This window comes from Erinaceus europaeus, chromosome 16, assembly GCF_950295315.1.
Source record: "Erinaceus europaeus chromosome 16, mEriEur2.1, whole genome shotgun sequence".
Lineage (NCBI taxonomy): Eukaryota > Metazoa > Chordata > Mammalia > Eulipotyphla > Erinaceidae > Erinaceus > Erinaceus europaeus.
Window position 1 is genome coordinate 43286706 of NC_080177.1, and position 143955 is coordinate 43430660.

Consider the following 143955-nt stretch of genomic DNA (forward strand, 5'->3'; position numbering starts at 1 on the left):
TATCTTCAATCAAATAATCACAGTAAAATCAGTTCATTTGCAAATTAAGTCTAGTTCTAATAAACTTGATCAGTTATTTTATATAAGTAACCATGTAACTATGCTAACTGAAAAAGTAAGAATTTTAGTTAACTTTATTAAAAGAAACTGAAGACAAGGGTAGGAGAAACTTGGAATAGTGCTCACATTGTTTTGAGGAAACTGGACAAAATAATTGGTACAAAGTAGATAATCTATACATATTGTGTGTGAGAGGAGAGGTTATAACTAATTTCTAAGTAATTCTAGAAAAAAAAAAGCTAGACAATGTTATTCATGACTCAGTTTTATCTCTGCATTGAAGCAACCAAGCAAGGGCATTTTATTTTATTCTATTTATCTTGTTCTTCTTCTTCTAGCATTTGCCCTTCTTCCGTAGCCAGTCAACAGCAAAGCTGTCAGGAGCTGCTTGTTGCTGGCTTTGAAAGTGACTGGGATCCTTGTGGATTCAGTCGGCTAGTAAGGATCATCAGTTTCCCCAATGAATGGGTACTCACGGTATGCACCACGAGAAGGTCGATCTAATTTATCTTGTTAATCTCTTCTGGGAACTGAAGTTCAAGTGTCATGATTATAACTGAAAGTCCTAGGAGTGGATATCATGCATTGGATGGTCTTGGTATATCTGTGAAGACAGATGACTATCATATCTAAGATCACTATGCTCTTGTTCTTTCTTCTTCAGCAAACCAGACCAGCTGAATTCTAACTTTTGGCTCACATATTTGTTTAATATGGTGATACCAGTCTTTCCTTTTTTTTTTTTCCTGTAATTCTGGATAGAGACAAAGAAATTGAGAGAGGGGTAGAGAGGAAGAGAGAAAGACAGCTGTGCCACTACTTCACCACTTATAAAACTTCCCTCCTACAGGTGGGGACCAGAGGCTGAAATCTGGGCCCTTGTACATTGTAACATGTGTGCTCAACTGGTCCCAACCTGACCACTTCTAAGGTTCAGTTTATAGTGATGCTGGGGATTGAAGCTGGGAACTTTGGTGTCTCAGGCATGAAAGATCTTTTACATAATCACTACATTATCTCTCTCCAGCTCAATCCACTATTAAAACCACTAAAGTTTTCTTGAAAAACCCTAGAAAGTCTTTAAATTTGCTTTGCTGGATTCTGAGCAAGGAATCTCAGATTGACCTCTTACTGAACTTTAGGCCTTAGGAATCACACTACTCCTTTGTCAGGAGTTACCATCAGACTCTGCCCTTAACATCTGGATACTGGTACTAATGCTTCTTTTCTTAAGGCTCCAAATATCCTGGAGCTTCTGGTCCTGCCAAAGGGAAGCCTTCATTGTGCTGTTAAGAGAACTGAACTCTGGAACTCCAGTAGGCAAGGTAGCAGATTGCTTTCCTCTTCTATAGCCCTGAGGTCAATCTAGATTTCTAAATAAATTCCTAAATTGATTCCTTTGATGTTCCATTCAGTCTATGATATATGTTATAGATAAAGAAAATATTACCATCTTGATTTATGCAAACATACATTTCTATAAGCATACTTACTAAATGGTTCTACACTCTGATACTATCTTGAAGAGAGAAAAGTAACCATCTGAGGTTTTTTTTATTTATAAAAAGGAAACATTGACAAAACCATAGGATAAGAGGGGTACAACTCCACACAATTCCCACCACCAGATCTCCGTATCCTTTCCCCTCCCCTGATAGCTTTCCTATTCTTTATCCCTCTGGGAGTATGGACCCAAGGTCATTGTGGGATGTGGAAGGTGGAAGGCCTGGCTTCTGTAATTGCTTCCCCACTGAACATGGGAGTTGACAGGTCGATCCAAACTCCCAACCTGCCTCTCTCTTTCCCTAGTAGGGTGGGGCTCTGGGAAAGTGGAGCTCCAGGTCACGTTGGTGGGGTTGTCTGTCCAGGGAAGTCTGGTTGGCATCACAATAGCATCTGGAACCTGGTGGTTGAAATGTTGCTTGCTGCGGCGGCAGCGGGATGCAGAAAAAGGAGGTTTGGAGCATAAAGGAAACACAATCCTTTATTTGGCTGGCACCTCAGAGTTGGGTGAGAGAACTGCTGTTTGGGCCATGTGGAGGTAGCAAAAATGGCCGCCTCACGCAGCAACCTTCCCTGCGTCTAATCACCGAAGTGAGCTAGGGGCGGAAGAAGAAGGGCTTTTATGGGAATAGCTCTCATGAGAATGGGAAGGGGGAGGAGTAACCAAAGCACTTCAACTATTGCGGGGAATTGACAATGCCCTGAGGGCACAACATGGCGGAACAGGGGCTCAGAGAATGTCTCAACTCTCTAGGAACTAGCAATAGCCTGAGGGGACAATATGGCAGATGTGACTGCATCTGCACAATTTCCCAGCATTGAAAAGATAGTTAACATGCAAAGCCAAACAAGCAAATTGCTGATCAATCATGAACCTAAAGGTTGGAATAGTGCAGATGAAATGTTGGGGGGTACTCCATTTTGTAGATAGCTAGTAGGCATATTTTATATTCCAAAGGGGCTGTGGCTATACTAGCTTTTTTTTTTCCCTGAGCCTGAAATCTGATATGCAGTTGGTCCCAAGTTATTGTCTGGAGAGATGATGTCATGGCTGGAAAAGGAACAGAAAGCTGGATCAGGGAAGACAGTAGCTCCCTAATATGGGAAAGGGGTATAAATATTGTTGACTGTAAACCCCATTGATTTGATTTGATCTGGGGCCCATAATTAGCTTAGGAGCCTATGTGACCTCTGCATCCCTGCAGATCTGAGCTCACATTCTGTGGTCATGAGTAGGAACATTCCAAGCTGCCCCTGTATCAGGACCCATCTTCCTCAAGTGTAGCATAGAGTATGTTGTCCATCCTCCCTTCAGAGGATGGAACATTGTCTACTGTTGTTGATCCAAGTTGAGGGCAAGGTCCTATGGGGGACTCACAAAAGGGTCTATTTCATTGTTCCTGATACAGATACTTGGTAACACTGGAAAGAGGGATTTGTTTGAGGTCTAGGTCCATCATGTCTGTTTGGGAATCTCAGGACTCCCCAAACAGGGCCCCAGCTGACCATCCCAGTTTTATTTATAAAAAAAAAAAAGGTGAAAAAAAAGTTTACTGAAACTCAAAATGAGATTGAAATGGAAAAACTCATAAATCTGGAAACAAGCAAAACATTATTTTAAGACAAAAGTCATTAACAATTATATTTGCCTTGATAGTTGACTAGTAGCATATAAAAATTTTGACATCTTATTGGTAATTTCCTAAAATCTAGCTATTTCCCATAGACTTTGCAACTTTTTATCTTCAAGTCATGACAGTTCTGTATTATTAATTATTTCTTGAATTCCTACCCTATGTATGTTGTTAAACTTGGAGCATTTGAGTAAATAACAGTTTCTGTAAATAGTAAAGGTTTTGAAAAATCTTAATTAAAAGAACTCTATGGTTTTTAGACAAGGAAGTTTGCTTAAATTTTGTGGCATATGATATTTCAGAACAACATCCAGAATTGACCAGAATACTCTAGTCTCTTAGGAGGTCTCATGTCACTTTAGAACAACTTCATTAATATTTTCATGTATTAAGTTAAACATTTACCTGTGACAATATGGTTTTTATGTACCAGATAAACCCAGGTCATATATATTTTTCTTTTTCCATAAGGAGAGAGATTGTTAGCATAAGTGTCTGCATCTTATTGTCTTCAGATTGGTTTTGATTAATAAAAACAGGCTAAAAAATTTTACCCAACATTATAATCTTAAGACTAGCATATTTCCAAATCATACCATTCACTTTTTTTGTCGTTGCTATTATCACCCAAGTTATTGCTGGGCTTGGTACCTGCACAATGAATTCACTGCTCCCAGTGGCCATTTTCTCCCTGTCCCCACCTTCTATCCCTTTGATGAGATAGAGAAAAACTGAGAGGGGGCATGAAGAGAGGAAGAAAGAAAAAGAAACACCTTCAACACTGCTTCACTAGTTACGACCCCCTGAAAAACATGGGACCTTGCACATTGTAACATGTGTGCTCGACCAAGTGCTCCACAGTCCATCCCCAAGCCATTAAATTTTATACTGGCTGTTCTTTACTAAAAATCCCAGATCATAATTTTTGCCTTTGGGAAATATTTGGGGGTAGTTTACATTATATTATAGGTTTAGTAGTACACTGAACGCCATACTTTTAAGTAATTAATTTTAATTATGCTGAACATAGGCATAAGTGGGATGAGAAATATGCAAACATGGAAATTGTTTTCATTAAAATTTCAGATGTGTTGCACTTGCAAAACACACACACAAAGCAAACTGTTTCTAAGACATGTGAGAACGATAGTGGTTATCTTTGGGAGTTTATACAGAACCTTGGTGGTATGTATGTTGAAGAACTATACACTAATCTCATGATCTTGTAACCTAATTATATTACAAAATAAAATTTATAGATATGTAAAACTAGCAATTTTATAAAAATAACAGTTGGAAAATTCAGTTTACCTCTTCACATAGCCAAAATTAATGTCTGAGATTTCTCTTTGTCATTTCTGCTTGTTCTCTCTCTCTCTCTCTCTCTCTCTCTCTCTCTGTCTCTGTCTCTCATTTCCTTTTACCAGAGCACTGCTCAGCTCTGATTTATGGTGGTGTGGTCTTTTTATATTTACTTTATAATGACTAATAATTTTCGGTATACTAGTCTTTCACTTTCTTGTTGTGTTTCTTCATAGATATTTGGTTTTTTTTTTTTTACTGCTATAATTAATGGTTTCAATTTGTATATTTCTTCTACTTTAGTATTTACACAAATGAGAAATTGAAAAGGAAATTAAAAATGATCCTGGAAACAAGTGAAAATAATGATATGAGCTACCATAATATTTGGGCCACAGCTAAGATAGTACAGAGAGGGAAATCAGTAGTTATACAGGCAAACATCAAGAAATGAGAAAAATTTCAAATAAATAACCTCACCACACACCTCAAGGAGTTAGAAAAAGAAAAGCTAAGGAAACCTAAAGTAAGCAGAAAGAGTGAAATAGTAAAAAATTAGAGCAGAAATAAATGACATCTAGCAAGCAAAAAACACAAGACCAATGAAGCTAGCTGCTAGTTCTTTAAAAGAATAAACAGAAAAACAAGTCCTTGGCCAAAATCTTTTTTAAAAAAATGGAGAATACTCTAATTAATTAGATTTTTTAAATTTTTATGCTTTCTTTCTTAAGGAATTAATGTTTTACATTCAACAGTAAATACAATAGCTTGTACATGCATAACATTATAACATTTCTCAGTATTCCATATAACAATACAACCCCCACTAGGTCCTCTGTCATCCTGCTTGGACCTGTACCCCATCCCCACAAGCTAACCCAGAGTCTTTTACTTTGGTGCAATTATACCAATTCCAGTTAAGGTTCTACTTGTGTTATCTCTTCTGATCTTGTTTTTCAACTTCTGCCTGAGAGTGAGATCATCCCATATTCATCCTTCTGTTTCTGACTTATTTCACTTAACATGAACATTTCAAAGTCCATCCAAGATCGGCTGAAAAGGGTGAAGTCACCATTTCTTATAGGTGAATAATATATATACATACATATATATATATATATATACCATAACTTGCTCAGCCACTCATCTGTTGTTGGACACCTGGGCTGCTTTCAGGTTTTGGCTATTACAAATTGTGCTGCTAAGAACATATGTGTACACAGATCTTTTTGGATGGGTATGTTGAGTTCCTTAAGATATATCCCCAGGAGAGGAATTGCAGGATCATAGGGTAGGTCTATTTCTAGCCTTCTGAGGAGTTCTCCAGACTGTTCTCCACAGAGATTGGACCCATTTACATTCCCACCAGCGGTGCAGGAGAGTTGCTTTGACCCCACAACCTCTCCAGTATTTGTTGCTGCTACCTTTTCTGATGTATGACATTCTCACAGGAGTGAAGTGTTATCTCATCGTTGTCTTTATTTGCATTTCTCTGACAATCAAAGACTTGAAGCATTTTTTCATGTGTTCCTTGGCCCTTTGGGTCTCTTCTGTGATGAATATTCTGTCCATGACTTCTCCCCATTTTTAGATGGGATTATTTGTTCTCTTATTGTTGAGTTTGGCAAGCTCTTTATATATTTTAGTTATTGTCTGATGTATGGCATGTGAAGATCTCCCATTCCTTCTGTAAGGGGTCTCTTTGCTTGGGTATTGGTTTCTTTTGCTGTTCAGAAGCTTTTTAATTTGATGTAGTCCCATAGGTTTATGCTTGCCTTAGTCTTCTTTGTAATTGGATTCGTTTCACTGAAGATGTCTTTAAAATTTATGCGGAAAAGAGTTCTGCCAATATTTTCCTCTAAGTATCTGATGGTTTCTGGTCTACCATCCAAGTCCTTGACCCACTTGGAAGTTACTTTTGTGTTTGGTGAAATATAGTGGTTTAGTTTCATTTCTGCATGTTTCAACCCATTTTTTCCAACACCATTTGTTGAAGAGACTCTGTTTTCCCCATTTAATAGTTTGGACACATTAGTCAAAGGTTAGATGTCCATAGGTGTTGGGGCTTACTTTTGGGCCCTCAATTCTATTCCAATGGTTAGTTTGTCTATTCATGTTCCAGTACCAAGCAGTTTTGATGACAATGGCCTTATAATACAAATTGATATCTGGGAGTGTGATGCCTCCAGTTCTGCTCTGTTTCTCAAGATTGTTTTGGCAATTCTAGGTCTTTTCTGGTTCCAGACAAATCTTTGCAGAATTTTTTTTATTCTCCTAAAAAATGTAGTTGGGATCTTGATGGGGATAGCATTAAATTTGTATATGGCTCTGGGATGTATATTCATTTTAATGATGTTAATTCTTCTACCCCATGAACATGGGTTAGAAGAAAAGATACTTCTTTATATATTTTTCTATTTCCTTGAGTAGTGACTCATAATTTTCAGTATACAAGTCTTTTACTTCTTTGGTTAGATTTACTCTTAGATATTTGATTGTTTTTGTTGCTATAGTAAAAGGAATTGATTTCTGGATTTCAATTTCTTCTAACTTAATGTTTGCATAGAGGAATGCCACTGACTTTTGAATGTTAATTTTGTAGCCTGACACCTTTCTGTATTGCCTGATGATTTCCAAAAGCTTCTTGCTGGATTCCTTAGGTTTTTCCATGTATACTATCATGTCATCTGCAAATAGGGAGAGTTTGACTTCTTCTCTTCCAATCTGTATGCCTTTAATTCCTTGCTCCTGCCTGATTGCTATGGCAAGAAATTACAACACTATGTTGAATAGTAATGGTGATAGTGGGCAGCCCTGTCTAGTACATGATCTGAGGGGAAATGATTCCAGTTTTTCACCATTGAGTATGATGTTGGCTGTAGGTTTGCTATATACAGATATCACTATCTTCAGGAGTTTTCCATATATTCCCATTTATGTAGTGTTTTGATCATAAAGGGATGTTGTATTTTGTCAAAGGCTTTCACTGCATCTATTGATATGACCATGTGGTTTTTGGTCTTGATTTTGTTGATGTGGTGGATCACATTAATTGATTTATGTATATTAAACCAACCTTGCATGCCCAGCATAAACCCCAATTGGTCATGATGAACAATCTTTTTAATATAATGCTGTATCCAGTTGGCTAGAATTTTGTTCAATATTTTAGCATCTGTGTTCATCAGAGATATTGGTCTGTAGTTTTCTTTTTTGGTTGTGTCACTGTCTGCTTTTGGTATCAAAGTGATGTTGGCTTCATAGAAACTGGAAGAGAGTATTCCAGTGTCTTCAATCTTCTGGAAAACTTTTAAAAGTAGAGGTATTAGTTCTTCTTTGAAAGTTTTGTAGAATTCATTTGTAAAAACCATCTCATCCAGGACTTTTATTTTTGAGAAGGTTTTTGATAACTGTTTCAATTTCACTAGCTGTGACAGGCCTGTTCAAGTTATCAAGCTCCTCCTTACTTAATTTTGGAAGTTCATACGTATCTAGGAAATCATCCATTTCTTCCAGGTTCTCTAGTTATGTGGCACATAGTTGTTCATAGAAGCCTTGCATGATATGTTGAATTTCTGTGGTGTCTGTTGTTATATCTCCTCTTTCATTTATGATCTGATTTATTTGGGTCTTCTCGCTTTTTTGTTTTGTGAGTCTGGCTAAAATTTATTGATTTTGTTCACTCTTTCAAAGAACCAACATTTACTTTCATCTATCTTTTGTATGGTTTTCTTGTTTTCAATGTCATTGATTTCTGCCCTAACTTTAGTGATTTTTGTCCTTCTGGTTGCTTTAGGGTTCCTTTGTTGTTCTTCTTCTATGTCTTCAAGATGTACAATCAGGCTGTTTATTTGTGCTTTTTCTTGTTTCCTAATGTGTGCTTGTATGGCTATGAACTTCCCTCTCAGTACTGCCTTAGCTGTGTCCCAAATATTTTTGATAGCTTATGTCTTAATTTTCATTGAACTCTCAAAACATTTTTATTTCTTCCTGTATTCCTCTTTGACCCAGTAGTTCTTAAGGCGTGTACTGTTGAGCTTCCACATTTTGGAACTATTACTAATCTTTTGTTGATTGTTAAGTGTTAGTTTAATTCCACTCTGGCCTGAGAAAGTGCTTGGGATGATTTCAATGCTCTTGAATTTTCTGATACTATCTTTGTGGCCTAAGATATGGTCTGTCCTTGAGAATGACCCATGTGGACTAGAGCAGAATGTGTATTCCAGTTTCCTAAGATGAATGAGTCTAAAAATGTCCGGTAGTTCTACTTTATCTATCTCCTCATTTAGCTCCCTCATGTCTTTATTTATTTTCTGCCTGGATGATCTGTCAAGTTGAGATAGTGGGGTGCAAAGTCCCCTACCATGACTGTGTTGCTGTTAATATATTGTTGTAGCTCTTTCAGTAGATGTTTGATGTATTTAGATGGCTTCTCATTGGGAGAATCAGTATTAATAATTGGTAAGTTCTCTTGACTGAGAGTCTGATCCACTGAGCATAAAGTAGTGTCCTTCCCTATCTTTTTAAATTTTATTTATTTTAGGGTTTATCATGTCAGATATGAGAATAGCTGTCTCCGCCTTTTTATGTGGGCCATTGTTTTCTATCCTTTCACTTTGAGTCTGTATTTGTCTTGTTGAATTAGATGGGATTCCTGTAGACGGCATATTATTTGGTGGTGTTTTCTGATACATCTTCCTACTCTGACTTTTAATAGGTGAATTCAGGACATTGACATTTATTGATATCAAAGATTGAAGATATTTTAACACCATTCTGGTAGAGTTTTAGAGTCTTCTGCTATCTGGCCTATTTATTGTGGTCTGTTTATAGGAGAACTTTCAGGGCAGCCTTGATGATAGTTTATTCTTTCAACTGTTGCTTGTCTTAGAAGGTTATTATCCCTCCATCAAGTCTGAATGACAGTCCAGCAGGATATAGTATTCTTGGTTGAAAGCCTTTCTCACTGAGCACTTGATAGATATCATGCCATTCTCTTCTGGCCTGTAGTGTTTGTGTGGAGAAGTCTGCTGCTAATTTTATGGGTTTTCCTCTGTAGGTGACTATTTTTCTCTTGCAGCCTTCAGGATCCTTTCTTTATCCCTATTCCTTTCCATTCTAAATATGATGTGTCTTGGTGTCTTTAAGTCTTGGTTAATTCTGTTTGGGACCCTCTGGGATTCTTGAGTCTTTATGTCTTTGATGTTGTCTAGACTAGAGAAGTTTTCAGCTATTATGGCCTGAAGAATGCTTTATTCCTCTCCCTCTCTTTCCTCCTCTGGTAAAACAATGATGGGTATATGGTTTGTTTTGAAGTCATCCCATAGGTCTCTGTTGTTCTTTTTCAGTATCTCTTAATCTCTTTTTAAGATTTCTTACTTCTTTTTTAGTTGTCTCTAATTCATCCTCAGTCTTGATAAGTTTGTCTTCAGCCTCATTGATTCTATTTTCTCTCCCCTCTACTGTTTTCTGGAGTTCATCTATTTTCTTACTCTGTTCTGATTCTTTTTTAGCTTGTTCAGCTTGCTTTGTTCTTAGCTCAGCTATTTCAGCTTTCAGCTCTCTAATAACCTTGAGATAATTAGTGTTTTCTTCTAGAGTCTCATTTGTTGTTTCTGCATTTCTGATGAAAATTCTTTCAAACTCTTTACTCACTCCTGTGATTATTTCCTTAGCTAGTGTTTGGATGTTGACCTCATTATTTTGTGCTTCAACCTTTGGGAGGCTTTTAGCTGGACTCTTGTCCTGTTTCATTTCTCTAATATTTCTTCTTGTTGGCTTAACCATTTTATATAGTATGTTATGCCTTCCCTCTCTCAGTACTTTTCAAATGACTGATCACTATTGCCTAGATTGACTTGTGTCTAAGTAAGGTAATTAAAGAGTTCACAGTTGTAGAAACTGACAGTTGTTTGAATAGTATTTTAATTCCTGAGTTGGAGCACAGTGGCTTAAAAGCCTCTTTTGTGCTTTTTCTTCCCTGTAGGCTATGGCAGCCTGAGGGCTTTAAACTATAAGTAGACTTTCTAGCTTAATCACTGACTCCTGGCCATGAGATAAAGCAGGGTAGGGCAGAGATAATCCAGTGGGTATGCAAAGAGACTTTCACAGCCCCAAGGGGGTATAGATCTCCTGAGTTTCTTGGTTAGCTATCTATTCCCTGGTGTCAGCACAGGGCCTCCTCGCTGCTGCTCCAGATTCTGAGGGCAGTAGCGATGGAGACTCACAGTTGCATTTGGTGAGTCTCAGGGGATTCCACTCTTCCCTTCAGCTGTCCCTGGTTGGTAAAATAGACTGGAGGTTGTTTCTCAACTGGTAAACTGCTGTAATGTAACCAGTCACTTAATCTCTTCCTAGGCTCCTCTCTGTCCATGAGCCACATGTGTTTGCACTCACCGGTGATTTGGTGGGTTCCTGAAGTCATTCTAGTCCTGTCTTATTGCGGTCCCAGTTGGTCTCCTTGGTATTCCTAGTTGACCCAGGAGAGGAGAGGAGAGGAGAGGAGAGAAACACAGCTGTTGCTGCTCCATAGCCTCACCTCTGGACGTCCTTTTTAATATGAATTAGATTTTAAATGAAAAAATACACACCACAACAAGCACTGTAGATATTCAAAGTATCATGTAAAACTGCTATTAACAGCTATACACCACCAAGTTAGAGATCCTAGAGAAGAAAAGAACCAGAAGGAATTAGAAAACATGAATAGACCAGTTACATGCAAATAAATTAAAACAGTAATCAAAAACCTTCCCAACAATAAAAGTCCAGGTGTATATTGTTTTACAAATGAGTCCTACAAAACCTTTTTTTTTTTTTTTGAAAGAAAGAGGAAAGGAAAATGTTTCCTATAAAACCTTTAAGGAAAAGCTTACACTTAAACTTTTTAAGCTCTTGCAAAATATTGAGGACACAGAAATACTTCTAACACCTTCTATGAAGCCAACATTAAAAACAGAGATATGGCAATGAAAAAAATGAATGCATGAATGAATGAATGAATACTACAGGCCAATACCCATGATGAACATATATACTAAGATACTAAACAAAATTCTAGCAATCTGAGATATAGACAAACATTAAAAAGATTTATATCCCCTGGACAGAGACCCCACCAATATGTCCTGGAGCTCCACTTCTTCAGAGCCCCACCCTACTAGGGAAAGAGAAAGGCAGGCTGGGAGTATGGATCAACCTGTCAACGCCCATGTTCAGCAGGGAAGCAATTACAGAAGCCAGACCTTCAACCTTCTGCATGCCACAATGACCTTGGGTCCATACTCCCAGAGGGATAAAGAATAGGAAAGCTATCATGGGAGGGGATAGGATACAGAGTTCTGGTGGTGGGAATTGTGTGGAGCTGTACCCCTCTTACCCTATGGTTTTGTCAATGTCTCCTTTTTATAAAGAAAAAAAAAAGATTTTACATCAATCAAAGGAGACCACCTGGGAACACAACAAGAGAGGAGTAGAATTACTTTGGGAACCCACCAAATCATAGGTGAGTACATATGTGTGATTTGTGGACAGAGAGGAGCCTGAAAAAGAGAGACTCCTGGGGCTAAATCTACTCCTGAGTTGATGTTAAGAGTCTAGAAGTTTGCTGGTTGAGGCCCCACCCAAAAAGACTGCTAAAGGGAGGAGAGGACTTGCCTAAGACTCACCAAATGCAACTGTGATTTTTCATTGCTACTGCCCCTTAGGGGCTAGAACAGCAGCCAGGAGGCCCCGTGGTGACATTGAGGGGAGGAGAACTGGCTGGGAAAATCAAGAGAAGATCTACACCCTGGTGGGCTAGAGGTGGGGCTGTATAGTGGAAGCCTTTCCACATTGTTCTCATGATGAACTGGGGAGACACAATAAATAGTTACCACAGAGTATAAATGGGTTTTTTTTTAATATATATTTATTTATTCCCTTTTGTTGCCCTTATTGTTTAACATTGTTGTGGTTATTGATGTAGTTGTTGTTGGATAGGACAGAGAGAATGGAGAAAGGAGGGGAGGACAGAGAAAGGGGAGAGAAAGAGAGACACCTGCAGACCTGCTTCACCACTTGTGAAGCGACTCCCCTGCAGGTGGGGAGCCAGGGCTCAAACCAGGATCCTTACACGGGTCCTTGCGCATTGCACCACCTGCCCTTAACCTGCTGTGCTACAGCCCGACTCCCTAAATGGGATTTGTTTGGAAACTCTCAGGGCAAGAGACCCCTCACAGAATGGGAGATCTTTACATGTCATACAAGAGGCTAATAATCAGAATATATAAAGAGCTTGCCAAACTCAAAAACAAGAAAATAAATAACCCCATCCAAAAATGGGGGCAGGACATGGACAGAATATTTACCACAGAAGAGACCCAAAAGGCCAAGGAACACATGAAAAAAATGCTCCAAGTCTTTGATTGTCAGAGAAATGCAAATAAAGACAACGATGAGATAACACTTCACTCCTGTGAGAATGTCATACATCAGAAAAGGTAGCAGCAACAAATACTGGAGAGGTTGTGGGGTCAAAGCAACTCTCCTGCACCGCTGGTGGGAATGTAAATGGGTCCAATCTCTGTGGAGAACAGTCTGGAGAACTCCTCAGAAGGCTAGAAATAGACCTACCCTATGATCCTGCAATTCCTCTCCTGGGAATATATCCTAAGGAACTCAACACACCCATCCAAAAAGATCTATGTACACATATGTTCTTAGCAGCACAATTTGTAATAGCCAAAACCTGAAAGCAGCCCAGGTGTCCAACAACAGATGAGTGGCTGAGAAAGTTATGGTGTGTATGAATATATATATATATATATATATATATATATATATAATGGAATACTATTCACCTATAAGAAATGGTGATTTCACCCTTTTCAGCTGATCTTGGATGGACCTTGAAATGTTCATGTTAAGTGAAATAAGTCAGAAACAGAAGGATGAATATGGGATGATCTCACTCTCAGGCAGAAGTTGAAAAACAAGATCAGAAGAAATAACACAAGTAGAACCTGAACTGGAGTTGGTGGAAGTCTCTGGGATAGGTGGAGGGGACAGTACAATTCCTGGTAAAGGATGACAGAGGACCTAGTGGGGGTTGTATTGTTATGTGGAATACTGGGAAATGTTATGCATGTACAAACTATTTTATTTACTGGCAACTGTAAAACATTAATTTCCCAATAGTCGTAACCAAGCTGGGTTTATTCTAAGGATGCAAGGCTGGTTTAATATATGTAAATCAATGACTGTGAATTGCCACATCAATAAAAGAAAAACAAAATCCACATGATTACTTCAATAGATGCAGAAAGGCCTTTGACAGGATCCAACATCCTTTCATAATCAAAACATTGAAGACGGTATAGACAGAAAATTCCTAAATCTAGTTCAGTTTATGTACAACAAACCTATAGCCAACATCACTTTCAGTGGTGAGAAATTGAAATCTTTCTCACTTAGATAAGGTACTAGACAGGACTGCCCACTATGAACATTACGATTTAACAAGAGAAAGGCATAAAAGATTGGAAGAAAGAAAGTAAAGCTGTCACCATTATTTTATTCATTTATTTTGCCTCCAGGCTTATTACTGGGGCGCGGTGCCTGCACTATGAATCCATTATTCCTGTCAACCATTTTTTTCCATTATTTTTTAATTGGATAGGACAGAGAGAAACTAAGAGAGCAGGGAAGATATAGAAGGGAAGAAAAGGATAAGACACCTGTAGACCTGCTTCACTACCTGTGAAGCAATCCCCTTTATAGGTGGGGAACTGGGGGCTCTAACTGGGATTCTTGTGCTGGTTCTTGCACTTCATGCTGTGTGTTTAACCCATCGCACTACCGCCTAGCCTCTATTTATGAATGATATGATAATATACATAGAAAATCCAAAGGACTCCAGCAGTAAATTCTTGAGCCTCTTACTCAAAACATGGCAATCTCTGCTGCTTCTAATTCGAGTCCTTAGGTTATAACCCAGCACCTAATAAGATGAAATCTTTAACTTATAGTCTCATTGGAGTACCCAGAATACTCCAGAGACAAACAACTAAAGTCTGAATGAGATGTGACTTTTTTTGTTGTTGTTGCCTCCAGGGTTATTGCTGGGGCTCAGTGCCTGCACCATGAATCCACTGCTCCTTGAGGCCATTTTTTTTCCTCTTTTGCTGCCCTTGTTGTTGCAGCCTTGTTGTGGTTATTATTGTTGTTGATGTCGTTCTTTTTTGGATAGGACAGAGAGAAATCGAGAGAGGAGGGGAAGACAGAGAGGGGGAGAGAAAGACACCTGCAGACCTGCTTCACCGCCTGTGAAGCGACTCCCCTGCAGGGGGGGAGCCGGGGCTCCCGGTCCTTACACGGGTCCTTACACCTTGCGCCAAGTGCACTTAGCCTGTTGCGCTACTGCCCAACCCCCAGATGTGACTTTTTGAGACAAATTGAAACAAAACTTAGTGGGATCCCACTATATGAATAATTTCATCTACCCCATAGATTTTTTTTATTTGAACAATTTTCATTTCTAAAAGAATAAAAAAATGTAACAAGAGACAAGAGTCTTAGATACAGGGATGGGGGAGCAGAATCTAACTTTTTGACCAAATGTGTGGGCAGCACAAGACTAACCAGATGTCTCTCTCCAATGGAGAATGTGGGCTATGAGCCTTGAGCAATACAGCAGTAGGATTCTATTTGAAGCTGAACAAGGGCCTGCTGATTCATACTACAGAAAGTCAAATAGTAGGGGCCGAGTGGTGGCGCATCTGGTTGAGCAAACATGTTACAATGCGCAAGGACCCAGGTTCGAGTCCCCAGTCCCCACCTGCAGGGGGACAGTTTCAAAAGTGGTGAAGCAGTGCTGCAGGTGTCTCTCTCTGTCTCTCACCCTCTATCCCTCCCTTCCTTCTCTATTTCTGACAGTCTCTATCCAACAGTAAAGATAATAAAATAGTAAAGATAATAAAATTTTTTAAAAGAAAGTCAAATAGTGTCACGTTAGCTTTGCTAAAAAAAAGGGGGGGCTGAGGAGACACCTATATTTTATTCATGAGTACAATGGTGGCAGAAATTCTACACAAATTTATCTCCCTCTTTATCTTAGAGAATATTTATTGTGGTAGAAGGAAACTTCTTTTTTATTTTAACCTTATTATTTATTTATTTTATTTAATAGAACAGAGAGAAATTAGGAGGAAGGAGGATAGACAAGGGGAGTGGGAAAGGGACAGAGAGACACCTACAGCACTGCTTCACTGCTAATAAAGCTTCATCCCAGGAGCTTGAACCTGGGTCCTTATTATTGGTAACACATGCGCTTAACCAGCTGTGCCACCAGGTGTGCCACTATCTGGCCCCTTAGAAGGAACCTTCTTATTGTATCTATATGTAGACAAGTATGAAGTGAGTTTTTGAACAAACAGGGGAGACCCTGAGGCCATCATGTTATCTGACTTTTTTGAATCATGATGGATTTTCCTTCTTTGAAATAGGTCTTAAACATTATTTAAGGGAAAAGGCAATCACTTACAAACTCAGGTGTGAATTTTGAGGCCATCGGGTAGCCTGGACTTAGTATCCTAATTTAGCAATATAATTACTTATTGCCCTTCTAAGGCTATGTTAGTTTGTTTTTCTCCTCTGAGGTCGCATTTCTATCTGCAGCAAAAGAAGTGAAATTATAAGGGCAAAGCAGTGGCACAACTGGTTGAGCACAAATGTTATAATGTGCAAGGACCCAGGTTCAAGCCCCTGTTCCCTACCCGCAGGGGAAAAGCTTCACAAGTTGTGAAGCAGTACTGCAGGTCTCTCTGTCTTCCCTTCCCTCTGGATTTCTCTCTGTCTATATCCAAAAATAAATAAAATAATTTTAAAAAGAAATGAAAGTATAACTCTACTAACACAAATACATTTTTCTAACAGGAAATATACAACTTTTCACATTGGGAAAATTTTGCATTTTGTGTTGACTTTGTAAATATCATAGTTTGATATGATCAGAGTAGAGCTGTTGACCTGGCCTCCTATAAAAACTTATATAACTGTAAAAACAAAACCAAAAAAACACATGATTATCTCAATAGATGCAGAGAAAACCTTTGACAAAATCCAACATCCACCTCATGATCAAACATTATAAAAATTGAAATATATGGAAAATTCTTTAAGATAGTGGAGTCCATATACAGCAAACCTACAGTCAACATCATACTCAATGGGAAGAAGCTGAAAACATTCCCCCTCAGATCAGGGACCAGGCAGGGCTGTCCATTATCATCATTACTCTTCAACCCCCCCCCCCTTCCTCCTTCGTTTAAAACATCTTTTCTTGAAACCACGGAGAAAGAAAATAGTTTATCTGGGAATGTCAAGCTCTTGATAATAAAAGTGGTAATGCAATCTCCTCTGACTCCTGATGCTTAGTAGAAGGGATTTTTTTGGTGAATGTGTTCCCCCACACTTGTTCAGCTTGTTTAGGTGTTTGTGGTTTCCAGTCCTATGGAGTATCTCAAGTTACTACCACCTCCGTAACTGATAGCTCTGTGACTGAACGAGGTGAACGCAACTTCAGTGCTGACAGCAGTGGAGAGACCCAGAGTCGCACCACCCTGGATCCTTGCCCATTCCTGCTTGATGCCCAAACAGCATTCATCCCGTATCTCCAAATGACACTGATTACTGAGAGTCCCGTTTCATGTTTTTTCCAAGAGTGCTAATCCTTATGGGAGGTGGTCAGGATCCTTGATTAAATTGGCTGGCTTTCGGCAGGGTGGCTCAGTTTTGACGTTGGGAGGCCAGCATTTTATGAGTTCCCTCACTTCCATCCTGGATTCTTACAAAGGAGTACTTCTTAAGGGGTGAAGCAAAGCCTCCAAGGACATTGTTACAACAGTCTCTGATTTTTGGTTCTCTGGGGACGTGCATGCAAACAGCACTCTCACGCCACACCCTGGTCCTGTCTGGCGGTGGTGTGAAGCACCAGCCAGCAGCTGCATTTGTCACCTCGAGGGTCCACTCCTGCAGCGAAGTAGATATCCTGCATTGCAGGCCATTTTGTGTTGGGCTAGTGTGTGGGCAGTAACCCCGAGGTGCCGAGACTGGCAAGAGCAACTCAAGAGTAGCCATCGCCTGGGGCTTGCGAGCACCTCAGTTCTCAAGACCGCTGTCTTAGAAATCTTGTAACAAGAACCAGATGTGGACGCCGCTGGCTGACTTTCTCAGAGCCGGTGATTGGTTGTCGGCCGAGGACCACAGCCAGTCATCGCTCTCGGAGGGCGCCGAGTCCCGCCCAGCCCGGGCACCCGCAGGGATCGAGGTTGCAGGCCAGAGCAGAGAGGATAAGTGGGCTTGCTGGTCAGGCTGGGCGGGAAGCGCTGAGTCGAGGGGCAAGAATGACTCTGCGGGGGGACCCGGTGACCCAAAGGTCGCCGCTGCTGCTGTTACTGCTGCTGCCGTCATGGGCTGCTGCGCTGCATCCGAGAGAGCTCTTCCCCTATGGGCAGTCTCGGGGGGACCAGCTGCTGCAGGAAGGAGACGACGAAAGCTCAGCTGCGGTCAGTCTAGCGATTCCTCTGCACTTCTATGAAGCCCAGTTCAAAGACCTCTACGTAAGTCTAGTCCCTCCTGGTGAGGGACTCGGGAGAATTTCTAGCAGCTTCTTCTCCCCACCCACGGGGGTGGGGTGGGGTCTCACTTGGTGTGCATGTCACTGAACCCCTGCCTTTGGAGGGAAGGAAATAGTTCGCGCGCCCAGCTGTTCCGCAGCGTCCTTCGCAGCCTTGCTGCTGCTTGCTGCTGCTTGCTGCTGCTTGCTTGCTGCTCCTTAGACCGGGCGGAGGGGCAAGAATTGTTCCGCAGGCACCTAGCGACCCCAGCAGAGGCAGAAGTGAAGTCTGGGTTGCTAAGGTTTTGAAAATTGTATGTCCCCTCCTCCAACCTGGAAGTTTTCTTGAGGGCTGTGAGGGAAATGAGATTGTCTGAACAGGTTTTAGCGTTTCTGAAATTCGAATGCACCTCTTTGTGAATTGGGGTGGTAGGTAGGACAACCCGCAGAAGTTGGCTGCCCTGTTCGCTCTGTTGTATCTGGAATTAGACTTCTAGCTGATGGGGAAAGAGGAAGCTTTCCTTCGCTCCTGTGAAGCAGGCTGGGAGCACTTGGCTAGACTTGTGGGGGCTGCCCTGGAGTTTCTTGCAGTGTCACATTTTTGTCCCGCTCCTTCCGCAGGTCGGCACCAACGGCATCATCTCCACCCAAGACTTCCCCAGGGAGACCCAGTATGTAGATGATGATTTCCCCACAGACTTCCCCGCCATTGCCCCATTCCTGGCCGACATTGACACTAGCAAGGGCAGGGGCCAGATTCTGTACCGTCAGGACACCTCCCAGGAGATGCGGGATCTGGCCGCCCGCTACGTGCACAGGGGTTTCCGGCATACCGCCGGGCACTTCAGCCCCACCCAAGTCTTTCTGGTCACCTGGGAGCAGGTGGGCGCCTATGAGGAAACCAGGCAAGGGGCCACGCCCTCGGGAGAGGTAAGTAAACAGAGATGCTTGACCACTGAACCAACTGAATTATAGGATGGGCTTGACTTCTTGGACCTAGACACAGGCTTGGAATTTCTTCTGCATCTACTCTAGGGTTGAACCTGATGTGGCACCATGCCTAAAATGACTTTGAAGTTAAGAAATTTGCTGTCTCCAGTTTTATTCTGAAGGCCTGAGGAGTGGTCCCTGCAAGGAAAGCTTCTTAGGGGCTATGAGGAGACTCGTGCAGAAGCAAAGGATTTCAGAGCCCAAGGCAGTTGTCTGGTTGTTTATTTCTAGAATTACTTCTTAACTATACGAGAACTATTTCTAATTATGGATATGTCCATTGAAGGACATCAGAAAAAGCAAGCAGTTTAAAAGAGAACAGTTACCACTCATTTTCCTACCACTCAAAGATAACCACTGTTAAAATATTTTCATGTGTATCTTCCAGAGGTTCCCCCACCCACTCCTTTCTATACCTATGCATCTACTGTTTGTTACCTACTTCCTATTAAATACTGTGTTTGGAGTATGTTTTAAAGCCAGTAAATGTATTTATGCATCACTACTTCTGTCTGTATAGAATTCTACCCAGTGGGTTGCCATTGTGCTTAGGGGTCATTAAGGTTCTTTCCAAATTTTCACCATTATAAGTAATTTTTCAAAGCACTTCTTAAAAGGTGGAATCTGGCAGTGCAGTGATAACGCAGAGGGTTAAGCACAGAGGGTTAAACGCAGGTGGCACAAAGCACAAGGACTCTCATAAGGATCCTGGTTCGAGCACTGGCTCCCCACCTGCAGGGGAGTCACTTCACAGGTGGTGAAGCAGGTCTGCAGGTGTCTATCTGTCTCTCCCCTTCTCTGTCTTCCCCTCCTCTCTCCATTTCTCTCTGTCCTTTCCAACAACATCAATAGCAACAATAATAACTTCAACAATAAAACAAGTGAATAAATAAATTTTTTTAAAAAAATTTTAAGGTGGAATCTTTGTTACTTATCCTTAGCTATCATTTCAGGTAGTGACAGGGATGGGTCAGAGAAAGTGTCTTTTTTATAAGGTTCTTGCTAGATTTTTCCCCCCTAAATTTCTCTCTTTGTACTAGTTTATGTGTGCACTAGTTTACAGGAAAGAGACTGTCCTCAACTTACTTTATAGTCTTTACCTGAGAAAGTAAAACAACTCAGATTCCCAATCTTCAGACTTGCTGGAAACATTTGCAATACTCCAAATAACTATCAGGTGGAAATAGGGTGGTTTGATAGATGGGGACTATCTTGGAGACAGGCAATGGATTCCTTCCATGAAATTAGACCTGAATCTAACACACCATACTCCACTGGTTAAAATTCTTACAATGTATCTCTATATTGATTCATCAGAGTATTTAGTAGCCCTAAAGAGGTAGTGCATATCACTCCTGAAAGATTAAGGAACTTGCCCACTAAATAGTTTAAGATGGTGGCCATTCTTGTTCTTCATCCTGTTAAGGAAGATACCTTAAGGCCATACTAAGAAAAATAAACACTGAGCAATAAAAAAAATAATAATAAATAAAAATAAATAAAGTGGGAGGGGGCTGGGTGGTAGCACACTTGGTTGAGTGCATATGTTACAATGCACAAGGGCCAGGTTTGAGCCCTCAATCTCCAAGTGGAGAAGCTTTGCAAGTGGTGAAGCAATGCTGCAGGTGTCTCTTTATCTCTCCTGCTCTCTACCTCTCTCTCTCCTCTCAATTTCTCTCTGTGTCTATCCAATAATAAATAAACAAAAATATTTGAAAATAAAGAGAAGTAAATTGGGAGATCATCCCACTAGTGCCATGGCACTCAATATGATGCTAGGACCCAACTTGGGTAGTGTACAGGGCAAGGCATGCACCCTATTCAGTGAAATATCTTTCAGTCTTAAATGTGTTGCTCTTGACATTCTTTTTTTCCCACAAGAAGCATATAGTTTTGTTTTTTATATATATTTTCCTCATCACTGGGATGTCACTACTCCAAGACAATTTCTTCAGATAGAGACAAACAGAAGGAAAGATACCACGGTAAGGAAACTTGTGCCAGTGTGATGGGTATTGGTATTGAATCTGGGTTGTGCACTTAACAGACAAAGCAAGTGCACCATCTAGGTAAGCTATCACTACACACACACACACACACACACACACACACACACAAAGATGGGGGGAAATGAATAAGGTACACTCAAACCATGATATTTTATTCATTCACTTGTTTCTTTCTGTCTTTCTGATTGGATAAAGACAGAGAAATTGAGAGGTGGAAGATAGAGAAGGAAAGAGACAGAGAGACACCTGCAGACCTGCTTCACCACTTAGGAAGCTTTTCCCCTACAGGTGAGGACTAGAGGTTTAAACCTGGGCCCTTGAGCACTGAAATGTGTGCACTTAACCAAGTGCACAACCACCTAGGCCCTCATTCACTTGTTTATAGGTTAAAACATGTTAAAAATTAAACTGATACTACATCAGTTATACCACATAAAAATCTAGAAAACCATGAATATAAACATCATTAACCAGAGATCATCACTGCTAGTACTTATTGTGTTTTCTTCCAGTTTCTCTTTTTAAATATTTATTTTATGTAGTATAGTCATATGTGTATGTAATTTACATCTAGATATTATTGAGCTTTATCCAACAGATCTGTTTTGTGCACTAAGTAGGAAAGACATCACAAAAAACATAGTTTTTAATAGAAAAAAATTATTGTTGAATAGGTAGTAGATAAGAGATAGTTAATAATATAACAGATAATAGATAATAAATAGTTCAATAGTAGCATCTTGACTTAAGAGGACTAGTTCTTCCTAGTTAAGGGGTTTCAGCTGGAGAGGGTTCAGTGGGGAAGAACTTTGAATCCAAGATAAGCAGAATGGAGTATTCCAGTAGAGAAACACTTTGACATTTCTTGTATGTACTATAAAGTGTAATGTATTTGGGACGTTACACATTGTACATTATTACTGAAGAGATAGCAGGAGATGAGTCTTTTGAACTGTATTGAGAAGGCTAGAGCTAACATGAAAGAGTGATAATTTAAATAACTACATATGCTGTTTATTTAAGCTGTCACATCAATTCTTACACTTTATCATGATCTTCCCAAAACAGTTCTACCAGATAAATATAAGACAAAGGTAAACAGAAGTTAAAGTGGTTGTTTAGAATTCTGGTCAGTGAGGCTAAATCAGATTTAAAATATAAATTTATTGAAGTTTTTTTCTGCCTTTTTGTTATTATCACTTGAACTTTTCACAGAATTCACTTCCATGGCACAAGTGATATAGGTAGAAAAAGTGATAACTATGACTTTGCAATCAAAAAAGTTTAAATTCTTTACCTCTGTGTGATATTAGTACCAAAAAAGTTCTTGGAACGATATTTTATTTATGCAAGAACAAATTTGGCATGAAATTTACTGCCAAGGATAGTTTTGATGACTTATTTTTTCCAAACTAGTATTCTAATGATTTGAGGAGAATTCAGCTGCATTTATTTTATTTCTATGACTTTTCTTTGAAGACTTAATTTTTAATGAGAGTGAAAAAGAAATAGAATAAATAAGAGATCAGGGATTCACTCCATCCTGTGTGGTATGGAGATTAAACTTATACATACAAGTCTTGAATGCTACCTGCAGGATAACTTCCCCGAGCTGCTTTTTCAACATTGAAAAGACAACACTGAACTAAGAGATGAAATCACTCTGAAACTTCTAAGAGTTCAGTTTTATCAGGGCTATTTGAAACCAAAACTATAATACAAAGTGACTTTGTTAATTATTTTCCTCAGTGTTATATATATCTTGGGAAATAATGCTTAGACAATGTTTGTACAAAAAATGATAACAAAGATAAGGATATTTGAAAGAATTAACATAGGAAGCCTCAGTTTTAGTTTCCTAATCTGTACAATAGATAGCAATTTTGTTGTTGACATTTTTTTTTAATCTGTCAGTCATTGTCAGAGTAAGACTGGAGAAAGGCCAGTGCCAAAGATCAGCCCCTAGGGCCTTACATAAGCAAAGCATATGCTTGATGACTCAGCCTGTGACCCCCACCCAGCTCTAAGGAGACATTTTTAAGTATTCATTGTATTCCCATTTTAACTTAATGAATGTGGATACTTAAACAGTCTGTGTTCTCTTGAATTGTCTTGATAGAACCAGATTTTAGTTCTTTTGTTTATCTTATAAGGATTCTGTGATGTAAACCCTTTGCATAAGAAGTCTTTAAATACAAAGTTTTCTAAATGGTAGCTTCTGTTTAGTCTTTTGTTTCTGAGGGGAGTGTGAAGAGTTTTATAGATTTCATCTCTTTTACTTTTCTAATAAAAATTATTATTCAGACATTGCCAGTTGCTAAATTGGCTTCAGACATAGTTTCATTTAGGAAGATGAGGAAACTTCAGAGAGAATGCTTTTTCAATTACTTATGCTAACGGCTCTGAATACTTTAAAGAGCCCTGTGACTTGAATTCTTATTTTAATAGGTCTACTGCTCAGCTCTGGTCTCTGGTGTTGTTGGGGAATAAAGCTGGGACCTCACAACTTAGGGCATGAAAGTCTTTTGCTTAAAAATTATGCTGTCTCCCCAGTCCTATACATGGCCTTCCTATACCTTGGCACACTAACCTCATTATGCAAAGTTACTAGAAATCTGAGGATATCAGAGAAAATGGCATCTTTGCCAATTTTAACAATTTTACTTGTCCTTTCTTTCCATGGATATTCATGGTGAGTGTGACTGGATGGTGTACCTGATATTGCAGGAATGTCAAAGTATAACTTCATCTAAAAATAGCTGAACAAATAGTGTTTATCAGTTCAATTAATCTGAGACTCCTTGAACTGTCATATGTCCTTAACAGAGCAGTGATGTCATGGTGTTAATCTTCAAAGAACTTAATGATGGGTGCCATAAAGAGGACCAGAGTTTATTTTGACTGTAGGTTTTGTGTGTGTGTGTGTGTGTGGGGGGGGGGGGGTGTTAAGTAGTATTTTTAGTTATTTATTGGTAAGTAGTATTTTATTGTTACTATTGTTTGGGAAATTGGGGTTATAGAGAACTGTGTTATACAGATATGTATGGTAAGGGGAATGTTGCTGACCTGGAATCTAAGTTAGAATGGATCTTGAGAATGGGTAACAGATGACATTGTTCTGAGCTAGAGCATGTTCTGGGAAAAGGTTAAGATGATTGAGGCTGGAGAAATAGCAGAAGGTAGTTGTAGGGCCATAACCTAAGACAACAAGGGGCTGAGACACCTTGACTTTCTTCAAAGGATGGTTATCATTGACAGATGGGCTTAGGTCTACAGAGATAAAAGTTAGACTTTGTACTGTCTTTTGTGTTTTGGATCTGAGGTTCAGAAAGTGGAAGATCTATTGTCTGAAAGTTTAGCTTGAGTCTGTCTGAGATATGGCTATGAAACATAGAAAATAGAACCAGATACAGAAGTTGGTTAATGAAAGCTGAATTTTGCTACCAACCACATCTGAAAAGAAATAATACTAAGGACATGATAGCACTGGATGTTTATCTTTGACTTATTGACAGGGTCTTCAAGAAAAATGAAGGATATTTTGTACATGACAGGGATAATAGCATGTGAAGAATTACACTAAGGCATAGAGGTTAGTATTAACACCAAATTTGAGGGGGTCAGAGGCCAATGATGATACAATCAGAGAGTGTGTCTCTCTAAAGAAGATGGAAGAGGGGAGTCGGGTGGTAGCGCAGCGGGTTAAGTGCACGTGGCACAAAGCTCAAGGACTGGTGTAAGGAACCTGGTTCGAGCCCCCGGCTCCCCACATGTAGGGGAGTCGCTTCGCAAGCGGTGAGGCAGTTCTGCAGGTGTCTGTCTTTCTCTCCCCCTCTCTGTCTTCCCTTCCTCTCTCCATTTCTCTCTGTCCTATCCAACAACGATGACATGAATAACAACAATAACTACAACAATGCAAAGAACAAGGACAACAAAAGGGAATAAATAAATATTTTTTAAAAATTAAGAAAAAGAAGATGGGAGAGAACTTTCTGACTCTTTTTGGGATCTCTCTACTTTTTTCCTCATTTTTTTATTAGTGGTTTAACAATATTTTATAAAATTATATGATTTTAGGGATATCATTTTAAACATAAAGTATATACGTCACCAAACAAACCTTCCACCAAAGGTCTGTGTCCCCCTGATAACCAGCATAGCTTTCATGAAGGCTAAGAGACAGTTTCATTATTACATTTTAACTTTGTTTGCTTTATTCCATTATATCCCACATGAGTGAAACCACCTAGTAGTTATCTTTTACCTATGTATTTACTTAGCATAATTATCTCCAGTTCTGACCATTTTGTTCCAAAAGTTGCAATCTCATTTTTATTGCCCAGTAGTATTCCATTGAACACAATCATAGTTCTATTAATGTTATTAGTTTATTTGTTGCCACCAAGCTTGGCACCTGAACTACTCAACTGTTTCCATGGCTATTTCTCTCTTTGGTTGAAAGACAGAGACAGAAAGGGAGGGAGAGACAGAGAAGCAAAGACACCTATGGCACTGTTTCACTGCTTCACTGCTCATGAAGCTTCTCCTCTGCAAGTGGGGACCAGGGTAAACCTGGGTACTTTGTGTGCTGTACAGCATGAGCACCACCTGGCCCCATTAGGATTTTTTTTAAAGCTATCATAGGAGAAAGCCCTTTGGGATAGGAATGGCATTGTTATGATCTTTTGCCTAATGGCTGATATTAATTGAGTCAGAAGAATTAGAAACTCACAGAGGGACATTGTTTGTGTCCAGCACCCTGGCTCTGTGAGTATGAAGTCAGCACTGATTGATAATGTCTTCTATGTGCAGAGAGTTTGACTCTTGCTTTTTTTCTGCTGGGGGCTCTGGCTTTTCTCTCTTTCTGATGAAAGGATGGCAGGAACCTTGCAGCTGTGCATCCACTGACCCTGATCCTCTCTGTGTTGTTCCTCTTCTCATGGAGGCCCCTCTCTCTCTTTTCTGGGCTCCTGGGGGAGTTGGGGACCAGTGACCCTTATGTAGGGTTTGGCAGCCCATCTAAGGGTTTCTCTTCAGAGACAGAGCTTGTGGGATTCTTGCAAAGGCTTATCTCTAGGAATGTGAAGACCTTTCCGGTCTGGAAGTCAGTCAAAAAGTGCTTGGGGAGGAGGGGCCTTTCTGGACTTTGTGAAGTGGGTCCTTTAGCAATTAGATGTAGAATTTTGTGGAACCAGAAGAAAACTTTGAAAGTGATCATTTGGCAAATGGGTGGTTTTTCAATAGCCAAACTGTTTTGGCATGTACATTGGGATCTCAAATTGTATATTTAAAAAGATTGTTCTATTTGCCTGTTTTAGTGGCAACAAGTCGAATAAATGAATGCCACCTTTAATAAGTGCTTGTCTCAGAGACGGCATTTTGAAATGAATTTGATGACAGACAGAAAGAGTAAGTTAAAGTATTACATACTGAGGTCCCACGGTTAAAGGCCAGACTTTCTCTTCCACAACTCTGATGTTTACTTTTCTTCTCCTCCCCCACCCACTTCAATTCCTTCACAGTCTATAGACTTTCCTTATCTTATAGATTTCCTCTAACTTTAGAAACAGGATTTTCTCCTATCTGACATTTATTATGGGTAATCAGTGGCAGGAATGTTCAACTTAACTTTTTAAAATAGGTTTTTTCTTCCCCACCCAAAACATGTCTGTTCCTAATTGAATTTATGTATTCTGACTAAAGTGAAACTCTGAAGTTACTGAGTCAACATTAATGGATGATGTAGTGTATCTTACATATAGACATGTGGCAGAACAGCCTTTGTTTACTTTTGGCAGAAGTTATAGCTTCCTAGCTCTGAGAAATTCCAAAAAACATTCTCTGTTTTAGGAAAAGGCAAGCTTTGTTGATGAAACAATCAGCAGGCACAACAATGACAAATATACTAGACTCTCCATCTTTAAGTTAGTGAACTTAAGATTAAAGAAGGACAAGGTGATTTTTCCTTTGCTAGGGAAATAAAAAAAAGTATGTGTGTTATCTTGTTTTTCCTTGAACTATATTTTGACACCTGAGTATCTTTGCCCTATCAGCAAAAGTTCAAAACTGTACTTAGAAATTAGATATTGGAAGGAAAAATTAACATTTGGAGAGAGCTTGGCCATCATATAGGTGCATGGTAGTGAGGTAGTGCTAAGGACAGACCCAAATGCAGGCCACATACCTCTAGTTTGATATTTTATTTAGTGTAATGTGATGTTCTTTTTTGTTTCTATTTTTCCAGCATAGTAAAATGGGAAAATAACACTACTTGTGGTGAATAATGTTTTTAAAAGTTACTTTATTTAGGGCAGGGGTAGATAGCTTAATGGTAATGTCACTTTATTTAGAAAATAATATTTTAAATGCCATTTTAAAGGGCCAAGGACACAGCATAATGATTAATCAAATTCTTTCATGTCTGAGTCTCTACGATTCCAGATTTACACCTGAAACTGAGCTGATCAGTTCTCTGATCTCTCTCTCCTTCGTTAAAAATAAATTTGAAAAAACCTGTTTAAATACCTCCTTGTCTCTTCTTGGCCTTTGTAAGATTTATTCTCACCAGATTTATTCTCACCAGTTTAAATAGCATCTTAATTCCTTTTATATTGTAAAAATGAGTAGGATTCAGTGAGAGAGGTGCTCTCAGAGTCCTAAATATGGCATCTTTTTGAGTAACCAAGCCTCATTAAGATCATTTGGCAGGGGAAGCTAGCTGGACATGGATAAAGGCAGAAAAGCCTTGTTGAGTATATGAGAATAAATTTAACTTTAAGGAGTGGTTCTGTGTGGACCTGGTTGTTGTCCTGTAGTGTTTGTGGCTAGTCCAGACTCTTGGTGTCTCTCTTGTCTGCTTTGGTTCCTGTTATGTTTATTATCATTCAGAGGCTGCTTCTGTGATGCCCCTCCACCTCAACCTGGGGTCTTGGACCCTCATACTTTATGATCTCTGCCATTTTCTTCATGAACTCTCCTGCAGTTCCAGCTGTGCTATGAAGGGTCAGTAAACAGAAAAAAAAAATTCTATAAGGAATCACAAAATAATTCAGAGGTATAGATTTAGAAGTTTAAGAGGGCTTCTAGGCATAGGAAATGCTGAGCAAATGTTTATCAGCATCAAAGTACTGAGGACAAATGATAAATAAATAGTCTGATGAAGATGCAGTAGACCTGAGCCTCCAGAGAGTTTGGGCTGGGGTGGGGGGGGGTGCAGTCTACAAATCACCCTTCAATGGAGTGCTAAAGAGTAATTTGAGGTACCCGGGCAGTAGCGCAGCGGCAAAGCACAAGGATAGGTGGAAGGATCCTGGTTTGAGCCCCCGGCTCCCCACCTGCAGGGGAGTCACTTCACAGGTGGTGAAGCAGGTCTGCAGGTGTCTTTCTCTCCTCCTCGTTGTCTTCCCTCCTCTCTCCATTTCTCTCTGTCCAATCCAACAACAATAATAACTACAATTCTTCTTCTTCTACTTCTTCTTCTTCTTCTTCTTCCTCTTCCTCTTCCTCTTCCTCTTCCTCTTCCTCTTCCTCTTCTCCTTCTCCTTCTCCTTCTCCTTCTCCTTCTCCTTCTTCTTCTTCTTCTTCTTCTTCTTCTTCTTCTTCTTCTTCTTCTTCTAGCGTTTGCCCTTTTTCCGTAGCTAGTCAACAGTGTCAGGTTGAGCCTGATGTAAAGTTTCGAGACCTCCTTTGAATCTGGAGAGGTGGCAGTCATTGACTATGTGGGTCATAGTCTGTCTGTAGCCGCAGGGGCAATTCGGGTCGTCTCTGGCTCCCCAGCGATGGAACATAGCGGCGCACCAGCCATGGCCTGTTCGATAGCGATTGAGGAGGGCCCAATCACAACATGCTAGGTCAAAGCCAGGTTGACACTTGCAGGGGTCTGTGATGAGGTGTTTGTTCAATAATAAAAAACAACAAGGGCAACAAAAGGGAATAAGTAAATAAATATTTTAAAAATCTTTAGGAAAAAAAAGGAGTAGTTTGAATGACCTAGTGCTGTGAAGTAAACAGCTCTGAGCTGGCTGGCCTACTCAGTACACACTGTACCTGGCCATTGGCACATTCACCATCACCTATGGCTCTGTTTCCTCATCTGGAAAAGGATGATAGGGTAACTGGTGCTAGTGTGAAAGGTGGGTGGAGAAGAGCAAAATTCTAATGACAGTCAGGAGATCTTTTCCTCAGACAGCACCAAACACCATGCCTGTCCATAGTGGGTATTTCAACATGTAGGTAAATACATGAATGAGTAAGTAAGTATATGTTACAGATGAGTGCCTAGGGCGGTGACTATAAGAACATTCTGGTTAATGTTGCTCCTTACTCTCAGCACTGAAATAAAGTTTGGAACCTTAAAAATGATTCATTGATCAGAGAAATAACTCAGTCTTGATGCAGCACTGCCTTGTATGCCTGAGGCCTCAGAGTCCTCAGGTTCAATTCCCAGAGCCACCTTAAGTCAGAGCTGAATAGCCAGACCAGCGGGTCTTCCCGCTTCTCTCTTCCTTTCTTTCTCTCTGCAATTCTCAAATAAATAAATACTACTGTAATATTTTAAACCTGTGTTGTTACCTATGTCTAATTGTTAATCTAGATTGATAAAATGGTTATAACAGTAAAATAGTTTATAAAATTGTAACATGAATAACAAATATAAAGAGAATACAAACAGCGAGTCCAAAAAGAGGAAAACTATGATTCTTTGCTTACATTTTTTATTTTTCTTTCTTTTGTTATATTAAAAATACCCCCCCCCCTTTTTTTTTTTTTGCAGCTAAATACTTTCCAGGCAGCTTTGGCATCTGATGAGTCTGATACCTACGCCCTCTTTCTTTATCCTACCAATGGCCTTCAGTTCTTTGGAACCCGCCCAAAGTTATCTTACAACGTCCAGCTCCAGCTTCCAGCCCGGGTGGGCTTTTGCAGAGGAGAGGCTGATGACCAGAAGAGAGAGGGACCTTATCTCAGCTTGACTAGAACTGAACAGAGTGTGAAAAATCTCTACCAGTAAGTAACAAAGGACTTAGGTTCTTTTTCTGTTTGAAGGTAAGGACCTGTAGAAGCTACTCAAACTTGAAAGGCCAAAAGAGTATTAAATAATATGGTGGTGACTTTCAAGGAAGATATCAGGTCAAAATACAGAACAGATTAGACTCTTGGAGGAGCAGGATATATTTTTCTCTGTATATTTTTGCAGAGCCATGGACACTCGTATATGAAAAAGATTGCTTTTAGAACCACACGACCATATCAGTGCTATAATAACACAGACTGTGTTCTTTCCAGGTTAATTTCATAGGAGATGTTGTGTTTTTTGTCTTCTATATCATTTATTTAGTTAAAATATTTATTTACGGAAGAGAGAGAGAGAACCAGAGCATCACTCTGGCATATGTTGAGCTGGTGGATTGTACTCAGGACCTCACGTGTGCAAGTCTTTCTCTTGACTACTGTGCTACCTTCCTCGTGACATGAGTTAGTCTAAGGGTAGTGTAATTTAAGAGAAAACCAAAACAGGTAAGTAGATGTTTATATGTATCAGGATTTCTCTATGGCTTTATTATTTAAAATCACGTTGGTTGGTTTCCGTGAGGTAGCCATAACTGAGCACATTCTTTTGTCCCATCGGTGACTAGCTCTGCTAGTGCAGTAAGAAGCCCTCTTGGGGTGGGGAGATAGCATAATGGTTATGCAGAAGATTTCCATGCCTAAGGTTCCAAGGCCCTTGGTTCAGTCCCCCACACTACAATAAACCAGAGTTACACAGTGCTCAGGTCAGACAAACAAACCTTCTTGTGCTTTGTCAGTCCACATCACGATAGTAGCTAGATTAGCACAAATAATATTTATTAATTTCAGGCCTATGAAATAATACCTTTGATTTTTAAAAGTATTTTAATTTTATTTATTTTTGGATAGAGCTGGGGAAATTGAGAGGGAAGGGGGACGTATTGAGGGAGAGAGACAGAGAGACATCTATGAAGCAAACCCATACCCCCAGCCCCACCCTCCACAGGTGGGGGCCAGGGGCTTAAACCTGGTTCCTAGTGCACTGTGAATCCACTGCTCATAGAGGCTATTTTTTCCCCTTTTGTTGTCCTTGTTGTTTATCATTATTATTATTATTATTGTTTTTCTGTCGTTGTTGTTGGTTAGGACAGAGAAATCAAAAGAGGAGGGGAAGACAGAGAGGGGAAGAGAAAGATAGACACTTGCAGACCTGCTTAACTGCTTGTGAAGTGACACCCCCCTACAGGTGGGGAGCCAGGGGCTCAAACTGGGATCCTTACACTGGTCCTTGCGCCACCAGGTATATCACTACCCAGCCCCCAATATCTTTGATGTTTTTCTAGCCTAAATATTGGTCTAGAAACCACACATTGCTTAGTCTCCCATAACTGGTTGTCAGTTTCATTACATCATTCCTAGGTACTAGAAAACCTTACATTGTTACAGTTACCATAGTGGGCCCTACAGCCAAATAGACTACTCAGAGCTGATTAAACATCATTTAATCAGCATTTTCTGAGCATTTTTAATTAATTAAGTAATTAGCATTTTCTGTTCACCAAATCTTGTGCTAAATGGTTTCTGGAGTTATTTTAATTAAAATTCCAAAAATCTTACTAAGTTTTACTCTTCAGAGTTATAAGTGGCAGAGTTAAAATCTAAGCACAAGTTTTGAGCACTGAAGTACTTGTTTTGTTTTATGCTAATCCTGATTTCCTTTCAAATTTTGTGACCCCATATTAGTTATCTTTGATTTTTCCATCCAGTCTGGTTTTAAGTGTAGAATGAAAAAAAAAAAAAAACTTAGCAACTTGCTTTGATTCTAGTGATGTTTTCTATGGTAGAACCCACATATTTACTATATCTTAAACACTTTTGAGAGCTCAGAGTAAGTCATTCTGGAAGAACTAATTACTGATTTTTTATTATGTGTAGGGCACTGTGCTAAGCATTCATCCTTCTAGCAACCTAGGAAGGCTCCCAGTTTATAGCCTTATTTTCCTTTCTTTCTATCTATAGGCTTTTCCCAGTGTCCCTGACTTTTAGAAGAAAGACAAATTGGTTGATTTCCCAGCATGTACAGTAACAAAAGCAAAGATAAATGATTTATACTTAATTAGAAGGTTATTTCATTTAGTCATCTGCCATAATTTTTCTACTCTTTGAAGCTTTTATACTTTTCTGTTTCTAACTTAAAGAAGAAATTTCACAGCTGTAACACCTCTACTGAGACAATAATTTAGATGTCTTCAGATATCCATGTTTTTTCTTATCTTCTTTAGTGCTTTTTATTCACTTGCCAAAAACATTAATTCTTATCATTTAACTAGTATACACAATATACTTAAAGGATAATAAGTCTATATTTTTCTCATATTTTTCTTCCAAAATTAATTATCACAATAGCAGCATATCTCCCACTCTTCTCTTTCTCTCTCAATGGGGAGAGATAATGAGATATATAATGATATAGTGGGAGAAGGCAGGAGAAGAGGAGGAGTGGGGATAGAAGTGGGAGATGCGTATTGTCTGACTGTACTGAAAAAATATTACTGCTATAAGAAGTAAACATAATGAGTATCCAAATGAGTAAAGGTCTCTTGCTCTTATAATGATTCAATGAATTTATTATCTTATTAATCATTAAATCACATAGATCTTTGATAACCCCCCTTTTAATTGAGGTATATATTCATGACATTGGTTTTAGGTGTTCAATATGATTTAGCATTGCATATATTGTGAAATGATCACCACAAAATCAGTTAACATGTTTTACCATAGAAGTTTTTAAAAAAAGATTTAGTTATTAGGGATAGAGAGGAGGGGAGAGAGAGGAGAACCAGAGCATCACTCTGGCATTTGTAATGCTGGAGATTGAGCTCAGAACCTCAAGTCAGAAAGTCTAATACTTATCTACTGTGCTACCTTCTGGGCCATTATAACTACAAATTTTAAAGGATTTATTTTATCTGTGTATATAATATAGAGTTTCATATTAAAGAAGGCAGAGCACCACTCTGGCACAGGTGCAACCAAGGATTGACCAAGGAGTCTTAGGCATGCAAGCACTGAGTTATCTCCAGTCACAGTTAAACTTTTTTCTATTAATATCTCTTCTAGTAGTACCTTTCAAATACACAATATGGCATTAGTAACTATGGCTAAGTTATATGTAACTGTGTATATTGCATTCCCATAACCTTTTTATTTTGTAACTAGAAGTTTATACCTTTCGGCCTCCTTTCACCAATTTCACCCCACCCCATCTCTGGCAGCCCCATATGTTCTCTATGAGCCTATTCTTTTCTTTCTAGAAAAGTGAGATTATACAGTATTTGTCTTTCTCAGACATATCTCACTTACTGTAATACCCTCAGTGCCCATCCATGTTTTTTCAAATGGAAGTATTTCCTTTTATTTATGCCCAATACTCGTGTGTGTGTGTGTGTGTGTTTGTGTGTGTGTGTGTACGTGCGTGCTCACACATATATACCACTTTTTTATTATCCATCTATCAATGGAAAGTTATGTTATTTCCATATAAAAACTGTTGTAAATAATAATAAAATATAGGGATGTACATATCCTTTTGAATAAGTAATTTTATTTATTTAAATTAGAGTGATAAAGAGAAAAAGAGACAGAAAGACAGATAAGAGCACAGCTCAGCTCTGGCTTACCTTACAGTGATGCTGGGGATTGAACTGGAAGCTGCAGAGCCTCAGACATGAAAGTCTTTTGCATAACCATTATAGTCCAGTAATTCCATTTAATTCCATAATCCAGTAATTCCATTTAATTGAACAATACTAAGAAGTATAATTGCTGGATCACATGATAGTTCTCTCTCTTTTTTAAAATGCAGTGTCAGATAATGAACTTGGAGTCTTTGTATGCATGATACTGTTTAGAGACTTCCCAACCTCCTCCTTTTTTTTTTTTTTATTATTCCTTATTTGGATAGGCAAAGGAATGACAGTGAGAGAGAGATACACAATAGCAACACTCCACTGTCCATGAAGCTTCCCTAGTTCCAGTCATCATTCTCCTATGTAGTGTTAAGTCTCAAACCTAGGTCCTTGCATATGATTAATACTTTACTATGTGAGCTATTTTCTGACCCCATATAGTTCAATTTAAGGAAATTTTATCGTATACATTTTACCTATTTGTAAGTAAGAGATCTTATACAATGTTTTCCACATGATCTAGTAAATAGTATCTTTGTTAACAAATAACAGATCTGTAAAAACTTCTAGACTCTATAATTAAGATTTTTCTCAGGTGGAGGGTAGTTAGCATAATGGTTGTGCAAAGAGACTCTCATGTCTGAGGCTCTAAAGTCCCAGGTTTAATCCCTGCACCACCATAAGCCAGAGGTAAGCAGTGCTCTGGTAAAAAAAAAAAAAAAAATTCTGATGTTAACTAAACTTATTGCAGTAAGTATTTCATAATATTGTAAGTCAAGTCATTATACTGTGCTGGCACTCCCATGGAGGGGATCCAGCTAGGGGGCAAGTCTCCAATCCTCCCTCACCAGTTCTAGTGACTGCATGATTCAGAAAGGAGGCATTGGAGAGTATTTTGGTACAAACACTCGTTTATTTGGAGATGGGTATAGGTTTATATAGAGAGTTAAACAAAGAACATTTTTCAAATATGTCAGAAATTACAGGTTTCTTAAAGGTCAGCTTGCCCCTATAGTAGGGGGCTGGTATGACAAGAATTGATGCAGATACATAAAGGTCATATCGATTAGTCTCCATGATGCAGGCATTTTAATTATCCAAAGGCATTTGAGAGAAGCATAGGGGTTAAACCAGTAAGGTGAGGTAGAGAAAAGAAAAAACAAAACTTGATGTAAAACATAGATATCAAAAAGCACAAGGAAATAGAATTTGGGGTTTTTTCACTGGTGTTAGGGGTGTATGATAGAGTGTGTTCTCCTTTGTGATCAAAAGGTGAAGTGGATGTGTGAACTTTTAGTGAACCCTAAGGCAGGCAACTATGTGGCCTGCTAGCAGGGGGAACTAATGTGTGAGATACCTCTAGGCTTTCTGTGAGCTTGGGAGATTAACAAGGAGAAACTGAGTCTGGGAGATTTTTCCCTCTTGGCTCATCTCTAAGGAAAGAGGCTAACAAGTGGGGTGTCTTTCCAGACCTCCATCCAAGGATGGGAGAGCTTCCCTAAGCTCTACCAAGCTTTCACATAGTCCCACAATAATGTATACTATAGGATCACATGTGAATTATGAAACCAAAAGGAAAAAATTATTTTTCTGTATCAGTTTTTATCTGCCTGTAGGATATTAGCTTGTATAAATAAGATATTAGCTTGTATAAATAGTTTCTCTTATTAACATTTGTTATTTATTCTCTACCTCATGGGAAGTTATATCTCATTGTGCTTTTTATTCTCTTTTCCTTGATGATTGGTGATATGGAACACCTTTTTATGTACTTCTTGGGTATCTGTTTGTTTAATTAATCAATTAATTAATTTTTATTGGATAGAGTTAGAGAGAAATCAAGAGTGAAAGGAGAGGTTGAGAAAAAGACATCTGTAGCACCACTTTGCTGCTCATGAATCTTTCCCCCTGCACATGGAGACCAGGGGTTTGAATGTGAGTCCTTGTGCATAGTAAGGTGCCTGACCCACCTCTTGAGATCTGGATATGTTCTTTGAAGAAGCATCTACTCATAATCTCTGCACACTTTGAAATCATTAAAATAATTAGTCATGTCAATTCTTTATCTTTTTTACATTAATCTTTTATCTAATATATGGCTTGTAGATATTTTATTCATGTAGATTCTTTTTTCATGTTATTTATCATTTTTGTTGTCAGAAACCTTTTAATGTGTTTTAGCTCCACTTTCTTTTGCCTGTGATGCATGTAATTTTATAGTCAAATATGAAACTATAATGTGTGTACTCAACTGGCTATACCACCTGGCCCCTCTAGTTATAATTATTAAGGTCACATAATGATTAAATGGCAGAGCGTGGACTTGAATTCAGTACTAACACCAATGTCTAAACTCGAAACATCATAGCCCAAAGATTGATACCAAGGAATTTACTATCCAAGCCAAGGAATTTACTATCCAAGTTTTCTCCTAGGAGGTTTATGGTTTCAGCTTTTGTGTTCAAGACTTTAATTCATTTTTTTTTAATTTTTTATTTAAGAAAGGATTAGTGAACAAAAACATAAGGTAGGAGGGGTACAACTCCACACAATTCCCACCACCCAATCCCCATAACCCACCCCCTCCCATGGTAGCTTTCCCATTCTCTAGCCCTCTGGGAGCATGGACCCAGGGTCGTTGAGGGTTGCAGAAGGTAGAAGGTCTGGCTTCTGTAATTGCTTCCCCGCTGAACATGGGCGTTGACTGGTTGGTCCATACTCCCAGTCTGCCTCTCTCTTTCCCTAGTAAGGTGTGTCTCTGGGGAAGCTGAGCTCCAGGACACATTGGTGGGGTCTTCAATCCAGGGAAGCCTAGCCAGCATCCTGGTGGCATCTGGAACCTGGTGATTGAAAAGAGAGTTAACATATGAAGCCATTTTTTAAGTTAATTTTTGTATATGGTATAATGTATTTACTGTAGCCAGCATCTATGTCATTAGTCTATAGTAGTCTCGAAACTTTACATCAGGCTCAACCTGATGCTGTTGACTGGCTACGGAAGAAGGGCAAACGCTAGAAGAAGAAGAAGTAGTCATCATTGTTTAGGTGTTTAGTAAAGATATCTAAGTATACATTTTCTTGAATGTGTTAAAATTGGAGGGAGGGCTTCTGTTTTCCCTGCTTATTTTTAAATAATAATAATTTTATATAAAAACATGAAATGTAGAGTACATTTGATGCATTCTGTGGGCAAACAAACTTTGAAGCCTATTGTTGTGTAAGAGGAAAATCACAACAAAATTCCAGGGTAAACCATTTGGTTACTACTTCTTGGTTTTATTTGATTTTATACAGTGTTGAAAACTCTGGATCTGATTGTAAACTATATTCAATTTTAACATAAATTGCTCTATTTATTTTATTATTTTTGTTTGTTTTACCAGAGCACTGCTTAGCTCTGATTTATGGTGGTGTAGGGAAGTGAACCTGGGACTTTGGCACATTGGGCATGAAAGTCTGTCTCTTTGCATAACCATTATGCTATTTACCCCCACCCAACTCACCTTTCTAGGGAAGTGAATGAATGGAAACTTTTTGTGACAACACCCTGTTTTCTTTTTTATTTAGATACAGCAACATAGGAGTTCCTGGGGTGTGGGCTTTTCATATTGGCAGCACCTCTTACTTACACAATGTCAGACCAGCAACTATTGGAGGAGATCTTTCAAAAACCTACCCTTCAGCTCCCCTGGGCCATTCCTTCCACACTGATGCTACACACCAAGAAAGTGACTATACGGAGGGAGGCAATTTGGATTATTATGAAGAGAATGAAGAAGAATTTGAATATCCTCCCAGTGAGCCAGCATCAAATGGAGATGGCAGTATTGATGATTCCTTTTATTTGAGAGCAAATGCAAAGCCAAGAGGAGGTGGGGTCATCTTCCCCCCAAATTCTGATCTGGATTCTCCTATGCCACATTCAACACCTGGTACATGGCCTTCCTACTCTGAAACCAAGTCCACCACTGTGGCCTCTCTAGAGGAGATAGATGCTTCAGATTCTAAACACCATGTTAAGTCTCCTGGACAGCCAGAGGCCAGTAGTCCCATTCCATCAGAGATTGAAGGCATTTCAGTGGATCCTTCCTGGGAAGTCACATCACGACACTACCCTGAAAGTATCCAGCCCTCCTCAGGTGGTGAAGTGCTACCTTCAGAAGTAGGTGTTTCTCCAGCTATTCATGAGGAAGGGATGCTTCTTCAAAATTACCATAAGCTAGGTCTCCCTCCGCCACTGGTTCACATGACACATGTTACAGGGGTGGAAGACAGCAGTTCCAACACTGAAGGTAAGTGGGTTAAAAAACTAGATACTAAAAGTTCATTTCAATATTGCTGGTTTTGCACAGGGTAGAGATTTTTCTCTCAAGCAAGTAGGTGAAAAGTTAGAGATTGGGAAGAATTTTTAAACCCATGTTTCAGAAGATAGAGTAGCTTTGCCAAATAAATCTTGGCAGGCAAATTCTGTTTGGGATCTCTTGACATTAGTGATTTTTTTTTTTATGGACCTCATGGAGTGAGCAGGGAATAACTGGGCTACTTGTGTCAGCTGTGCTCTCAAGTATAATGATGTATTTCAGTTTGAAAGTTGAACAAAGGGGAATCATTTTGAGACCTCTTACACATTGCAGTGATGGAAAGCTGAAGGTTTTAAGTGGTAAATTTGAGTTTGAGTGCTCACTCACTTGAATATTCCAGACTTTTACTCAGTTCTGGGGACAGAGCTACTCTGACCAACCCCCAACCTTGGTTCTCTAACCACAGTAGTGTATGGGAGAGGAAAGCTCTTGATGGGGGGGCGGGGAGACTAACCACTTGTGTCTCGTCATTTCTGGTTCATGACTGAGCAGATGTGGTATTCACCTCCTTGGAGTCTTATCCTCATTTCATGACTCATTGATCAAAGTGAGAGACCAGGAGAGCAATGCCATGAGAAGGCAGTGGTTCATCAATGCAGCCATGAAGTCCCTGTTGCCTTCTTTTCCTAGTTGAGACTTAGTGTATCCCAACCTGTGGATGGGAAGCTGATCACAGCTTCTTTCCGTTTGTTCCTAGGATTGCTTGTCTGATAAGAGGAAAGAAGTCAGAGATTAAAGCATTATTCAGGATCTCCTCACTTTTCTCCCTACTTTTTAAATTTTTCTATTCATTTTTTTGCCTTGTTTTTGCTAAAGACATATTAACCTAGCAAAGAAAATAATAAAAAAAAATTCTACTGTAGTGTATAGATCTAGAAGAATTTGTTTAATTAAGGAGAAGAGAAACTGTTTTGGGCTAATGTGGTACTGTGAAAAGTAGAAATAAAGTGTCAGATTTAGATTTAGATTTGAATTCTGGCCACCATGTTGTAACCATGGTGACTCTAGGCAACTTGTGTAACCTCCAAGCCTGATTTCTCCCAAATTTATCAGAACAAGATTATATGAGATAATGTGAAGTAACTAATGGCTGCAGCATTGGTTGGTTCTTCATAAATGTTGACTGCTGCTGCAGAAGATTTAAATCAGTAGAAATCAGAATGTGTAAAGGGTACCAGATAAGAAATGGGCTTGCTAAAGAGTTGTGCCTTAATTTTGTGCTCAGTCTACTTATCGATTAAGTTGAACATGGGAATTTTATTGGAAGGCTTCAGAACTCTCTGGAAATATGAAATTTCAGCTTCAGTGCTGTATGTCTAAAGAAAATGTAAAGGCAGGTATCAAAAAATTTATGCCAAGAAACTTTGAGAAAAAGATATGTTCCTTTATGGATTTTCCATTCAGGGGTTGTGTTTCCTTGCCCTGAAAAGGGCCTGGAATATTAAAAAGCAGACACATAGAGTAGTGTCTTAAAGAATTCAGAAGAAAAGGTTACACATTCTCCTCTGAGATGTGAGAGGTCATTGGGGTAATGGGGTTTAAGAGGCTGGTTACAGAACAGAGGAGGCAGCCATTACCCTCTAGGGCATAAACTCTGACATTTGTCAGCTCCTGGAATGTGGCTACTACTGATATCTTGAGAATGCAATATGCTTATGGAAAAGCTAGTTAATTCATGGAGCATTTAGAAAATCCAACTAAGTGTTCTTGAACAATAGAGGAAAAATCAGCAGCTGTCATATTAACTGTAAGGGAAAAACAAAACAAAACAAAAAACCTTTAAAACTTGAAAAAAAAAAAAAAAGAGAGAGAGAGAATGGGAAAGTAGGTGAATCCAGTCCACTTCAGGCACTAGGAATACTATGTGAAGTAGAGATTCATGCAGTTATTATTATTATTTATTAATTTTTTGCAGTTATCAAATAGTTGGATTTAGTTTGGCAATGAACTTTCTATTTTTAGTTGGCACTCCAGAGAACCATGTGGAAAAGGTGAATTCTCCTTGGGAAAGCTAGTGGGCTGGGCTTGTTGAGACTCCCAGGGAACAGTGAGTTCTGCTGACTTCTTAACCATAAGCCACTCTCCCTGGTTTTTCCTACTAATAGGGTAGAAGAGTTTCATGGTGGTATTATATAGGCTTGAGCTTGATTTCCAGTTCTGCTGTATTAATTGGGATAAGATATATGTTCTGTTTGTCCTCTTTTTCCTCATCTAAAAAATGAAAATAATGTCTGTCTTATTAGGCAATTGCAAGAATTAAAACTGGGTATGGAAAGGAAATATATCATTCCATAGAGGCAGGATGCAAAGCCCTGTGTTTGAGTCCTGACATCGCCTGAGAGCAGCATAGGTGGTGATTCTCTCTCCCCCCTTCACTTTCTCACTTTGCCCCTCTTCTCTCTTTCTCCTCCCCTCTCTCTCTCTCTCCCCTCAGTGGCATAAGACATGTGAGGTTTGGAGTTGGGCGGTAGCACAGTGGGTTAAGCGCACATGGTGCAAAGCGCAAGGACCAGCATAAGGATCCCAGTTCAAGCCCCCAGCTCCCCACGTGCAGGGGAGTCGCTTCACAAGCGGTAAAGCAGGTCTGCAGGTGTCTGTCTTTCTCTTCCCCTCTCTATCTTCCCCTCCTCTCTCCATTTCTCTCTGTCCTATCCAAGGATGATGACATCAGTAACAACAACAATAATAACTACAACAATAAAACAAGGGCAACAAAAGGGAATAAATAAATATTAAAAAAAATAAAAAGACATGTGAGGTCTTACATACATTTATTTCCTGATGTCACATAAAAAAAAACAACTGGGTATGAGAATATGGACCAATGTTAGTTTCCTCTTTAATCTTCATAGTAATCACTGTGCCAAAGCCAAAAACAACAATAATAATAACCCTCCACCCTTCTCTTTTCATTAATTCCATCCTCTTAGGGACAAATTTTACAGACTATGTTCATAAAAATTAGAATCCTTTCAGATCATGTCTGCTCCAGGTATGTCTGTCTACTCCATGTCTTAATCACACTCTAGGTCTGATCTCAAGTATGTTATTTGCTGCTTGTTTTCATAGACCACATAATCAGCAGTAAAATGAAGTGTCTCATTTCTTCAAGGAGTTCCAGTAGGTTTGTTGTCAAGCCAAAAAAAAAAAAATTTACCTTCACACTTACCCTTCTGACCAAGGCCTAGTGCAAGTTTTCACATCATGTTTCTAGCTCCAGTTCGCTCCTATTTGAGAAAAGATCTAGTTGCTGAGCTGCTGATTTCTTGCCAAAGGATTGTCACCTTTCTTGTAACACCTTGCTTGTGAGTGGACCATAAACATTGAGTCCTGCTTCTCACTTGTCCAGGAATGAATACAAGGACAGCCTTTCATTGATTGGTTAGATGAATTCATTAACTACATCAGTGCATATTCTTGAGTTCAGAAGAGTTAGTGATATGCTAAAAGTTCTCACTAAAAGGTATAGACATTTCCCTGAGAGTGGCCAACACAGAGATTTTTGTGGTTCACCCTTAGCAAGTCTGAATTGATAAGGCTAAGGTGTGCATTCCTGAGAATTTGCATCTTTAACAAGCATCCCAGGTGATTCTTTTTTTTAAATACAACAATTTAATAATAAATAATAAAGTTAAAGATAATAGTTTAAAATTTTAAAAAAGGGGAGTCGGGCTGTAGCGCAGTGGGTTAAGCGCAGGTGGCGCAAAGCACAAGGACCGGCATAAGGATCCCGGTTCGAACCCCGGCTCCCCACCTGCAGGGGAGTCGCTTCACAGGCGGTGAAGCAGGTCTGCAGATGTCTATCTTTCTCTCCTCCTCTCTGTCTTCCCCTCCTGTCTCCATTTCTCTCTGTCCTATCCAACAACAACAACAACAATAATAACTACAACAATAAAACAACAAGGGCAACAAAAGGGAATAAATTAAATAAAAAATAAATAAATAAATAAATAAATAATTTTAAAAAATTTTTAAAAGGAGGGAAACCAGAAAATGACCTTAGGGTAACTCTTCTATGTCAGTAGCAGGTATTTATTTATTCATTCATTCATTCATGTATTTGAACATTCAAATCACTAATGTCAGAGTAGAAAAATTAGTAGAAAAGTCCCTTGATTTTTTTCTATGCTGTATGAATTTATAACAGTGTAAATATTATGCAGCCTTATTATTTGTAACTGCTTTTTAAAAAGTGTCACCAAGTGATTCTTTTTTTTTTAAATAATTTATTTCTTTATTGGGGAATTAATGCTTTACATTCAACAATAAATACAATAGTTTGTACATGCATAACATTCCCCAGATTCCCATTTAACAATACAACCCCCACTATTTCATTCATCATTTTTCATGGACCTGTATTCTCCCTACCCACCCACCCACCCCAGAGTCTTTTACTTTGGTGTAATACTCCAATTCCATTTCAGGTTCGACTTGTGTTTCCTTTTCTGATCTTGTTTTTCAACTTCGGCCTGAGAGTGAGATCATCCCATATTCATCCTTCTGTTTCTGACTTATTTCACTCAACATGATTTTTTCAAGGTCCATCCAAGATCGGCTGAAAACGGTGAAGTCACCATTTTTTACAGCTGAGTAGTATTCCATTGTGTATATAGACCACAACTTGCTCAGCCACTCATCTGTTGTTGGACACCTGGGTTGCTTCCAGGTTTTGGCTGTTACAAATTGTGCTGCCAAGAACATATGTGTACACAGATCTTTTTGGATGTGTGTTGGGTTCCTTATGATATATCCCCAGGAGGGGAATTGCAGGGTCATAGGGTATAGCTCCATGTCTAGCCTTCTGAGAGTTCTCCAGACTGTTCTCCACAGAGGTTGGACCAATTGACATTCCCACCAGCAGTGCAGGAGGGTTCCTTTGACCCCACACCCTCTCCAGCATTTGCTGCTGTTACCTTTTCTGATGTATGACATTCTCACAGGAGTGAAGTGGTATCTCATTGTTGTCTTTATTTGCATTTCTCTGACAATCAGAGACTTGGAGCATTTTTTCATGTGTTTCTCGGCCTTTTGGATCTCTTCTGTGGTGAATATTCTGTCCATGTCCTCCCCCCATTTTTGGATGGGGTTATTTGTTGTTTTGTTGTTGAGTCTGGCAAGCTCTTTATATATATTGGTTATTAAATTCTTATCTGATGTATGGCATGTAAAGATCTTCTCCCATTCTGTGAGGGGTCTCTTGGTTTGGGTAGTGGTTTCTTTTGCTGTGAAGAAGCTTTTTAATTTGATGTAGTCCCATAGGTTTATACTTGCCTTAGTCTTCCTTGTAATTGGATTTGTTTCATTGAAAATGTCTTTAAAATGTATGCGGAAAAAAGTTCTGCCAATATTTTCCTCTAAGTATGTGATAGTTTCTGGTCTAACATCCAAGTCCTTGATCCACTTGGAATTTACTTTTGTATTTGGTGAAATACAGTGATTCAGTTTCATTCTTCTGCATGTTTCAACCCATTGTTTCCAACACCATTTGTTGAAGAGACTCTGCTTTCCCCATGTAATAGTCTGGGCCCCTTTGTCAAAGATTAGATGTCCATACGTGTGGGGCCTCATTTCTGGGCTCTCAATTCTATTCCACTGGTCAGTGTGTCTGTTCATGTTCCAGTACCAAGCAGTTTTGATGACAATGGCCCTATAATACAGTTTGAGATCTGGGAGTGTGATGCCTCCAGTTCTGTTCTTTTTTCTCAAGATTGTTTTGGCAATTCTAGGTCTTTTCTGGTTCCAGATAAACATTTGTAGCATTTTTTCTATTCTCCTAAAAAATGTGGTTGGGATCTTGATGGGGATAGCATTAAATTTGTAGATGGCTTTGGGTAATATATTCATTTTGATGATGTTAATTCTTCCAACCCATGAACATGGAATATCTTTCCACTTCTTTGTGTCTTTTTCAATTTCTTTGAGTAGTGACTCATAATTTTCAGTATACAAGTCTTTCACTTCTTTGGTTAGGTTTACTCCTAGATATTTTGTTGTTTTTGTTGCTATAGAAAAAGGAACTGATTTCTGGATTTCAATTTCTTCTAACTTAGTGTTTGTATAGAGGAATGCCACTGACTTTTGAATGTTAATTTTATCGCCTGACACCTTACTGTATTGCCTGATGATTTCCAAAAGCTTCTTGCTGGATTCCTTAGGTTTTTCCATGTATACTATCATGTCATCTGCAAATAAGGAGAGTTTGACTTCTTCTCTTCCAATCTGTATGCCTTTAATTCCTTGCTCCTGCCTGATTGCTATGGCAAGAACTTCCAACACTATGTTGAATAGTAATGGTGATAGTGGGCATCCTTGTCTAGTACCTGATCTGAGGGGAAATGCTTCCAGTTTTTCACCATTGAGTATGATGTTGGCTGTAGGTTTGCTATATATAGACTCCACTATCTTCAGGAATTTTCCACCTATTCCCATTTTTTATAGTGTTTTGATCATAAAGAGATGCTGTATTTTGTCAAAGGCTTTCTCTGCATCTATTGATATGACCATGTGGTTTTTGGTCTTGCTTTTGTTGATGTGGTGGATCACATTGATTGATTTACGTATATTAGACCAACCTTGCATGTCTGGGATAAACCCCACTTGGTCATGATGAACAATCTTTTTAATATACTGCTGTATCCGGTTGGCTAGAATTTTGTTCAATATTTTCGCATCTATGTTCATCAGAGATATTGATCTGTAGTTTTCTTTTTTGGTTGTGTCTCTGTCTGCTTTTGGTATCAGGGTGATGTTGGCTTCATAGAAGCTGGCAGGGAGTATTCCAGTGTCTTCAATCTTCTGGAAGACTTTTAAAAGTAGAGGTATTAGTTCTTCTTTGAAAGTTTTGTAGAATTCATTTGTAAAACCATCTGGTCCAGGACTTTTATTTTTGGGAAGATTTTTGATAACTGTTTCAATTTCATTAGCTGTGATGGGCCTGTTCATGTTATCCACTTCCTCTTTACTTAGTTTTGGAAGTTGGTAGGTATCTAGGAAATCATTCATTTCTTCCAGGTTCTCTAGCTTGGTGGCATATAGTTGTTCATAGAAGCCTCACATGATATGTTGAATTTCTGCAGTGTCTGTTGTAATATCTCCTCTTTCATTTACTATCCAATTTATTTGGGTCTTCTCCCTTTTTTGTTTTGTGAGTCTGGCTAAAGGTTTGTCGATTTTGTTTACTCTTTCGAAGAACCAACATTTACTTTCATTGATCTTTTGTATGGTTTTCCTATTCTCAATGTTATTTATTTCTGCCCTAACTTTAGTGATTTCTGTCCTTCTGGTTGTTTTAGGAGCCAAGTGATTCTAATACAGCAGTTCCCAGAACCGACTGGGAGAAGCCAGCTCTCTAGTTGGATGAGTTACTGTCTTAGCTGGGGCAGAACTTCCCTGCTACTTCCCAACTAGTGCTACAACTGATCTACTAATTGGCTCCACCACAGTCTCTGTCTCATTAAATGTCAGTTCTGCTCTTCCAGTTTCAATAGCAAGCTGATGTTACTCTGGGTATTTCTCTCCTCTTATTACCAGTCAGTCCCACATCCAGTTTTTCAGGCCACCTTCAAAATAGATCAGACCCAGTCCTTTGCATTATCTCCACCAGCACAACTTGCTACTAAGACTTCAGTTCCTTCCTTAAGTAAGTCTTATGTCATTTCTGCTCATAAACCTCCAACAGCTTCCACCTCACCTGAACTAAAACCAATTCCTTCTTAATGTCAGGAGGCATGGTAAAAACTTGCCAGAGCTACCTTGACATCTATTGCTGCCCCTACACTTTGCTCTTATCCCTCCTGTCTGACATGGTGCCCCTGCCTCCTTTATTCTCATTTATATTCTGCCCAAAGGTCATCTCCAGTTACATTATAAAAGAGCCAAATTACCTACTCCCCACAGCTCTCTTATCCTTCCCTGATTTAAGTTCCTGCTTTTATCACCTATATTAAATAATCCACCTATTATTTACTATCTAGGGGAGTATAAGCTTCAGTTCAGGAGTTTGACTTTGTTCTCTGCTATACCTCTCACTCTTAGACTCTACCAGATCTCTTGTGAATATTCAATAAATATTTGATGATGTATTGAAGGGAAAAGCCAAGGGGTATTAACAAACTGGCATTGTAGGTTTAAGTGTGCACATCTGTGTGTGGATGCAGGCACAGGAAAGGGAGCCTAAAGGGAATTTGTGTTTCCTATAAGAACTGAGCCCATCTTCTTTCCCTGTTGTGGCTGGTATGGAACTGGAAGGCTGAGCGTGTGTTCTTGGTGCATCCTGTTCTTTTTGAGAATATAATAATAACACAAACTTTGTTTTAAGGAGGTCCTCAGGCCAGCTTACCAATAACTCATTTAATATAACTCATGGTTATACTTTGCATCTCCGTGGAGCTAAATCACTTTTATCCACATGAAAGCTATAGCTGCACCTAGTTTAAAGTAATCTAATTCTCCATGTGTGTGTACTCCTTCTCCACTCTCTCTGTGCCAAAATACACCCTCAAGGTAGGACTCAAACTGAAGAACAAGTCTTTTCCAAACCACACACAGATGGAACACAATACAAACCCATCATTTCTTCAGGGTGGGTGCTGCACAGTGTTAGAGTTCAGTTTTATTTTTACCTAGAATTTCTGTAAATGACTGTCTTTAGACTGTCAGATAGTCTGGTTTTTACATCTTACCTAGTGTTTGGATATTGACCTCATTATTTTGTGCTTCAACCTTTGGGGGGCTTTTAGCTGGATTCTTGTCCTGGTTCATTTCTCCAATATTTCTTCTTGTTGGTTTAACCATTTTATATAGTATGTTATGCATTCCCTCTCTCAGTACTTTTCAAATTACTGATCACTATTGCCTGGATTGACTTGTGTCTAAGTAAGGGAATTAAAGAGTTCACAGTGGTGGAAGTTAACAGTTGTTTCAATAGTATTTTAATCTCTTAGTTGGAGCACAGTGGTTTAAAAGCCTCTTTTGTGCTTTTTTTTCCCTGTAGGCTATGGGAGCCTGAGGGCTTTTAAACTATAAGTAGGCTTCTTAGCTTTATCACTGATTCCTGACCAACAGATGAAGCAGGATGTGGTAGAGATAACCCAGTGGTTATGCAAAGAGACTCTCACAGCCCCACTGCTATGCCACTGAGTTATAGGTCTTCTTGTCAGCCCAGGGCCTCCCTGCCACTGCTCCAGATTCTGAGGGTAGTAGCAATGGAGACTCACAATTGCACTTGGTGAGTCTCAGGAGAGTCCTCTCCTCCCTTCAGCCGTCCCCTTGGTGGAACAGACTGGAGTTGGTATCTCAATTGGTAAACTGCAGGACTGTTACCAGCCACTTAATCTCTCCCTAAGCTCCTCTCTGTTCATGAGCCACATGTGTTTGCACTCACTAGTGCTTTGGCAGGTTCCTGAAGTCGTTCTAGTCCTGTCTTGTTGCAGTCCCAGGTGGTCTCCTCTGTTTTTTAAATCTTATTACTCAGATGTGCATTAAAGGAAAATACCTCTGTTAATGGAAGTGTGAAAGAGGGTTCTTGATTTTAAAGACCTGCAAAATAGTGTATTTTTGTGGTTCCCATGATCATTGGAGCTGTACTGTGTCTTATAACCTTGAGAATTGGTCATCTCATGTTCTGGGGAGGGAATCCTGGTGGCAGCTGAGGCCATGTTGCTTCCCCACATATTGCTCCACTCCAAGGAAACACGACTTCCTTAACTGAGGAAAGCCCAGACTTCATTTCTTTTTATACAAACTGAGTGTCTTTTCCTTTCTCTAACCTCACCAGTAGATATGCAGCTTCCTCACAGCATCTTCTGTAACATTTATAATTTATTCAAGGATTTTTTTTTTCTACCTTGAGTTTTGTGTCACATTCCTTTCTTTGTGTTCAGAGTTATGCCTAATTTTCTATTTTTATCAGACTGGAATTTCTCAGCCAATTCATCATTGCTCTCTGCCAGATTTTGTCACCTACTTCACTCTCACTATGTTGCCAGCCTGATATTCCACTTGAGTTAAATGATCTGTCCTGCCAACCCTGTGGCTTGCTGTTTTTTCAAGGAGTTATAAGCAGTCAAGTGGTAGCTAAAAGTTCATACTGCAGCTACTATTACTTCTTATCCATTCTTTTCTCCACTGTGATATAAAATTTATCTGGATAATCTCTGCATGACCCTACTCTTAAACCTGATTTATAAAGTTTAGTAAGACATTATTTGCTCAGGGGCTCGAATCCTTGCACGGGTCCTTGTGCTTTGTACTATGTGTGTTTAACCCAGTGTGTGCCACCCAACACCCCAGAGGTATAATTTTACACCCATACATGGTAAGTGCAAGTCACCACACGCTCCACAAAAGTTCTGATGCCCATTACCATTCTCCACCCTAAATACTATAGTTCTCCCAGAGTCCAATAATAAGTTTGCTTGCTTTCAAATACCTGATTAGGTCTTTATTCTAGCTCTTGTGATAGATGCATTTGGGTTTCACTTGTGGGTAGTAGGATGTAGCTGTCAAGGATCTGTAGTCAGACTTCTTGGATTCAAATCCCAACTTTCCATCAATATAACTCTAGAAAATTGACTTTAATCTGGTGTTTTGTTTGTTTTGTTTTAGCTTACTTGATAAATGAGGATGAAATAGCTCCTGCTCTTGGCAAACTAAAACTTAGTTTAGATAATTGTATCTGGTATAGATTAAACAGTATTTAAATGTTAACTATGCTTTATTTTTATCTTCTTATAATATTTTATACATAAATTTTTATAAAGCTGGAATTATTGTTACAAATATGGTAAATATCTTCTTAGCATTGGTTTCTTTGTTTTCTATTTTCCCCTGGAGTCCTGGCTAAGCATGATCTTTTAGTTTTTTTCTTCTCCTGCTTCCTGCTTTACAAACCTAGATCTGGAGCACAACCTTCAGCCTTTTTGTTTTTTCCCTAAGAATAGGATATCTTTTATCCTTGGGAGCTGCCACCTTACCACAATATCAGAGTCTAACAATAGAATTCTATGCCATCCCAACTTTGTCAAGAAGCTCCCGAGGATGCCTCCTGTTGGCTGTGTTTGGGATTAGCCTCATCCCCAGAATCAGAGAAAACTTGTCCTTCAACACCTTGAGCCACACCTGACCTCCTTGACCAGTGAGACACATTATAAGTTCTTTTAGCTTTAAGATCACCAAAAAGAACAATGGCTAGACATAAGATCACATCTATTTGTGTTTCTCCATTACCTTCTTAGGTCATTCATCTTGAATCAAGTCATATAAAATTAATGATATTTAACCATTTTGTCAGTTTTATATGGTTCAAAATAGCATATTTTTACTGATTGGCTTTCATATGATTGTATTCAAGCCAGTGTGGTGAAGCCTTCTTATAGTTCACCAAATCTGCAGTGAGACCAGATGGGGTCAGCAAAACCTCTTGCCAGAAGACAAAGCTTGTTAATTCCCCTGGGTTGAATGTTATTTCTGTCTCTTAGACTTCAAAAACTCATTTGTTTATTACAATCTAAATTGATTTAGTCAAGAAGATGTGGTATCCATGATGAAGCTTGGCAGCAGTGATGCTGGAACCACTTAGTTCTTTTAATGCAAGTTTGTTTTACTTTCCAGTCTTGACATATAATGTTGCCAACAAGGAAACCTGTGAGCACAACCATGGACAGTGCTCCCACCATGCCTTCTGCACTGACTATGCAACAGGTTTTTGCTGCCACTGTCAATCCAGGTTTCATGGAAATGGGAAGCACTGTCTGCCAGAAGGTGAGTGGAGCTGCTCTGTATATAGTTATGCCGCTTTTTTCCAGCTGCCACTGTGAGCTTTGCTTATGGTCCTTGTTTCCCACTGTTTAAATCAAAGCACTAACAACTTGCAGGTGTTCAGTAAATGTTTGCAGAAGGAAGACATTTGACCTGGTTTCCCAGTTTGAGGAATAACCAAAAATGTTTTCCTCCCTTTTTGCCAGCTCATTGGAGTCCATGTAGATAATAGAGAGGATGTGTGAGAGATGGATGACAGGTAGGTCTGTTTGGTAGATGACTAATTGCTTAGGAAATTGTGCAGCTACTACTGGGAATGTATATTAGTTCAATCCTTGTTGAAAATAGTCTGGAGATTTCTCAGAACACTAAAAGTGGACCTACCCTATAGTCCAGCAATTTTTTCCTAGGGTTATACCCAAAGGAAACAAATATCCATCCAAAGATATCTATGCATACCTATGTTTATAACAGCACCATTTAAATAGCCCAAAATTGGAAGCAACCCAGATGGCCAGTGACAGATGTATAGCTAAGAAAATATGATGACATAATCTCCTTTGGCTCATCTTAGATAGAATTTGAAGACATATTAAGTCAAACAAGTCAAAATGAGAAGGACAAATGATCTCACTTATAGGTAGAACTTAAGAAATAAGGACAGACAGGTAAATCACAAAGGGATACATGGACAGGGTGCTGTGTATTGCATGGAAAATTGAGAAATAATTGTGAAAAGGAATAGCAAAATACTGAGTTTTGGGAATTCTCTGTAGCATTACCTTCTATCCCCAGCCTGGATGATGGTCACAATTGACTAGGTTTGCTGTCTTCTAGGGGAACCTCATCGAGTCAATGGGAAAGTGAGTGGTCACCTCCACGTGGGCCACATGCCTGTACACTTCTCAGATGTGGACCTGCACGCTTACATTGTGAGCAATGATGGCCGAGCTTACACATCTATCAGCCACATCCCACAACTGGCTGCCCTGGCCCTTCTCCCTCTCACACCAATTGGAGGTCTGTTTGGCTGGCTTTTTGCTTTAGAAATACCAGGCTGGAAGAATGGCTTCAAATTCACTGGTGAGTGGAGGTTCTGAGAGGCAGAACTATTATTTTGGTGCCATTGCTCACTGGGACAGAGCCTTGGGTATTTATTCAGTGAAAGTAGACTCACTTGTTGCAGTGTTCCAGGACCACAGGTATGTGGTTTTCTATCTGGAGGTAGTTGAGACAGATTTGGTCTTTCAGGATTGTTTCTAAAATACAGTTGTTTCTGTTAAATGTTTTCTTAGCTGTTCTGGAAACAGAATTTCGTTTGGAGCACTTGTATTCTCATCCCAATTTGTTGAAGCCTGTTCACTAGGTTGATTAATTATTACATGCAAGTTGTCAAGTAAGGTTGCAAAAATAGTAATGATAAGTCAACCTGGAGATGACTAACTTCAGGGAGAAGAGAATAGCTTTTCTTCTCCCGCCACATTTCTCAACTCTGTTAACAGATCATTGCTGCTTAGACTTTCTACACACAAATCACCTGATGTCTGTGTAAAATTGCAGATTCTGTTTCTGCTATTTCCAGCCAGTTCCTAGAAGTTGCTGATGCTGGTGTAAGGATTATCTTCAGTAGCAAAGGTGTAGAGGATACTGTTTAACTGAGAACCTCACCACTTGAAAAAGTATTTCCTTGAGGATCTAACTCTACTGCAGATAAAAGTTCTGAGAAAAGTTCTTAACCCACCTCCAGGTGTAGAACCAAATAGTTGTTTGCAGGTTCTAGCTTTTAATCATGATTTAGTTAACATTGTGGGGAAAATTACTTGTTGTCTAGTTATGTTTGTATTTTAGATAAGCAATGGATAATTTATTATAAGCCTGTCCCAAATATTGCACAGTACATACTAAAATATAGATTTATCTGAAATGCAAATTTAATTGTGTCTTAGTCTTGATTTTACCAAGCCTGGCAACTTGAAAAAGAGAAAAGTTAGGGATCTATGAAGTAGCTCACTTTGATAGTGTACTGATCTGCCATATGTATGACCCAGGTTCAAGTCCTACCTCCACCGCATTAAAGGAAACTTTAGTCCTTTGATTTCTTTCACTTTCTCTTTGCTTCTCTATCTATGGGGGTGGGGGGAGGGAGGGAGAGAGAGAGAGAGAGAGAGATATTGGGTCTGGGTGATGGCACACATGCACAAAGACCAACTTTGAGCACTGGGGGGGTGCTTTATGAGTGGTGGAGCAGTGCTGTAGGTGTCTCTCTGTCTCTTGCTCCATCTTTTTCTGTCAGAAATAAAAAAAAAAAAAAGGAAAAAGAATGGCTACCAGGAACAGTGGACTTATCTGTCATTGCAGGCACCAAACCCCCAAAAGTGAAAGTTCAAGGTTGTTTCCAGTAATTTATTTTTCACAGAAAATAAACTTCAACAAATAGAAGCAGTGTGATGATAAGGATAAAACCATACTCTTTAAGACAAAAAATTGAATTTTTTAACAGCTGATGGTTTTTAGTTTTGAATGTCAGCTTAACCTCCTTAGGTACCATTTTCAACACTGGTCAAAATTGGAAGGATGAGGCATGGGAGAATTATTACTGGGAGATACGAGACCTCTTCTCATCCCTGTGCTGGTTTTTTTTTTCTCTTTTCCAGGTGCTAACTTTATCCATGACATGGAAGTTACATTCTACCCAGGACAGGAGACAGTTAGAATCATTCAAACTGCTGAGGGTCTTGACTCTGAGAACTATCTGAGCACTAGGGTCAACATCCAAGGTCGGGTACCCTACATTTCACCAGATTTCACCATTCAAATCTCTCCCTACAAGGAGATTTACCACTATTCAGACTCAGGTATGTGTTACTAGTCTTCACATCTGTAAAGTGGGGGTAGTACTGATATCACAAAGTGCCAATGCAGATAAAATGAGTGACTCCAAAGAATGCCCTTAGAACTAGGTGCGGCACACACAATGAGTTAAAAATCTATTTTATTATTCTTATTACCAAACATAGAGTGTGAGTGAGAAGAGTACAGCTGCCACACATGAGAATGTTGGTTTCCTTACCCAGTACTTTCAAATAACAATGTAAGCAATATTAGCCTTACATGGAGGGTAGATAAGGATGGTGTAGCAGTCTTTGTAGCCATACTGCTTTCAGTGCCAGGGGAAAAAATCATGCCTGTTTAGTTTATATGTACCCTGTTAAACTGTGTTCAAATCATAGAAAGAAGTGCTACAGTGTTGTGAAACCTGTGCTGAAATTGGTATCAGAAGACATATCCTGAATGTTATAAATAGGTGGGGAAAAAACTACTTGTCTGAGAGCCTCTTTGCTCATCTTTAGGAAAAGTATAATAACCTTTTCTGTCTACTTTACATGGTTAATATATATAAAATATGCTGTATTCTATAAAATTCCACCTGAGGGCAACTCAGTCCTGGTTGCTGTCCTGAAGCACAAAAGTTTGGGTTGGGTTTTGCAATCCTTTTCGTCCACTGCTGCTCCTTCAGGGTGAAAGCTAGAAGCTAGGTAGAAAATGGAATGAAGAAAATGGGCAGTGGAGAGCTGACCTCTGAGTTAGGATAGCTGTGGACTTACATTCAACTCAGGCCAAGAGAAATGACTCTGCACTTCCATCCCCTGGGAATTTTCAGATACTTTAAGTGCAAGTTTTGGGAGGCCATCACTTCTGTGCAATGTGGATGATGCATTGGCTAAATAAAACTTGGCATATTGAGCTAGAAAAAGTTGAGCTCTTGTTCCAGCTCTTCCACATGCCAGCTTCATATTTTAGACCACTTTGTGACTTCTATAAGGCTTTGTGCATGTAATCACTGGGCCCATCTCTCAAGCTGTAGTGAAGGACAAACAAAACAGTGCATAAAGCTGTTCAGTGAGACTGATACATAGTAGCATTTGTTCTTTGCAAATAATAGAAAAAAATCATTAGACTTCTTCCCTCTCAACGCTTTATTTTATTTTATTTATTTTGCTCAGTTTCCTGAGATTATTTTACATGTTTTTCCATATAGATCCAGCAGCAACCCAAAGGAATATATTCCAGAAATTAGACAAGCCCATCTCACAGGAAACTCTCTGTTAGTAGTATTTTTAAAATTTACCAGTTTGGCTGAATAATGTGTCTGTTTTTGCAGCTGTGACTTCCACGAGTACCCGATACTACTCTCTCAGATATAGCGCCATCAACCAAACTCAGTCCTACCGCATCCATCAGAACATCACTTTCCAGGCATGCAAGCATGCTCCCAAACACCACAGCATCCATTCCACCCAGATGCTGAATGTGGACCCTGTCTTTGCCATGTACACTAATGATGATAAATTGCTTAGATTTGCTATGACCAATCAAATTGGCCCGGTTGAAGGTACAGTGCCCTTTTTCTTTGTTGTCAAGCTAAAACTTAACATCTAACCTTCATTCTTTTTGAGTAGCTTCAGCATGATTCACAGGGGTTAACAAAGGGTTCCTGAGTGTTAGATGCTGGGTATAAGGATTAATAAAGCAGCATCCTGTCCTTGATGTGGTGGCAGAAGCAGAAATAATGTTTTTAGAAGATGTACCAGCCAAAAATAGAGTATAGTCACTTGAGGTTGGCCTTGTATAACAACACCTGATTTTATGTGCTGAACACACACCTGTTAATAAGGTTGAGCCATTTGGGAGGTAGAATAATGCTAAAAATCATTTGTTAGTCACTGTGATAAGTACAGCTGCATGACTCTGATCCTATGGCTCAGGGAAGAGGTCCCCACAAGTGACTTTTTAACTGAAAGTTAAATAATGAAGACTGGAGAGAGAGAGAGCACTAGAGAGGCTGGGTGGTGGTGTTCCTGGCTGAGTGCACATATTAACAGTGTACAAGTACCTGGGTTCAAGCCCTGAGTCCCCACCTGCAGGGGGAAAGCTTTGCAACTGGTGAAGCAGTGGTGCAGGTATCTCTCTGTCTCTCTCCCTTTCTGTCTCCCCCTTTCAGTTTTTGGATGTCTTTATCTAATAAGCAAAAAATAAATAAAATAAAGCATTTTTATTAAAAGAAGAGATTTCCCTAGGTAGGGTGAGTGTGCAGCCCATGCTTGAGCTCCAGTACTGTGGGGGAATAATCAGGGTGGCAAATCCTTATCCTGTCATAAGGATAGACAAAAAGATCAATGAAGTCAAAGTGAGAATTCAGAACTAAGCATACAGTCAAGGGATTTTCTTTTTCCTTGGCAAATGGGCTATATCAAAGAGGAGAAAAACTTTAAACAAATGGTCCTCATCTGGATATCCATGTGCAAAAGAATGAAGTTAGGTCTCTCTACCTCATGCCATACAAAAATGAATTCAGAATGGGTCAAAGACCTTAATATAAGAACTAAAAGGGGGTTGGGTGGTAGCCCAGCAGGTTAACCACACATGGTGCAAAGCGCAAGGACCATGTAAGGATCACAGTTTGAGGCCGGCTCCACCTGCAGGGGAGTCACTTCACAGGCGGTGAAGTAGGTCTGCAGATGTCTCTATTTCTCTCCCCCTCTCTGTCTTCCCCTCCTCTCTCCATTTCTCTTTGTCCTATCCACAACAAATGACATCAACAATAACAATTATAACCACAACAAGGGCAACAAAAGGGGGAAAATGGCCTCCAGGAGTAGTGGATTCATGGTGCAGGCACTGAGCCCCAGCAATAACCTTGGAGGCAAAAAAAAAAAAAAAAAAAGAAAGAAAAGAAAGAAAATTTTAAAATACATAGAGATATGCTTTGGAGAGCTTGAATTTGGCAATGACTTCTTATATGTGGTCCTAAAAATACAAGGAACACAAGGAAAAAATAAATTGGCTGTCATCAAAATTTAAAACTTTTGTGTTTTAGAAGAATACAGTCCAAAGAATGAGAGGCAGTATTATATTTAGCAAGAGGCTAGTGCCTAGAGAAAACTCTTATAAATCAATAATAAAAGGCCATTCCAATTAACAGATAGGCAATAAATTTGGATAAATGTTTACCCAGAGAGAAAATTCAAATATTCAGAGAGCACATTTAAAAAAAGGTGACTACTTGTGCTTTATCTCTGTATCTCTGGAGTGGAAGGCTTCTTTAGTCTCCTGAGACTATATACAAGTATCACTTCAGAAATATGGTAACAAGGGGAAAGGACTAGACTCTTCTCTTTTTTTTTTTTAAGATTTTATTTATTTATTAGTGCGAAAGATAGGAGGAGAGAGAGAAAGAACCAGACATCACTCTGGTGCATGTGCTGCCGGGGATTGAACTCAGGACCTCATGCTTGAGAGTCTAATGCTTTAACCACAGTGCCACCTCCCGGACCACAACTAGACTCTTCTTTAAGATGAAGAAATAACTTAAAATGATAACTCTGAGTTGATTGGTTTGGTTTGATTTTGGAAATTCAAGGGACACAGCTGTTGTCAGGAAATGGCAGTGAATTCTGTCATTAAAGTGTCAGTTGATTTGTGAGAATTGCATATGTGTCAGAAGAGTGTTACTGCAGATTTCTCAAGGGGAAATTTAGACAAAGTTGACTAGGGAAAACATCCTTCACTGTTGGGTGTCCAGTTTAGCTATTCTCTGAGTATAGCTTGTGATCTGGTAAAACAGCAATGAGCAGAGGAACTTTCCAGATTAAGGAGCCCCGTTTAGATTCTGAAATTATTTAGGAAAGAGCTTTGTTTATTTCTCTTCTTTTTTAAAAAAATTATTTATAAGATAAAAGATATTGACAAGACCATAGGATAAAAGGGGTCCACATAATACTTACTACCAGAGTTCTGTATCCCTCCCCTCCCTTGAAAGCTTTCCTATTCTTTATCCCTCTGGGAGCATGGACCATGCAGAAGGTGGGAGTTCTGCCTTCTGTAATTGCTTCTCCACTGAACATGGGTGTTGGCAGGTCGATCCATACTCCCAGTCTGTTTCTCTCTTTCCCTAGTGGGGCAGGGCTCCGGCGAGGTGGGGTTCCAGGATACATTGGTGAGGTTGTTTGCCCAGAAAAGTCAGGTTGGTGTCATGGTAGCATCTGCAACTTGGTGGCTGAAAATTAAGATATAAAGAAGAACAAATTATTTAATAACTTAAATAATTATTTAATAATCAGGAACGTAGAGTCAAGAATATAGCAGACGAAATTTAGGGTCTCTGAGAGAGACACCAAAGGAAGTAACAGCTGGCTAGAAAACGTCAGCAAACTGGCAAGTACCAAGTTGCTAATTTGTCTTTAGAACTTTATGATATCTTCTTTCCACTCAAGTCTAATAATGATGATGATGATGGATGGTTTATCGAGCACTGTTCTACATACCTTTCATGAATTAACTCATTTAATCTTCACAACAAGCCTTACTCATGGGGATAGGGTTATTTTTGAGCCCCATTTCTACAGATACTTAGCTATAGACATGAAGTTATTTGTTAAAAAGTGGTGAGCTCAGGTGGTGCAAAGTGCAAGAATGGGAGTAAGAATTCAGGTTCAAGCCCCCAGCTCCCTACCTGCAGGGGAGTCGCTTCACAGGTGGTGAAGCAGGTCTGCAGGTGTCTATCTTTCTCTCCCCCTCTGTCTTCCCCTCCTCTCTCGATTTTTCTCTGTCCTATCCAACAACAATGGCAACAATAATAACTATAACAATAAAACAACAAGGGCAACAAAAGGGAATAAATAAATATTTTTTAAAAAGTGGTGAGTCAAGATTCAAATCTGACAGTCTCAGCTACAGAGACCATTCTTAATTATTTTTTAAGACAGGGTCTCGTGCATATGTGATTTTACCACTTTTTTCACTCAGATTTAGAAAGAGACAGGGAGAGATTGCATAGCACATCCCAGATTCTCCAGTGGCGTGGAACTCCCCCCATATGCTACTGGGATTTGAACTTGAACTGCACACATGGTAAAGCCATTCCCAGTGAGCCCCAGAGCTCATTCTTCACCCATCCCAGTATTGCTTCTCACAGAACTCTGCTGGACTTGGGACTGCCTTATAAGTTAGATTGAATTTTCAAAGTTGTGTGTTTTTCACCTTTTGAACCCCCCTTCATCCACCCACTCCAAAAAAAAAAAAAATTGTAATACTGTTTCTTCTGCCCAAAAAAGAAAAAGGGGGAGGTGGAGGGAGCAAAAAAAAAAAAAAAAGAAAAAAAAATCTTCCTGTATATAGCAGTATTATAAGTTTTTTTCAGAGGGAGTGATTATCTGGCTGGAATGCATGTGAACCAGCACAGCTGCCCACACCTGATGTGGAAGCTCCAGGCTTCCCAGGGTGGGAAGGTGGTTCTGTCTTCCCAGTGAGTAATTGGGATACAGGCTCAGGCCCAGGCCCAGGCCTGGGCTTTGCCCTCCTCTAAACAACCAGCCCCCAAATCCTCCCCAAGTATTTGAGCTTCAAGTGTTTTATTTATTTATTTGTTTGTTTGTTTATTCTTTTTCTGGTGGGGTCCCAGAACAGGGATGCTTCCGGTCCTTATTCCTTATTTCCACTTCTGTGCTCCTTTGCCAAGTTGAGGAGATTTAGGGCTGAAGGCCACCCAGTGAAGCTGAACAGCCTGTTTCTTTAAGAAAAAAACACTCTTCCCCTCTGTTGATTAATTGAGTAAATTAGTTCCAGATCCTCTGTCAGAGTCAAGCAGTCAGAGGGTGAGGGTGAAACAGGGTCTGAAGGCACTGCTGTTCTTTACTTACTGGAATATAAGAAAACATAATGTTATAGAAAATGCATAGCCAAATAGTTTTAGACCTGTATCTTGAAAAGTGTTTTTGTAATTCAGATTTGGTGAACAGGGCTCTTGGCTTAATGCTCTGCCATCACTATCATGAAACTTAAATTTTTGAACAAGGGCTCCATGTTTTCATTTTGCACTAAGCTCTGCAAATTATATGGCCCTTTTAAAATCAGTATTAAATATGAACATTTTCTTCTCAATTTCAGGTAGATTAGTGTATCCTCTTTCAGTTTGCAAATCAACCTTTGCATTTTTAACTCTTACTACCCATGTATATTCACTATTCTTTGCTGAAATGTACCATGATGAAATTTAGGTGCCTGAAAGTGTGAACAAAAAGGCTAAACATTCATATTTATAAACCTGAACATTTTGAAACATACTTTGTATTGATAATGCAGGTATTTTGTGCAGATTTTCTCATAAAATAAAGAAATCATCAGGTTCTTATCCTACACCAGGTGTTTGGTGAGGATTTGCTGCTGTTGCTCTTTTTTTTTAATCTTTATTTATTTATTATTGGATAGAAACAGAGAAATTGAGAAGAGAGGGAGAGGTAGAGAGAAAGAGAGCGAGACCTGCATCCAGTTTCACTACTCAAGAAGCTTTCTCCCTACTGGTGGGGACCAGTGGCTTCAGCCCTGGTCCTTGCACACTGTAATGTGTGTACTTAACCAGGTGCACCACCACCTAGCCTCCAGTGCTGTTGCTCTTAATGGCAACATGTTGAGGACTGACTCTGGGACTTGGTCAGTATTAACAGATTAAACCAGCAATCACAGCCCTGGCACTTTGCCTCCATGCTAGCTGCTAAGGAGCTGGAGAGATTTGGGGAGTTAGACTTATGCTGATATTTGAGTTCACTGGCTTTTTAAAAATCACCTCTCTAGAGTCCTACCCCAACTAGAGAAATATAGAAACAGGCAGGGGGTATGGGTTGACCTGCCAATGTCTATATTCAACAGAGAGGCAATTACAGAAGCCAGACCTTCCATCTTCTGCACCTCGTAAAGAATTTTCATTCATATTCCTGGGGCAAGGGGAGAGTAATATTAGGGGGAGATGACAGAGGGCTCTGAACTCTAGTTATATCAGGACCCAGAGAGAGAAAAAGAAAAAATGAAGGACACTCAGAAGTGGTAATGGATGTAGGTGTGATTTGGAAAGAAAGAGAAGGCAGAAGGAAATGGGCAAATAGTTATAAATACAGATATAGAAATAATAGTCAATGCATTATCTGTGACCTTGGGAGAACTACTGCAGTTTTCACTAGAGTAGATGGAACACAAAACTCTGGTGGTAGGAATGGTCTGGAATTATACCTCTGTCATCTCATAATTTTGTAAATCAATATTAAATCATTAATAAAATTTTAAAAGACTAGTAACATAGCAGGTAACTAGTAAATGTCCTATTGAATGAAAAAATACTGGGATCATTATTGTTCCTTTCTTTTTGGCAAAGATTCTGTTACTCTAGTTTTATCTTCCGTTCATCGAAGTGAACGGAAGATAAACCTCTTTGTTTTCAGGCTACAACTGGGAATCAGTACTAATTGGATATTCTATTATGGGGACACAATGGTGTTTCTTGTAAAGTAGATGATAATTGCTCACCAGAAAGCAAGGTTTCACAGTAGGAGTAAGAGTCACTTTGGGCAAGTGACTACAGAGTAGGGCTACAGAGGAGGAGTCACTTTGGGCAAGGCTCTCCTACAAGAGGGTATGTCATGATAAGAGGGTGCCATTGTGAAATTTAAAGTTATGAAGTAGATAATCCATCTTGATTTTGGATATGGCTATTTTTGTAAGGCTACCCTCTAGCAAGTATATGGTCAGTTACAAGGAGTTTTCAATCTCCTTTCTTCTGTGCCATTGTCTTTCCAACAGCTAAGGGACATTTCTTATTTCCTCTCTATCCATGCAGAAAACTCAGAGTCCATCACAGTAAATCCTTGCTATGATGGGAGTCACACTTGTGATAAAGCAGCTCGATGCCGTCCAGGGTCGGGTGTAGACTACACCTGTGAGTGTCCAACTGGGTACCAGGGAGATGGATGGAGTTGCATTGGTAAGAGTCATTCATTATGTAATTATTTCATAAAATTCTTCTTTTTCCCATAGAGATCTCTAACACTGTTTATAGAAGACAATACTTACAACTTCACTGATTGAAGAATTTTAATCTTAAAATTTATTCAAATTATTATAATAATTCTGATAGAGCATTCTAGTTAGGTTCAGAAGATCATTGGTAGTGGGGGGTATTTTGAACTCAAACTGTAAAAATAAAGTATCAAGTTCTTGACATTTTGAGCTATTAAATTTTGTAATTTTAAACTTTTTTTTAAAACCAAGTTACTTTACTATGGAAATGTTAGTTTAAAAACTGTTTTCATGGGCAGGGATAGATAGCATAATGGTTATGCAAAGAGAGGCTTCAAAGTCCCAGGTTCAGTCCCTTGTGCCACCATAAGCCAGAGTTAAACAGTGCTCTGGTTAACAAAACAAAACAAAAAGCAAAACAAAAAAAAACAAAAATAACTGTTGTCACAGGGGTTCAGTTTCACATCTCTCCATGATAGATGTCGTCATATTTTACCCTCCACCAAATTGTCATTTTCTTCCACTGGGCCCCCAACTTTCAACCTCCTACAACCTCTTTCCTTTTGAGCCTTTGGATCTACTGAAATAGAATACATCTTAGTAATGTTTTATTCCGTAGTTTCCCTTGTCAAGTCCATTTCTTAAATTGATCATCTTTAGATTTTTGGCATTATATTCTATCTCAGCTGCTATATCTCACAAAGCCACAGCAGAAATTTCTTTAAATTGTGAAAGAAAAATTGTTAGATTATTTCTTCTAAATGTTCTGTATTTTATAAATATTTAAAAAAAATTAGGGGCCACGTGGTAACGCATCTGGTAGAGTATACATGGACTTGTCCCCAGTTCCCACTTGAAGGGAGAAAGTTTCATAAATGGTGAAGCCATGCTTCAGGTGTCCCTCTCTCCTTCTCTATCTCCCCTTTTCCTTTTAATATCTCTCTGTATCCAAAAAACAAATTTTAAAAATGGTGGGTATAGGGAATGGCGGCCAGGAGCAGTGGTATAGGCACCAAGCTCCATAGATAATTATGGTGGCAAAAAAAAAAAAAAAAAAACACAGGATTTTTTTTCACAAAAATATAACTCCTTGTGGCTTATAATTAAATGACTTGATAATCTTTATGATTGTCTGCAAGATGCATTTAGATCAGGGGCTTAGAAAACATGCTTGTCATCTCCTGTTTAGTCCATCCACTGAAGCCTTGTGAGGAAACATTTGATTTTTCAGACCTTCTGCTTGTGATACCCTTGATTTAAGTAATGCTTATCTGTTCTTATTTATTCTTAGATGTAAATGAGTGTACAACTGGATTTTACCACTGTGTTGCCAACTCTGTGTGCATCAACTTGCAGGGAAGCTACAGGTGTGAATGCCGAAGTGGCTATGTGTTTGCAGATGACCAACACACATGCGTCTGTGAGTGCCCAAATCATTTCTCTTTCTGGCCAAAATGGTGCTGAAATTCTTCTTTGATTCATTAACATTTCCACATCTGCTACAGAAGCTTTGCTATATGGCTTTCTAGAAAATTTAGGGAGCTAGATGATTGCACACTTGGTTGAGCACACATGTTAGTCTGCTCAGGGGCTTGAGTTCAAGTCCCTGAGTAGATCCCTCACCCCAACCCCACCCCCTGCTCTCCAGCCCCCCCACCTGCAAAGGGGATGTTTCACAAATGGTGAAGCAGGTTTGCAGGTGTCTTTCTTTCTCAATCCCTCTCTTTTTTTTAATATTTATTTTATTTATTTATTTATTCCCTTTTGTTGCCCTTGTTGTTTTATTGTTGTAGTTATTATTGTTGTTGTCGTTGTTGGATAGGACAGAGAGAAATGGAGAGAGGAGGGGAAGACAGAGAGGAGGAGAGAAAGATAGACACCTGCAGACCTGCTTCACCACCTGTGAAGCGACTCCCCTGCAGGTGGGGAGCCGGGGTTCGAACCGGGATCCTTATGCTGGTCCTTGTGCTTTGTGCCACCTGCGCTTAACCGCTGCACTACAGCCCGACTCCCTCTCAATCCCTCTCTATTTCCCCCTTCCCTCTGAATTCCTCACTGTCCTATCAAATAAAAATAGAAAGGAAAAAATGGTCACCAGGAGTGGTGGGTTGATATTGCTGGCATTGAGCCTCAGCCATAACTCTGGTGGCAAAAAATTATATATATATATATTATTACATTGAAAAAACCCAAAGGTAATTGTCAGTTCAGTCCTGCTTTGTTGCTGCCATCTTCCTCCAAGCTGACATTTTTTTGGTGCTGAGTTGTGGAGAAGGTTCATCTCAATTGGGAGTACTGTGTACCGTGGTGTTTGTGAACCTCTCTAATAACTACCACCAGATATAGAGGGAAGCCAAATATTTCTCAAATTTGAAGAAAATGGATCTGTAATTCAAAGATGCTTGTTCCACTTGATCAGCAGTAGGATGCCATCTGTAACAAATACATCCTTTGTAGGGTTCCCCAAATTATACTTCAGATCTAAACAATGGACCACAAAGAACTAGAGTCCCAAATTCTTCCCTTTGTAGAGCTAGATGCTTAAGAAAAAATTCATTTTTTTTAGTCCAATGGAATGAAAAAGTCTAAGTAATCATAAAAATGTGTGTGTGTGTGTGTGTGTAGAGGGTGGATAGGTAGGTGTAGTGGTTGATCTGGGGGAGTTTGAAAAAAGAACTTTGTTGATAACTGTTCTTCATGCCAAATGTTTTAACCACAAACACTGACAAGAACTTCTTGAACCTTAATATTTATACATACCATCTGTGGATCTTGTTAAAATTGATTCTGATTCATTGGCCCTGGGTAAGCCTGAGAATCTGTAAATTCACAAGCTTCCCAGATGTTCTGAAGCTGCTGGAATGCTGATAACACCAGGAGGAGCTCACCTATTTGCAGTCCCAAGTTAATGACCATCCTTACCTTCTCTTTTCAGTGATTACCCCACCTGCCAACCCCTGTGAAGATGGCAGCCATACCTGTGCTCCTGCTGACCAGGCCCAGTGCATTCACCACGGAGGCAGCACATTCACCTGCTCCTGCCTGTCTGGTTACTCTGGCAATGGACACCAGTGCACTGGTGAGTACCTGTGGGCAGCTTCAGCATGTCCAGGAGGCCACTGGAGATGCACACCCTCCCTCTACTTATCCCCCGACCCCCACCCCTGCCATATCCAGGACTTCTCAGAAAGGCCTTAGAGTCTTAAAGGGGAGCAGAGGGAAGTTTCCCTAGAACTTGATTATTTTGTATGTATGGACTTCAGAGATAGTCCTTGGGCACAAGAGCTGTTGCCAGCATGTGCCCTACTACTCCTTAGAGCTAGTGTTGGCTGGAAGAACCCAGGAAAAGTCCTATAATCTCCTACTGGGAAATCTCTGCCTCTTAATCTATTTGGTTAATGGCTTAATTCAGCATTTCCAGTCATGCCTAACTTTCAGTTGCTGCTATTCCCCTGGCTGAAGTGCTATGTTAAGCAATCACTAAGTACAATTCTTGCTTCTCTTTTCTATTCTTTCATCTATTAGAGAAAAGAAAACTTCAAATATTAAAGGTATATACTTAAAACTAACTACCCAAGCAAGTTTTACCCAATAGATTTTCTCCAAGAAACCAAATTACCTTAAGTCTTGAATTTAGTACTTTTGTGCAGGTATTTGTAAAAACCAACTACACTGAATGAAGGGTAAACCACTTATATTTAACTTAGAATTAATGTGCCAGGTTATAAAAAAAAAAAGCTTGGCAAAATTCTCTTGGTAGATGTGTATATGAAACTTAGATTATTAGTATTTTAATATAGGTTATTCAACAAATGCGCACACTTAAAGGTCTCTTTCACAGACTCAGTGGCATGTAGGTGAATTTAAACTATTTCATACTGTTCTTAAAACATAAAGTATGATAAAATGAGGATCTGGGGGGCATACCTGGTCAAGCACACATTTTATAATGTGTTCAGATGTGAGGTCAAGCCTCTGGTCCCCACCTGCAGGGGTAAAGTTTCACAAGTGGTGAAGCAGGGCTGCAAATGTGTCTGTCTGTCACTCTCTCTACTGCCCATATCCCTCTCAATATCTGTCTCTAACCAATAAATAATATCAATAAGTGTAAAATTAAAAAAATGAGAACCTAGGAATGAGAAAATTGTGGGGAAATGGTTTGCAATATAAATCTAAAACACAGACTTTTCTCCTCTCTTCAAATTTGCATCTGAGACTATACACCTTGGCCCACTCAAACTGATTGGGTAAAAACAGCCTCTGACTTCTTGGAACTTCTGGGACTAAGTGGCATGTTTCCTCCCCAGCAGATGTTTGATTCTCATCCTGCTCCCATTCCTTTCTGCCATTAATTTCAGCAGGACAAGCTGACAGAACTAGCAGCCTGCAACCATATGTTATTGACAGATCAAAAAAATTAAGGCCTGTATAACCTTTCAATCTCTCTAAATGTGGCAGTGATTTAGCTTCTGCTGTACAGAAGCTCTGCTGAGTGGTCTTCTTTAAAACACAGTTTAGATTGAAATGACCCACGAGTTATGACTCAGTTCAGCCTGTTTATCTTCCCCGTAAAAACATGCCTTGTAGGAGTATACATCAACACCATTCACACCACCAAAGTCTGTGTCCCCTCCACACACAAACCCCACCCCCCTTGAAGCTGAACATTAACCCTCACCCTCCAGTCATAAATTTTTATTTTATTGCCATGTTCCTATCTTAGTCAAGGGAGGGGATAGGATGTGGAGTTCTGGTGGTGGGAATTGTGTGGAATTGTACCCCTCTTATCCTATGGATTTGTTGATGTTTCCATTTTATAAATAAAAGTTACAAAAATAAATAAGACATAAGTTTTTCCACTAGAACTGTTATGTATATATGTAGATATATTTGGATTGACCAGCCTTATATATGCATACATCTTTAGCTATACATATCTTTTAACAAATTAATAAATCCTGTGGATAGGTAATAAAGGAAAAAAAATGCCTATCAGATTAGAAGAGGTGCTATCTGATTTAACCAGCCAAAAGAGCTCTGTCTGTCATGGTACAGACAGAAGGTGTCTCTACAGGTAAGTGGGGTCTGACAAGATACACAAGCTCCTCATGTTTCCATTAACCTTCACAGTAGGAATAGTGCTTTCCCAAGCAATGTAGCCTATCATTCCATTTAACACTCTAGTGATTCTAAAGGATGAGAAAATGAGTAAAGAAAATATTATGTTTTTTTTTTCTGTAGAATTTCATATGTAAAAATATGTTTTCTTGGGTCACTAGGTGGTGGTACTTTTCAAACATTTATTTGTTATTAATATTACTATTATCATTGTTTTTAAAACATTAAATCCTTAGGTATTTGGCTTAAAGCAAAGAAGCTGAAATTAGGTGCAGCTTAGATATGATGATTGTTTACAATCAGAATGGTAGTTGAAGTTAGGCACCTCTTGCCTGAATTCCATCTGGAATCATTTTCATTTCTTATAGTTGTTGTTCTATATCCTTTGGCTACCTTCTCATCTGAGGAACCTGACATTGGCTACTTGTCTTGGTTGAAAACACTAGGCTATAAGCATTCTTTGTTATTACTGCTTTCTTGTTAATTTTTGACATTTTCAGTAGTTCCCATTTTTTTCTGCATTTCTATACTTTTGGGATTATTTCCGGGCTCCCAAAACTTAAAAATCTGCCACCCATATCAGTTGTCTCTTCTATGTATTGTCTACTGATTCATAATAAATCACTACCCAGGGAGGCGGGGCTACGAGCAGCAGCAGAACTGTTTCTCTCCTCTCTCAGATCAACTAGGAATAACAAAGGAGACCACTTGGGCCCAAAACAAGACAGGACTAGAACAACTTCAGGAACCCACCAAATCACTGATGAGTGCAAACACGTGTGGCTCGTGGATAGAGAGGAGCTTAGGGAGAGATTAAGTGGCTGGTAACAGTGCTGCAGTTTATCAGTTAAGATACCACCTCCAGTCTGTTCTACCAACAAGGGGACGGCTGAAGGGAGGAGAGGACTCTCCTGAGACTCACCAAGTGCAACTGTGAGTCTTCATTGCTACTACCCTCAGAATCTGGAGCAGTGGCAGGGAGGCTCTGGGCTGACACCAGGGGACAGAGAACTAACCAGGAAACTCAGGAGAAGACCTATAACTCAGTGGCATAGCAGTGGGTGTGTGAGAGTCTCTTTGCATAACCACTGGGTTAACTCTACCACGCCCTGCTTCATCTCTTGGTCAGGAATCAGTGATTAAGTGAAGAAGCCTACTTATAGTTTAAAAGCCCTCAGGCTCCCATATCCTACAGGGAAGAAAGAGCACAAAAGAGGCTTTTAAGCCACTGTGCTCCTACTCAGGGATTAAAATACTATGAAATAACTGTTAACTTCCACCACTGTGAACTCTTTAATTCCCTTACTTAGACACAAGTCAATCTAGGCAATAGTGATCAGTAATTTGAAAAGTACTGAGAGAGGGAATGCATAACATACTATATAAAATGGTTAAACCAACAAGAAGAAATATTGGAGAAATGAACCAGGACAAGAATCCAGCTAAAAGCCCCCCAAAGGTTGAAGCACAAAATAATGAGGTCAACATCCAAACACTAGCTAAGGAAATAATCACAGGAGTGAGTAAAGAGTTTGAAAGCATTGTCATCAGAAATGCAGAAACAACAAATGAGACTCTAGAAGAAAACACTAATTATCTCAAGGTTATTAGAGAGCTGAAAGCTGAAATAGCTGAGCTAAGAACAAAGCAAGCTGAACAAGCTAAAAAAGAATCAGAACAGAGTAAGAAAATAGATGAACTCCAGAAAACAGTAGAGGGGAGAGAAAATAGAATCAATGAGGCTCAAATAGATTTAGCAAGATTGAGGATGAATTAGAGATAACTAAAAAAGAAGTAATAAATCTTAAAAAGAGATGAAGAGATATTGAAAAAGAACAACAGAGACCTATGGGATGACTTCAAAACAAACCATATACCCATCATTGTTTTACCAGAGGAGGAAAGAGAGGGAGAGGAATAAAGCATTCTTCAGGCCATAATAGCTGAAAACTTCTCTAGTCTAGACAACATCAAAGACTCAAGAATCCCAGAGGGTCCCAAACAGAATTAACCAAGACTTAAAGACACCCAAGACACACCATATTTGGAATGGAAAGGAATAAAGATAAAGAAAGGATCCTGAAGGCTGCAAGAGAAAAAACAAAGAGTCACCTACAAAAGAAAACCCATAAGATTAGCAGCAGACTTCTCCACACAAACACCACAGGCCAGAAGAGAATGGCATGATATCTATCAAGTGCTCAGTGAGAAAGGCTTTCAACCAAGAATACTGTACCCACCTGGACTGTCATTCAGACTTGATGGAGGGATAAAAACCTTCTAAGACAAGCAACAGTTGAAGGAATCAATTATCACCAAGCCTGCCTTGAAAGAAATTCTGAAAGTTCTCCTATAAACAGAGCACAATAAATAGGCCAGATATCAGAACACTCTAAAACTCTACCAGAATGGCATTAAAATATCTTCAATCTTTTATATCAATAAATGTCAATGTCCTGAATTCACCTATTAAAAGTCAGAGTAGGAAGATGTATCAGAAAACACAACCCAACAATATGCTTTCTACAGGAAACCCACCTAACTCAACAAGACAAACACACTCAATGTGAAAGGATGGAAAATTATCATACAGGCCAATGAACCACAAAAAGGGGCAGGAACAGCTATTCTCATATCTGACATGATAGACTTTAAAATAGATAAGATTTAAAAAGGTAGGAATGCACACTATTCAATGCTCAAGGGATCAGTCAATCAAGAGGACTTAACAATTATTAACATTTATGCACCCATTGAGAACCATCTAAATACATCTACTGAAAGAGCAACAGCAATATATTAACAGCAACACAGTCATAATAGGGGACTTCAACACCCCACTCTCTCAACTTGACAGATCATCCAGGCAGAAAATCAATAAAGACATAAGGGAGCTAAATGAAGAGATAGATAAACTAGAACTATTGGACATTTTCAGAGTCATTCATGCCAAGAAACTGGAATACACATTTTACTCAAGTCCACATGGGTCATTCTCAAGGATATACCATGTGTTAAGCCACAAAGACAGCATCAGAAAATTCAAGAGCATTGAAGTCATCCCAAGCATCTTCTTAGGTCACAGTGGAATTAAACTAACACTTAACAATCAACAAAAGATTAGTAATAGTCCCAAAATGTGGAAGCTCAACAGTACACGCCTTAAGAACTACTGGGTCAAAGAGGAAATTAAGGAAGAAATCAAAATGTTTTGAGAGTTCAATGAAAATGAAGACACAAGCTATCAAAATATTTGGGACATAGCTAAGGCAGTGCTGAGAGGGAAATTCATAGCCATACAAGCATAAATTAGGAAACAAGAAAAAGCACAAATAAACAGCCTGATTGCACTTCTGAAAGACCTAGAAGAAGAAGAACAAAGGAACCCAAAAGCAAATAGAAGGACAGAAGTCACTAAATTTGGGGCAGATACAAAAGATCAATGAAAATAAATGTTGGTTCTTCAAAAAATATGAACAAAATCGACAAACCTTTAGCCAGACTCACAAAACAAAAATGGGAAAAGACCCAAATAAATTGGATCATAAATGAAAAAGTAAATAATGCAAGCCTTATTGGACTTGGTTATTCACAGACCCTTCAGACCAGGAGTCAAATTGACCCTATCAGCTTTAATTGATGTAAAGAACTTCAATGCAGGAGGTCACAAGGTTGGGTTGGGAGTTGAACTAGAAGCTTAATGTGATTTTTCTTTCTTTTTTTTTTTTTTGAGTAAAGTATCATATTTTCCCCTGGAAGTGAAGAGAGATGAACCCACTATGTTTTGGCCTTAAAATTCTTCTGTGAGGATGTTGGGCAATAGCGCCACCGGGTTAAGAACAGGTGGCGCAAAGCACAAGGAACAGCATAAGGATCCCGGTTTGAGCCTCCAGCTCCCCACCTGCAGGGGAGTCGCTTCACAGGCGGTAAAGCACGTCTGCAGGTGTCTGTCTTTCTCTCCCCTTCTCTGTCTTCCCCTCCTTTCTCCATTTCTTCTGTCCTATCTAATAACAATGACATTGGCAACAATAATAACTACAACAATAGAAAACAAAAAGGGAAAAATAAATATAAATACATATAAAAAATTCTTCTGTGAAATTTCAAAAGTGTGAACTTTTTATTCTTCCAAAGAATTATAATCCTCCCCACACTGCAGTCTAGACATTGCAAGTCCATTCTAAGGGAGGTGCTTGAAGGCATGCCTGGAAGTTGTCATGTTTGTGCCACATTTCAGTTCAGTTCCACAGTGTTATTTTAAATGTGTTCCTCAGCTACAATGTAGTGTCATGTTATAAAGGAAATGACCTAATCTTCCAGTTTGTACATCACGTCCTGCATGTCCCGCATCACTTTTTCATAATCTTTTAATATATTGGTCTCTGTGCTATAATGGACTTTTTGGTTTTACATCAGAGTAAGATCATTACATTTGGAGCATAAATGTGAAAAAATATATAAAGATATCACAACAGACACCACAGAAATTCAAATATCATGAGAGGCTTCTATGAATACCTATATACCACCAAGCTAGAGAACCTGGAAGAAATGGACGATTTCCTAGATACCTACCAACTTCCAAAACTAAGTAAAGAGGAAGTGGATAACATGAACAGGCCCATCACAGCTAATGAAATTGAAACAGTTATCAAAAATCTTCCCAAAACTAAAAGTCCTGGACCAGATGGTTGTACAAATGAATGCTACAAAACCTCAAAGAAGAACTAATACCTCTACTTTTAAAAGTCTTCTAGAAGACTGAAGACACCGGAATACTCCCTTCCAGCTACTATGAAGCCAACATCACTTTGATACCAAAAGCAGACAGGGACACAACCAAAAAAGAAAACTACAGACCAATATCTATGATGAACATAGATGCTAAAATATTGAACAAAATTCTAGCCAACCGGATACAGCAGTATATTAAAAAGATTGTTCATCATGACCAAGTGGGGTTTATCTCAGGCATGCAAGGTTGGTTTAATATACATAAATCAATCAACGTGATCCACCACATCAACAAAAGCAAGACCAAAAACCACATGGTCATATCAATAGAAGCAGAGAAAGCCTTTGAAAAAATACAGCATCCCTTTATGATCAAAACACTATAAAAAATGGGAATAGGTGGAAAATTCCTGAAGATAGTGGAGTCTATATATAGCAAACCTACAGCCAACATCATACTCAATGGTAAAAAACTGGAAGCATTTCACCTCAGATCATGTACTAGATAGGGCTGTCCACTATCACCATTACTATTCAACATAGTGTTGGAATTTCTTGCCATAGCAATCAGGCAGGAGCAAGGAATTAAAGGCATACAGATTGGAAGAGAAGAAGTCAAACTCTCCTTATTTGCAGATGACATGATAGTATACATGGAAAAACCTAAGGAATCCAGTAAGTAGCTTTTGGAAATCATCAGGCAAGGCAGTAAGGTGCCAGACTATAAAATTAACATTCAAAAGTCAGTGGCATTCTTCTATGCAAACAATAAGTTAGAAGAAATTGAAATCCAGAAATCAATTCCTTTTACTATAACAACAAAAACAATAAAATATCTAGGAGTAAACCTAACCAAAGAAGTGAAAGACTTGTATACTGAAAATTATGAGTCACTACTCAAGGAAATTGAAAAAGACACAAAGAAGTGGAAAGATATTCCATGTGCGTGGGTTGGAAGAATTAACATCATCAAAATGAATATACTACCCAGAGCCATATATAAATTAAATGCTATCCCCATCAAGATCCCAACCACATTTTTTAGGAGAATAGAACAACTGCTACAAAGGTTTATCTGGAACCAGAAAAGACCTAGAATTGCCAAAACAATCTTGAGAAACAGAGCAGAACTGGAGGCATCACACTCCCAGATACCAAATTGTATTATAGTGCCATTGTCATCAAAACATCTTGGTACTGGAACATGAATTACATACTGACCAGTGGAATAGAATTGAGAGCCCAAAAGTAAGCCCCCACACCTATGGACATCTAATCTTTTTTTTAAGTATATATATTTTTTAATTTATTTTTTATTTTTAAAGGATAAATTAACAAAACCATAGGGTAGGAGGGGTACAACTGCACATGATTCCAACCACCCAATCTCCATATCCCATCCCCTCCCCTGATAGCTTTCCCATTCTCTATCCCTCTGGGAGCATGGACCCAGGGTCGTTTTGGGTTGCAGAGGGTGGAAGGGGACATCTAATCTTTGATAAAGGTGCCCAGACTATTAAATGGACAAAGAAGAGTCTCTTCAAGAAATGGTGTTGGAAAAAAATGGTTTGAAACATGTAGTAGAATGAAACTGAACCACTATATTTCACCAAATACAAAAGTAACCTCCAAGTGGATTAAGGACTTGGATATTAGACCACAAACTATCAGATACTTAGAGGAAAATATTGGTAGAACTCTTTTATACATAAATTTTAAAGACATCTTCAATGAAATGAATCCAATTACAAATAAGACTAAGGCAAGCATAAACCTATGGGACTACATCAAATTGAAAGGCTTCTGCACAGCTAAAGAAAGTACTACCCAAAGCAAGAGACCCCTCACAGAATGGGAGAAGATCTTTACATGCCATACATCAGGCAAGAGGCTAATAACCAGAATATATAAAGAACTTGCAAATCTCAACAACAAGAAAACAAATAATCCAAAAGTGGGGGGAGGACATAGACAGAATATTCACCACAGAAGAGACCCAAAAGGCCAAGAAATACATGAAAAAATGCTCCAAGTCTCTGATTGTCAGAGAAATGCACATAAAGACAGCAATGAGATATCACTTCACTCCTGTGAGAATGTCATCTATCAGAAAAGATAGCAGCAGCAAATGCTGGAGAGGGTGTGGGGTCAAAGGAACCCTCCTGCACTGCTGGTGGGAATGTAAATTGATCCAACCTCTGTGGAGAAAAGTCTGAAGAACTATCAGAAGGCTAGAAATAGACCCTATGATACTTTAATTCCTCTCCTGGGGATATATCCTAAGGAACTCAACACACCAATCCAAAATGATCTGTGTACACATATGTTCTTGGCAACACTATTTGTAATAGCCAAAACCTGGAAGCAACCCAGGTGTCCAACAACAGATCAGTGGCTAAGCAAGTTGTGGTATATATACACAATGGAATACTACTCAGCTATAAAACATGGTGACTTCACTGTTTTCAGCCTATCTTGGATGAACCTTGAAAATTTTATGTTAAGTAAAATAAGTCAGAAACAGAAGGATGATTATGGGATGATCTCACTCTCAGGCAGAAGTTGAAAAACAAGATCAGAAAAGAAAACACAAATAGAACTTGAACTGGAATTGGCATATTGAACCAAAGTAAAAGACTATGGGGTGGGTGGGTAGGGAGAATACAGATCGAAGAAGGATGACAGAGGACCTAGTGGGGGTTGTATTGTTGTATATGGAAAACTGAGAAATGTTATGCATGTACAATCTATTGTATTTACTATTGAATGCAAAATATTAATTCCCCAATAAATAAATAAATAAAATAATAAATCACTACCCAGTGTGGCAGTTGAAACGATTATATCTTCATTATTTTTAGAGCAAAGATCTGGAAATGACCTAACAAGGTCTGCTTTAGGATCATCATAAGTCTTCACTAAGATATCTGGCAGTATTGGGGCCTTATGTGAAGGAAAGAAAGCCTCCTACACGCCTATGGAAAGGCCTCAATTCTTTTGGCCACATGAACCTCTCTTTATGGAAGTTTACATTAGCAGAGTCAGTGGCAGAAAATTAGCCAGAAATACCCAAGTTATAATCACGAAAGTGGTGTTCTCTTGATACCACATTAGTGTTTGATTATAAGCCTTTGACTTGAAAGGGATTATACAAGGTCATGGACACCCAGGGGATAGGAATTTTGAAGGAGGGGGAGGTCATCTGAAAGGCTACCTCCCACAGTGGACTATCATGTGGTTGCCTTCCACATTTTCATATAAGAAATAGGCCTTTTCTTAAAGGCCTTCTTAAAGTCACACATTGGATTTGACTTAACTAGTCATAAGTGACTTGCAGGAGAAATATAAATATGTAAGTGTGTGTATGCTCATTTAAAGGCCTGATGTGTCTCCGTGATCATAGAGAAAATAAAGTAAAATACAAGCTCTATTTTATGGAAAGTGTACATTCTTGAAGTATACATACTTTTATCTGTACTTTTATCAAGAGAGCAGTAAGAGTGTAGATTTTTCTCTAGTATGTTTATTAAGAATCAAGTTCCCTAGAGAGGCTGAACTTGGCTTTGGGCTCTCAATTCAGCCTGACTTACTATAGGAATTACTTTTTTCTCTTTTTTAAATTATCTTTATTGGATACAGACAGCCAGAAATCGAGAGGAAGGGGAGACAGAGAGGGAGAGAGACAGAGAGAGACACCTGCAGCCCTGCTTCACCACTTGTGAAGCTTTCCCCCTGCAAGTCAGGAATTACTTTTATCCAAGTAGAGTTAAATATTTTCCAGCTTCCCTCAACCTGGCTTGATCCCAGCCCTGTACTAGTGTTAGCTGGATATTTGTCAGGCACGTTTGCCCACAAAGCATAGTGACTTTTCCAGGTACAAAAGCAGATTATGTTGGATTGGGACTTGTTCCTTAGGAGGAACAAGTGTGAGGTGAAAAGCTGGGTTACAGCTGGCCCATTCATCAGAGCTTCTATGGTCCAGGAGGTAATTAAGGAGACGCATCTGCATTAGTCTCAGGTCTTCTGTTGTAGGTGTTGAATGTAGGTGTTGGTTATAGAATTGCAAGTTCAGTTGGTGCAGACACAGAATGAGAAGGGAACAAGACTTGAAAGTGCCAGGTGGTATTACAGTGGCACCAAGGGGTAATTGATTAGATAGGTAGAATTGAAGACCTTATTAGATTCTAAAGTGGAGTAAGATTAACCTACACAAGACATTCAGTAGATTCACAAGTAAACTAGGCAGGAGAAAGAAGGAAAAGGGGGAAGCTCTTGTGCAGTAGTTGGATTTGCTGTGCAGGGATTTCTGCTGGGTTTGGGTATGGACTCAGGGCAATGAGAAGAATGCTGAGACACTAAAAGAACTGGCCATGAATCTCAAATGGAAATTCTTCTTAATTTTTTTTCAATTATGCATTCTCATCTTTTGTTTTTTGATTGTTTTTTGGTATTAGTGCTTCAGAGTGATTTACAAGATTATAAGATTACATATAGTACCATAGCAAACCTACTACCAAAGTCCTGTGTCCCCACCCTCCTGTCAATACCCACATAGTTCTTACAAATTCTGAGACAGTTGGGTTCTCTCTCTCTCTCTCTGTTCATACATTTTAACTATAAATTCCACATACAAAACTATCAAGTAGTTGTCTCTTACCTCTAATTTCACTAAGCATAATAATCTCCAATTCCATCCATTTTGTCTTGAAAGACACCATATCTTTTTAAAATTAGAGTAGTATTCTGTGGAATTAATATATATTTATCCCTTATTTTCTTTATGATCAGCTGATAGGCATTGATTGCATCCATAGGTTGGCTCTTGTGAATAATGCAGCTATGAACATATGGGTGCATGTGTCCCTTTGAATTAGTGTTTTTTTTCTTTTATGTCCTTTGGATAAATGCCCGAGAGTGGTTTTGCTGGACCATAAGGTATTTTCACTTTTTGTTTTTTGTTTAAAAACCCTCCATACTATTTTCTATAGGGATTGTACCAGTTTGCATAAAATGGAGGATCCTTAACACATTTTCTAAAAGATTTTTCATCGGCTTAATAAGTGATAGAATGGAGAATTATGGAGTCATCTTTCATTAACTGAACAGTGCACTGAACATTTTTATCTGGACCTCAGTCCTACACCCCTACAGCGATTGTTAAATATAAGTGGCAGCTTCTCCCCCTGCTCCAATAGTAGAAGGAAAGCTCTTTTCTTACCAAAAGCATAAACTCTTTCCACACTTCCTCTTCCAACATCATATGAAATAGGGGAAGAGTTCTTTTTTCATGCAAAAACTCCAGTTTCCATTAGATCCTCTCAGTATTGCTCTTCTGAGAAGGGGCCCCAGCTTGCTTTGAGTTCAGGAGTAACTACACCCCAAGTTTGTTTTGGGTGATTTTTTATTTGTTTGTGTTATTTGTTTATTTATTTTCTGTTATAGTATAAGGTTTTCTCAGAGGATGTTGGGAATGCACCTCTGGGAGCCCTTAATCTTCATTTTTTGAGGGACTGGGGCTTTTCATGTTGAGTGTTTTGTCTCCTCAAGGGATTTCCCCTTATTGTTTATTCAGAGCAGTTAATGATCATAGCTGCTCCTTCAGGTCTGATCAGAATTTCTAAGCTATAAACTTTAAGAACATGAATAATTTGGTAGCACTGGGGATTTCCCTCATTCTTAGTTCAAAAATAGTCATAAGAAGCTGGTCTATGGGTTCTAAAAATTGGCCCTGTGCCTCAGGAATTCCTGCTTCCTGTCATTGCCTTGGTTCCTGTTACGACCAGCGTATGTATTATGAATAGCTTTAATTTCCTGTATTTGGCAAGATGTTCATTTTTATAGCTTTTGTTTTATAGCCAGCTTTATAGCTTAATTCAGATCCAGGGAATGGATGGTGACTAGCTGTGGCCAACAAATGAATTTTTCTTTTGAAGAAGTGGTCAACCTTAGGGAAAATTAAATATAACAATATAAAACCTACATTGTGTGATAAGATTTTTGTTGATGTAATTTTTTTTTTCAAACCAGAGCACTGCTCAGCTTTGACTTATAGTGGTGTTAGGGATTGAACCTGGGACCTTGGAGCCTCAGGCATGAAGTCTTTTTGCATAACCATTATGCTATCTTCCCAGCTTATCTAATTGTTTCTGTGTGATATATTTTTTGGCTGGTAACTGGGAAACCTTGTTTGTTTCCAGCTATGCAAATGAATTTATAACAACTTCCCACCTTTGTAGGTGGAAAGAATGACCAGGAAAGCTAACTGTTCACCTAGGAAGAGCTTTACTGCATGAGATTAAATATGATTATTATGAGCGTTCGGTATTTTTTTTTTTTTTTTACTTTGGGGAGTTTAGTAAACATAAATTAGTTCTCCTAAGACTGAAGAGAAACCAAATACTAATTTCATAATTACAGTGTGTTTAATGTCCAGGGGTCTGCTTACTGGCACTAGGAGAAATGCCTTAGTCATGGGCAGGTGGCTCAGTGACAATATATCACAGGTAGGGGGTGGCAGGATAGCTCTAGAAGAGATTGCATCTGGGTCATGGGAGACTGTGGCTATATCCACAGCCAACTCCTGTTAAATTCAGGATTTCTGGGAACAGTTCATTACTGCAATGCGATATGCTGAACTGATGATTCACTTCCTCTGTGAGTGAATCCTGTTTTCTAAGTTTCATATGGATCATTCTATGCCATATTCTGTCTTAGTTACACACTTTCATAATAATTTTGGGGTATTATCAAAGATGTGACTATTTTAAATCAAGTCTTGATCAAACCTACACCCATTAACCTTTCTTTACTTTTTAAAAAAAATATATGTATTTATTAATGAGAAAGATAGGAGGAGAGAGAAAGAACCAGCATTACCCTGGTACATGTGCTGCCTTGGATCAAACCTCATACTTAAGAGTCCAATACTTTATCCACTGTGCCACCTCCTGGACCACTATCCTTTCTTTCCTTTGAAAGATTTCCTATCTCCAGAAGCCAGACTCCCACCTTCTGCACCCTATAATACTCCTGAGCTCATACTCCCAGAGGGATGAAGAACAGGGAACTCCTTCAAATGGAAGGGATGGAATATGTAACTCTGGTGGTGGGAATTTTTACCCCTCTTATCATGCAATCTTGTCAATCATTATGAAATCAATAAAAAAAAGATTTCCTATTTCTAAAGATAGCTTATCTCAATCCTTGGGCATTGGTTCAATACTCAGACATTATTGGGGAAGCCTTATCCTCATGTGCTGATTTTAGTAAATAAGATAAGCAGATTATAAATTATCTTTTGTTTGAAGTCTGAGGATATCATAACTCTTGAGAAATATTAATATTTATTCTCATGGAAATGCATAGAGGGGCTGAATTTTTTTCACAGATAAGCCTGAAATTTTTAGATTTTATTTTTTGTATGTTATTTGTGATAACATTTTACATACTTTTCAATTATTTCTAAAAGTGGACAGTAAAGGAAATTTCTGACTAGTTGACATTATGATTCTAAGACTCTAAGCAAGACTGAATGTGCTTCTTAGTTGAAGATATATTCAGGTCCTCATTAGGCTTCTTTGCAGGTAAATCAGTTCTGCAGGAGATGGTACCAACAAAGAAAAGGGGGAAAAAAACTATTGTTACACATATTTATTGTAGTGTTAATGTAAGGAACTAAATAGTTTATAGTCTAAAGGTTAGTTTGATGGTAATAACTTCCTGGAATTCACTTTAAATGAAAAAATGCTCTAGAAATATACCACAGTATATTTTTTTTCCAGTGAGTGATCACACATTAGAATTCTTTTTAAAAAAAAAAAAAGATTAATTTTTATGAGAAAGAGGGAAACCAAACTGCATATTGATAGTCCTGGGGATCCAGCTTGAGCCCCCACGCATACAAATCCTGTTCTCTAATGCACTGAACGATTTCCCCAGCACAAGTTTGATATCTTCTCTGAACAGTTAGTCTAATGGGTTGGCACACACTACTGTACTGATTTTACTGTTAAACTGGATTTTAGGTGTCAGAATTTTTCTGCTCCTTACCAAAACTCTCTTGTTGATCCACATGTACTAGGACTATGTAGTGTCATTACAGAATGTGTATAATAAAGTCATGTTCTTCCTTCCTTCCTTCCTATTCCCTCTGTTCCTGACCTCTGCAGATGTTGATGAATGCTCGGAAAACAGATGTCATCCCTCAGCTACCTGCTATAATACCCCTGGCTCCTTCTCCTGCCATTGCCAACCTGGATATCATGGGGATGGATTTCAGTGCACTCCGGGTAAGGGTTGGAAGGCAGATTAGACCCATAAAACTCCTGTTTCCTGCAGTGTTATCTTTCATATAGCACTGCAGCCCACTCTTGATCTATCCATTTCTGTGGCACTAGTTGGTGGATTTTTCTAAACCCAGGATTTTTTTTTTCTCTCAGTTAAACTGCTGCCTGGTTATATTAACACTCTGGAAGGACTAGATTATGACCCACCCATTGTTCTACCTTGCAGCATTTCTGATCATCTACCCCATGATCTGCTTTGCCTTGATAAGTGTAATGTGGATGAAGCTTATCAAATAGGAGTCATACACACTAGAAAGCTGAGAGTCATTGTGACTGTTTTAGAAAGACCTAGCCAGTGTGGTGATTACTGTCTGGCACTGACCTGGAGCTCCTCTCACCAAACTCTATACATCAGGAGACCAAGTGGGGTTTAGTTGGCTCTGGAGTCATTTGGGATGTTTGGCAAGAAGTTGTATGCTGCTCTTTTTTTGTTTGTTTGTTTGTTTGTTTTGTTTCTTTATTGAGGAATTAATGTTTTACATTCAACAGTAAATACAATAGTTTGTACATGCATAACATTCCCCAGTTTCCCAAATAACAATACAACCCCCACTATGTCATTTATCATCCTTCATGGACCTGTATTCTCCCCACTGACCCACCCCAGAGTCTTTTACTTTGGTGCAATACGCCAATTCCTGTTCAGGTTCTACTTGTGTTTTCTTTTCTGACTTGTTTTTCAACTTCTGCCTGAGAGTGAGATCATCCCATATTCATCCTTCTGTTTCTGACTTATTTCACTCAACATGAATTTTTCAAGGTCCATCCAAGATCGGCTGAAAACGGTGAAGTCACCATTTTTTACAGCTGAGTAGTATTCCATTGTGTATATATACCACAACTTGCTCAGCCACTCATCTGTTGTTGGACACCTGGGTTGCTTCCAGGTTTTGGCTATTACAAATTGTGCTGCCAAGAACATATGTGTACACAGATCTTTTTGGATGGATGTGTTGGGTTCCTTAGGATCTATCCCCAGGAGAGGAATTGCAGGGTCATAGGGTAGGTCCATTTCTAGCCTACTGAGAGTTTTCCAGACTGTTCTCCACAGAGGTTGGACCAATTTACATTCCCACCAGCAGTGCAGGAGGGTTCCTTTGACCCCACACCCTCTCCAGCATTTGCTGCTGTTACCTTTTCTTTTTTTTTTCGTTCTTTTTTTTTAATTTTTTTTATATTTATCTACTTATTCCCTTTTGTTGTCCTTATTGTTTTATTGTTGTAGTCATTATTGATGTCATTGTTGGATAGGACAGAGAGAAATGGAGAGAGGAGGGGAAGACAGAGGGGGAGAGAAAGATAGACACCTGCAGACCTGCTTCACCGCCTGTGAAGCAACTCCCCTGCAGGTGGGGAGCCGGGGGCTCGAACCAGGATCCTTAGGCCAGGCCGGTCCTTGTGCTTTGCGCCACGTGCGCTTAACCCGCTGCGCTACCACCCGACTCCTGATGTTACCTTTTCTGATGTATGACATTCTCACAGGAGTGAAGTGATATCTCATTATTGTCTTTATTTGCATTTCTCTGACAATCAGAGACTTGGAGCATTTTTTCATGTGTTTCTTGGCCTTTTGGATCTCTTCTGTGGTGAATATTCTGTCCAAGTCCTCCCCCCATTTTTCAATGGGGTTATTTGTTGTCTTGTTGTTGAGTTTGGCAAGCTCTTTATATATGTTGGTTATTAAACTCTTGCCTGATGTATGGCATGTAAAGACCTTCTCCCATTCTGTGAGGGGTCTCTTGGTTTGGGTAGTGGTTTCTTTTGCGGTGAAGAAGCTTTTTAATTTGATGTAGTCCCATAGGTTTATACTTGCTTTAGTCTTTTTTGTAATTGGATTTGTTTCATTGAAAATGTCTTTAAAATGTATGCGGAAAAGAGTTCTGCCAATATTTTCCTCTAAGTATCTCATAGTTTGTGGTCTAACATCCAAGTCCTTGATCCACTTGGAATTTACTTTTGTATTTGGTGAAATACAGTGATTCAGTTTCATTCTTCTGCATGTTTCAACCCATTGTTTCCAACACCATTTGTTGAAGACACTCTGCTTTCCCCATGTAATAGTCTGGGCCCCTTTGTCAAAGATTAGATGTCCATAGGTGTGGGGCCTCATTTCTGGGCTCTCAGTTCTATTCCACGGGTCAGTGTGTCTATTCATATTCCAGTACTAAGCAGTTTTGATGACAATGGCCCTATAATACAGTTTGAGATCTGGGAGTGTGATGCCTCCGGTTCTGTTCTTTTTTCTCAAGATTGTTTTGGCAATTCTAGGTCTTTTCTGGTTCCAGATAAACATTTGTAGCATTTGTTCTATTCTCCTAAAAAATGTGCTTGGGATCTTGATGGGGATAGCATTAAATTTGTAGATGGCTCTGGGTAATATATTCATTTTGATGATGTTAATTCTTCCAACCCACGCACATGGAATATCTTTCCACTTCTTTGTGTCTTTTTCAATTTCTTTGAGTAGTGACTCATAATTTTCAGTATACAAGTCTTTCACTTCCTTGGTTAGATTTACTCCTAGATATTTTATTGTTTTTGTTGCTATTAGTAAAAGGAATTGATTTCTGGATTTCAATTTCTTCTAACTTAGTGTTTGCATAGAGGAATGCCACTGACTTTTGAATGTTAATTTTGTAGCTTGACACCTTACTGTATTGCCTGATGATTTCCAAAAGCTTCTTACTGGATTCCTTAGGTTTTTCCATGTATACTATCATGTCATCTGCAAATAAGGAGAGTTTGTCTTCTTCTCTTCCAATCTGTATGCCTTTAATTCCTTGCTCCTGCCTGATTGCTATGGCAAGAACTTCCAACACTATGTTGAATAGTAATGGTGATAGTGGGCAGCCCTGTCTAGCACCTGATCTGAGGGGAAATGCTTCCAGTTTTTCACCATTGAGTATGATGTTGGCTGTAGGTTTGCTATATATAGACTCCACTATCTTCAGGAATTTTCCATCTATTCCCATTTTTTGTAGTGTTTTGATCATAAAGGGATGTTGTATTTTGTCAAAGGCTTTCTCTGCATCTATTGATATGACCATGTGGTTTTTGGTCTTGCTTTTGTTGATGTGGTGGATCACGTTGATTGATTTACGTATATTAAACCAACCTTGCATGCCTGGGATAAACCCCACTTGGTCATGATGAACAATCTTTTCGATATACTGCTGTATCCGGTTGGCTAGAATTTTGTTCAATATTTTAGCATCTATGTTCATCATAGATATTGGTCTGTAGTTTTCTTTTTTGGTTGTGTCCCTGTCTGCTTTTGGTATCAGGGTGATGTTGGCTTCATAGAAGCTGGCAGGGAGTATTCCAGTGTCTTCAATCTTCTGGAAGACTTTTAAAAGTAGAGGTATTAGTTCTTCTTTGAAGGTTTTGTAGCATTCATTTGTAAAACCTTCTGGTCCAGGACTTTTATTTTGGGGGAGATTTTTGATAACTGTTTCAATTTCATTGGCTGTGATGGGCCTGTTCATGTTATCCACTTCCTCTTTACTTAGTTTTTTTGAAGTTGGTAGGTATCTAGGAAATCGTCCATTTCTTCCAGGTTCTCTAGCTTGGTGGCTTATAGTTGTTCATAGAAGCCTTGTATGACATGTTGAATTTCTGCGGTGTCTGTTGTGATATCTCCTGTTTCATTTACTATCCGATTTATTTGGGTCTTCTCCCTTTTTTGTTTTGTGAGTCTGGCTCAAGGTTTGTCGATTTTGTTTACTCTTTCAAAGAACCAACATTTACTTTCGTTGATCTTTTGTATGGTTTTCCTATTCTCAGTGTTATTTATTTCTGCCCTAACTTTAGTGATTTCTGACCTTCTCGTTGCTTAAAGGTTCCTTTGTTGTTCTTCTTCTAGGTCTTTAAGGTGTGCAATCAGGATGTTTATTTGTGCTTTTTCTTGTTTCCTATTGTGTGCTTGTATAGCTATGAACTTCCCTCTTAGAACTGCTTTAGCTGTGTCCCAAATATTTTGATAGCTTGTGTCTTCATTTTTATTGAACTCTTGAAACATTTTGATTTCTTCCTTGATTTCCTCTTTGACCCAGAAGTTGTTAAGAAATGTACTGTTGAGCTTCCACATTTTGGGACTTTTACTAATCTTTTGTTGATTGTTAAGTGTTAGTTTAATTCCACTGTGACCTAAGAGGATGCTTGGGATGATTTCAATGCTCTTGAATTGGCTGATGCTGTCTTTGTGGCCTAATATATGGTCTGTCCTTGAGAATGACCCATGTGGACTTGAGTAAAATGTGTATTCCAGTTTCTTGGGATGAATGACTCTGAAAATGTCCAGTAGTTCTAGTTTATCTATCTCTTCATTTAGCTCCCTTATGTCTTTATTGATTTTCTGCCTGGATTATCTGTCAGGTTGAGAGAGTGGGGTGTTGAAGTCCCCTACTATGATTGTGTTACTGTTAATATATTGCTGTAGGTCTTTCAGTAGAAGTTTGATGTATTTAGATGGTTTCTCATTGGGTGCATAGATGTTAATAATTGTTAAGTCCTCTTGATTGACTGATCCTCTGAGCATTAAGTAGTGTCCATTCCTATCTTTTTAAATCTTATCTATTTTAAAGTCTATCATGTCAGATATGAGAATAGCTATTCCTGCCCCTTTTTGTGGGCCATTGGCTTTCATGATAGTTTTCCATCCTTTCACTTTAAGTCTGTTTGTCTTGTTGAGTTAGGTGGGTTTCCTGTAGACAACATATTGTTGGATTGTGTTTTCTGATCCATCTTCCTACTCTGTGTCTTTTAATAGGTGAATTCAGGCCATTGACGTTTATTGGTATCAAAGATTGAAGATATTTTAATGCCATTCTTGTAGAGTTTTAGGGTGTTTTGATATATGTCCTATTTGTGGTGGTCTGATTGTTTATAGGAGACCTTTCAGAACATCTTTCAGGGCAGTCTTGGTGATGGTTGATTCCTTCAACTGTTGCTTGTCTGAGGTTTTGATGCCTCCATCTAGTCTGAATGACAGTCTAGCAGGATATAGTACTCTTGGCTGAAAGCCTTTCTCATTGAGCACTTGATAGATATCTTGCCATTCTCTTCTGGCCTGTAGTGTTTGTATGGAGAAGTCTGCTGCTAATCTTATGGGTTTTCCTTTGTGGGTGATTCTTTGTTTTTCTCTTGCAGCCTTGAGGATCCTTTCTTTATCCTTATTCCTTTCCATTCTAAGTATGATATGTCTTGGTGTCTCTAGGTCTGGGTTAATTCTGTTTGGGACCCTCTGGGCTTCTTGAATATTTATGTCTTTGACGTTGTCTAGACTAGGGAAGTTTTCAGCTATTATGGCCTGGAAAATGCTTTCTTCCTCTCCTTCTCTTTCTTCCTCTGGTATGCCAATAATGTGTATATTGTTTCTTTTGAAGTAATCCCATAGGACTCTGTTGTTGTTTTCAGCATCTATTAATCTCTTTTTGAGATCTCTTACTTCTTTTTTAGTTGTCTCTAATTCATCCTCAGTCTTGCTAATTCTGTCTTCAGCCTCATTTATTCTATTCTCTCGGCCCTCTACTGTTTTCTGGAGTTCATCTATTTTGTTGCCCTGCTCTGATACTGTTTTAGCTTGTTCAGCTAGTTGCATTCTTAGCTCAGCAATTTCAGCTTTCAGCTCTCTAATAACCATGAGATAATTAGTATTTTCTTCCATATTCTCATTTGTTGTTCCTGTATTTCTGATTACAATTTTTTCAAATTCTTTACTCACTCCTGTTATTATTTCCTTAGCTAATGTTTGGATGTTGAACTTGTTATTTTTTGCTTTACCTTCTGGAGGACTTTTAGCTGGACTCTTGTCCTGGTTCGATTCTCCAATATTTTTTCTTGTTGTTTTAACCATTTTATATATTATGTTATGAGTTCCCTTTATCAGTACTTTTCAAATTATTGATCACTATTACCTGGATTGACTTGTGTCTAAGTAAGTTAATTAAAGGGTTCACAGTGGTGGAAGTTAACAGTTGTTTCAGTCCCTGAGTTGGAGCTCAGTGGTTTAAAAGCCTCTTTTTTTTTTTTCTTCCCTGTAGGTTATGGGAGCCTGAGGGCTTTTAAACTATCAATAGGCTTCTTAGCTTAATCACTGACTCCTGACCAAGAGATAAAGCAGAGTGTGGCAGAGATAATCCAGTGATTATGCAAAGAGACTTTCACAGCCCCTCAGCTATGCCACCAAGGTATAGGTCTTCTCCTGAGTTTCCTGGTTAGATCTCTGTCCCCTAGTGTCCCTCCCTGTTGCTGCTCCAGATTCTGAGAGTAGTAGCAATGGAGACTCAGAGTTTCACTTGGTCAGTCTCTGGGGAGTCCTCTCCTCCCTTAAGCTGTCCCCTTGGTGGAGCAGACTTGAGGTGGTGTCTCAACTGATAAACTGCTGAACTGTTAGCAGTCACTTAATCTCTCCTTAGGCTCCTCTCTCCTCTCTGTCACCAGCCACACGTGTTTGTACTCACCGGTGATTTACTGGGTTCCTGTGGTCATTCTAGTCCTGTCTTGTTTCGGTCCTGGGTGGTCTCCTTTGGTATTCCTAGTTGATCCGGTATAGGAGAGGAGAGGAGAGGAGAGGAGAGGAGAGGAGAGGAGAGGAGAGGAGAGGAGAGGAGAGGAGAGGAGAGAAAGTGATCTGCTGCTCGTAGCTCTGCCTCCGGAAGTCGAATCTCCTGTATGCTGCTCTTTATTTACCCAGATACAACCGGCTCATGGGTGCAAAGGGAAGATTTGATTTTATAGTTTAATCGTCTAAGGATATACAGGGTGAAAAGCAAGGATTAGGGATAAATTAGGTATATTTTGACAGTTAAAATAAGAACCCAGGACTCCAATTTCCAAATGCCTTCTATTTTCTCATGTGATGCTCTCTTCCAACTACAGAAGAAAAAAATTCCTCCAACAGGAAACTTTGAGACTGGTAAAAGTGGATGCCTTTTATTCTTTTTATCTCATCTGTCCTGGTTCCAGATGCTCCCACGCCAGGACTGAATCCCTGTGAATATCAGCGGCACAATGCTCAGGCTCAGCTCACCTATCCTGGTACCCAGGCTCACATTCCCCAGTGCGATGAGCAGGGCAACTTCCTACCACTGCAGTGTCATAGTGGCACCCACTTCTGCTGGTGTGTGGATTCTAATGGTCATGAAATTCCTGGCACTCGTACTCCTCTTGGTGCTACTCCACCATACTGTGGACCAGCAGGTAAGTCATCCAGGAGAGAAAACTTGTACCAGCTGAGACTTGGGACTTGAGGCAAAATGCCACTGGTCACAAGGTGTGCATTATAACCCTTGCCAAGACCATGCAAACTCTTGGTCAGTCACCATCCTCTCATAGCCTCCTTCTTCCAAGAAACACTTAAATCTGTGCACGCCTGCATATATGTTCATGTTGGAGACTTGGAGATATATACTCATGTCTGATTATATGTGATCATTAAGTCTTAGACTCCAGACTCTAGGACTCTTGTGTAGTATAAGACTGAAAGTTGAGATTAAGTGTATAAGGCTGAGGGTGCAGTCATATCTGTTTTGACAGCATAGATCTTTGAGCTAGAGGTTCTTTCCCTATCTCTTGCCCAGAATGAAAAGAACCTTCATATATATATATATATATATATATGTCACTTAACTCTGCTTTCTGAATTGCCGGAAATATCCTGAAGCCTGTGATAATATGAAAAATAAGTACGACACTTGTGGGTGGATCCAGCTAAATTGCTCTAATCTAATAACTCCAGCTCATTCTTGTGAGGCCCCATACGTCAATAGGGAATTACTCTTGGCCCAGATGCCTACAGAAGTGGCACAGGAACTTGTGTTAGCCTGTTTGCTCATGATGAATATGTCTGTTATCTGGCCTCTTCCTGTCTCGGTAGCACATGGTTATCAGCTGCTCATAGTTCACACCAAAGTTTGCCAAAGCAGGTTGCTGCTCCTCCAGAATTTCTAAGACTGGAATACTTTTTTTTTTTTTCTTTCTGATTTGAACACTGAACTATTATAAAGCATGTAGGATTGACACTGTTTTGGCCAAAATGAGACCGGTATCCAAGAGCTTGATACTCAAAAGACCCATTTTTACTATTGAAAAGGATTCACAAATTCTAGCCTTGACTTTTAATATAAGGGCAGAAGTAATTTAGAAGTTACCAAGAGTTATGACCATTTCAAATAACGATCCTTTTAATAACACTATCAAGTCATTAGTGGGTATAAGATTCATATTAAGTACAAGTTGGTGATGTTTGACCTAGATGAACATACTCTTGTTCTCAATGACATTCATAATCCCTCTGTGTTTTTAAGAAAAGATCTTGAAGATCTAAGAAAAATAGAGAAATTCTGTTTCACTCTTTTTTATTTATTAAAAAGTCTGGTTCCAACTCTAGCCAGGATTTGGAATCAGATGGCTGAGAGGTACTTTAAGGCAATGGTTTAGAATTCTATTAAACTTATTAAAACAAGCATGTGTTAAGGACAACGATTCAAAAGTAAGCCAAGAAAATGAGTAGTTAATGATTAAAAGAGAGATGTGTTCTTTTGTGCAGACATTCCCATGACCCAGACTTCTCTCTTAAAACTGCTTTGGCTTGGGCTGCCATTTCTGACTAGTCTTCTCTGCATAATAGGGTCATCTCAAAGGGGGAGAAAATACTGTGTTCCCAATATCACTACATATTTAAAGCCATGCCAACCAGAAATGAGAAATTTGTCCTTGGATTGAGAAGTAGCTTCAGAAGGCAAGGATACTCACACAGGAGTCATGTGAGATGCTTGTTTCTTAACATTTGTACTGTGTCACAATCAAAAGAGACATGTTCCCTGAACTGAGAATGGATTCTCTGAGTTTAGAATGTGGACCTGAGTGGTACTGGCCCTTCTCCAGTTTATGGTAGATGACAAGTGCCCTAGGGAGTGGCATTTTCCTCTGCAGTGACTTTTCAGACTCTAATTTCTCTCTGAGGTCTTTAAAAAAAAGTTTTGTTCTTGTGGACTATGAGCTGTCCAGGGAAACTGCTTTCCCTTACCTCCTGAGCCTTGCCATTAGCTAATTGACTTTGGCTTCTGAGGAGTTTAGTCATCTTCCTGCTTTCCTAGTGCTCAACTGTAATGTTTCCAGCTTTGTTCTTTGTAGTCATTGGAGGTTTTAATCAAAGGATTGACATATAACTTTATTAGTGGAGGTTTTAATCAAAGGATTGACATATAACTTTATTAGGGCTGGAAAAACAGCTCACTTGGATAGTGTGCTTCTTTGTCCTGTATATGATCTAGGTTCAAGTCCAGCCCCCACTGCACTGAAGGAAGGAAGCTTCAGTTCTGTGGTCTCTTTCACTCTATTGTAACTAAATGAAAATCTGTTTTAATGGAGCCCTTCTGGATACTGTTTGAATTTACACTGAGAGTGAACTGGGAAAAAGGAGGTAGAAGTGAGGGAAACCAGGAAAGTTACTGTAGTCATTTTAATGCAAGCTGCTCTGATCACAGGTGAATGTGATAAGAGAAGCAGCCAGGGAGGTGGCAGAGTAGGTAAAGTATTGAACTCTCGATGAGTTCCTGAGTTGACACCTGGCATCGCATGTGTCAGTGATGCTTTAGTTCATATTTTCTCTTCCCCACCCTCTCATTATCTCTCTCCTCACCCACCATTAATAAACAGATAGCATTTTTTTAAAGTGGAGATACTCACAATTCATTTTGAAGGCACAGCTGAGATGACATCAGAAGTAGAAAACAAGAAAAAGAAGAGAGTCAAGGATGATTGGTTCTGATCAGTGGGGAGACTAGATGTGATATTTACTGATATGGAATAGACTAGGATTAGAATAATAAATAAACAGAATTTGAAGCTTTACTGGGCAAAGTGGAGGTCTCCGCTCTTTTATTTTTATGTTTTTTAGTTCTCCAAGATCTCTGTTATTCTGCCAAATGTGGTGTCTAGTAGGTACTTGAAGTACTTGGTTGTTGTGTTCTAGAAACCATAGGTTTAGGGTTGCAGGAATTAAAAGAACAGGGAAATATTTTCTTTTTAAGTTCTTTAAGTAATTCTGTCATAGATTAGTGAGCAAGTTATTTCAAGCCTGAATAAAAGTCCTTTCAAAGAGCTCTCCATGTCCAGAACACAACCTCAATAGCCCAGTGAAAGCAATCTGAGAGAAAATCACAGGCAGAGAAACTAGTAAGAGATAATTTAGGGATGGGACAGTATAATGGTTATGCAAAATACTTTTATGCCTGAGGCTCTGAAGCCTAGGGTTCAATCCTCAGCACCACGATAAACCAGAATTGAGCAGTGTTCTGGTGTGTGTGTACCTTTATTTCTGCATCTGTCTTATTAAAAAAACAAAAGGAGGGGGCTGGGTGGTGGCACACCAGTTTAAGCACACATAATATGAAACACAATGACCCGTACAAGGACCCTGGTTTGAGCCCCAGGATCCCCACCTGCGGGGGGTTTACTTCACAAGCAGTGAAGCAGGTTGCAGATGTCTTATCTTTCTCTCCCCTCTGTCTTCCCTTCCTCTCTCAATTTCTCTGTCTCCAACAACAGCAGCAGTAACAGCAACAATAATAACATCATTAACAACAACAATGGAAAAAAGATGGCCTCCAGGAACATTGGATTTGTAATGCAAGCACAGAGCCCCAGCAATAACCCTGGAGGCAAAAATAAACAAACAAATAGTTAGTTTAAGTTAGAAGTTTAAGCAAGTTGGTGAGCTCTGAGGGGGTAAGGATGTACAGACACTGAAAAAGAGGAAAAATGGATAGAGAGCAACATGGGGGAAGCTGAAGTTTAACAAATGTTCTTTCAGCTTTGAGAGTCTCAGGAGCTATGGCTAAGGATTCTAGAAACTGAGTGATTATGTTTTGTCACTTTACATTGTCTGCCACTGCCTCTAGTATTCTCCCACACATTATATTAAGCTTTTCTTTATTTGGGGTACAATTTTCCAGTGGATAGATATTGAGGGTCACATAGGAGAGCATTCAGTTAAGACGACTCTCACCATAGCCTTTTCAGACTCAGAGCTTGGGGAGTAAGCCGGGAAGTGAATACTATTTAAGCATCATGTAGGTAACAGTTGTGGGGACAGTAAAAGTCTGAACAGGATGTTTACGTGGGCCTCTTTCCCAGGTTAAGTGAGCTCTTGAATTCACTGTGTTCTTTCTCGATGTGTCTGGACTCAGATGACAGATTCTCCTGGTCTTGGGAGACAGGAGCATCAGAACTCCTCTTCCTGATTCCTGTGGAAAACTCTTAAGCATTCCATTGCCCTGGTTCCAGATGCTCAGCCAAGCACTTATTAATGGATATGAGGAGGAGGAAGACCAGGCATGGTGATCTTGAGCTACATGTTGCACTCTGTCTTTGGCTCACAATCAAAGCTTTTTGTCCCCATCTGCTCAGAGCCCACCCAGAGACCAAAGACTGTCTGTGAGCGTTGGAAGGAAAGCCTGCTGGAGCACTATGGTGGTGCGCCCAGAGATGACCAGTATGTGCCCCAGTGCGACGACCTGGGTCACTTCATCCCCCTGCAGTGCCATGGGAAGAGTGACTTCTGCTGGTGTGTAGACAAAGATGGCAGAGAGGTGGAGGGTACCCGCTCCCAACCTGGTACCACCCCTGCATGTAAGTACCAGGGGTGGCCCTCATTCATATTAGCTATATCTGAGTTGTTTCCATAGGGAAGCTGCCAAATGTTGGTAGAGATGAGGAAATAATGTCAACAGGTCTAATGGAAGAAGGCATAGATATACTGATAATTTGTAATTCTGTCCACTTGAGATCCCAATTTGAATATTCAGTTTTGTTATCAGCAGTTTCTGTAATTTATAACATCTGGAAACTATTTCAGTATGCAGTTATTCTCCCCTCCCACTCCCTAGCCTAAGGCAAAAGGGGGTTAATGTCAACCTGGAATCCCAAGGAGAAGTTACAAAATTACAGGGCTTTTGTTGTTTTTATTTAGGAAAAAAAGTATGCTTTGTTTTGAGGGAAATGTATTGTTGTCTTTTCCCATAGTAACTGGCAGTGATTTACATAATTGATCCTTGGGGGGGTAATCAGAAACTAGAAATTCTTTTATAGAACATCTGTAGCACATCTGTCTGGGTGAAGATGTTTTGGGAGATTTTGGTATATGGGAAAATAACTGTTCTTCCCTTCCCCCCATCCCTTCTTTCTCATGGCAGGTATACCTACAGTTGCTCCACCCACAGTCCGGCCCACACCTAGGCCTGATGTGACCCCTCCATCTGTGGGTACTTTCCTGCTCTATGCCCAGGGTCAGCAAATTGGCCACTTGCCCCTCAACGGTACCAGACTGCAAAAGGACACAGCAAAGACCCTACTGTCACTACATGTAAAGTGGATTTCCCCAGGGGTGGCCAGGGGGAATCTTTGTCAAGGCCGGGTGTCCGCCCATTTTGGGCAAGGACCTGAAGAAGAGGTCCTGCAGGGCTTCTGGGCTGACCCCACTTCTATAGGAATTGAGGCTTTGGTTGCTCTGAGTCAAGATGGACTAGCCAAAATCACTCTCACCATTTGATTCAAGGGGTTTCAAGTATGTGGAAATGCATTGCCAGACTTGTCAGAATATGGAGGCAATGTCTAGTCCAAGGGAAAATTGAGTGCTAACCTCCAGGTTCTCTCCATGCCAGAGATCCTAAAATTCAAGTGACAGGTGTAGCTACAGGTGTGGTCAGTTGAGAATCCTGAGTGGCAATTACTGCCTGCCTCACTCGCAGCCGTTTTTTTTTTTTTTTTTTTTTTTCAATCTTGCCATGTAGCAAGCTCTTCTCTGACTCCTTCAAAGATGAAGACTTGGCAGGAAAGGAGTGAACTGCATTTTCCTGAGGGGATGCTTTGACACTTCCAGAGCCAGCAGCCTGCCCAGGTGCTCCACTTTAGAATTTCTCCAAAATAGAATGAGAAGTGGTTGCTCCAGAAAGGCATTGGCACTCAAGATGAGTAATATCACCTCATCCAATGCTATTTTTTTATATTCATTTATTTCCTTTTGTTGCCCTTTTTATTGTTGTTGTAATTATTACTGTTGTTGTTACTGATGTCATTATTGTTGGATAGGACAGAGAGAAATGGGAGAGAGGAGGGGAAGACAAGAGAGAGTAAGATAAAGATAAGACACCTGCAGACCTGCTTCACCACCTGTGAAGCAACTCCCCTGCAGATGGGGAGCTGGGGGCTCGAACCAGGATCCTTACGCTGGACCTTGCGCTTTAAGCCACCTGTGCTTAACCCGACTCCCCCAATGCTATTTTGTTACACTATTGAAACAGTTCTGGCTGATGAAGTAAACATAGGACTTGTTTTTTTTTTACAAGCGGTTTTGGTTAGTCAGTTCTTGAAAACCTATAGATCAATGACATTGAGGAATTACTGTTAAGTGAATGAACACCTTAGCTGGTTTCATAAAAGGTTAAAAGCAGCTAGTTTCTAGCAGTGTTTTAGCATACACATTTATACGGTTACTCTGTAGTTTCTCTGAGAGCAGAAACTAGAAAGTTGTAATAAACACCTCATGCTAACCATCTATTCTAGTCAAGATTAGATGGCTTCACTACCTTTTCTGACTGTAGTGGAGATGGGTAGGTGGTGGTGGTAGTGACAGAACTGAAAGAAAAATGAAAACATGGGTTATGTAAGTACATTTTGGGGAATTTTACTTAAATTGGAATATATTCTCCATGAAACGAATAATTACATGGGTTAACGGATTCATGATTCCATGTGTTAATGGAAGTCCGTATGGGTCTGCACTATTGCCTGAAACAGCTTTCTAGCTTTCAAATAAAATGGTACTTGACTTTCAGATCCCACCCCCTAACACTGGCTGCCAAATCCTGCTTCGGGCAGTTTCTTGTACTGACTCTTCTTTGCAGAGGCTAAGTCACGCCAGCCCGAAGAGGCTTTGTTAGGCAAGCAAGGAGCTGGCATGACTTCAAGAACAGCCAGATGGCCCCTAGATGTTGGCTTTGCGCATCTGCTGGTTTGCTCAGAGCAGGAGTCTGGGTTGTAAATTATACGAAACAAGTACTATAGGATTTTGGAAAGGAATACTGCAGACTCAGCATTTAAAGTTATTTATTTTTTAATTTAGCAATAAGGAGGGAAGACCTCCCTAGACAAAGTTGGGTAACCATCATTCCTCAGTTCCCATCAAATAAATTTGTACTATAAATTTGTTATATGCTGAAAATTTTCTTTCCTTAGCAGTTGTGATTAATGGTAGTGAGCAGGACACTTTATAAGCATGCATTAATTTTTTACAAGTCATATAAAGTGTTTTATTTTCATTTTGTAAACAAGGAAATCAAAGCAGAGGATAAGTAATAGTCATAGCTAATTGATGGCAGAGCCTAGTTTTGGCTTCAGTCAGTCAGTCCCTATTCTGATGTCTAACTGTACTGCTTGTTTGCCCTAAAGAATACAGGTGCTCACTGTTGGCATGCTTTGAGTGAGGCAGCTGAGAATGGAATTCAGGGGAAATCCTAATTCTTCCAATTCTGTTTTTTCATGAAGGGCTCCATAGTTGTAGGAATTGATTATGACTGCCGAGAAAAGATGGTGTACTGGACAGATGTTGCTGGTCGCACAATTAACCGTGCGAGTCTGGAACCAGGAGCAGAGCCAGAGATGATCATTAATTCAGGTCAGCAGCTTCATCCAGAAAATTTTGAGTTTCAGTTGATTCTACTAAATCCAAATTACCTGTTTCATGTTAGTTGTTTTCATCTAGTAAGGGAGGTAAAGTTCTACCCAGATCATGTTATGGAGCTGTGCAAGGTTAGCCCTTCTGTAAAACCACATGTTCATATATATGAATGAGAAAGTGATTTTTACTATGAGTCTTTTCCACTGAGAAATGGAGTTTGCAGTAACAGGCTCACAGTAGGAATTCAGTGGCTAAGCTGCCTGCTCACAGCACTGTGGGTGCTGAGAGCTATCAGGTACAAAGGTATAGAGAAAACGAGGGGTCAGGTGGTAGTGCAACGGTTAAGTGCACATGGCATGAAGCATAAGGACTGGCATAAGGATCTGGGTTTGAGCCCCCCGGCTCCCCACCTGCAGGGGGTTTGCTTCATGGGCAGGTAGTGAGGCAGGTCTGTAGGTATTTTTTTCTTTCTCTGTCCCTTCTTCCCCATCTCTATTTCTCTATCCTATCCAACAGCAACAGCAATGACAACAGTAACTATAACAAGGTCGACAAAATGGGGGGGGGGAGAGAAAACTAGAGGGGGCAGAATACAGTAACAAAGGACCTGCTTCTCTACTGATCTGGTTCCTGTGACTCAAGGCACTCAGGAAATTTGTTTAAACTGTTCAAATACAGACCTACTTCTAGTCTTCCTTTTGTATATGTCAGCTCCAGTCCTATCTTGTATTCGCAGGTCTGATTAGCCCCGAAGGACTTGTTATCGACCACTTCCATAGGACAATGTACTGGACAGACAGCGGCCTGGATAAGATAGAGAGGGCCAAGCTGGATGGCTCTGAGCGGAAAGTCCTCTTCCACACGGACCTCGTGAACCCACGTGCCATTGCTGTGGATCCAATTCGAGGGTCAGTTGGGGTTTCCTAATACCTGTAGATACTGAGTTAAAGTCACTGCTTCTTAAATAAAGTGAGAGTGAAGGGTAGGTTAGACAAGAGTAAAAGTTCAAAATGCTTTAATTAAAAACTACTTTAATGATAAAGACCAGATCATTGCTTAGCTCTTGTTTATGTTGATGCCAGGGATTGAACCTGGGAATATGGAGATTTAAATCATGTTTTTGCATTAACTGTTATGCTATCTTCCCTAATCTACCTTTAATGTTTTAGTGAGGATCTACCTGCTATCTGGATTATTCTAGGCAGACAAGATCTGGTTTATTCTGTTTTTATTTTAATGGAAATTACTCAATTAGAGGAAGTAAGGTAGTAAACTAGTGAAAAACAAAATGAAGAAATGCAATAGATGGGTGAGCAGTGGTCTTGCCCTCTAAAATTAGAAAAATACAGCCAAGCAGTAGTCTGTATATTCCTTCAGTAAAACCCTTTTAAAGTGGACACATTAATTACTGTGCACAAGGACCCGGGTTCAAGCCTCTGCTCTTTGCAGGCAAGGGGGATGTTTCACTAGTAGTGAAGCAGGTTGGCAAGTTCTTTATTTCTATATGTTCTGCTTAATAAAAATAGAAAAAAGATAAAAAGTCACAAGGAGAGATGGATTCACAGTGGTGGCACAAAGCCCAAGCAATAACCCTGATGGCCAATAAATAACATAAAATAAAATAAAATGGGGCCAGAGGTAGCTCATCTGGTTGAGTGCATGTTACCATGCACAAGGACTTGGTTTCAAGTCCCCAGTCCCTACCTGTGGGGGGGGGGGGAGTTTCACAAGTGGTGAAGCCCTGCTGCAGGTTATCTCTAAAAGAAATAAAAATATGAAGATTGGGCTGGGAGGTACCTGTCTCAAACGTGATTCTGAATTTTGAACTTTACATACTGAGGATGGTGTATCTTTCTCTATTCCATTTATCTACAGCAATTTATACTGGACAGACTGGAATCGAGAAGCTCCAAAAATTGAAATATCTTCATTAGATGGAGAAAACAGGAGAATTCTGGTGAATAAAGACATTGGACTACCCAATGGTTTAACATTTGACCCTTTCTCCAAACTTCTGTGTTGGGCAGATGCAGGTAATACTTTTGATAGAATATTCACTTTAGCATCTATTACTATAAAAATAAATACTATCATTTAGATATTATGACTTAATTTTCCAAGACTCCATCCCTTACATGTGAACAATGAGCCACACAACCATTTTAATTACCTTTAATTCCTACTTGGAAAATAATTTTTTTCTTTTTACTTTAGTTAAAAGCCCTTATTAAAATAAGTATTGGGCCAGAAGGAATATAGCACTTCAAGTTATAAAACAGGCTTTCATGCCTGAAGCACTAGTTTTCAGGCTCAGTCCTCAGCACCCTCATAATTCAGAGCTGAATAGTGCTCTGGTCAAAAAATAAAATATACAGATTATTTTTTAAGTTTCTCTCATGTTCTACTCTGACAGGTTTTAACTAAATTCATTTTTTTGTCTTTAATAGAAAACTATATAACTGCAGTGAATATAAAATATGCTACTTCCTATTATACCTTTCTTTTCCTTAAGGAGGACTCTACCGCTACCTATTTTTTTATGGTATAAACAGATCCATCTATTTCTCTTTTGTGTTTTAAAACAGGAACAAAAAAACTGGAATGCACACTACCTGATGGAACTGGACGACGAGTCATTCAAAACAACCTCAACTACCCTTTCAGCATTGTTAGCTATGCAGACCACTTCTACCACACAGACTGGAGGAGGTGAGTCTAACATTCTGAACAAGCCTGCAAAGACAAACTATTTTTGGAGGATACACCACCTGTTTTACCAAGTGTCAAATAAGTGAACCTCAAGTTTCATTTCATTATCTCTTCACTAATATATATCACCCCCCAAATGTCACTGCTACAACAAAAACTATACTGATGTTACTTACACGTGTGGATTAGGGGGCATTGAAAAAAAAAGACCTGAAAAGTCCCTAAGATTTTTTCTTCCTTTTGCTCAGGGTTAATGGTTTATAATTGTTGACACATAGGTACAATTTACCTCCTTGTGGTGAGTATCTCTAAAACTAGTCTGGGATGAATAGTTAAAATAGATTAAGTGATTCTGATGTGCATTTCTAAGAGGCTCCCAGGCTACACTGGTTTGGTGACCTTAAGAACTACTTTAGACAAAAAAATCTAAATGCCAAAACTACTCATTTATTTACAAAATGTATTTTAGAAGGCTGGCAGAGATATTCTATTCCTCTATTAAGACTTTTTTTTTCTACCCAACCTTCAATCCCATTAATTCATGCTTTGTTACCAGGGATGGTGTTATATCAGTCAACAGAGACAGCGGTCAGTTTATGGATGAATATCTTCCAGAGCAGCGATCCCATCTGTATGGGATAACTGCAGTCTATCCCTATTGCCCAGCAGGTAAGTAAACATGCTCAGGCTTCACCTCTGGATAGAGAATGCTCTGACACCTGATATCCATTTGCTGCCAGTGACATAGTCACCATGCAAGCACTGTTTTATCTTAAGTCTACCTAATTAAACAAAAAAGATCATCCTATTAGAATGCTCCCCATTTAAAAGTTGTGCAACTTAGTTTTATACAAATTCTTGTCTTCTCATACCTCCACAGGAAGGAAATAAATATGGCATTGTAAAGGCCTTGTGAGTTTACAATCAGAACCTTGCACCATAAAGAACATTTGCGGTATACAAAGGTGAAGTGAAAAAGCAATCAACTGTTAGAAGTTCCTGGACATACAAGATGAGTTCACATGTTCAATGCGAAGTATATTTTGTGAAGTTTATACCTCAATCTTTACTACTGTATGTTTAAAAAATGTTACTGCAAGTTTTTAAAAAAGGTAACAGAATTTAATTATTGCTTAAAGCAACTTTTTATAAACATTGTATTTAAAAGAACAAATTCACTCAACTCATTTGTTATGGTTTCTTTCTGGTTAAGAATATACAGTTCTAAGATCAGAAACCTTGACATGTTAAAGAACCAACTTAGTTTTCCAATGAAAGACTTTTTTTTTTTATATCAGTGCATTTCTATTTATATATTAAAAGGTGCTAAAATGTTTCAATTTGTATTTTCTTATCCTGTAAGTCCCCTTATCAATTTACCTATAGAAATTACATTTATAAATACCAAAGATCTAACAGTTCAATTTCTAGACTACTCCAATAAAATTAAGTTTTCCTATGACTTGTGGGTCTGAATTATCTGTGACAAAGAAGGAGACAGGTTATACAGTAATAAGTTTAAAAAAAAAAAAACACTTTTCCCAACTTTATTAAAGAAAAATGATGGTAAATCTCAAACATTACATCAAATTTCTGCCCTCAAAAATGTGACATCTGACTTCCAAACACATGCCAGAAGTGTGCGTGCTTCCCAATGGTACTAAGTATGTAAGAAGTTGAAATCCTAATAATGTTCATCTTCCAACTTTCCCCAGTCTGTGGTCTGTCTTTGGATCAGCAATTATAGCCTGAACAGCTACGATGGCTTCATTAATTTTTGTCTGTAGCTCTCTGAGCTCTTCTATATGCAGCAAGCGTAGAATTTGAGCAGCTTCATTAAGAACTGCATCTGTTTTATAAGAAACACTATGTTAATTTTTATAATTAAGATCATGGAAAAGCATCTAAAACTGAACATATTATCACTTACCTCCCGTGTCAAAACCAAGAATATGTTCACCTAAAGCAACAGGCAAGCCCTTAAAAAAAAAATAAATCCATTAAGAATACATTCTTTTGTACTGAGGAGATAGCATAATGGTTACACAAACAATTCATGCCTGAGGCTTCCTAGTTCAATCCCCAGTACTGCCAGAACTCGGGTCTCTCACATAAAATTGGGTTGTTTATTAAAAAAAAAAAAAATAATACATTCTTCACTCCACTGAAGCTTGGTATCTTATATTTGCGCCACGTGCGCTAACCCGTTGCACTACCGCCCGACTCCCGAGGGTATCTTATAGATGCAGTAGTGAGAGGACTGAGCATTTTCTTTCCAAATATGCTTTTGATGAATATATGGTTAGGAAAGAATAGCCTTTACATGTTATCAGGAGTTAGCTGAATAACTCACCCAATCCTCTAAACAATACTAAAACAGACTCTTTTTTTCAGCAGTGCTTTGGCACTAATACTATGGAAGAGAATTAAACAGGCTACTCTTATCTCATCTCAGCTGTAGTTATTTTAATATCTAACCACTCACATTTCAAATATAGCTACTTTTTTTAGCCAGCACAATGCTAACCAGATTACATATAATCATGACCACTCACTTAGAAGTTCTTTGCAATCATCTAGGAAAATCAAACCATTTATTAACCTGTCTGCACCTAGATAGACATATTATAGGTGTTGACTATAATGATGCCAAATTGTATGGAATTTATAAGAACTATCAAATGAGGACAGTCTAGACTTTGTGGTGGTGTAAGACCATTGTCTATACATTCAATGTTACAAAAGAGGTCACTACTCAACTTGTCCACTGACTATATATAACATGGTACCTCTGAGATAGCATTAAGATTTAGCTACAGGGCGGAGGGTAGATAGCACCATGGTTATGCAGACAGACTCTCATGCCTGAGGCTCCAAAGTTCCAGGTTCAATCCCCCCGCACCACCATAAGCCAGAGCTGAACAGTGCTCTGGTTAAAAAATTCAAAAAAACAAGTAAAAAAAAAGATTTAGCTACAGCACTGAAAATAAAACAAGATTTTATTTTGCATACAAGAACAAAGATTTGGTTATGTTTTTTATCTTACTACATTCTAAAGACAGTTTTGCTGAAATGATCTTATTATAGAAGAACAATTTACTATCTATTCTATAGTGTGGGTGAAATAAGCTGATCTTTAATTCAGTTTTCAATAGTCTGGTTTATACATAATTAATATACCAATAAGAACCTTTTTAAGAAACTGGGTGTCTTTCATAGGGGGACAAAGCTGCCCTAACCTTTTAATACTGTTGAGCCTGGCTAACAAGGTTAGAGGACAAAAGACAAAGGGGAGTTAGGGAAAGACAAAAATGGACCAGAGACCAAAATGGTGGTCATGCTGAAAGAATTATTTTCGATGTCTATTCAACAGGGGGTAGGGCAACACATTATCAGACATCTACAGTAGCTACTGCTGCTAGCCCAAGGATAGTCTCTGCATAGTTCCAGTCCTTGAGACTTGAGGGACAGTTGGTATGATGGTTAATGGAAAACAGTCACAACATACACATCTCTCAAATCCACAGAGGAGGACTGAAAGATGAGTTTGTCACCTGAAGCTTATTTTCTAATACAGCTTCTACCCTTCTACCCAATCAACTAACTACCTTCTATAGAACTCTATACACTGGCCTTTGTCCCTACTTTAACAAAACCAGACTGCTTGAGTTTTACCAGTTAACTGGGTGACTTTAAGTAACTTGCCCCTATATTGTGCTAGGAAGTGGGTTTCTCTGAAAAAATAAAAGGGGGAATAGAATATTGATTGAAAAGGATTCAGTAACAAAAATAAAATGCATCTGTTGTTTCCAGCAATTAGTCAAAACAACTCAGTGAATTTCATAAGGCTAACTCTTAAATGGACTTCAACTGGGCGTATGTAGTAACATGTGCTGTGGATGGGCTAAGTGGTAGCTTCTTTTAAGGTATAAAGTAAGATAAAGTTCTTTTTCACTAAAAAATGATCCCCAACAACCTTTTATATACAACTCGCCTAAGACTAAATTCACTTCTACTACAGTAAACTTCTCTGGACCAGGGATATAGCTCAGTGGTAGAGTACATAACTTCAAAATAAAGCTCTGGCATTGACTGATCCCACACTATAACAAACAAATCATTTTTTCTCTGGATTGTATGGCTATGTTAAGTTGGCGTATGCAAAATGTAAGCATATAATAGTGACAAACTTTAAGTTTATTCCAATTTATTTTTAAGGCACATACCTCTTTTATTTGATTTGCTTTAGCAACTGCATCCTGTGTCAGGCGCTCCTGGACCAAAATGCGAATTGCCTAAGAGACCCCCAAAATATTGTTATTTCTTTTTGTTCACTGTTGTCTTGAGTCTAGAGAATACTGATGCCTAATTTGATTACGTTAAAATAAAAAATTAAACACCCTAGCTATTATGTCAACTTGTCACTTCTAATATTTAATAATGTGAAACACTGCTTCAAGTAAACTTTTTAAAAATTTATTTTATAATCTTTATTTATTTGACAGACACAGCCATAAATTGAGAGGGAAGGGGAATGTAGAGAGGGAGTGACAGACACCTGCAACACTGCTTCACTACTTGAAAAGCTTTCCATCTGAGGCTTCAAAACTAGGTCCTTACACATTGTAATGTGTGTTCAACCAGGTGCACCACAGCCCAGCCCCTTAAAAAAACATCTTTTATACAGGCAATAAACTTTCTAATACATAAAAGTAAGCTTCCTAACCTAGTTGTCAAACAACAGATGAATGGCTGAGTAAGTGTTGGTATACATACACAATGGAATACTACTCAGCTATTAAAAATGGTGCATCCACCTTCTTCACCTCATCTTGGATGAAGCTTAAAAGAATCATGCTAAGTGAGATAAACCAGAAAGAGAAGGATGAATATAGGATGATCCACTCAGACAGAAGTGGAAAAATAAGAACAGAAGGGAACACACAAAGCAGAATTTGGATTGGGTTTGGTGTATTGCACCAAAGTAAAAGACTCGGGGGGGGGGGGAGGGTTCAGGTCTTGAAGAATGATGGCAGAGGAGATCTTAAGTGGGGGTTGAACTGTTATGTGGAAAACTGAGAAATGTCACATGTACAAGCCATTGTATTTTACTGCTTACTGTAAACCATTAATGGCCCCAATTAAGAAAAATTAAAATATAAGTAGAGAAATAAATTGTATGCTCAACAACAGCTAGGCTTCCATCAATAAAAGTCCTTTGCTCACCTGGGTAGAGAAAGAAAAAAGAAAAAGCTTCCTTCCTATCCTTGAGCCTGCAGACATCATTTCAGAATATTATTATCAGGCGGTTGGGTGGTGGCACACATAGTACAAAGTATAAGGACTCATGCAAGGATCCCAGTTCTAGTCCATGGGTCCCAACCTACATGGGAGTCACTTCACACACAGTAAAGCGCAGATCTGTCTCTCTCCTTCTCTGTTATCACCCTCCCCTCTTAATTTCTTTCTGTCCTATCCAAAAATAATAAAAATGACCACAGGAGCAGTGGATTCATAGTGCAGGTACTAATCCCCAGTGATAACCTTGGAGGCAAAAAAAAAGTATCAAATCTGAGTGTGTACTAAAGTACACTATTGAATTATAAGTCTCCTCAGACATGCAGATGCACAAACATGCACAATTTTTGGCATTAGGTCCATACAGATGGACTTTCTTAATTAAGAATAAAATGTGTTCAGGTCTTTAACATTGCTTTCTTTATGGATAATACACTTTATTATGGCTTATGTATGTGCACATACTAAAAAACTTTAAAGATTTTGTCTTTTGACCAGAGAGCACCACTCAACTCTAGCTATTAGTTCAATGCACTGCACCACTGTACTCTAACCACCTCTAAGAATTTTTTAAAAGATTTTTTAATGGAAATTTAATAAGTGGATGACACAACCTGAAAGAGTAAAATATTTTTAAAATGATCACTTTTTATAATGAAAGGTGTGGATTACTTAATCTCTTGTGAGCAAAGTGAAAAATTCAAACTCAGTAAAAAGTCATTTACATGAACAACGTGTAGCAAAAGATCGTTTAATTTCATTTAATGTCAATTGCCAAAAGAATTTCTAGTCTTTTATCTTTAGTGCCACTTCCTTCATTTCTATCCCCCCATACTATAATTATTTCACACAAATCTTTTGAAGTATTTTCCCCCTTTAGAATTAACTGTCCTCTTTTTTTTTAAAGAGTCTCTTATGCCTGAGGCTCTGAATCCCCAGCTTCAATTTCCTGCACCACCATCAGCCAGAGCTGAGTAGTGCTCTGGCTTTAAAAAGAAAGAAAAAAGAAAAAAAAAAAAAAGGGAAAGAGAAAGAGTAGGCATTGCTCTCCCTCTGTAGGTAAGGGCCAGCGGCTTGAACTCAGATTTTGCACCTGGTGACATGTGTGCTCTAAGAAGTATGCCACCATCTGGCCCCCATGTGTCTCATTCTCCAGATATAGACTTGTTATTTATGATTTACCTAGAATTCAAGTAGTATGCTGCTAAATAACACCAGATTCACCATAAACCAAGCCTATAAAAGAGGACACACACTCAGAATTGGAGGTACCTTTGTAGATAGTGTGTTTAGTTACCTGAATATTCAGTACAAAAGCTCACTGTCATTAACTGTCCTCTTTTAGACCACTGGGTTCACTGAAATAGAGGTACAAGAAACTGGATTTTCTAGGACAGGGAAATTAGAAGAAAAATCTAGACTTGAGACTGGGAGTATGCATTTTTGAGCAAAGTCACAATTACTAATTTGGCACTTGCATTTAATAATTACAGACCAAGTCTCTGAAAGGACTGAGTAGACAGAAGTAGGTGATACAGGAAAAGGGATGGACCCCAAAATTAGAGCACCAAGTGCAGTAGTAACAATGCACAAGGACTCAGATCTCTGACTGGTGGGCTGGGGGTGATTCAAGAGCTGTGAGGCTGAAGGTGTCTGTCTCTCCTTCTATCTCCTTGTCCATCTCAATTTCTTTTTCTATCTTTAATAAATTAATTAGAACAAATTCTCTGTGCTTTTATTTTGTTTTCAGATAGAGACAAAAGAAAGGAAGAAAAAGAAACCATAGCATTAAAGCTCCCTTCAGTATGGTAGGGGCTGGGCTAGAATCTGGGTTGTGTGCATACAAAGCAGTGCACTATCCAAGTGCAGCCCTCTATCAGTCTTATATAGTATCACAAATGCTTCACATTAGTTTCTCCACATACACGTTAAAAGCCAAAAATATTAATATCTCTAGGGTTACTGGAAGAATAAAAATGACCATCTTTGCAAAGGATTTAACACAGTAGCAGGCACATAATTAATAACTGGATATTAATTATCTAAAAAATAGATTAAATCTACTTTATATCTCACATTCCTTCAGAGTTTAGTCATCCCAATCATAATATCGAACATAGCTACTTTTTGGAGAATGATGTTTTGATAGATACAGAGTTTCTATTAAGAACCAAGAATATGAAGCTGACCTTAAGCATTACCAGATAATCATCATGACGTTGAATCTGAAGAAGATTAGCCAAAGCCATTACACCAGCCTTAAAATCAGGATTAGTTACTATGAAAGATTAAAAATAGAAATTTAGAGCTCTACAAATATGTAATTAGAAATATACACATAACTAAACAAAAATACAGAAACAACCACAGTATCCTTTATATTCCAATAACGATACGTCTTAATTTTTAAAACCATTACAAGAGTATTGTGCAGGCAATCAATTAGATAAGTTCATGAGATTGACAGTTTTCCAATTATACCAATCTACATAAGGTCTGTTCTGTAACTTTGCAAGGCACATTTATGCAACACTTTAATTAAAATTTCTTTCCAAAGTTATTATTAACAATCCTTCAGTAGATAGTTTTCCCAAAACCTTTTCTCTAAATAGTAGCTAGAGAGCATCCAAGTAGCTTATTAATTCATAAGGATAACTTATAAATTAGGGTCATAATGAATCAATCTGAGCAAGAATACTTAACACATTATTATAACTCAGTAATTAGAATTTTCATTCTTCTCTTAAATGGCAAATGAATTTCCAGAAGACATCTGGGACTTAAAATAATGAAAACCTTTACCACTTGTCTCAGTGTCAAAAGATTAGAAAAAAATATTTTAAGATCCGAGGAAGGCAAACAGTCATACTATGATTAAAAATCACTGCCCCCTCCAATTACTATGAGCAGATCAAAGAAGAATATTTTTAACATTCAGATATTCAACTTCAACAAGAAGAAAGCACATGTAACTGGCAAAAAAAAAAAAACACCATAAAGGATGAAGTCTACCTAGGGCATTTTTTTATTTACTAAGACCAGGTAAGCTTAGACTTCATTCTAGGATTTAAAAATGAGGCAAAAAAATATTAGTAAACTAGTTTAAATATTTACCATAATATTTAAATAGTTTAAATACTTACCATCCAAATTGATCAGTGGCTCTGCATTTTTAGCTGCATTATCAGTATTTTTATCAGGTGCAGAGTCTTTGTATTTTTCAGCTATAAAATATGTAAAAGTAAAATTTGTACAACTGTAACTTAAGGTAAAACAAATAATCCTTACTGACTGAATTTAACTAAATCAAACTCATTAGAAGCATAAGACAACTCATCTAATAGATTATTTTTGTTACTAAAAATTTAACAAAAGACTATCTAATAGTTTTTGATTAGCTAACAATTACTGAAATATCTGACAAATATGTTTTCATCAGCATTTGGAAATACATTTCAAACATTGCCTAAATTTTAGGAGAGAATGTCTACTTTTACAGCTTCCTCTGAAACTTTACAGGAGGGTGGAAGAAGGGTTACATGGAATTTTATACAAACTTAAAAAGTTTCTCCACACACCTTTGAATGTGTATAATTCCCTACAGGCAAGATATGGAAACAACCAAAACACCATTTATAGATGGCTGAATAAAGACATTATGGAATATGTATTCAGTAGAATACTATGCAATTCTAGGGAAAAGAAATTACTGTGACCTTTGGAACTGCAGGTGATTATGCTTAGCAAAGTAAAGAAGTAAAAGACAACTACCAGATAAGTTCACTCATTTATGGATGTGAAACATGGGAATCTGAAAAGAAAGAATATCCCAGTTGTCTTAAAGACTATGTTAAGACTATGGAGATATGGGGATGGGGGGCAGGAAGGAGGGGAGTAGTGGGTACAGTATGTAATCTTATAAACCATTATTGAATCACTGATAAAAGATGTACAAACCACAAAAAAAATCCTTAAAGTTGTATTTTAAAAAAAGAAAAAAGAAAATCTGAACTAATGGAAACTTGAAATTCAGAATCCAAATTAAGATTTTATTATTTTGACTTAATACTTCAAAAGATAATAATTAACTACAGTTATAACCCAAAGTTACATCTCTGGTTATCACGTGCATATAATTTAATAATTAAGCAAGCAGGAAATAAAAATTTAACTCAAGATAGGAGCTATTCAGAAGAGCACAGAAAGAAAGACACAGAAAAACCCACATTATCTACACTGGCTTAAAAAAAAGAGAGAGAAGTTTTAAAAAGCCCTTTCTTGGGCTGGGCAGTGGCATACCTGGTTAAGCGTACACTATTACAGTGCGCAAGGAGCCAGGTTCAAGCTCCTGATCCCCACCTGCAGGGGAAAAGCTTCACAAGTGATGAAACAGGGCTGCAGGTGACTCTCTGTCCCTCTCCCTCTCTAAGATTTATTTATTTATTTATGAGAAACATAGGAGAGAGAGAACCAGACATCACTCTGGTACATGTGCTGCCGTAAGTTGCTTTACCCACTGTACCACCTCCTGGACCACCTCTCTCCCTTTCTAAATGTCTCTGTCCTATCAAATAAATAAGGTTAAAAGAGAAAGAGAGACAAAAAAAATTAGAAAGTGGGGCCAGTGGTGCAACACCTGGTTAAGCACACATAGTACTAAGCAAAAGACTGGCACAAGAATCTGGGTTGGAGCCCCTAGCTCCACCTGTAGGGGGGGACGCTTCAGAGTGGCAAACAAATCTTCAGGTGTCTACCCCCCACCCCATTTCTCTCTGCAGGTGTCTCCACCCACCCCCTACTTCTCTCTGTCCTATCCAATAAAATAGAAAATAGAAAAAGGGGGGGGGGGAGTCAGGCGGTAACGTAGCAGGTTAAGCGCATGTGGAGCGAAGTGCAAGGACCAGTGTAAGGATCCCGGTTCTAGCCCTGGAACCCTAACTGCAGTGGAATCACTTCACAAGCGGTGAAGCAGGTCTGCAGGTGTCTTATCTTTCTCTCCCCGTCTTCCCCTCCTTTCTCCATTTCTCTCTGTCCTATCCAACAATGACATCATCAACAACAACAATAACTACAACAATAAAAAGCAACAAGGACAACAAAAGAGAAAAAGAAAAAAGAAAAAAAGAAAAAAAATGGCCACCAGGAGCAGTGCCTCAGCAATAACCCTGGGGAAAAAAAACAAAAATAAAAACCCTCTCTCTTATAGTGATCTGGAAGGAACGATGGAATCAGAAAAATATCTTTCAGCAATATCATCAGTGTTTTGTTTATTTTTTTAAAAATAAATAACAGAAGGGGTTTGGGTGGTAGCGCACCTGGATGAGACACGTGTTATAATATGCAAGGACCTGGGTTTGAGTCCCCCCAGTTCCCAACTGCAAGGGAAAAGCTTTGTGAGTGGTCAAGCAGTATTGCAGGTGTCTCTCTCCCTTTCTAAGACCCCCTCCTCTGAATTTCTAGCTCTCTCTCTAATAAAATAAAGATAATTTGTTTTAAGTAACAGCAGCCTACTCATTACTGAGGAATAACTGCAGGTATGAGCCACAGTCAACTGCAGGGATTTGAGATCAGGCAGCACCTACTTTCTCCTACCTAAGTCATCAACATATAAAAATGGAATAGAATAAAGTGAGTAAATATTGAGATAGAACTATAATTTTATTTGGAAATAGTCTGAAAAAGTTGGGAGAGTACTTCCCTGCAAATCAACAGAGTTCCTAACAACTTAGACTGGAATGCATTAAAGGCCCCAGAAATCGATACTACCAAAATAAATAATTACAACATTTACTTAGTGGGATGGGGACTTGAAAGCATGATTTCAGCAATACAGGCCACTCTTTCAAGAGAGACAGAGACCACAGCCTAGAAAATTTTTTTTTTCTTGCCATAGTATTGCCCATATGGTACCAAGGCTCAACTTCATGTAATATAGGCACCTTACCTAGTGAGGTACTTTTATGTGTGCTACCCTCCCTACCAAAAAAAAAAAAAAAAAGACACTGTTCTGCATAATTATACAGCACTTATCAAAATGAAGAAATTAACTTTGATTCAGTATTTTATCTAAATGCTAAGCACATTTCACCAATTACTTTAGCAATACTATTGACAGCTAGAATAAATAAGCAAACAGACTAATTTCTCTCTAGTCTTACAGTATTTATTTTATGCAACCAGGATTAAGTTGGATTCCTACATGATTCCACCATTTCTGGTGACCTCTCCTTCCCTCTAGACAAGTCAATGAGAGACAGAGAGAGGACACACCCTCGCACCACTTCATGCTCATGAAGATGTCCCATCTGCAGGCACTTCCATGTGGCAGTACAGAACTTCAACCTGAGTGTTTGCACAGGAAAATGTGTGCACTCTCTGGGTGAGCCACCTGCTGGTCACCAGTGTTTATTTTTTAAAGGTAGAAAAATCACAAATACTAGTATTTTCTTCTTAAACTAAAACTTCAAGTAAAGCAAATTTTTAATTTTTAATGTAGTACTGGAGATCTTACCTAGAATTTCATGCATGTGCTTTGTAACTGAGTCAGCTACCCAACCCAACTTTTTTTTTTTTAATTATCTTTATTTGCTTGACAGAAACAGCTACAAATTAAGTAAAGGGGGAGATAGAGAAAGAGAGAGACAGAGAGACACCTGAAACACTACTTCACCACTTGAGAAGCTTTCCCCCTGCAGGTGAGGACCAGGGCCTTGAACCTGGGTCCTTGCACATTGTAACATATGCACTCAACCACAGCATCACCCAGGCCCTTCCCAGCCCAATTTTTTATTTGTAGTTTTTCAGAGAAAGAGCCTATAGTGCAAGGCTGGTGCTCTCACCACTGAGTACCATTTCTCCACCCACACCCGCAACCTTTGGTCCAGGGCTTTTAAGATTTCTGCCATACGGCTTCAAAAATTTAAGCCTGATACACAAAGGGGAAAGCAAGCTAATGATTCATATCAATATAAACCTTCATATACTGGGGCCAGGTAGTAGTGCACATGATTAAGCACACACATTATAGTGCCCAAGGACCCAGGTTCAAGCCCCTGGTCCCCACCTGCAAGGGAAAAGCTTCACAAGTGGTAAAGCAGAGCTGCAGGTGTCTCTCTTTCCTTCTCTATTTCCTCCTCCCCTTTCAATTTCTGTCTCTATCCAATAATAAATAAATAAATGTTTTTTTAAAAAGAATTCTAGTCTGAATATCTATTGGTGCTCACTGTAGTTTGAATAGCTATTAGAGGAAAACAATAGTTATCCACTGGAAAAAAAATAACAATAAACAAAAAAAACCCAACCTTCATGTATTACACTGGTTTGGTCAATTATTACAGTTGATAAACACACCTACAGTATACAGAAAACTGTCAGGTGTTAAGGCTACCCACTCAACCACAGAAAGATATTCATATCCCAATGCTTGCAACTCATCAGTATGCTACTTTACAAAGCAAACACAACTTTAGAAATGTGATTCAACACTTTGAAATAGGAAGGCTATCCTACATTATGCAGATAAAGTCAAAGTAAACACAGCATCTTTCCAAGAGGTAGGCAAGAGGATCAAAGTCAAAGAAGATGATCTGATAATGGAAATTAACTGAATTAAGAGACTTAAAGATACTGTATCAGTGCACTTAAAAGGGCCAGAATATGAGCAACCTTTAGTAGGCAGCAGAAAAGACAAATGTAAAGGGTTTTTCTTATTATTATTATTTCTACCTTATTTATTTGTATTTGACAAGACTGAGAGAAATTAATAGGGCTGGGGAGATAGAGAGGGAGAGAGAAGCTGCAGACCTGCTTCACCACTCATGAAGCACCCTCCTTGTAGGTGAGGAGGAAGTATGCGTGCTTAATTGAGTGTGCTACTTTCTGGCCCCCAAATGTAGAGTTTTTGGTAGAGAACTTTTAAAAGGAATCAACTCTAATGACAATTTGGTGTGAGTCTGCTAAGACAGATGCTGGACTCCAGAACTAGAAGATAATAGTGTTTTAAGTCACCAACTTAGTGGCAATTTGGTGTAACAGCATTAGCAAATTAATAGAGGCACCATTCAGAAAACATTACTTTCAGGTGGCATAGAGGCTGCACCTTAAAAGGATTGACCAGAGTTTAATGTGTACAGAGAGATAAATAGCACATTAGCTAAAGGTAAAGTGTAAGCAAAGAAATCAAAAAGAGTAAAATGATGTAAATACAAAACCACATTGCTGTTGTTTGCCTGGGTGGTAAAATGCCTGACACTGGCAAAATTTCTTGAGCTAATTTCTAGACTTAGGCTAGAGTTCCTTTGGTAGAAAATGAGGAAACATGATCTCTTGAGTATTTAACAAGAGTTTTATGTAAGCATGGCATAGCATTCTAAAACAGATTTATGCTTCAAGAAATTCCCATGGGGCTAGGCAGTAATGCACCTGGTGGACTGCACATATTGCCACTTAAAAGGACCTGGGGTCAAGCCCCTGGCTCCCACCTACAAAGGGAAAACTTCACAAGTGATGAAGCATTACTACAGGTGACTCTCTTTTTTTCCCCTTTTTATCTCCTTCCTTCTCAACTTCTTTCTCTCTATCCAAAAAAGAAAGGATGAGAGAAAAAAAGGGGGGGGGGAAGGTCACTGGGAGCAGTGGATTGATTATGCAGGCACTTAGGGCCAGTAATACCTGGAGGTAATAACCTAAATAAAAGTAAACTAAAAAATATATATATTTTGGTATACCAGGTAGATGAGAAAAGACAGTGATATTATGGGGGACTAATTTGAACGATATAATAATGCCAACAGAAAGTGACAAGAGCAGAAATCAGGACAAACAGCAGTGGGAATGGAGAAGGAAAGATACATGAGTTATGGGAAAAGATGAGTGACAGGGTGGGAGGAAAAGGAAGAAACCAAAGCTCAAAAAGGCTTCATCAACAAATGACTAAGGGAACTCAGACAATTCCACAAAAGGTGGAAAATACACACACACACACACCTGCAGATGATGAAGGTACAATAACTGGAACTTGCACTTTGATGTTGACAGGCCATTCAAAATGAACTTGGGAAATGAGAGGAAACATGTCTTATAGGGATGTTTACTACGGGTACTAATATTCAAAACTTGCAATACAAATATCTGTAATAAAACATTAAACATAATCAACAAATATATTTTGGTTTATAGTGCATAGTGGGACCAAATGTATGTTACAAGGACAGTGCAGTAGCATACCTGGTTGAGTCCACACATTTTAGTGTGCAAGGACTGAGGTTCAAACCCTCAATCCCCACCTATAGAATGAAAGCTTCACAAACAGTGAAACAATGCTGCAGGTGTCTCTCTCTCTCTCTCTCTCTCCTTATTTCCCCCTTCCCTCACAATTTCCTGTTTCTACCCAAGCAAGTAAAAATATTTAAATAAAATATTTTTAGAAAAAGCTTAAGACTGTGAGGTCCCAGGTTCAACTTCTGGCAGCTGCATAAGCCAGAGCTGAGCAGCACTCTGGGGAAAGAAAAACAAACAAACAAAAAAACTACACACATATACACCCAAAGCTACCCCCACCAAAAAAAAAAACCTAAAGCCACACACACACACACACACACACACACACACACACACACACACACACACACACACACACACACACACCATTAGTGTAGGGGAGATAGCATAATGTTATGAAAAGGACTTTTGGGGGATTCCGGAAGATGGTGGACTGAGAAGCTGCTAGTGGCTTGAGCTCCAACAACATCTGCTGGAAACGGTAGGTTTTTTTGCCTTTAGCAGGACAGTCAATAAGGGGTCCTAGCGGTGACACCAAGGAGGTGACTATAACTCAATTTGGGTTAGAAGATAGAATAAAAAGGAAAAAAAAAATTAATTATTATTCCCGAAGCGCACCCCTGGCCACCTTCCTCCCACATAACCAGTCCCTGGGAGCCAGAGAGCTGCTCCTAAGCAGGCTCCCCTGCTGAGCTTCTTTCTTTACCAAGATTCCTGGCCCACCAGGGGGTGTCATTCCAATTCCAATTCTGTTCCTTTCTGAAACCCTTGGCCCTATTTTTTTCTAAGTGGCCAATTCCAGCTACAAATATTCAACCAAGTAGAGCCTTACTCAGACAGGGAAAGACCTCCAGGTGTTTTTTTGTTTGTTTCTTTGTTTGCTTTATTTTCTCAACAATCAGCTGCCTCTGCTCAGGGGGCCTGAGACAATCTGGAGCCATCCAAGCTGAAGACAGGACACGTTTTTTACTCTGTTCTATTTTATTGTCAATACTAGATATACGGGTATCCCTTTCCCCATCTCCTTAAGGTTGACCAGAATTAACTCTTAGTGTATTTTCCATTGCTAGGGACTGGGCGTCTTATCCACTGGTGGAGTAACTTGTTTCACTCTTCCTACCTCCCCTACCAACTCTTCTCCTTCCCCCTCCACCTAGCTAATTAAATAATAATAAATAAGTAACTCTTTCCTTTCACTGCTCTTTTATTACTGTTCTTTTTCTTATCTTTTTTCTTTTCTCTCTCTCTCTCTTTTTTTCTTCCTTTTCTCATTCTTGTCATCCTTTCTTCCTTTGGCTTTCTGAATTCACTGATACACGTTTGGGAATTATTTTGGGGAAGAAATCTGACTCAGAGTGGACTCTCTCTGCATGTATCTCTGCTCTACTTCCCTTTCTCCTCTAGCTACCCCAAGAATATCCAGTGGATAGTAGATTTGCATAACTGTCTATTCTTGCTATCCCTTTTTTCCTTTCTCTTCCTTCTTCACTTGGATTTGGTTGCCATTTTTTATCGGCCTGGAGACATTGTCTAACTGATATCTGTTAAACTGCTTCAATCCTTGCTTCAGTTGCTATTGTAATTTCTGAGGTTGGTGACTGCATTTGTCATAAAGGTATCTAGTATAGCGTAGCTTGTACTCAAAACACAACAACCGAGGAACAACAGGACATAAAAATAAAAAACACATTAATAAAAAAAATGGTCAGATAAAAAGCAAATAAAACTGCTACTACAATGAATGAAGATAAAAGCCCAGAAGAAACTATAAATCAGCCAGAAATAACCATAGATAATAAAACTATGCAAGCAATAATAAACTTATTAATCATAGAAATGAAAACAACTTTGGAGGAAAGGGCTAGCGATAGTAGGGAAACAATAGATGAAACCCTCAAGGAAAATACGAATTACCCTGAGGCAATTAGAGAACTGAAAGCTGAAATAGATAAACTGAAGAAAGCAGCTGAGGGAAGGGAAAGCAGATTAGCAGAAGCAGAAAACAGAATTAGTCAGACAGAGGATGAGCTAGAGAAAACTAAGAAAGAGGTGAAAGAGCTCAAAAAGAGATTGAGAGACACTGAAAACAACAACAGAGACATATGGGATGATCTCAAAAGTAACATTCATATAATTGGCCTGCCAGAGGAAGAAGCAAGCATTCTGAGGAAATTATAGAAGAAAACTTTCCAGACCTGAACTACAGAAAGGACATTAAGATTCAAGAGGCCCAGAGAGTACCAAACAGAATCAAGCCAGACCTGAAGACACCAAGACACATCACAGTCACAATGAAAAGTAAGGATAAAGAAAGGATCCTAAAAGCTGCAAGAGAAAAACAAAAAGTCACATACAGGGGGAAACCCATAAGACTATCAGCAGACTTCTCCACTCAAACTCTAAAAGCCAGAATAGAATGGCAAGCTATCTATTGAGCCCTGAATGAAAAAGGGTTTCAACCAAGGGTAATATATCCTGCTAGACTTTCATTCAAACTAGATGGAGGGATCAAAACCTTCTTAGACAAACAACAGTTAAAGGAGGCAACCATCACCAAACCGGCCCTGAAAGAGGTTCTGAAAGACCTCTTATAAACAAGAACATCACTATAATACTTGCAATATATCAGAGCAAATAAAAATTTGTTGAACAATGGCACTACAATACATTAAATCCATAATATCAATAAATGTTGATGGCTTAAACTCACCCATCAAAAGGCACAGAGTGGGGGGATGGATCAGAAAACATAACCCAACCATATGCTGCTTGCAAGAATCCCATCTAACACAACAAGATAAACACAGACTTAAAGTGAAAGGATGGAAAACTATCATACAGGATAACGGACCACAAAAAAAAGGAAGGAACAGCCATTCTCATCTCAGACACAATAGATTTTAAATTAAATAAAGTAATAAAAGATAGGCAAGGACATTACATAATGATTAGAGGATCAATCAGCCAAGAAGACTTAACAATTATTAACATCTATGCATACAATGAGGGACCATCTAAATACATCAAGCACCTACTGAAAGAACTTCAAAAATACATCAGTAGTAATACAATAATAGTGGGAGACTGTAACACCCCACTCTCACACTTAGACAGATCAACAAAGAAACAAGAGAATTAAATGAAGAGATGGACAGACTAGACCTCCTGGACATTTTCAGAGTTCTTCACCCCCAAAAACTGGAATACACATTCTTTTTAAATCCACATAACACATACTCAAGGATAGACCACATGTTAGGCCACAAACACAGCATCAATAAATTCCAGAGCACTGAAATCATCCCAAGTATCTTCTCAGACCACAGTGGAGTAAAACTAACATTTAACAACAAACAGAAAATTATTAAAAGTCACAGAATTTGGAAACTAAACAACATACTCCTTAAGAACCACTGGGTCAGAGAGTCACTCAAGCAAGAAATTCAAATGTTCCTGGAAAACAAATGAAAATGAAGACACAACCTATCAAAATATTTGGGACACAGCCAAAGCAGTACTGAGAGGGAAAGTTATAGCCATACAATCACATATTAAACAACAAGAAAAAGCTCAAATAAACGACCTTACTGCACACCTCAAGGACTTAGAGGAAGAGGAACAAAGGAACCCTAAAGCAACCAGAAGGACAGAAATCACTAAAATTAGAGCAGAAATAAACAACATTGAAAATAAGAGAACCATACAAAAGATCAATGAAGCCAAATGTTGGTTCTTTCAAAGATTAAACAAAATTGACAACCCCCTAGCCAGACTCACCAAACAAAAAAGAGAGAAGACTCAAATTAATAGAATTGTAAATGATGGAGGAGATATCACAACTGACACAACAAAGTACTTAATGAAATAGTTTCTACTTAGACCTAGATACCCCTCCTCACCTACATCCTATTGCACATCCCTCAATCACTGCAAAGCTAACCTTGTCAAGCAAAGCTTTTGTCACTACAAAAGTTGAGTAAGAGCAAGAGACTAACACACTTTTATTGATGACTCTTTAGTTACTACCAGGCCACCCCATCACCTGGTGTCCTGTTCAGGGAATTGTGGGATTCCCACACAGACATGATGGGCCTAGACTTTTAGGGGATCCCTCTCACCACTGTCACTGGCCATATCCATCAAGAACAACATAATGGACCCCTCTGTGAGCCCCAATAGGACTTTGCCCTCAATGTGGATAAACAATGGTAGAGAATGTTTCATTCTCTGAAAAGAGGTTGGATAACATACTCTACCTATCACTTAAGGATGATGGGTCCTATAATTAGTGCAGCCTGGAGTGTCCCTAGCCATGACCACAAAATGCCACCTTAGACCTACAGAGATGCAGAGGTTACACAGGCTCCTGTGCTGAATATGGGCCCCAGATCAAACTGATGGGGTTTAGTTAGCAATATTTATATACTTTTCCCATATTTGGGAGCTCTCTCATCCCTGAACCATCTTTCTAGTCCTTTTTCCAACTATGACACCATCTTCCCAGTCAATAACTTAGGTTACCTGCATATTAGATGTCAAGTTCAAGCAAAAACTAGCTAAGTCATGGGCCCCTTGGGATATACCTAAAACAGACCTACTAGCTTTTTCCAGAATGGAGACCCCAAATCTTCATCTGCAATATTCTTGTCTTTAGGTTCATGATTAGTCAACAATTTGTTTTGCTTTATATCTTAACTCTTTTTCAGCCACCAGGTTTCAGATGCTATCATGATGCCAACCTGACTTCACTGGGCAGACAACTCCACAAATGTGTCCTGAAGCCCCTCCTCTCCAGATCCCTGCCTGGGTCTATACTCCCAGAAGGATAAAGAATAGGAAAGCTATCTGGGGAGGGGATTAGATACGGAGTTCTGGTGGTGGGAATTTTGTGAAATTGTACCACTCTTATCTTATGGTCTTGTCAATATTTCCATTTATAAATAAAAATTAAAAAGAAAAGAAATTATGCACAGAGAATGGTTACAAAGTAAATAGATTTTTAAATAGATGCTGAAAAGGGAGATAAGACTGTAAGGAGTTTATTAAAGTAAACCAAAGATAAAGAAACACAAACTGGTTAAGTTCTTTACATTTTTATACTCTTTTTCTCATCATCTCTCTGTTTTGCTATAACATATGTGTCTACCATAAAACATACCATTATCTCCATATTCAAGTCTAACTGCTAGACCAAGAAGCCAGTCAATTGCTTCTTGTCGATCTTGAATCTTGAAAGGACAATTAACGTCTCTGAGATACTGTGAAGAAAAATAAATCCAATTTTAGTATTACTATAAAGCCATGGGTTAAAAAAAGTAAGAGTTGAAAGAAATAATCCTACTTAAAATCCCTTAGAGTTTAATATACTTATCAAACATTAGATGCCAACAATATAACTCAAAAGAAAACAGTATGCCATCCTAGAAAAAACTACCATGCCTATGATCTTTTTTAAAGTTTTACTTTCATGAGTCCAGGAAGGTGACAACTTCCAAATAACTGAGAAAACTGAGGACCAGAGAGTCTAGTACTTGTCAATAGTCACACAAGAACTGGGACATAAAACCTAACCTTTCATATGTAGAAAAAATTAAAAAAAAAAAAAGATTTTAAAAATCTAATTTCAGCAACAATGCTGTTATTCAAAACTCTTTGAGCTATCTTTTAGAAATCCTTTTGGAATACTTAGTGAATTCGCACTTTCAATCAATTCACCTTCAAAAATTTTATGCCCCCGTTTCAAAAAACAACACTTCACAAGATTAGTCATCATTAAAAAAAAAAAAAAAACCTTAAAAATATAGTATTAGAGCTATTTGAAAGATGTATAACTTCCAATATATTTAAGTTATCTATTTCACTGTCACTTCTTGATGTTTCTTTTATTTTGTCCTTAGGGTTGGGTATCTGTAACTCCACTGCTACTGGAGGCCATCTTCTTTTCTTCCTTTTATTTGTAAGAACAGAGAGGAACTGAGTGGGAGAAAGGGAGAGAAAGAGAGAGGGAATGGGTGGAGGGGGGAGAGACAGATACAGACAGACATATCTATATCACTGTTCCACTATTCACAAAGCTTCACCCCCTACAGGTGGAGATCAGAGGCTTGAACCTGGCTTCTTTTGCATGGCAATCAGTACAAGCCAACCAGTGCACCAGTGCCTGGCCCCTTCTCGGTCTTTCTGTCAGAATTTTTGTTGTTGTTCATGTGGTATTATGGATAGCACTCAGGGCCTCACACATAAAAGGCATAATTTACCACTTAGCTACACTGCCAGTCCATAAATTAAAAAAAGAAAAAAAAGATTTAGAAACTAGAACACCTGCTGTGGCATACGTGAAGCACAGAACTTGGTCTCACGTATGCAATGAATGATTCAACTTGATGAGCCATATCCTTGATTGCCAAAAAGATTTTACATTCTTCAAATAACCTCCTATATATGGAAAGATGTATTCTTCTGTACAAATAAATGGATCCCAAGATATAACATACATAAGTTTTTGCCAGCAGGGTTCTGACTGGACTTGGTTCCTACATGGCTCTAGCAATATGCCCCCTCCTCTTCCAGACATTTATTTAATATATATAGATGACCCTTTGGGAACAACAGAGGTACATTTTTCAAAGCTCTGTACATAAAGACATAACTCTTGCTTTCAAGATTGTCAACAATGTTTTATTTTAATACTTTAATACTTATTGCTATTTTTTTGTCTAATATAGAAATTTTGATACGGGTCATTTTTACAATAACCACTGGCAAAATGAATATGTCACTAAGAAAACTTACTGTTTTTAGATATGACTTTTTATTTGATACTAAAAGATTGGTAGGGATATACTTTATGTAATGGGATAGTATGATTTGCTCTACTAACAAAAACATGGTAAGAAAAAAAAAGTCTTATTTCTGAAATCCACCACTTTTTTTAACCTTGATCATTACTCATTATTATTTTCGAACTTTTAAGCTTGTCTTCACTGACTATTTAGAAAAGCTCTCTGTACTTACTTTATGATCTAATTCATTACCTTTTCGAAGAACTTGGGCCAATCATTGCTATGGATGTTTCTTAAATTACCTCTCTCTTCAATTTTGTAGTGTCTGATTTTCTGGTCTTCAAGCCAAACAATAAAGTTTCTAAATTCTGTTTCATCTGCAAAAAAGTATCATAAATTACTAAAAGTAGGGGGGGGGGGGAAACAGTAACATTTTCTCCTCCACAAACTGTCATGTGAATTTTTTTTTTTAAACTCTAAAATTTAAGATAATTGAACTACTTGAAGCAAGAGTTATTTTTGTATAAACAGATTACAAATATTGTCATGAATTCAAATTCTGGCTCCAGAAGTAGTTGTGAGGACTTGGGACTGTTAACAGGAAAACTGACTCTTGGTCTCCTCAGATTATTCTAAGAATAAGACAGATATCAGCAAGCAGAAAGTGTTTATTAAGAGAGAGAACAAGAAAAATCTGTTGAGAGAAACGGTAGGAAATACCGGTTGGACAAGCTCCAAGAAGAGGAGCAGTTCTGCCTATTTCCCTTACAACTCTGATTTTTGTTGACTACAGCTGTAGAAACCAAGAAGTTTCTTCTTGTCATTCTCTTCTTCCTTTTAAAATCATCACCAGGCTTTACACTGCAAGCTGACTTCTTCATATAGAGACAGAGGCAGAGAAAGAAAGACAGCATAGTTCAAAAGCTCCCCCAAGTGTGATGAGGACATACCTAGAACCTGGATAGCATGCATGACAAAGAAGGTCCAATATTAGTTTATATTGTGTAAGCTCATGCAGTATACAAATAAGAACTAACGCCTAGAGCAGAAGGTAGCACATGGATATAGGAATGAATATGTAGGCGTGAAGTCCTGAGTTCAATCCCAGCATCACATATTACCAGGATGACACTCTGATTTTCTATTCTCTCAAGTAAAAACAGTCAACTTGTTTTTTCCAGACTTTAGTGTTCCCAGGTGTCAAGTAAGAGTTAAATGTTCCATTTCCTTTTTTTTGGTGCCTGAATGTGTTTGGTATAATTTCAGTTTTTCCCTTTTCCTGAGAAGAGAGACAAATCTTCTCATCCCAAGTTTTAGCTAATAAGCCTACTAGTGTTATCACTTAATTTTTTCTGTGTTTAAGATTAAGCTACACAACGGAAGAGGATTTACCTCTTAGGTCTGTTGTGATGGGGAAATAAAAGAAAAAAATAGTGTCTGGAACATAGTTTTTGCTATGGAAGTGTTAAACTGCATGCTTCATTCAATACCCTGACACTTTTTTTTTTGAGGTAAATATTCCCATTTTACTGATGAGAAAAATGAGACTCAAAATTCAAACTAGATGCAAGTTCTATTACCACTAACCTTCCTATTTTATAATAGACAAGGCGGAAAATTATTTTTAGAAAAATATCAATTCAATGCTTCTAAGGGAGACCAGGAGAATTTATCCTGCTTGAAAATTATTTTCAAAATGAAATTCAAACTTCTATGAAATATTTAGAACTTTCCAGTGCTCTGAACATTACAGATTGTATCTGATCAATTTCAAATTTATTAGTGTGCCACAGGTCAGGAACTATGGAAGCAAATGAATAGTGATGGACAGTAATCGAAGAGACAGCGGGTGGCAATGTTAATACTTTTAAGTCATTACTGTTTTGGTCCATACCCCCAGAGAGGGAGAAGAATGTTAGGGGAAGATTACCACCGGGCTCTGAACACCAATTCCACCTGGACTCGCAGCGAGAAGAGGAAAAAAGGACAATCGGAAGTAGTAACGGGTGTTAACGTGTGACTAAGAAAAGAAAGCAGGATCTTAGAGGGGCAATGGACAACTGTATATAAAGATGACAGACAGTCATAGAAATAACAGTCAACTCTTATCTGTGACCTTGGGAGAATCACTATAGTTTCCAAAGGAGGGAGTGGAGACACAAACTCTGGTGGTGGAAACCTGTTACCTCGCAATCCTGTAAATCCATCTTAAATCACTAACAGCATACAATAATTAAACGCCATTACTGCAAAACCCCAAACAGCTGTCATTTACCATTCAGTGGCCACACACAAGTGCTATTACTCAGTGGCCCCCACTCCGCCTCAACCCATACCGTAATTCGCTGCTATACACTGTTCGTCCCCAGCTGCTGGTAGGTGTCCGGGGGCCCCACTCCCTCAAGCCCAGCCCACAGCGAACTAGTCTAAGTTACTCCGCAGCCTCCTCTGGGCGCCAGCAGGTGCTGCAGGTGCGGGTCAGTTACTCGCCGAGGCTTGGAGGGAGCTGAAGGGCAAGGACTCTTCCTGTAAGGAGGGGAGGCGGCTGGGTGAGGGATGGCGTTCGCAGAGGTTAGCAAGTGCAGAGGGGCACTGTGGAAGGCAGATATGAGTGAGCGAGCTTGGTGGGCAGCAGCGGCGTCTGACGCTGGGTACAGAGGGGCCCAGGTATCCCGGGGGACACAAGGCCGCAAAAGGACCCCGTGGGAAGCCCGGTCCCGCCGCTGTACAGCCAGCCGCGCGGTGAGCAATGCGCATTCGTCCGGGCCCGCCGCCGCCTCACCTTTGCAGTTAAAGCCCGCGGGGTTGTGGTAGTCGAGGGCTGTCAGCTTGCGTCGGAACATGCTCCCGGCTTCTCGCTCTGGACGCCCAGGCTCGCACCCGGAGAGGAGAGGCGAGCAGGAACCCACGGCGCAGGCACCGGCTACGCGGCGAGAGGGCGGGCAGACGCCGGGACGCTTAGCCAGGACGGCGGCTTGGACCAATCAACGTTTAGGATAGGCGGATGCGGACGCAAGGCCACCAATCGTGGCCCCTTCAAGGGAGGCGGGACCACGTTGTGGTACGTCGATGTTCAAATAAACTTTATTGTCAGCTTCTTAATTGTACATTAACAAAAAGCTACTGAGAAACAATTTCTTGTTATTTTCACCACTTGTAGAAACAGTATATATAAGGAATAGTATATATGAGGTTTGTGCTATTGGCCATACTTCTTACTGAATAATAGAATTCTTTAGTATTTTTAGTGTTTTCATTCATTGTGTGCCTCCTACATAATAGGTGCTTAACACTGTTTATACAAAGTGTTAAAGAAATTACCTTTGCTTCATGTTAGCAAAGTTACCAAAGTTCAAGTAAACGTAGAAATACAATACTATATGGTAGATCAAGTCATCACCACCAGTCATGGAATCTCTAAAAGCAGAAGCTGCGAGTTATATTTTAATTCCCTTTCACTTCCTTTGCAGCATCCAGTAGCTCATCAGTTCCTGTTCTTCTAGCGTTTGCCCTTCTTCCGTAGCCAGTCAACAGTGTCAGGTTGAAAGCTGTCAGGAGCTGCTTGTTGCTGGCTTTGAAAGTGACTGGGACCCATGTGGATTCAGTCGGCTAGGAAGAATCTTCAGTTTCCCCAATGAATGGGTACTCACGGGATGCACCACGAGAAGGTCGATCCAATGCATCTCAGTTCCTGTTATTCTGTTTATCTAAAGTCCCTCACCTCATCCAACCCCACACATACTGCTTCAAAGAAGGCTCTCATCTATTTTGCTCCCCCATCCCCACAGTAAAGGTAGTGATTTTTCTAAAACAAAAACTTGCCCAGTTTTTCATATTTAATGTCTAGAAAGCAAGTGGTTCTTCCTTGGCCTTTAGGAAGGTAATAAACATTTCTGCTATGTTTAAACGTCTTTCTGATCCAGTCCCTATTTGTACTTAGGCACTAGAGAGAAAACAGTGAGCAAGACAGGTCTCTATTTTCATTTCAGTTTTATAATGCTAAAAGAAAAACAGATAATAAGTATGGACTATGGTTTGGAGATGGTGGAGAGTTCACTCCACTATCATAAGAGTAGCTTTTTTCTGAGGGAAGAGTATGTACAAAGTCAGGGAGTGAGTAGAATGTCTCAGAGTGTTTAGAGCTTGTGGGGGTTGGAAAGAGAGAAAAGGACAGCTGCTAGAGCTATTGACAGAGGGAAGAGTCCATCAAGCATGAGCTGCTATGTCATACTAAGGAGAACTATTTAAGTTCTTAGGGATAAGCAAACTATAACTTCACCTCAACAGATTATAATTAAACACTGTTAGCATTCATGGGACAAATGAGATATTTTCAGAAAGATTAATAACAACAATAGACAGTAAGCAAAGACTTGTAATCTAGAGTTAGAAAATGATAGCTAAGTTATGAAAAGTACAAAGTGTACTATCATGATACAGTTTTAAGAGACACTGTAACACAATCTGTATGTTTTTCAAGAAATTTAGAAGAGAACCAAGGAAACCAATTTCAAGAGAATCTTGCCTCAAACAAAATTTGATAAAAGCTGTATCTATTATTGTATGTTTGTATGTTATTTGTACAATTAATAGAATGCTAGCCCAAAATTAGGAAGAAAAAACAAACCTGTCAAGGAAGGGAAAATAAACTTTATTGTTTATTTTTTCTTTTTTCCACTAGAGTTATCATTGGGGCTTGGTACCTGCATTACTAGTCCATTGCTTCTATTCATCCCCCTTTCACCTTTTACCTTTGATCAAACATGAAATACAGAGAAAGAAAGGGAGACAAAGACTCCCTGCATCACTACTCCATCACTCATGAAGTTTCCCTTCTGCAGATTGAGCCCCAGTCTGCAAACATAATAGCATGTACACTCTACTAGATGTGCCACCACAAGTGAAGGGCAATATCTCCTAAATTTTTCTAGCTATTATTTTTGGAAATTACCCTTTAAAGCAAATGATAACAATAGTAAGTTGTTTGCTACTGACATCATCATTTTTCTATTTTTGTATCCTAAGTTGTCAGGCCAGAACACTTGAAACTTTTTAGTCCTTCTTTACCTCATCTTGGATGGATCTTGAAAGAATCATGATAAGTGAGATAAGTCAGAATGAGAATGATGAATATGGGATGATCCACTAATAGACAGAAGTTGAAAAATAAGAACAGAAGGGAAAACACAAAGCAGAACTTGGAATAGATTTGGTGTATTGCTACAAAATAAAAGATTCTGGGGTTGGTGGGGAGGGTTCAGGTCCTGGAACATGATGGCAGAGGATGACCTAGAGAGGGTTAGATTGTTATGTGAAAAACAGAAATATTGCACATGTAAAAACTACTGTATTTTACTGTCAAACCATTAATCCCCTCAATAAAAAAACACTTTCAAGTCATCATTCCTGACACTCCCAGGTAAGAAGAAAGTAGATTTCTGACTAAAAGAATGCTGAAATGTGAAAGGACAAATCAGACTTGAGCAAGGGAGATGTAAGTTTTGCAAAATTGTAACTAACTATAACTAAATTTAAACATTAAGACTCTTTTTTTCATAAGAAAATACTTTATTGTCTGCCACTCACATTTGAAGGAGTCCTTTGGGCTATTTGAAATGTTTGATAGTAATTAAATTTTAAATAGTTTCACTATTCAACACCAACCCTTCAATATGTTTCAAGAAATGTAAGGCAACTTTTATTATTAGATGTTCTGCCTTCTGATATACTGGTTAATCAGAGGTTTGATAGGTCACTGATCCATCTGTTGAACTATTCAATAAAGTTGTTAGGTATAATATGCACCATACCAGGCAGTTTTCTATGCACTTTGGATGCATCTGTGAAGTTACGCAAAAACCTTTGTCTTAAGGGAGTTTACCAATTCAAAAGGAAAGCTAAATAATACTACCATAAATAAATCATTTAGTTTTGTATAGGGTCATAAGTCCTATGGGGGAATAATAACAAAACAAGGAAAATAGAAAGTGAAGTTGATGTGGTCCAGGAGGCATTGCAGTGGGTATAGAGTTCAACTCTCAAGCATGAGGTCCTAACTTCCATCCCTGACAGTATATGTACCAGGATAATATCTGATTCTCTTTTTATCTCTTCTCCTACTTATGTATCTCCTACTTACATATCTCTTCTCCTACTCATCTCTTCTCCTACTTATATAATTAATAAATAAAATATTAAAAATTACTCTTAAAGAGTGAAGTTTGGTACAATGGAATATGATGGTCAGATTAGGCCTCATTGAAGTTAAATGTACCCTTGAATGGTGAAGCAGTGCTGCAGTTGTCTGTCTGTCTCTTTCTGTATCTTCCCCTCCTCTCTCAATTTCTCTCTGTGAAGCAGTGCTGCAGTTGTCTGTCTGTCTCTTTCCCTATCTTCCCCTCCTCTCTCAATTTCTCTCTGTCTCTAGCCAATAATAATAATAATAATAATAATAACTTTATTGGCATGAAGTTGAAGATTAAATCATTAGGATGAATTCTTCAAGAATCTGTAAAAAGAGGACTAATGACCAAATTTTTAGGAAAACCAAATATTCATATTCAAATGTGAATCAGAGGAGGAGCCATGACCTTCATGGGAAGGGTTAGAAAGAAAAAGATAACAAGAAATAAAAGATGCTCTAAAGACAGAAAAGAATAGGAGAGGTAAGGTTGGGAGTGGTACATCAGAGATCAGCATTTGGATGGCAGAATTCTATGGAAGTATCCCCTGAAATTTATGGAAAAACCACTTTGTAATGCTTGAAAGTAGGAGTGAGTAAGGCTTAGGTTCTGATTTAATATATTAGCCAATGTTAAGCAAAATTTGATCATCTTCTTATAGCATGAATCCAGTAGGTATTAAAAAATACAATAGGTATTCCTCTTTCCTCTTCCTATCATCCCAGTGAACCTTCATTTGCTGCCTCTGAATCACCCATGAAAGCTTTGGCATTTTCCTTTTCCCAAATTTCTGGGATTTGGTCTCTCTCCTATGCTTGGAGTTGGGCAGGCATTATTACTATAGGCCTTACTATAGAGAACTTACGACTGGTAAAGCAGTGTTGCAGGTATCTGTCTGTCTCTCTCCCTCTATATCACCTCTTCCTTTCAATTTCTCTCTGTCTCTATCCAACAAATAAAGATAATACAAAGAAGTATTTTAAGAAAATGTTTCCAGGCAAAAGACAAAGAAGATGTTCTTTCTCCAGTTTCACAAAAGAAACTCTTTTCTTCCTCACAGCTTGTTGGAAAAAAAATCTGATTATATGAAGTTTTAAGTTGATACCATTCATTTAGATATCAAACTTGTTATTTATGTGAAATATAGAGATTTTTGTAGATATTCCCAAATGTTACCAACTTGTTCTGCTCACTGTCTTTGGAAGAATAATTTGAACAAAAAGGGTCTAGTAAAAAATACTAAGATATGTTACAAATTGCAAAATAATGTTGAGAGAACAGTATCTTGCTATAGAGCTGGGAAGTCAGTTTACCAGAAAGACCTTTGACCACTGTGTAAAAGGCATTGTTCTGCTTGATGGGCTCAAAATACCCTTTGGAGTCAGACTTTCCAGGGTGCCCCCTTCATGCCACAGTTCTGAAGGTTAGCCTGTGAAATATAGAGAGGCAGTCATTTTGCCCCGACCTCACAATAACTCTCACATGTGCTGATGCTTTAGGTAAAATTCTATTTTGTTGCAAGATTGCACAATCTTCCACCTTCTGCTTTAATGTCTTTCTGAATTGATCTGTGCTCATGATATTTGAGTTCCTTGGTATCTCAGTTCAGGAGGAGAAAGTCATCTTCGAGTGAGCATAGACAACGTTCACTCTTTCATTCAGCAGATATTTACTGAACATCTGTTATATATCATTCTAGACATTTATGATATAATTAAAGGGGCAACACAATAGCTCATTTGGATAATGTGCTGCTTTGCCATGTGCACAATCCAGGCTTGAGCCCAGCTCTCACTGCACTGAAGGAAGCTTTGGGGCTTTGGTCTCTTTTATTCTCTCTTTTTTGCCTCTCTTTCTGTATCTAAAAAAGTTTAAGAAAAAAGAAAAGAAAGGTAGAGTGATCTTAGGAGTCTTCTTGGAGGAGGTGAAAATTTCATACTAAGTCACAAAACACGAAGAGTTACTATATGGTCAAATGAGAGAGAAAACAGAGAAACCAGTCTGAGCAAAACAAGTCCTTTGGTAGAAAGTACTTAACAACATGTGAGCAAACTGGGTAAGGAAATAGTGGAAGGACAGGTGACAGGGATTCTTTCCTTAACAAACTCTCTCATCATACTCCTGAGTTTACTTCCTCACTAGTCTCAAACTTGGTCTCAAAGATATGCATACACATTTCTGACAGCTGAAGGCCACATCCTTGAGGTGATCCTAGAGGGTTGGCTGGGTGGCTGCTGTAGCAGTCTGAGGACAGCCACTATATTTGTATAGCACAAGCATGCTATACATAATATAGCAAATTATGTAAGTGAGAAGGGATTAACTCTTGCAAATTGCCTTTCAATACCTTTTCAGCTACCGCTGTGACTGGTTGAGTGACCCCTATAATCTAGTCATTTTCATACTTCCCACTTATTACTCAGCGTTGCTAGAAGAGTTTGGTAGCCATTTGGATAATTTTTCAATTATAGAAAATTTCATTTTAAGACAGAAAAAAGGGGACCTTAAAAAGAGCAGTAGGTCCCAACAACAAAGTCCTGGACCAGATGGCTTCACAAACTAATTCTACAAAACCTTCAGGAAACAGTTAATACCTATACTTCTAAGGCTTTTTGACAAGATCGAAAAAACAGGAACACTCCCTTCCACCTTCTATGAAGCCAACATCACCCTGATACCAAAAGCATATAGGGACACAACAAAAAAGGAAAACTACAGACCAGTATCTCTAATGAACATAGATGTCAAAATATTAAACAAGATCCTGACCCACCTGATACAGCAGTATATCAAAAAGATTGCTCATCACGACCAAGTGGGATTTATCCCAGGAATGCAAGGCTTGTTTAACATATGTAAGTCAATTAATGTCATTCACCACATCAATAAAAGCAAAGCCAAAAACCACATGATTATCTCAATAGATGCAGAGAAAGCCTTTGACAAAATCCAACACCCATTTATGCTCAAAACACAACAAAAAATGGGAATATATGGGAAATTCCTCAAGATAGTGGAGTCCATATATAGCAAGCCTACAGCCAACATTATACTCAATAGACAGAAACTGAAAGCATTCCCCCTCAGATTGGGAACTAGACAGGGCTGTCCACTATCACCATTACTCTTCAACATAGTATTGGAAGTTCTTGCCATAGCAATCAGACAAGAGAAAGAAATCAAAGGAAGACAGATTGGAAGGGAAGAAGTCAAGCTCTCACTATTTGCAGATGATATGATAGTATACATAGAAAAACATAAAGAATCCAGCAGAAAACTACTGGAAGGTATTAGGCAATATAGCAAGGAGTCAGGCTACAAAATCAATGTACAAAAAACAGTGGCATTTCTTTATGCAAACACCAAATGTGAAGAAGAAGACATCCAAAAATCACTCCCATTTACTGTTGCAACAAAATCAATGAAATACCTAGGAGTAAAGCTGACCAAAGAAGTGAAACACTTGTATACTGAAAACTATGAGTCATTATTCAAGGAAATAGAAAATGATATCAAGAAATGGACGGCATCCCATGCTCATGGATTGGAAGAATAAATATCATCAAAACGAATATTCTTCCCAGAGCCATATACAAATTTAACGCGATACCCATCAAAGTTCCACCAAGCTTCTTTAAGAGAATAGAACAAAAACTACAATCATTTATCTGGAACCAGAAAACACCTAGAATTGCCAAAACCATCTTGAGGAAAAGAAACAGAAATGGAGGCATCACACTTACAGATCTCAAGCTATATTATAAGGCCATCATCATCAAAACAGTCTGGTACTACAACAAAAATAGGCACACAGAGCAGTGGAACAGAATTGAAAGCCCAGAACTAACCCCCCACATCTATGCACATCTAATCTTTGGTAAGGGGGCCCAAAGTATTAGATGGAGAAATGAAGCTCTCTTCAATTAAAGGTGCTGGGAAAACTGAGTTGAAACATGCAGAAGAGTGAAACTGAACCACTTTATTTCACCAGAAACAAAAATCAACTCCAAATGGACCAAGGACATGGACTGGATGTTAGACCAGAAACTATCAAATACTTAGAGGAAAACATTGGTAGAACATTTTCCCACCTAAACCTCAATGACATCTTTGATATTACAAACCCAATTACAAAAAAGACTAAAGCAGAAACAAACCAATGGGACTACATCAAAATGAAAAGCTTTTGTACAGCCAAAGAAAATATCACACAAGCAAAGAGACCCCTCAAAAAATGGGAGAAGATCTTCACATGCCATACATCAGACAAGAGACTAATCACCAAAATATACAAAGAGCTCAGCAAAGTTAGCACCAAAAAAGCAAATGACCCCATCCAAAAATGGGCAGAGGGTATGAACAGAACATTCACTATAGAAGAGATCCAAAAGGCTAACAAACACATGAAAATTGCTCCAGGTCACTGATTGTCAGAGAAATGCAAATAAAGACAATGTTGAGATAACACCTCACCTCTGTGAGAATGGCATACATCAAAAAGGACAGCAACAACAAATGTTGGAGAGGCTGTGGGGACAGAGGAACCCTCATGCACTGCTGGTGGGAATGTAAATTGGTCCAGCCTCTTTGGAGAGTAGTCTGGAGAACTCTCACAAGGCTAGACATGGACCTTCCATATAACCCAGTAATTCCTCTCCTAGGGATATACCAAGGACTCCATAACACCCAACCAAAAAGATATGTGTACACCTATATTTATAGGAGCATAATTCATAATAGCTAAAACCTCGAAGCAACCCAGGTGCACAACAACAGATAAGTGGTCAAGAAAGTTGTAGCATATATACACAATGGAATACTATGCTGCTATTAAGAACAATGAATCCACCTTCTCTGACCCATCTTGGATGGAGCTAGAAAGAATTATGTTAAGTGAGCTAAATCAGAAAGATAAAGATGAGTATGGGATGATCCCACTCATCAACAGAAGTTGAGAAAGAATAACAAAAAGAAAAACTAAAAGCAGGATTTGACTAAATTTGGAGTAGGGAACCAAAGTAAAAACCCTAGGTTGAGGGTGAGAGTGGATGTTTGGCTTCACAGGGTGTGGGGTGCGGGGTGGGGGTTGAAGGGGAAATGGGATAAATGGGATGGAACACAGTATTTTGATGGTGGGAATGGTGTTTATGTATACTCCTATTAATTTGTAGTCATATAAATCACTATCTGATTAATATGAGAAGGGAAAATTGATTGAATGTCTCAAACTTTTAAAAAATTTCTTTATTGGGGAATTAATATTTTACATTTGACAGTAAATACATCAGTTTGTACATGCATAACATTTCTCAGTTTTCCCCACAACCCCCTTTAGGTCCTCTGTCATCCTTCTTGGACCTGTATCCCCCCACACACACACTCCAGAGTCTTTGACTTTGGTGCAATACACCAATTCCAGTTCAAGTTCTACTTGTGTTTTCTTTTTTGATTTTTTTTTCAACTTCTGCCTTAGAGTGAGATCATCCCATATTCATCCTTCTGTTTCTGGCTTATTTTACTTAACATGAATTTTTCAAGGTCCATCCAAGATTGGCTGAAAGCAGTGAAGTCATCATTTTTTATAGCTGAGTAGTATTCCACTGTGTATATATACCACAACTTGCTCAGCCACTCCTCTGTTGTTGGACACCTGAGTTCCTTCCAGGTTTTGGCTATTACAAATTGTGTGGCTAAGAACATATGTGTACACAGATCATTTTGAAGGGGTGTGTTGAGTTCCTGAGGATATATCCCCAGGAGAGGAATTGCAGGATCATAGGGTAGGTCCATTTCTAGCCTTCTGAGAGTTCTCCAGACTGTTCTCCATAGGGCTTGGACCAATTGGAATGTCTCAAAGTTTTTAAAGCAAAATACTGAGTCTTTTTAATACACAGGCTGAGTCTTTGATATATTGACTCTCTTAAAAGCTTAGACCAGGGAGAACAGAAGCAACTGGTGGCACAGCTATATACAAATAATGTCAAAGGACATAAATTATGGTGATTCTGTGTACAATACAGCAAATCCTAACAAAGGGATAGTTCAAAGTTAACCCAATTACCAAATAATGTGATTATAGCAATAACTATCAATTGTCTTCTTAAACCCTAAGACAGCAGGAACCTCCCGCTTCCTCTTAGAGACTATATTTCCACCAGTCCTGGAAAATCTAGGGTGGTTCTCACTTTCCTGAATGCTTCTCTTAATTCATAACAAATGATATTGCATCTGCCGATCCCAACCTAATCAATGCAATGAGTACCACTTTAGCATGTTTCACTTCAAACTGTGTCTAGAGACATCAGACATGGAATGTCAACCTTTCACCCTCATTACTCCGGTGAGGCCTTTCCTTTCATAGGATTTTCTAAGTCCATTCCAGGAGGTTCACTTACTAACAAAGTTCCCAAATCTAGATACAGACTAGGTTCTATGAGACACGGCATATGTTCACATGTACCCATAAATTAGAGCAAAATATATACCTGAAAGCAAAACTACACAATAGTCTGTAGTGAGTCAGTATCAAGTTCATAATGAAATAGTGTCTACTTAGACTAAGATAACCTCCTCACCTACTTCTCTCACTCCAAAGCTAACCTCATCAAAGCAAGGACTATAAAAGCTGAATAAGGGCTATAGACTGGCATACTTTAATGATGACTCTTTAGTCAGTATCAGGCAACCCCATCAGCTGGGGCCCTATTCGGGGAGTCCTGAGATTCCCAAACAGACATGATGGGCCTAGACCTCGAATAAATCCCTCTCTCTATTGTTACCAATCATCTTTGTCAGGAACAACACAATAGACCCCTTTGTGGGCCCCCATAGGAACTTGCTCCCAACTTGGATCAACAATAGTAGAGAATGTTCCACCCTCTGAAGGGAGGATGGACAACATACTCTATGCTACACCTGAGGAAGATGGGTCGATATTGGGGCAGCTTGGAATGTTCCTACTCATGACCACAGAATGTGAGGTCAGATCTACAGGGATGCAAAGTTCACATAGGCTCCTAAGCTGAATATGGGCCCCAGGTCACATCAAATCCATGGGGTTCACAGTCAACGATATTTACACCCCTTTCCCATATTAGGGAGCTACTCTCTTCCCTGACCCAGCTTTCTGGTCCTTTTTCCAGCCATGACATCATCTCCCCAGACAATAACTTGGATTCCACATGCATATCAGATTTCAGGCTGAAATCTGATAAAGAAAAAAGAAAAAGGAAAAGGAAAACTAGTATAGCCACAGATCTCTTGGAATATAACTAATATGTACCTACTAGCTATCTACAAAATGGAGGTTGCCCCCCCCCCCCCAAATTGTCACCTGCACTATTCAAGCCTTTTGGTCCATGATTGGCCAGCAATTTGTTTGGCTTTTTATGTTAATTCTCTTTTCACTCACCAGGTTCCAGATGCTAGCATGATGCCAACCAGACTTCCCTGGACAGACAACCCCACCAATGTGTTCTGGAGCTCTACTTCCCCAGAGCCCTTTCCCACTAGGGAAAGAGAGAGAGACTATGGATCAACCTGTCAATGCCCATGTTCAGTGGGGAAGCAATTACAGAAGCCAGACCTTCCACCATAAGCATCCCACAAGGACCTTGGGCCTATACTCCCAGAGGGTTAAAGAATAGGAAAGCTATCAGGGGATGGGATGGGATAAAGAGTTCTGTTGGTCGGAATTGTGTGGAGTTGTACCCTACTTATCCTATGGTTTTGTCAATGTTTCCTTTTTATAAATACAAATTTTTAAAAAATAAAAAAGAAACTCCCCCCAAAAAAAGAAAGAGAGGGAGGAAATACAGCTTCTGTCAATATGCATATTTCCCAGCTCCCCATTCACTGTAACTTTTTTTTTTCACCAGGGTTACTGCTGGGGGTTGGTGCTTGCTGTTCCTAGTGGCCATTTCTTCCTTTCCTTCCTCCTTTCTTTCTGTCTCTCTCTTCTTTCTCCCTTTTCTTCTTCTTTTTTTAAATAGAGGATGAGAGGCAGAAAGAGATACAGAGGAATATAGGGAAAGAGAGTGGAGAGATACCTGCAGCACTGCTCCACCACTTGTGAAGCCTTTTCCCTGCAGCTGGGAAGTAGGGCTTTGAACCCAGGTCCTCAAACATGGTAATGTGCATGTATGTGTTTTACTGGGTGAAATACTGCTTAGTCCTTATTTTAGCTCTTTACTTGAATAGGTTTGCCTATTTTCTGGAGAGCTGCAGACTCAATTTTCTCTTCTTGACTGTGGAAAAGTATAGCAGCTTCTCTATCCATGTTTGTTTTACAAAAAACCCTGGAAAATAGTGTAAATGTGCTACTTCACTGGGGCTTAATAATGCAGGGTGAGAACTCTGTCTTTTTTTAAATACCCATTATCACTTGAACACTTTCTTTTTATTTTTCATGTTTACTATATCCTCCCTGCTTTTGCTCTGGCAGGTGAAAGAGCCACAAGCACCTCCAGGGAGCTTTGAGTTCAGTACCTCATAGTCAGTTTCAGGTACAGGCATTAACAAATCTGAGGAAAAACTATCTCTCTCATCCTTCCATCTCTGACTTTAAGTACACAGTCTCCCTGATGGCACTGATGGAACTTGAGACCTGACCTCATTGGTTCCACTAATAACAATGTAAAAATCAACAATCTGGATTGTTAATGAGGATATGAGCTAGAAACCCAGTGAGTCAGCTTTCTGGTAGCCTTAGAGCTCAGTGGCATGTATGTTTCTAAGGCTGCTGCCATTTTGCACTCTCTCCTCACAGACAGCAAACACTGGGAATTTGGTTTGCGAAAGAAAAGAAGTCGTTTTCTTTCTTTTTTATTTATAAAAAGGAAACATTGACTGAATGATAGGATAAGAGGGGTACAACTCCACACAATTCCCACTGTCAGAACTCTGTATCCCCTCCCCTCCCCTGATAGCTTTCCTATTCTTTAACCCTCCGGGAGTATAGGCCCAAGGTCCTTGTGGGATACAGAAGGTTGAATGTCTGGCTTCTGTAATTGCTTCCCTGCTGAACATGGGTGTTGACAGATGGATCCATAATCCCAGCCTTTCTTTCTCTTTCCTTATTGGGGAAGGGTTCTGGGGAGGCAGAGCTCCAGGACACATTGGTGGGGTTGTCTGTCCAGGGAAGTCTGGTTGGCATCCTGCTAGCATCTGGAACCTGGTGGGTGAAAAGAGAGTTAACATACAAAGCCAAAAACATTGCTGACCAATCATGGACCTAAAGGCTGGAATAGTGCAGGTGAAGAGTTGGGGGTTTCTCTGTTTTGCAGATAGCTAGTAGGCATATTTTAGTTATATTCCAAAGGGCCTGTGACTATACTAGTGCTTTTTGTTCTGTTTTGTTTTGTCTTGTTTTTTCACCTGAGCCTGAAGTCTGATATGCAGGTGGATCCTAATTGTTGTCTGGGGAGATGATGTCATGGTTGGTAGAAGGACCAGAAAGCTGGATCAGGGAAGAGAGTAGCTCCCAAATATGGGAAAGGTGTATAAATATTGTTGATTGTAAACCCCATCGGTTTGATGTGATCCAATATGGGACTCATATTCAGCTTAGGAGCCTATGTGAACTTTGCATCCCTGTAGATCTGACCTCACATTCTGTGGTCATAAGTAGGAATATTCCAAGCTGCTCCAATATCAGGACCCATCTTCGTCAGGTGTAGCATAGAGTATGTTGTCCATCCTCCATTTGGAGGATGGAACATTCTCTACCATTGTTGATCCAAGTTGAGGGCAAGGTCCTATGGGGGCCCACAAAGGGGTCTATTGTGTTGTTCCTGATAGAGATGATTGGTAAAATGGAGAGAGGGATTTATTCGAGGTCTAGGCCTATCTTGTCCGGGAATCTCAGGACTTCCCCATTAGAGCCCCAGCTGATGGGATGGCCTGGTAGTGAAAAAGTCTCTTTCTTATCATGGGCCTTCTTGGTGGTGACCCAGGAAATAAAGGAGATTCCAGCCTATCCATTTCAGGCATTGCTAGAGAATGTAAAATGAAGTGACAGTCTACCATCAGGAAGCTGATTTCTGCCTTGGATCTCCTTCCATACTGGGAAGATGCCAGAGTACAAGGTGGGTGAGGGTGGGGGCAAGCAGTCATGCACTCAGTTGGGTGCACACATTGCCAGGTGTAATGACCAGAATTCAAGCTCTAGGTCTCCACCTGCTTACAGGGGTGGGTGTAGGGGAATCTTCATAAGCAGTGGAGCAGTACTGCAAGTCTCTCTCTCTCTCTGTCTGTCTGTCTCTCCTTCCCCTCTCAATTTCTCTCTTCCTATCAAATAAAAGAAAATATATTAAAAAAGGAAAAATGACTGCCAGGAACAGTGGATTCATCATGCAGGCACTGAGCCAGCTATAACCCTGGTGTCAAAAATAAGTAAATGAAAAAATTTTTTAACAAAGCGCAGTCAATGTATGGTATGGTATGTCAGCTGTGATATCTTTATTTCAGGGGTTACAGCTGTTGAAATGCCCAGGAGTGGGCAGCAGGTGTAGATAGGGTCTGTATATTCACAGACCCTTGGACTGTCCTGGGACAATCATACACCTTGCAGTCTATGGTTGTTAGTGCACAATGTACAGCTGTGTTTGCCTCTGCTTGGCTTCAGATGGGACTGTATTGCCCTCATGAGGAACATTCCACCTCATCTGTGACAAGAACTCCATTTTATGACATTTGGGACCTAGGGACTTTGGCACTGACTGTGAGAGCCTGCCCTGTAAAATGGAGCAGCTCATACCCCTCTACCTATGTCAGAGATTGTGAACTGGTGGCCCTTGTGTGACCCTCAGGGGTGTGTGTGTGTGTGTGTGTGTGTGTGTGTTGTTTGATATGTGCCAATTAGCATATTATTATTATTATTCTCTGACACAACCCAGATTAAGGATTCTAAAATACTGAGGGTGGGGCTAGCAACCTGTTTGAACAATCCCCTGTAAGATTGAGAATTACACTCAGAGACCAGCCTCTTATCCAGGGGCCTGAACTCCTATGCACTGGCATTCCTAATTTTGACCCTTTTACAGCTTTGGCTCAACCCCACCTCCCATCATTACCCTCTGCTCTAGTTCAGTCAGTGGACCTGATTCACAACTGGACACATACCTGATCTTCCTGTGGCTGCACTGCTGGATCCCCACAGAGCAGTCTTCATTTGGAACCATTTCTTTCTCACTTCTATTGTTTCCCAACCTTATAGGCATTGAGTTGATTAAATTCAGGGGAAGAAATAGGTCAAATCCTCTGTTCCATAAAAACTAATTACCTTCTCCCTCCTTCTGATTCTGTCCTGTGAGGTAGGGAGTTTTCTTTTTCCTTTTTTTCTCAACATGTTCCTCTTCATTTTCCATGGTCCCCTCCCCTGCACAGGTGGTAAAAGGCCTTCATATGTTCATCTGTATTTTTAGGGTGCTTCTCTGGTCCTCTCACAGGGACTTCTGTCCCTGGAGGGAAAAGCATAGGCACTTGTAAGTCATCTCACTTTGCTCAGTCACTGATAATGCTGCAAAGGTTTTTCTCATCACTGTTTTTGATTTGCACTCTCTCCTTCACTCATTTCAACCATTTCATGACTCCCACCTGCCATTAAGCCTAAACTTGCCTCTCAGAGAAACTCTAATTTTGCATTTCATAGGTTTTCTCTGTATCTCACGGCTGACATTTCCAAAACTAAATGTATCACCTTTGTAGGAAAGGGAATAAGTGCTTCCCCATGTTTTAGGATACCATATTTTGGTTCATACACAGGTTGCCTTTTAGCTACAGTACTGTCACATTCAAACACAAAGAATTATAAGCACAGTTACATTCACTTCTCACAAACTGGAAGCCTAGACTATACCCACCACTTTGTTTCAAGTCACAGAGCACTGGCCATCCACCCATTCACCTTGTAGTACTCTTGATCTGAAAAGCAAAGTTGCAAATCTTTGTTTAATGTAGAAATTTCTGGAAAGTCTTAGCAAATCATCAGCAGTTTATATTCCTAAACATGCCTGCTTTATTATATGATATCCATCCACCTTAAGCTGTTACACCATAATCCTTCCTAATCAGGCCTCCCTCTCCACATTAAAATATCACCTTTAAACTAGACCTGGAAGTATTAATAATATCCAGACACCATAAGACTTTCTCACTGGTAGGCAAGAAATTTAGCTTTGTCTTATTAACAGGTAGCTAGCATTTAATAAAGCTCAGTGTTTTCCAAGCTGCTCAAACCGCTGCTAGGCTGTTAGTTTGTATTCAAGGTGAGTTTTGCTTTCTCAGCAGGTACAATAATGAAGTTCTATATCTTCGTTATTAATGTCTGCATAGTGAAAACTCTGACCAAACATGGAGACAATACCTCAAATGCTTTCGTTTTCAAATGTGAATCTGTCTTTGACTTCTGAGAGTGGACCAGCAGAGGGTGCTCTGAGAAAGAAGACTTATTTGGAAGCTTTTTCTTATTAGGGACTGGAAAATTCCCACACAGGAGGCTCCACTTAATTTTAATTATTGTAATTAATGGTAAATGCAAGCAGAGCTTCCACAGGACATAAACCAGAACAGCCATGGACTGATCAGAATGCCAACTCAGGGTGTATGTGTGTGTGTGTGTGGGGGGGTAGATTTCCAGCTCCACTGCAGCGGGGATAGGAGAGAGACACAGACCTTGGGTGGTGGGAATGGTGTTAATATAACTCCTATTAACTTATGATCTTATAAATCACTATTTAATAAATATGAGAGGGAAAATAGATTGTCTTGAGCTTTTAATGCATAAACTTCAGTTCTGAGTATATATTCCTTCAATCTAAGCACTTAAAGTTTCAAATGAGTAAACTGAATTTTAACATTGGGCTTACATTGTTAATAAATTTTTAATAATAACCTTTTGTGCAATATTAAGTCACCTATAATCTTAGACCAAGGAGCACAGAAGCAACTGGTCTTGTCAGTATATAGGATATAGTTATTTGTAAATAGCATTAAATGATATAAATCACGGTAAGGTCTTGTTTGGTACAGTAAATCCTAACCATGGGATTTTTCAAAGTAAACTAGGTTCCCAAATAACTTAGTTATAATAGTAATTACCTTCTCTATTACTACTTCTGAATTTTCTTCCTTTTTTGCTCTTCTATTTCCTGGTCCTCATGGAATTGGAGCTCAGGGCCCCTCTGGTCATCTTCACCCTATCATTTCTCTCCCAATGGGAGTGTGAACAAAAATTATTTTGGGCCTGAAGAAAGTGGGAGATCTGACTTCTGTAATTGCTTCTCCACTGGAGACATGGGTGTTGGCAGGTTGATCCATATCCCCAGCCTGTTTCTATTTTTCCCTAGTGGGGTAAGGGCTCAGGAGTGGTGATGTCTAGGACACACTGATGAAGCTGTCTGTTCCTTGTCACAGCTTTTTATATCTTCTGGTATAACTCAAAATGAGGAACAAAAAGTGCAAAATTAAAGGGCATGTCTGTATACTAATGGTACTGAATTTATAGACCCCAAGTGTATGTTTCATAAAATTTCCACAGGTCACAAAATAGAATGCTCCATTGGATTTCTTCCCACCTATATAAACATATTAAAACCACTTTTAGCTTGTATGCTATACACAACTCAGTCAGATTTGGCCAAGTTCTCTGTTTTGCCAATTACTGCTCAAAAGAGATGAAGGAATTAAAGCATCTTGTAGTCCTGTACCTATTACTTAGCAGATAGCTGTTGAAAATTCTGGATTGAAGTTCAAGGTTAATAAAACCACGTGGTTCTCAAGGGTAAGTGTAGTTATCTGCTCTTTCTGGTGTGAATATTTATCTGCAAAATGCATGTTTATTTCAGAGGTGTTACTGAATCACCAGTGAACTAGAAAACTAGATATACCATGGTCTGTACCCAAAGTCTTAACCAGTTGAATTTGTAAAATATTATCTACCTGGTGGGTCTTTAGGGATTATGTTCAGAATCTGAAACATAGTAGGCACTAAGCAGATGGTAGATTTTGTTACCCTTCATAAAATGGAGGTAAGTACTAAGAAAAACCTCATCTATGTATATGAAAGGGTATACTTAATTTTAGTAATGAGTTGTAAGCTCTTTTAGTCCAGTTGTGCTTTTATATCAGAATATCAAAGACTGTGTGGATTAGAAACAACAAAAAGTTTATTTCTCATAGTTTTGGTAGTTGGGTGAGAGATTCATGGTTCAGAGATAAGGGTTTTTTTTTTTGTTTGTTTTGTTTTTCTCTGTGTCTATACAAGGTGGAAGGATGAGGGTGTCTTTCTTTTTTTGCCTCCAGGATTATTGCTGGGGCTCTGCCTGCAATACAAATCCACTGCACCTAGAGGCCATTTTCCCCACTTTTGTTGCCCTGTTGTTGTTGCTGCTGTTGTTGTTGTTGTTATTGTTGTTGGATAGAACAGAGAGAAATGGAAAAAGGAGGGGAAGACAGAGAGGGGGAGAGAAAGATAGACACCTGCAGACCAGCTTTACTGCCACTGAAGTGACCCCCTGCAAGTGGGGAGGCAGGGACTCCTTGAACCAGGTCCTTGTGCTTTGCGCCATGTGTGCTTAACCAGCTGCACTACAGCCTGGCCCCCTAGGGTGTCTTTCATAAGGACTCTAGTTCCTTTCATAAGGACTTACCTTCACAATCTGTCACCTCTTACAGGCTTCATCTTCAAATACCATCACATTGGGAGTTAGGATTCCAATATTAGAATTTCTCTTTGTCCTATCAAATAAAAAAAGGGAGAGGACTTCTAGGACAGTGGATTCGTTGTGCAGTCACCGATCCCCAGTGATAATTCTGGTGTGAAAAAAAACCTGTCCTCCAGTGAAAAGCCACACATTGCCCAGAAAGAACACAGTCTTCCCAGCTATTTGGTTCCAATTCTCTGGTGACTAAGCTTTACCTTACATTTCAGCATTTGTAACATTTTATAATTGTGAGTTAGAGAATTGATGGCCATGCACAGTAGTTGTTGCTTTATACATGCAACTAAATTTTGTCTAGTACAGCTTCAGCAGATTTCCTCCACTTTGTGAAAGACTTTTCTGTATCCATCTGCAAATTCATCTTAGTAATCCTGAACTAAAATGTCCCTGCTTTTTAAATATTGCTTTGAGCCAGACATCTGCCTAGTTTCTTTATCAATTATGAGTTAAGTAAAATCTTTGATATGTATTCATGTTATCCCTATATGACAGGCACAGTTTTGCCGTGTATGTGTATAATTATGTCTAAACATGCTGTACAACTGTGAAATTGAATTCAACAGTGTTTTCCTAGAGAAAAAAAATATGAGCAGTGCTCTAGCAGGCAACCCAAAACACCTCTCTGTCTTAGCCTTTTAGATCATCTTCTTAATTTATGCTCTGTCATGACACTATCACTAAATAGTAGTAGGAGTTTGAGTGACATGTTTTTCTGTCTGCAAAATAGGGGGCTAGACTAGAGAACTATAAAGCCACAGTTCTAGAAGACCAAGTGGTAGCGCACATGTTATCAAGAAGACTTGGATTCCAGTCTCCAGACTTCACCTGCAGGGGGAAAGCTTCACCTGTTGTAGAGCAGTACTGCAGCTCTCTCGAAAAAAAAAAAGTCACTGTGAATGGTGTAATTATCTTGCAAGCACCAAACCCCAGCAATATCCCTGGTGGGGGGAAAAAAGAAAGCAGCAGTTCTCAAGAACTGTAGTCGAATATCGTTGAAATATTCCCTGCTCCCTTGAATTATTAAGGCTTTGACTTATGTGGGCTATTTCTATTGCTATTTATCATACTAGAGACTAATTATAAATGTATTGATTGTTGAAAATAATAAGACCAAACCCATTATATGTTAACATAAACATTTTATGAGACATAACTATATTTTCAAAACAAAAGTGTAATGAGAAAGTGGCATTGTTTTACATGTTTGAAAATCTTTTAAAATACTCATTTTTTGGGGGGGACGGAAAGATATGTTAGGGCACTGTTCAACTTTGGCTTGTTGTGGTACCAGCATCATACCTGGATTCTCAGACAAACAAGTCCTGTATTCTAACACACTGAGTGTCTCCTCTGCTTGCATATTGTTCTAATAATTAGCTCAACAGAAGACTACTGGATTCTAACATGTGCATGTGTCCTCAAGCTGTTGTGACATTAATATCATGTAACCTCCACTGTATACTTATGAGAGAATGTGAGCAGAAAGGGTAAATAACATCGTAATATCATTATAAAAGATTTTTGGCCTTGGAGGCCTATAGAAAGAATCTCAGAGACCCTCAAGGGTTCCTGGAACACCCTATGAGAGTGGTTCTTCTAAATTCAACCAAGATAGCTTGTAGGTGCCAGTAGTGATTTAAAAAAAATTTTTTTCTTTATTTTTTAGATGATGTGCCTGCACATCATTCTGAACTTCTTTGGAGTGACAGTTCACTTTTGTAAACCTTCTGGAACAGCTTAGCTTTTCTTCAGGCGGGTACATATGCAAGCAGAGCAGCAAGATCTGTTGATCCACCCTGGGATTTGCTGGAGAGGGTTTTGCACATTCCTGGAGAAGAGACAGGAAGTGGGGTGGGAGGAGGGGAAGAGCACCATTCTTATCTTTTCCCAAAGAAGTTACATTTGCAAGGGGCTTTGTCCTGACAGTCTCTCCTAATTTTCCCCTAAATCATGGCTTTAAGACTGAACACCTGGCAGCCCCCACTTTGCTCTGAGATTACATGGGTATGGTTATTAGGACAGTAGTTGCAAAAGGAAAGATTTTCTCTTCCTGAAAGTCCTTCTTCTTCTTCTAGCATTTGCCCCTGAAAGTCCTGAAGAAAATCAACACACCATACCTTCCCTGGTAGAGTCACCATCTTGGTGTTCTTTGCACAGTGTGAATATTTGTTGTGTAATTTAAACATTTACAGATACCAAATGATCATGGTGATGAAAAGGTAAAGTACTGACAGGAGAGAGTTAATCTATTTCTTCATTCCAGAGCAGTGAGTCAGGGGTTAAGGTTTACATGCAATCTGCTTATATTGTCAATAAGAACAGATTCAGAACTTTTCTTTTTTTTTTTAATTTTTTTTATATTTTATTTTATTTATTCCCTTTTGTTGCCCTTGTTGTTTTATTGTTGTAGTTATTATTTTTGTTGTCATCATTGTTGGATAGGACAGAGAGAAACGGAGAGAGGAGGGGAAGACAGAGAGGGGGAGAGAAAGATAGACACCTGCAGACCTGCTTCACCGCCTGTGAAGCGACTCCCTTGCAGGTGCGGAGCTGGGGTTCGAACCGGGATCCTTATGCCGGTCCTTGTGCTTTGCGCCACCTGCGCTTAACCTGCTGCACTACAGCCCGACTCCCAGAACTTTTCTTATAATTGCACTCTGAAGTACTTGCATTCCATTTTACACTACAAGGTAACAATTAAGAATTAATTTATCTGGGGCTGTGCAGTGGCACACGGGCCTAGATTCAAGCCCTCAATCCCTACTTGCAGTGGGGAAGCTTCACAAGCAGTGGAGCAGTGCTGCAGGTATCTCTCTCCACCTCTCTATCTCCCTCATCTATCTCAATTTCTCTCTGTCTCTATGAAAACAAATAAAAGTTAATACATCTTTGGATCTTGGTTCTAGGTTTACATCCTTGATCTCCCACTTAGTAGAAGAGTGAGCATATGTCTACCTTTCTAAATCTGAAGTTCTTCAACTACAAAGTGGAAGTGGAATTCAGCACCTTCCACCATGCACACATACCCAATGCAGAATCTCAGTCAAGGATTTGGTTGCAGGTAGCTTATTGGGGTTGTTGGCTAGGATGGATTCTGAAAGAAGAAATGTACGAAGAGAGAAAATTAAGACAGGTAAGAACATTAAAGGAAAAGAAGGAAAGACTACTATGGAATGTTACTATGTTGATTGTTACTTTGGAGAATTGAGGCTCAATCCTGTCAGTGATACTCTGAGAAATCACATCAACTGCATTCTAGAAACACCTTCTAAAGTATGGAAATCTGAGACTATAGCCAGATTCTCATCCCTCTTTGGTTGAGGCTGAATTATTCACCTTTTCTCCTCCCTCAGAAGAATAACCTTGTACAAAGCCACAATGGTGGCTGAAGTCAGAAGTGGATCACTGCAGAGATATGAAGCTGAAATATCTCCAATGGATTTGGTGAGATAGCTTACCTGGCAAGTGTGCCTACTTTATCATGCATATGATTCAGATTTGAGCTTCACGCCCACTGTACTGGGGAACATTTCGGTGCTGTAGTATCTTCCCCTCTTTCTTTCTCTCTGCCTCTGTTTCTCTTTCTAGCTGAAAAAAGTTGACCCAGAGTAGTGAAACCCTGGAGATAACACACACAAAAAAAGGAAGCATTTACTATAGGAGATAAATCACAGATCATTTGTGAGAAATAAAGGAAATGATGTCCACAAGGTGGTCAGCATAGTGTTTAGTAAGTGCTAACTGTATTGTTGCTTCTCCTGTCACCATCATCATACTAAAAGTAATATTTTTGCTTTTTTTCTTCATTAATAAAATAGAGAGAGAGCTGCATTTATAGCTAAGGCAACTTTAGCAATGGCACACAAGTTATGCCTCTGTTATCTACACTAGAGCTTGAATGATTTACCAAGATCTATGACTAATTGTTACTGTTTTATTATGGTATATTTACTTTCTACCTGTCTGTCTATTTTATTAGCATTTGGACAAGAGGGCTAGAGAAATAGTTCACTGCATTTACTTTGCCATGCACACAACCCTGGTTTAAACCCCAATATCACATGGGAAGTGTCACAACACTGAAGGAACCTACTTAGAAACAAAACAAACAAACTTTTAAAAAACTTTTAAAAAAATAAGGAGACCCAAGAATGATGATATTATTTATATGGAAGGTACCAATTCTAGGGAAAAAAAAATCTAAACATGAGTTGAAAGTTAGAGGCTGATGACACACCCTATACAATTACTATGTGTAAAGATGTGGGTTCAAGCACATAGTCCCCACCTTCAGGGAAAGCTTCATGAGTAGTGAAACAGTGCTACTCTCCCTCTCACCTTGATTTATCATTGCCTTTATTAAATAAATAAATATTTTCAAAAAAGAAAGTATATGGGTTAGGTAGGAAAAGAGCTGTGAAAAGAGCTGTAAGGTAGCCCAGTCCAGTAGAACTTTGGTAGAAATGTTTTGTTTGTTTTTCATCCAACTTATAGTTGTCCAACATGGTGACCACTATTTTATGTGGCTATTTATTTAAACTAGAAACTTCTGACACTATCCTGATATTGCAAGTGAAGAGTTGAGCAGTAGCCCATCACAGAGAAAAACAATGTCAAGGGACAAAAGAAATATCTGATGACAGCTTCTGAGCACCTGGATGTAACTGAGACTGAAGTGGGATTTGTTTTTGAGCTCCTTGGTTACAAGCCATTTTCAATTAGTGTCCTGTCACTTATATCCAAAGGAGTGCTGATTTAATACTCAGGGGTGAGTGGAAAATCCCAGCACAGGAGGAATTAAGAACCGATTTGGCCACATGAGCAGGTGCAGCGGGAATTCAGACATAAACCAATAAGGATCTGATCTAGGGAGTTATGAGGTCAGAGAAGGTGATCAATGAGGAAAGATGCAACAATTGTACAAAAAATGTTTAATAAAAAAATAATAGAAATTATGTTTAATGCTTCTTTATCATTTCTTCCTTCACAATGCCTCACTGACCTACTCTTTCATTTGGTTTGGACAACTTGGTGATCAAGGGAATCAGACATTTTTGTCCCCACTTTATAGCATGGAGGGAAGGGAAAAAGAACTGTGAGATCTAATTCTCATTCTCTAGTTTATGCTAAATAAATGGAGTGCTGTTTGAACACAGTATGAGCTGAAGTCCCCAGATACCATCTTTTTGCTGGGGAGCCAGAGACGACCTGAACTGCCCCTGCGGCTACAGACAGACTATGACCCACATAGTCAACGACTGCCACCTCTCCAGATTCAAAGGAGGTCTCGAAACTTTACATCAGGCTCAACCTGACGCTGTTGACTGGCTAAGAAGGGCAAAAGCTAGA

The 143955-nt window shown here is 39.1% G+C and overlaps 2 protein-coding genes across 3 annotated transcripts; one reads left to right on the top strand and one right to left on the bottom strand.

The window, feature by feature from the left end:
* The first annotated feature begins 17577 nt into the window (after window positions 1-17577).
* Window positions 17578-97807, top strand: NID2 (nidogen 2). 2 transcript variants are annotated; one of them, XM_060174968.1, is made up of 21 exons: window positions 17580-18097; window positions 18715-19023; window positions 29866-30098; window positions 37361-38085; window positions 49768-49917; window positions 50752-50997; window positions 52569-52769; window positions 54077-54307; window positions 60581-60724; window positions 62051-62179; window positions 63695-63838; window positions 78780-78899; window positions 85923-86156; window positions 90369-90590; window positions 91154-91323; window positions 93504-93633; window positions 94373-94544; window positions 95512-95669; window positions 96222-96345; window positions 96902-97014; window positions 97226-97807. In XM_060174968.1, the coding sequence occupies exons 1-21, from the start codon at window positions 17882-17884 to the stop codon at window positions 97234-97236; spliced, it is 4182 nt and encodes a 1393-aa protein (XP_060030951.1). In that variant the 5' UTR covers window positions 17580-17881; the 3' UTR covers window positions 97237-97807. The 2 variants fall into 2 exon arrangements, with proteins under 2 accessions (XP_060030952.1, XP_060030951.1); XM_060174969.1 differs by lacking the exon at window positions 97226-97807 and having other exon boundaries at window positions 17578-18097; window positions 96902-97022.
* Window positions 97808-97878: 71 nt separating this feature from the next.
* Window positions 97879-120691, bottom strand: RTRAF (RNA transcription, translation and transport factor). Its single transcript, XM_007532051.2, has 8 exons — window positions 120487-120691; window positions 117957-118081; window positions 116081-116180; window positions 104787-104867; window positions 103833-103921; window positions 100572-100640; window positions 98276-98324; window positions 97879-98194 (listed from the first exon to the last, which is right to left on the bottom strand). Exons 1-8 carry the CDS (start codon window positions 120545-120547, stop codon window positions 98040-98042), a joined length of 729 nt encoding a protein of 242 aa, XP_007532113.1. The 5' UTR covers window positions 120548-120691; the 3' UTR covers window positions 97879-98039.
* Between the last annotated feature and the right edge of the window lie 23264 nt (window positions 120692-143955).

Excerpts from the sequence above, each read along its gene's own strand:
- NID2 (XM_060174968.1), top strand. The coding sequence starts at position 17,882 with ATGACTCTGCGGGGGGACCCGGTGACCCAAAGGTCGCCGCTGCTGCTG. Across the intron at positions 60,725-62,050 it reads AGATGGATGGAGTTGCATTG|ATGTAAATGAGTGTACAACT; the intron begins GTAAGAGTCATT and ends ATTTATTCTTAG. Across the intron at positions 96,346-96,901 it reads TACCACACAGACTGGAGGAG|GGATGGTGTTATATCAGTCA; the intron begins GTGAGTCTAACA and ends CTTTGTTACCAG.
- RTRAF (XM_007532051.2), bottom strand. The coding sequence starts at position 120,547 with ATGTTCCGACGCAAGCTGACAGCCCTCGACTACCACAACCCCGCGGGC. Across the intron at positions 118,082-120,486 it reads CGCGGGCTTTAACTGCAAAG|ATGAAACAGAATTTAGAAAC; the intron begins GTGAGGCGGCGG and ends ACTTTTTTGCAG. Across the intron at positions 116,181-117,956 it reads GGCCCAAGTTCTTCGAAAAG|TATCTCAGAGACGTTAATTG; the intron begins GTAATGAATTAG and ends TTTTCTTCACAG.